Source organism: Pangasianodon hypophthalmus, chromosome 9, assembly GCF_027358585.1.
Source record: "Pangasianodon hypophthalmus isolate fPanHyp1 chromosome 9, fPanHyp1.pri, whole genome shotgun sequence".
Classification (NCBI taxonomy): domain Eukaryota; kingdom Metazoa; phylum Chordata; class Actinopteri; order Siluriformes; family Pangasiidae; genus Pangasianodon; species Pangasianodon hypophthalmus.
In genome coordinates, this window is record NC_069718.1 from 17,726,960 (window position 1) to 17,847,612 (window position 120,653).

At 39.6% G+C, this 120,653-nt stretch overlaps 1 protein-coding gene across 4 annotated transcripts; it reads left to right on the forward strand.

The window, feature by feature from the left end:
* The first annotated feature begins 312 nt into the window (after window positions 1-312).
* On the forward strand, window positions 313-120,435 carry tln2b (talin 2b). 4 transcript variants are annotated; one of them, XM_053236646.1, is made up of 58 exons: window positions 313-336; window positions 37,988-38,036; window positions 53,450-53,593; window positions 54,829-54,926; window positions 55,085-55,214; window positions 55,749-55,901; window positions 56,866-57,008; window positions 61,415-61,542; window positions 61,740-61,803; window positions 62,095-62,199; window positions 65,005-65,160; window positions 65,913-66,014; window positions 66,107-66,183; window positions 66,962-67,145; window positions 67,264-67,377; window positions 69,853-69,961; window positions 71,635-71,843; window positions 71,932-72,030; window positions 72,172-72,339; window positions 73,714-74,008; window positions 76,303-76,469; window positions 77,860-77,988; window positions 79,740-79,853; window positions 79,970-80,083; window positions 80,277-80,411; window positions 81,213-81,341; window positions 81,543-81,645; window positions 82,717-82,925; window positions 83,503-83,622; window positions 85,231-85,428; window positions 86,466-86,605; window positions 87,132-87,225; window positions 88,024-88,113; window positions 88,213-88,335; window positions 89,003-89,146; window positions 89,946-90,107; window positions 90,262-90,402; window positions 91,184-91,365; window positions 94,173-94,305; window positions 94,478-94,579; window positions 94,805-94,975; window positions 95,747-95,893; window positions 96,807-96,908; window positions 97,114-97,233; window positions 97,928-98,074; window positions 100,572-100,738; window positions 100,868-101,051; window positions 101,883-102,008; window positions 104,539-104,655; window positions 107,176-107,361; window positions 107,860-107,967; window positions 108,835-108,940; window positions 110,983-111,107; window positions 114,676-114,801; window positions 114,941-115,003; window positions 115,710-115,892; window positions 116,010-116,135; window positions 118,110-120,435. In XM_053236646.1, the coding sequence occupies exons 3-58, from the start codon at window positions 53,458-53,460 to the stop codon at window positions 118,236-118,238; spliced, it is 7,632 nt and encodes a 2,543-aa protein (XP_053092621.1). In that variant the 5' UTR covers window positions 313-336; window positions 37,988-38,036; window positions 53,450-53,457; the 3' UTR covers window positions 118,239-120,435. The 4 variants fall into 4 exon arrangements, with proteins under 4 accessions (XP_053092621.1, XP_053092619.1, XP_053092620.1 ...); XM_053236644.1 differs by lacking the exon at window positions 313-336 and adding an exon at window positions 4,596-4,704; XM_053236645.1 differs by lacking the exon at window positions 313-336 and adding an exon at window positions 23,821-26,254.
* The last annotated feature ends 218 nt before the right edge of the window (window positions 120,436-120,653 follow it).

Here is a 120,653-nt window from a genome sequence, read left to right on the forward strand (position 1 = left end):
TTGGATCAGAGTTCAAGTGCAGTATCTCGGCAACTCTGGGAAACTACATCATTAGACAGCTGGTCTATAGAGATAAAAACATTAAAGGAGAGAAAAACATCTTTTCCAACTCATTCTTAGAAATGTTTTTGCCACTGAAGACACTTATGGATTTTTATTATCAGCAGAATGAGTGTTATCTGGTTTTTTTTATTGTTTTGGGTTTTATAGCCTGTGAGAGTTTTCACCGAGGATAAAGGAGCTTTTACATGCAGAATAATGGCTACCCTCCTGAAAAATCCAGTTTAATCTGACCAGCTACCAGCTGCCAAACAGGTAGACCATCTTTACCACCTGGTAAGTTATTTAAATCGATCAATAAATGTTTAGGATTTTCTGATTGCGTTAGTGTTATGCTATTTTCTACAATATAGCATTAGTAGAGGTAATTCAGGAACTTTTCCTTTCTACCAGCACTTACCAGCTGGCAAAAATGAGCTACCAGTTTCAGCAGCTCAGAGAGTTTTGCCAGCTGGTAGGTAGTCAGACTAAACAGGATTTTTCAGCAGGGCGATGCTGTCCTAATGCATGTTTTATCCTGGTCAGGGTTGCTGTGGATTAAATCACTTATTCATTCATTCATTCATTCATTCATGCATTCATCAGTAAGTGCTTTATCCTGGTCAGTTGCAGTGGATGAATTGGGGACCCTGGAGCAAGTGGCTACATTACATGCTGCACCACTGTGCTGCCCCAAATTGGTTAATGTTTTTAGGACTTAGAACAGATGAAGTTAGAAAATATCATCTCTGCTCTTACCTCTAAATAAGACTTTGTTCCACTACAAAATCACTCTTTACTTCTTTGCCATTCAAAAAGGGAAAAGGCAACATTTTCTCTGATCTCAAACTATGGCTGGTGCTGCCATCTATCTAATTAAATGTGAATAAAGGGCCGTTGGCTTATATGGTAATTTTCAGTGTGAACACTAGATGCCAGTAGCATGATATATATGTACAGTATATGGCAAATAATGGTTCGTTGAGTCAGGTTGAAAGGTAAAGAGTGTGTAAATACATAATATGTTACTAACATAGCCAGTGCAAGAGCTGGACACCCAGACCGTTTCAGAGCCACATATATATATATATATATATATATATATATATATATATATATATATATATATATATATATACTGTGTGTGTATACATATATAAAATAAAATATAAAATATATATATATATAGCAGAAAGAAGAACCCTATTAAGAATCTAAGAAGTGAAGTGAAGTGTAGCCAAGTATGGTGGCCCATATTCGGAACTTGTGCTCTGCACTTAACCCATCCAAGTGCACACACACAGTAGTGAACACACACCCAGAGTAGTATGCAGCCTTTCTTTTTTTGCTGCAGCACCCTGGGAGCAGTTGGGGGTTTGGTGCCTTGCTCAAGGGTCTCACCTCAGCCATGGTATTGAGGGTGGGAGAGAGCACTGATCATTCACTCCCCCCACCTACAATCCCTACCAGACCTGAGACTCAAACCCACAACCTTCAGGTTCACGTTCACGTTACAAGTCCAACTCTCTAACCATTAGGCCACGACTTGAACCCTTGGATATAGAAAGGAAGCCTTAAAGAAGCCTTTTTCCAAGAGTGTAGTGATCAGAACATAAAGTTCAATATAAACTGGCGGTTGAAGCAATATGGTTTTGCATTTTTTTTTATATGATGCAGTAACACAGACTACATAAACCTGTATATTGCATATTATTTCACTTAACCAAGTTAACTTTTATTTGGTCTCTGGACCTGTATTTAGCAGCACATATCCCCAGTATGTCATACACCTGACTATTACTCCAAACTGGAAAAATGTGGTTGGAACTTATTGACCAACAAGAACACAGTGTCATTAAGACGGTTACGTCTCCACAACAATCTACACATTGAAGCATACTTGAGGGTTAAGACATTATTTTCACTCGCTAAACTTGTGAGTGAGTGCAAAGCCAGGTCCATGAGGTGCTTTGCATCCGAAATGTACTACTCAGTGATTCATGCAAATAATACTGAATTACACTTTTCCTTTAGCAACTAATAGACTCCAATCTGCCTACACACTTATTTGTTTTTTTTATGGCTCATTATCAAGCTGTGCATATTCATGATGCACACAGGCAGAGGCTCAAAAATGAATATCTGAGATAATGCTCTCAGTTACAGATTCACAAGAAGTGAGTATGTGTTTGTGAGTAAACCTGCCAAGGTTGACAGAAAAACAAAGCTTATTCTTCTCAGGAATTTGTTGTTGTAGAAAGGCTTTTAAACAGCTCATTGTAGGACATTTTAAAGAAGAACACTGATGAGTGCTTTTATGCTGTGTAGCGAAAGCACACTGTAACCCTTATAAAATATTTGATGTATGCCATATATCTGTAATGATAAGAAAAGAAAAGCGACAAGAGTCACAACTAGTCAAAGTAGATCATCAAGAAAGACGTTATTGTACATTTAAGGTTTTCTAAGTGATTATTTTCCAAGGAATTAATAAGTAATTAGTTCAGATCAAGCATCAGGAGAACATTTTGCTGGTTTTGTCTGATAGCAATCTCACCTCAATAAAGAAGGGACTAAACTGTACCATTGCTTGTCACTGGGTGGTATGCCTTTCAAGAGTATGCCTTCCTTACCTTTAATATGTGTTGATTCACCTGAAAAGATTTATGTACCATTAAATCTCATGTAAGGTATATAACTACTGTATGTACATAACTACTGTCAACCTAGGCCCATGTGTTGTCCTAGGTTTTCTTCCCCCGCTGCCCTGAGCACTGCTGAAACACATGATCCGACTGATCAGCTAGTTTTAAGCTATTATGAGATGGATCAGTGGTGTGCAAGGAAAGCTGGGGTTCCACTACCCTGCTTTAACTCCAAATGCAGCCCTGATTCTGAGTCGGGCTGAGTCTATGCTGGTTGGCCCTAGTCTTTAGATTTTTTTTGGCTGTTGTCAACAAAAACTCAAGTAGTGCATGAGGTAGGGCTGGGTGACATAATATCGATAGTAATATATATATATATACATATATGTGTGTGTGTATGTGTGCGTATATATATATATATATATATATATATATATATATATATATATATATGTATATATATATATATATATATACACACACATACATTACATGGCCAAAAGTTTGTGGACACCTGACCATTATATCAGTATGTGATTTTTGATCATCGCATTCCAGATGTAGTCCCCATTTGTTGTCATAATAACTCCACTTTTCTGGGAAGGAGTGTGGCTGTGGGGATTTGTGGTCATTCAGTCACAAGAACATTAGTAAAGTCAGGCGCTGATGTTGAATGAGGAGGTCTGGGGCTCAGTCAGTGTTCCAGTTCATCCCAAAGGTGTTCAGTGGGGTTGAGGTCAGGGCTCTGTGCAGGACACTTGAGTTCTTCCACTCCAAACCATGTCTCCATAGAGCTTGCTTTGTGTACAGGGGCATTGTCATGCTGGAATTTTGAAGTTTTGGCCACTTAGTTCCACTTAGTTAATTGTAATGCTACACCATACAAAGACATACTATACAATTGTGTGCTTGAAACTTTGTGGCAACAGTTTGGGGAAGAACCACATATGGGTGTGATGGTCAGGTGTCCACACACTTTTGGCTATATATATATATGCTTAGTGTGTGAAATATAGACTATGTAGTTATGATTTACAAAGTAGGGTCTTGGGATCCCCAGTGGTTCATGAAGGATATCCAGGGGTCCGCAATTACTTAATGTTACAGCTGTTTAAAGTAGTTTTAATCTTAAATGTTTGGTCATTTCATCTGAATGAGTTTAATCTAAAGATCAATAACTTAAAAAAAAAATAATAATATATATATATATATGTATAAATATATATATAAAATATATGTATAAATATATATATAAAACAAGAATACATACTTAAATGTCAACTTGAATTGTACTGCAATTTTAATGAAACTAAAAAAAGTGGTGCTAATATAATTTTTTTTTAAATGTTGTGAAACTATATTTTAAATAAGTACAGGTGCAGGAAAATAATAATAATAATAATAATAATAATAATAAAATCTCTCATGGCCCCAATAAATAAATATAATTGTCCAGGTTTGCAGAAACAGTTAGACTGTGTTCTTAATATTAGTACGATGTTAAATAACAATAATATTATATGTAATATATTATCTTATAATACTATAAGAGGGTTCAAAGATTTTTTTTTCCCTTGAGGGGTCACTGGCATCAAATCTTCTGGTAATATGTCATCTCCAAAAGGACATTTTATAACAGTGTAAGGCAAAGTAAATAAAGTCAGCATCACATTTTCCAGGGGAAAGATACACCCCTGGTACCATCTGACAAGCAAACCCACAGCTCATATAGCTTTAAGAGTGAAATGAGGCTGTGCACTCCTTGCTTAAACCCACTTTAATGAAATGCACACAAAGCACAGATAAATAAAGTGCACAAAGTGAGGTTGGCGGTGAAGGAGATGTGATTGGGGTGGTGATGGATTGCCTGTTCCTCTCGCCTTCCATTAGTAGTGTTTGATTTGGATGAGGGAGCTTAATAAGCAGGGCGGAGCTCTAGTGTACAGAGGCTGGAGCACCCCACAGCCTGCTGCCTCTCTCCACCAGCTCCTCTCTCATGCACCACGCTGCTGGATTTCAGGTAGGAATTCTCCATTTGCGGCTTTCTTCTCCTTCTGTTTTCTAATGGTTTGTTTGTTTTTACACACACTAGGAGATGAAAATGCAGGCTGCAATGCTGGCGTGTGGAAGGTAGCGCAGTGTGAATGATCCAGCGTGTGATGGTGGTGGAGTGTGTATGAGTGTGTATGAATGGGCGTCTGATCTCAGCAAGCGTGTTTCTAAATGGGAAATGTGGCTCATTACTTCTGGCTCGGTGGAGTGTGTGTAGCGGATCTCTAAAACTAGCCATGCACACAAGATGGAACTAGACCTTATTTGGCATTTTGTGCACGCCGCACCGCGCGCGCCTCTGTTTACTGATTGTTTGCATGCACTTGTGATTTCTGCTTGAACCCAGTTCATGTTTGAGGTTTCGCCAACAATCTCTCAGCATGATGTGCTCCGAGATAAGTCCACATCCACATCCACAGCCATATCGAGCAACACCAGCACACCACTCTAGCTTCAAGCCTGGACACGGGTCGTCCGGTATTACAGCGCGTGCTTGTTTATGTCGGGAGGATCCGGTCTCCGCGCGCGCGCGAGCTCGAGCTCAAGCTGAACGACTGGAACGGTCGTGGCGTTTCTCGCAGTCGATGGGGGTCATCTCTAAAGGGCGAAATTTGACGCCGCCATATTAACGCTATCTCCGGGATCCTGTCGATGCACACCCCTGCGTTCCCCAGCCTTATCTATCGAGGCCAGTGTGGAGAACTGAGCCACATCGGCGGATGTGTGATACGGCGTTAAGGGTGCAGTGTGCTCGTGCAGAAATGCAGTAGAAAGCAGCTGGAAATGGAGCTCGCTAGCATTAGTGAGGCTGATTTAGGCTCAGATCGATTTGGGATTATCGAGAGTTTCGTGGTCGATCGACTGTGCACTCAAGATAGAGGCTGTTTAAATGGGCTGCCTTTCATCATGGATAGATATTTTGTAAACTGAAAGGGATAAAAAAAAAAAACACACGAGGGTGCGTATAACCTTGCATTATTTCCCCACAGCTGCATTTCAGTAATACCCCAATCTGATGTGATCCTAACCCGTATTCAGCCTGTTTCTCTCCATGACTCTCCAGCTGCTTTACTGCAATATCGGATGACACACACACACACACACACACACACACAACCGCGGTGCTCATCTCATGCAGGATATGCACATATGACTGTGTCTGACTGCTGAGGAAAAGAAAGAAAGCCTACCTATTTGTCTAGGTAATTAATTTCCCATCCAGGCAAAACCTGGCCACCTAAAGTCATCTAAATAAGAAACTAGTTTGTATCAAGTTGTCCTTGAAGAAGAGGTGCAGTTCCTGCACGATCCCTCAGGATGATCTAGCTGAAAAAGCGCCACACCCCTCTGAACGGGGATTCACAGTCACCTTCGTGGTAACATGTCTGAATTCAGGACCAGGCTTAACAGTCAGAGTCATCGTTTTATATCAGGGGTGTCCTGTCTTCTTTGCAAACGGTCAGTGTGGCTGTAGGTTTTCGTTCCAACCAAGCAGGAGCCCCTGATTAGACTAGACACCCTGTTTTGTATGTTGAACCATTTCAAGAGTTGACCTTGTGTGGGCGTTCTTTCCTTTTTGGTCCTGGAGCTGGTTAGGATGACTCTTCATTTGTTGTAAGTTTTCTATAGATGCTGCATTCTGATGCAGAGTATGAATATCAGGACTGATACTGACCTAAAACGGGTTTGACATTTTCCAATACAGTCCTCATCCTGAACACACGTGATGTTGACTGACATGATGCACATCATGCACAACTGGAGGACATACACAGACTTGACACCATCACACATTGGATAATTTGCATATTAGAAGATTGCAGATTGTTGGCTTGGTTACTATGAGGACGATTATATTTTACAGGTTCTCAATCCTGGTCCTGGAGTACCCCCTGTCCTGTGTGTTTTCCCTGCTGTAACACCCCTGATTTGACTAATCCTCTATTTAACAGCCCTTCCTGTGCTGAAGTGGGTGTGTAAACAGGGAGAACACTAAAAAGTGCAGTGCTCGGGGTACTCCAGGACCGGGGTCCCGAACCTGTTCTATATTAGATCAGATTAATGCTGGATATTGGCAGAAATTGTATTACATAGAAAGGGGGGAAAAATGGATCAGTGATTTTCTAGAAAATGGTATTCACACAATGGCCTCATTACAAATTCCTGTTGTCTTACATATCCATTCAAATAGTGCATGCAGTGTTTTTATTATTATTATTATTATTATTATTATTTTATTTATTTATTTATTTATTTATTTTACAACTAAGCAGATTTAATGCATTTATTGCAGCAGTGTCACAGCAGAAACTCTAGTGGGAATTACTATCCACAATATACATTTCAAAAAGGGTAGTTTTAGTGTAAAATAGTGTGATTTAATATAATTTAATCTTGGAGTTCTAGCTGCTACTTTTAATCCTACAACACCCTGAATATCAGTGCTGTGTGGTGTGTAGTGGGTAATGTAGGCAGTGGGAGGGAAGCCAGTCATGCTGTATGACAGGAAGAGACGGCTGTTTAATACTGCTGTGCAATGGGCTTTCTGGCAGTTATATGAGGTCAAGCCTGTGATCTGAATGCTGTACACTTTTTTTTACCCCCCTCCTGAAAAAGACTAAGGACAATCGTGGGCTCAGAGTACTTTGTGCATGGCTCATTGTGTTACAGGCTGATTGATGTGAGAGATATGAATTTGTGGAAGTGAAGACAGTTGTGATTGAGGAGCATAATTGGGATAGTGTGAGTGGTTCTGCAGTTGTTGTTTTTTTGCTAAGAGATCATGCTGTAATAAAAGAAAACCCTCTTTCTTAGGCATGCTGTGTTACGAGGTTTTGGTCAGTGAGTGGTAGAAATAAAACTCTGTTAATGTTTGCATTATAGAGGGAGATTAGCAAAGACTCAGACTCGGACCAAAAGAGGGAAACCTTTATGAGGATTTGTACAAAACTTTGAAGGTTATCGCAGGCTACTTGAAGGTTATCACTAGCCACTTTGTGTGACCACTTTCCCTTGCTCATAGCCTTGCAACTTTTGCTAACACCTGCTCTCTCTCACTTCCTTGTGCTTGGCTATAATTAGTTCTCTGCACAGCAAGTGTCTCAGGCTGGGATATGGCTCTTGCCTCAACAGAGGTGCTGATAAAATCTGATGATTCCAATGACATTATGCACCAAATAAAAGCAGAGACAAAAACATGGCAGCATTTGCTCCCCATACGTCATTGCCAAGACAGAAATTAGTGAGGTTTTCAGGTTTGAATTCATGCTCTATTTTAAAAGAGCAGTCAACAAGATAGATGTAGTATTTTAGAGACTTTCCATTGCTGTGCAGATATCATTGTTGGCTCAGGGCCAACACGGCATGTTGTTACTCTTTCAGTCTCTCTGATGCATGAGATCATGAGGTTCTCCTCCAGCACATGGCTCTGGATAAACCAGAGCTCTGATGGCTGTCCAAAGCCTGATGAAGTCGTGCCTGATTGCATAGTCTTTTGGTTTAGTCTTGTGAACTTGAGTGCTTACAGTTCGATGATGTAAGACCTCTCATAGATTCAAGCAGTGATTTTTTTTTTTCTTTGTCCTTCTGTCTTAATAAATACATTTAAATGCTGTTTAATAGTCTATTAATGGCCCTACTGATGGCTCAGTCCAAGAAAAAACCTTTACTTATCAAAACAAACTAAATGTATTGAGATCATTCTGAATATTTTTTTTAATCAATCAAAATTCGTTTAACAATCTGGTAAATAGAAGACTAATCACCATCACTATGTAAATGTCTGAATCTGATTACACTTTATGCATTGTGCTTGTATAACAAAGCTCCATGACCAATATGGCAGCTGTAAAAAAGTGGTCATGTAAAGAATCAAACTTCACATTGGAAAATTAAAGAAAAATTCATAATAAATTAGAGTTCAGCTAATATATGGAGGCTCAGTGATGTGGGACACAAGTTCTTCTTCTTGATTTCAATTTGGAGTTTGTTTTTCTGAGACTGAAAATGAAAATCAAAAACAAACACATGGCTAATATACTCTGACTGGACACTTAAGCTCAGCAAAACGTCTTCATAACATCCCAGTCTGTTTGGAGCCTTTGTACATCTGGGATGAAGTAATATGATAAGGTAATTATTGAAAGTGATTTCAGCGTACCCCTTATTGTAAGCCCCAGTGCTGTCTTTTTATTGTGGGGAGTTATTAAAATCAGGCTTGGCAAATGACTGGCCCATTGACTTTGCTTGATCGCAAACATACCATTAAAGACTTTGAATTATGGAGAGTCATTATGTCTTTGCATACAGGAAGTGATGTTCATGCAAGGTGGTCCACTAAACCTTGAATGATTGGAATGTGAAAGGCATCCTTTTTTTTACAGACTCGGAGAGCATTTCCTTTATGCCTCCATTTACAAGACTATAACTGCATGTTCTGACATACGAGATGTACTTACAGTTTCAGAAGAAACTGTCTCATTTGCAGAGTATGGTAAACACGCTGGCAATGACAGTAACTTGGCTGTCAGGGTTGTTTTCTTAGCTGTGTCTGGTAGGACCTTCTCTTTTTAAAGGGGCAGTTTGGAAGGCTAAGCCCTCTACTGCTTGTGAATTGAATCACAGTTGCACTGAAAACATTGATGGGCCTTGTTCCTTTCCACCCAACCAGCCCGAACTTACCGTGTTCAAACACAGACCACTTTTTTGTTTTAATCAATTTTATTTGTTTTACTAAAATATGCTAGTTGACTACCCAGCTGTTTAAGGTAGCTAGCTATTTTATGACAACAAACTAGTGGTACTTTCAGCCTCAGCTTGGGCATGAACATATGCTATATTCAGTTCAGTCCAATTTTATTTGAATAGCACTTTTTATGAAAGACATTGTCACCGAGCAGCTTTACAGAAATGCAGATGTAGATTTAGATCCCTAATATTCAAGCCAGAGGTGATGGTGACAAGGAAGAAAGTCCCTGAAATCACATAAGGAATAAACTTTGAGGAATAAACCAGCCTCAAAAGGGAACCCATCCCCTTCTGGGTGACACCGGATAGTGTGATTATAAATCATTACAGTATAGAATTGTAGAAGAATAGAGGCGAACGGTACTAGAAACACTAATCTTTTCCTGCCTGAGTGGAAGATTTCTTTTGTTTTTTGGATGATGTATGACATGATAATATTGGATTTTTTTTGTGTGAGAACATTATATAGTACATGTCCCGTAAAAGATATTTGTCAGATATGTCATCTTTCATTTTCATATAACGTCGGCGGTCTATCACTATCTACTGAGATTTTATGGTGAATTTCACTGTGGAGAAACTTATACAGTAGATGGTTTGGATTAAATAAATGGAATGGAATGGAATGAATAGCAGTAATACCAATGTACATAGCTACACTCAGTGTTATTTACTCAGTGTATTCAGTCTAACAGTGTTAGATATTGACTCAGCTGAATGTAATTCAGTAAGTCTTCATTTTTTATATGTTTGTGTTATAATATTAATTAATGACTCATTTTTGTTGGAAGTGATATCTATGCACATCTATTTCTCTCCTATTGCACAATAGCCACCAGTCTGAGAAGGCAAACGCTAATACCTGCTTCTTCTGAGACATGTGAAGTCACTACATCTTTGCAAACTGCTGCACATACAGTGCTACAGGATGGCTGTGCACACTTGGAGGAGAGAGCTAACTGCTTCATTCTTGGCATAATTAGTTAGCATTGTTCTGGTTGACTGGTGCAAGAGTAATATCATCCTTCCTACCCAGAGAGCAGAGGTAATTGTGCTCTCTTGGTATTCAGCCTGCTGGAGGTGGCTGTGGATTTGTCAGAATTCGAACCCATAACCTCCAGATAACAGAGCCAACACTTAAGAAGATGTGCCACTAGGGAGCCCGCATGGCTGAACATTGTAGAGGGAAAATTCAAAGGTTGTTTACTGCATTATTCATAGCATGATTCATATGATTAACTGAATTCAATTAATTTACTCTATTATGCAGTTTAATCTAGACTATTAGTTATGAGTGATACTTTAATGGAGCTTTGAAATGCTATAGCAGTGGTTGAGGTCTTATTTCACTTGGCTTGCATTGCATTCTTGTCTTCAGTGAACTACTACATGAACCACATTAGACATCTTTTATACTTTTTACTTGCATAAGAGTAGCAATGCATTATTTGACAAATGTTCTCTCACAATGGAACATTACATGATTTTTCTGTAGTCTTTTAAACAAAGATGTACAGTTATGATAAATGAGAAACTAAGAGACATTATGTCCGGTCATTCTGGAGGAGGAAGGTGACACTCCTGCAGTTCATCCATTATAAAGACTGGCCGTTTCCTTTCCAAACACAATTGTATCCTTTAAATGGCTGTGAATGATAAGTTATCATGGATTAGCCAGAGAGATGTTCAGTTTCCTACTACAATCCACTGAGAAAGTGATTTTCCAATTGCTGTACTTGTTCCATACCCCAAAAATAACAGGCCTGGGCTCTCATTTATAAATGGTGCATATCCAAATAGTTTTATTTTGTGAATGTGTACCTGACTTACAACATGTTTATGTTCAACTCAAAATTTCTTACATTAAAAAGGACATAAACAAATGAAAATATTAAATAGCCCAGCTTAGACTCTCCCCTCTTTGACTACTGATCAATACAAAAAATTAATAAAGAAAGAAAAAAGTGTCTTGCACATTTTCTGGTGGCACTAAATAAATGTCACAGATGTTTAGGAACCCTTTGAAGCGATTCCTGCATGCCATATATTGTTAGTTATGGTTGTGTCTTTTAAAATGAGAAGTAACGTGCATAGTGGCTGTGAACAGTTGGTATTTATTAAGCTTCATTACTTACCCAGTGTATGTTCCACACACATACATTTGATTACTAATTTTATTGAGTGTATGAGAATTCACAATTTTCTGCATAAGAAACAATTTGAAACCTTTTCTTTGCAACGTTGATAAATGAGTGCCATCATGCAAAACATTCAGGAAATGTTTAGTTGGTGCTGTGGGATGGTAAAGAGCTCCAGAGTCATCAGAGAGAAAGAGAGAGAGAGAGCCAAGCATGATTTTGCTGAAGTGTTTGTTAATGTGCAGTTGTGTGGGTGTTTTTGCCAAATTGCTGAACTGCCACACGCCCAGTATACCAGAAGTCTGGTTGGGTCTTTGTGCTCTCTGTCTGGTGGCAGGCCAGGCCTGATGAGTACAGTATGCCCATGCCAGGGCTGGAATTTCCTCATTTTTTTTCCTAGATCAGGATCAGCATTTCTTCTTTTATATCCTAAACTTTGTCACTATTAGAATGACTACGTAACTGCAGTGGGAGAGTGAATTCTCTAGTGGCATTCACTTCTCGAAGGTTTGGTCATGACCCCCTGATAACACTAAGTAGTACAGACTTTGGTGACACTTTCCATGAACTATGAATGTGCTTATTAATTTGTAAATAAAGTAGCAATGCTTTCTAAATCTGTTCATAAACTCTAGTGCTGACATAGAATTAAAAATATCAAGGAAATAATAAAGGAAGTGAATTATGTTATTTTATTATAGCTTTATGAGACATCATTACAATTTATACAGAAGCTTTCTAAGCATTGTTCCTCAAAGGTAAAGACCTCTAAGAACAGTTATAATGATTTATACATAAAGGTTTCATTTAAAGTGCAGTCCAGAAGGTTTTTTACAGGCCAGAGGGCAAAATGAAGGAAGGCACCATGCTGTCTTTAGCCTCTGGTGCTGCAGTTTAGGTGAATACTTTGGAGTTCATAAGCCCTTTCACTTGAGTGCCCTTAATGAGAGGTTGCTTCTCTGGACATTCTCTTAAAGGTCTTGGGTATGGGACACATTAGTGACACATTTGTTTCACTGAAGACATGCAATGTATAAATAAGGTCTGTGTGTATGTGTGTGTGTGTGTGTGTGTGTGTGTGTGTGTGTGGTTATTTCTTCTAGAAACATTAGAAAAGAGCACACCTCCACTCATCCCCACCCAGCACACTTCCAGATGAGCTAAGCATGTTTCAGGAAAAGAGGTGGATTTCACTGAACAGTAATATTGCTTGTTCTCTGGATCTCTAGGGTGGGGGTGGGGATTCACAGTGAGGGTCTCATTGTTGAAATTATTCACGCCTTGTCCACATTTTCCAGCACTCTTCTCATTTCCTGTCCTCCCACAAAGACCAAGCTTTTCCGAGAGACTTTCGGCTCAGGAGCGAGCATAATAAAAGGAAGAGCAGCAGCATTCTGAAGAGGCCAGGCAGCACATTACTGAGTGATTAGGGCCCATGTATATCTTTGGTTTTGTTATAAACTCTGTTGCTGGGCTACAGTTTTGGGGCTTCTGGGTGTTGGTGAAAGTTTCCATCATGGGAGTCATTGTTTGCCTCACTATGGAGGACTTTTTATAGCATACAGCTGTAAGAATGAAGACGGCCACTGTTCATGCAGTGTAACTGGGGAGAGGTTATTACGAATGTGGTAGTGATGGTGAGGAGAAAGAGCTTGATGATAATCATACAGTGGTCTCTGTGGCTGATGGTGATTATAATCATGTTTATGATGTTAATGACAAACAAGATAAAGATGGTGAGGATGGAGAAGGATTCTGCAAGGACATGTATTTATATATTTATAAATATAAATGTATATATTTCTGTAAAGCTGCTTTGTGACAATGTCCATTGTTCAGTGCTATACAAATAAAATTGAATTGAATTGATGGATCACAGCTATATCTATGCAGTGCTTCTGTATAATACTGTGCATGCTGGAACAGGAGATGGGTGACAAATTAAGATGTTGGGCCACAGATAGCTGCACGAACAGCCTCAGTGTGCCATGGCATAGAGTCTACTGTAGTTTCAAGTTTCTGGAACTACTTTCAAAAGATATTCCCTATATTAGTGTTTTGATGATAGAGGCGGAGATGCTGTCTAACATGTCGCTACAAAATCTCCCATAGGTATTTATTCAGGTTGAGAACTGCTGACTTTGAAGGCCATAGCATGTGATTTTTATATAATTTTCATACTCCTCAAACCGGTCCATTGGCAATGGTGCATGGTGGATAGGGGCGGAGTTATCCTGGAAGAGACAACTCCCATCAGGATAGTAACACTTCATCATAGGATAAAGGTGATTAGTCAAAATAACTTCACTGATTTACAGTGACTCTTCCCTCTAAGGGGACAAGTGAACTTAAACCATGCCAGTAAAATGTCTCCCACAGCATAACATAGTTTACAGGGTTTTTCCGTTAATTTCTCACCCGTCAGAAGGTGAGGAAAGTGCAGGCTGGTAGAGCTCAGGTCACACATTTCTTCTGCCTGTCTGCAGGACAAATAAATGTGTGGTTTGTAAAGCTAGTCACACTTGCATTTAAGGACTAAGTAGCATTATTTGCATTTTTATGTTAAAAAAAACAATTTAGGGACTGTCCTTCATTGCTATCAAATGATTATAAAATAGAAAGGCTAGTTTTTAGCTCATAAAACAGGGATGATTTTGACTTTCAGCATTGGACTGATATTGTTCTGAAATGCCTGTTTGGTATCAGAATTTGTTTTATCTGATTCGCTAATGTATTTTAGGCACTACAGGCTAAAGCACAGGTTCCCAACCTTGGTCCTGGTACCCCCCTGTCCTATACATTTGAGTGTTTTTCCTGCTCAAACACACCTGATTCAAATAATCAGTGAATTAACAGCCTTTCCTGAACTGAAGTGGGTGTGTTAGCACAGGAAACACTGAAATGCGCAGGACATGGTGTACTCCAGGACCAGGGCTGAGAACCTATGGGCTAAAATTAAGTGGTATTTTTGAAAATTAAAAAGTATGGTGGTATAACACTGAAAATGAGAAGAGAATTGGTTCTATGGATTTTTTCAATTACTACTTAACTTGTTTGGTTGTTGCTGTTACATACTACCCCAGCTTTTCAGTTGCTAAGTAATTTTAATTCGGACACTTGCCTCTGGTGTTTCTACTGCCACATAACCTCACCATTTAGACCTTGCATAGAGCACAAGGTCAAGCCAGGGTTCATCCTCAGACCTTAGTGTAGGGGCCAGCGTATCAGAATGTAGGGTGGCACTGTTAATTACCTCCTTGGAAAGGATTCATTTAGAACGGGGACAGTCACATTATAAGAAAAAGCACAATTTCCTTGGTAAATCTAGATCTCCAATATTTTCACTGCTGAGGATAATTGATTTTATGCTAAAGATTATGAGATGCTGTCTTGTGTGCACTCAAGCAGATTTGAAAAGGGCAGCGTTTTGTAATCGAACTCCCGAAAGCTAGTGCTAATGCTGTGTGAATAAATGCTAAGAGGCAATGAAGTGAGTGAAAGAAACCACAGAATTGAATCACTGAATCGGAGGTCCATCTGGCCATTCTTCTTTCCTCTTCATGTGCTGATTAGTGGAAGACTGATGTCTGTGTGCTCTGCCTTGCAATCCTGTATTGAGCACAAAGCCTAATCCTGATATATCATGATTCCCATTGGGACATTTATAATTGTTATAATAAATGATAGTACTTCTTTTTATGTATTGTGAATTAAACAATAATTAAAAAAAAAACTATAATCAAATATACTGTAATCAAATACTAATAGATTAGAATATTGTCATGAGATTTGGACAATGGTATGGATTATCACAATATAGAATTAAAAATATATATGCAGGAGATACTTAATTAACAGCAGTACAAATGGAAAACAAAACAGTACAAGAGAAAAAAAGGATGATTTTGGCCTGCAAACTGTGGATGTGCTTTCTCTTCTGATGGACGTTACTGAACTAGCAGGATAAACCGAACAGTCAGCATATTGAATGGGGACCAAACTAATGAATTTTCAGTATTTTGGATTGGAATTGAGTTGATGTCGCTAGTTAGTGGCAGAGGTGGCATCATCTTCAGTTTAGCATAGCAATTATGCCTTTTGACCCCTTGCTATGGTGATATGGGAGACACCTGAAAATTATGCTTATGTGTTTTCTCTAATAAAGCAGCAATCAGACCAAAATGTGGATAAAATTCATTCGGCAGAAAAGCCAATCCCTTTTAAGTAGTGGTCACAGCAGACTTATTCCTTGCTGTTTTCTTACTATTGCTAGCTAGCCACCTAGCTAGTGTCATCACTGTATACCTCTACATACACCAAAAAAACATGCCATCAGGACAGCATGTACTGTATCGTCCTGTCCACGATAGGGTTTTAGAGGTAATTTCCATTTTCTCTCTGCCACATTACTAATATTAGTACCTCTGGCTGAATATAGAAAGAGAAAGTAGAAAGTAAGGTCAAACACAGAACAGAATACTCCAGAAGCTCTCCATTCAATGTAAAAATGCCACAAAGGTCAGACACTGTCTGTGACTTGAGATATTTCCAAATTTAAAAAATGGAAGTTATTGTTTCCCAACTAGAGAAGATGTGGCAAAACAGCTAGCTAGTTAAGTTGAGTAATTTAGCTAGTTAATGTTATGGCTAGTTAGCAACAAGATGCTAGAATTTATCCACTGCCTCCTTCATTCCGAGCTAAGTAGCCATCATGAATTCTGTCCAAACAATTAGGAATGGCCATATGATTGATTAAACCTATATATTGAGAAATATCCATGTCTGGTCAGCAGTTTTGACAGAAACTTGACAGTTTTGGTCAGACACGTTTTAGGGCCACACCATGAGTTGCCTTTGTGCTTTTATTCAGCTACAGTAGAAATAGCAAAATTTCTGGTTGGTGTCTCAAATCCACAGGTGCCCAGTACCAGCAGCACTATTTCTGATGTGAATCAGGATATACCATTGGTTTTCCATGAAGTCAAGATCATGAAGTGAAAAAGTGCTTTTACTTCACACTGTCATGTGACGTGCCTGCCTGGAGCAAGCACCTAGCCCTGCACCTCACTGCTGGCTACAGGAAACTTGTTAAATGTGGCTTTTTCGTGCAATGGCTTACTTAAGCTTTGATTTAAAGGCTTATTAAAAGTGACCTGATTAGGAGTTGGTTCATATGGATCTTATTAAGTCGCTTTAACGTGCACTCAATGGATTTTTTATGCAATTGGCAAGCCTCACTGGCTTTATTTAAACTTTATTTTTACTTTGAGTTTATTTAAACCTTTATTTAAAACTACACAACCAGAAAATGTTGCAGTTCTTTTTTTTTCCCCCTATCAGTGTACATACTATTCTTTTTTTTTTTTTTTTTCTTCTTCTCCAATTTACTCCAGACACTGTAATTGTTTGCTGTTCTTACAGATGTTCATGGAATGGTCAATTGTTCTAGCTTTCTAAAGGGGTTCTACTTGGAAGAATGTCAGCTTTAAATAGGTTGAATACATCATGTATCAGTACCTTCTATAGGTTTAGTACAGTGAAATCAAAATTGACATTTATTTTGTATTTTCGAAATACGTGGATCAAAGGTGATAGCATTAATATGATGGTTAATGGTAGCTTTTTTCGGTCAGGTTCTCTCAGTTCAACTGGATTTATTTCTGTCATGTGGAGAGCCCATGTGTTTATTGGGTTTTAGACTTAGTCTCTTTGATACAGCTCTCCAGCTCTCAGAATGAGTGTTAACTGTACTCTTGGCAACGTCCCAGTGAGTCTGAAAGTCCATTAAGAGAATTAGCATGGGGACTCTCGTAGTGCCAGTCTGCTAGGGTTCTCCCTTTGAATCATCAGGCCAGCACTGAGAAAGAAACTGAGGCAGAGGCTTGGTGTAGCCCTTGTTGGCAGCCTAGTCCTTTGGAGTATGGGGTTAATGGCAGTGCTGCTTAAGAGATTGCTCAGTGTGCAGCTTATTCAGAAAGTGGCCAAGAGAAAGGGGATAAACAGCACCAGAAAGGGATTTCGATGCCAAGAAGCTTTCTATCTCTTTTGCTTGCAAAACATTACTTTTCTAATGATGGTTTTTAGCCAGCATTGTAGTAGGATGGCAATAGTGGCAGTTTCATTCATCTCTCGGAATAATGGAGATACTCTGTGGGAAATGGGTAATAGGCAGCAGCTAAAACAAAAATTATATATCAGCCTGAATTGTGAGTGCCATTACAAAGCTAAGAGTAGATACAACTCTAGTCTCCAGTGTGCACTCTGAAAATGATACCAGTGCTCTACTTGTTTTGTTAAGCCATCACATGGCTGGGTAATGTCCTTGTTAGTGTGTCGTGTTGGATACATCCCTCCTGTCCTAAGTAAGCTGTGGCGCTGAGGCATTCGGTTGTATGCTGCTGACCCAGCAATACCTACGGCAACCTCTGTCTTTCCCTCCCCGCACTTCTGTTCTTAGATACACTGTCAGCATCCCCAGAGGGCTATGGTAGTACACACCATGAGAATTTATGACAGGGACCCAGCCAGCAGAGAGAGAAGAAGTGAGAATGAATAGGTGACTAAAAGAAAAAAAAAAAACAAAGTGAGATAAATATCTAGCATAGGTTTAGGACAAATATATAAATTAAAAGCTTACACCTACTATAAATAGTGCATGTTGTGGTTTAAAAGCATCATATTACGTACTATAAAGCAATTAATGATCATTGTTTTAATGGATGAAATAATGGAAGTACAATAAGATATTAATGAAAATACAAGACTAAGTGATTAAGAAAAAAAATAAAGGAAAAATACAATAAAACAAATAATTCAATCAAGTGGAAGGTGGGAGGAAACCGAGAGGATCCCGGAGGAAACCGAGAGGATCCCGGAGGAAACCGAGAGGATCCCGGAGGAAGCCCATGTGCTACCGGAGCTACCCGCTGCACCACTGTGTCAGCCTCAATCAACCCAAACAAAGTAAAATCAAATCAATCAAGAATTTAAAAAGCTAGAAAGGATATGTTTTTAGGATTTGAATTTTTTTTTTTTATTTGAGTTTTTGATGTTTTTTTGGTGTTCCTTTACTTTCCTGCACATACTATAACTTTAAAGAACAAGGAGAATTATAGAAGGTCATTAGTTCACTTAATAAATTAAGCAGTACATGATTATGCGCATTACTGTTTAACAATGGCATTTAATCAGTAACCTGTACAAGGTGGATAAAACAATATGGTCAGATCTGTGCAGCATATTGTACATAAGGCTTTAAAGTAACTATCAAGGTACAGTTTGAGAGCTTAATGTCAGTCTTGCTAGCATTAAATAACAGACAAATATAACTGTCTTCAAAATTCCACTTTATCTGCATAGTTCCACTTTGTTTGCAGATAATATAGCCCGAAGTTAACATGTAGACTGAAAAAAAAGAAAAAAAAGAAAAAAAAAAAAAAACCCTGAAGAGACCCTATTACAGAGTCTTGAGAGATACCATACATGACCTTTACACATTTTAAAAGAAGCAATATTTACACTGGCAAAATGGAAACAAGCATTCTAACTGACCACTGATTAGTCCCAAGCTAAAACAAAGGCCATTTATCACTTCAACTATTTGACCTTTGCAGTATATTAAAGATTTGATATAGGTCTGTATTTGATGTAGGTCTATAATATAAGTCTATACAGGTCTGTTAAAAATGGTAAATTAGGCACATAATAAGTAAGGAAGGTCTATAATTTGATTTCAGTAATGCTTTCAATAAAGTAAGTCACCCTATTTTCACACTAGCAAGTGACAAAAGAGACAAATGACCATTCACTTTCTATGTATGTGCGTGACATGGGGCCACAATTTCAGTGATAGTAGACAGCTTCAGAGTGACAAAGCAACAGTGCAACATGTGATGTTTGAATTGAGATTTTCTTAAGCCTAATTAAGTATTGACAAATTAAGTATGACGCAGTGAAGTGAACAATCCAAACAACTGACTCCACTGATTCCTTGGACCAATTCTAGTCCAACATTTTTCAGTTCCCCACTTACAACTTTAGGTCCTACCTGCAATTACTTCTCATTTACTGTTTGAAGTGCAAAAAATGATAAACAACAGGATAAACAACAAGTGGCACAAGCGATGTGTCGCTCGCCAGTGTGAACGTAGGGTAGAACTTAAGTTTTAGATATTATTCTGAAGGGTTTAAAATTTCTGCTATATACAACTGGGATAAATGGCTCTTTGGATAAATTGTTAATGTAGCTACTACACCAAGCATAAATGTGGGATTATTTTAATGTGTTTGTCGTTGTAATCTATAGAATGCTGTGTGCTATTTGTACATACTGCCAGCTGTAACACAAGAACATTCACTGACTTATCTTTTGCTTTCATCAGCCTGTGTGTATGCGTTGTGTCAGCAGTGCAGGTCTGCTCTTTGCATGAGCTCTCACATTACCCCCCTGACCCCCTCCCCCCCAATCCAAATGTTCATTCTTATGGCCTGAGTAATTAGCAACATTATATGCAGCCATGTGTCTGTTTGCATTCTTCTAAAAGGCTGTGAGGAAAGGGCTTTCACATGATACTGCTCTTATTTATCCTGCGCTCCAAAGATTCTGAAATATGCAGCATGTGGAATGTACTTGCATATGTGTGTGTCTGAGCGTGGGTGTGTTTGCACGGCTCTGCTGTAAAGCATAGTGGAGTATCTATTAGGATAGAGAGAGGGCCTAGCACAGAACTATGATGACTGAATCGCCTTTGAGCTGCAGTTGTATCATCCACAATGGAGTATATCATATTACAGGACATTCTATACACGAGTCCTCTCTTTTTGTTCTGTATGGCGTGTCTTGCTTCCCATAGGCTTTAGCTCAACATGCTGTGACGACAGACAGCCGATTCTGCACATCCATTCTAGCTGAATAAATTCAGGCCCCATTTTGCATTTTACCTTGAAGAAGCAGCTATTCATCGGCACGGGTGTGTTTGTCTGCAAATAGCAGCTTTGTTCAGTTGGGATTAGCTGAAGACTCATGCATTCATTTGTTAGACAGGTATCCTACCCACAGACGACCCTCGACCTTGTTATCATTTTGATGGCCAAGGCCGGATTCTCCCTCTTAACCTGTCCTATTTACATTTTAATCCATGAAAATCTTAGGGTGAAGGACAAATAGGGACGGACCTGGAAGCGAGCAGATTTCGAATCTACTAGACGGCACAGATTTGGACAGAACACGACCACAGAAGAAATGATACGACAAAATTAAAGAGGAGACTCTGTCTAAATACAAGTATTAGGAGCATCATACAGAAATCACTTTCCTTTCCTATGAACGAATATCCTCTTCGAAGTCCTCTCCTACTCTTTCTTTTTCTTACACTGAATAGATGAACCTCCCTTTTTAGTGTTTTTTAGTGTGCAATATATTTGTGGTCTGGGCCTTTGAGCTTTTACTACACATGGAATAAGAACACTGGGCAGCCCACATGAGAGCAAGTGGCCCTGCCCATGCATCAGATTAAAAAAGATGAATCCATATAACTATTATAAAGGGAAATGCCTCTATTAATAGTATCCTTAAATAATTAGTCAGCGGGGAATTCCACTGACTTTTTTTTTTTTTTTTTTTTCTTCCCCAGAATGTCTGCATAATTTACTCACTGTGATCTAAACAAAGTCCTTTAGATTTTTTTTTTCTGTAAAGCTCCTTGTAAACTGCACCATTTTAGGTGTTTAATACTTCTAATAGCTACCTCACGGAAAGCATTTGCATAAAGATTTATAAATAAATTGCTTTATGCCATTTTTTTTTTTACGCAATAGACCAGACAAGGTTTTGCTTGTGGTTTCAGTTTAGACTTATGCTGCGTTTGAGGCGAAGCTGCAGCTTGTAATTCCCTAAACTACCAGCTCCTTCCCTGTTCGCAGAGTACTGTCAAATCAACATGGCTGCACACTGCATCAGAAGTAAAAGTAGCACCCAATAGCTTTAAATGAGTTATGCTGAATATATAAGTATTTGCTTTACATACAGACATATTCGCTTATTAAATCTGTAACACTATACGGTTCACTGTTTAGGAAGGAAAAATATACATTACTCATCACAGTTGGTTGGCTAACAAAAGATGGACATGGAGGTATCCATGTTTTTTTTTCCTACTTTGTCTGTCGAATTCGGCGAGGTCAAAAATGACATCATTCCAACCTGCAAATTACCATGTAGGAGGTGAGTTGAATGCTGCAATAGCATTTACGATTTTTGACCTCTTGCTATGGAGAGACAGCACACTCCTGCAGATACAGCAGACTTTTCTGATTTTTTCAGCTGTCAGACCAAATGCAAATAAAGTAAAATCTGTGAAGTTGTGAGTCGACAGAAAACAAGAATGTGGGTGTGTGCTGACTTTTTTTTAATTTTTTTATTTTTTGGCAGTAAAAAAAAATGCAGGAGCTGTGCTAATTATTAGGTACTGGTCACACTGGACTTTTGCATCATTGTTTTCTTACTGTTTGCTATTCTGCTTGGGTGTAATTTCTATAGCTCAATAAACATTTCTGATGTATTGTGGGTATCAAGATATGTGTATATAACTAGTGCTTTTTAAGAACTGGGGGGCGGATTTTAAATTTTGCACTGAATCTTTAAACAAAATTATGCAATACTACTAATTTGCATGACCTAGGTTAGCAAACCTATACATCATGATATTATGTATTATAGAAATATCACATATTGCGATATGAGTATTGCGATACTTTTTTTTGTGTGTGTGTGTGTCCTCTAGCTGGAGTCAGTCCAACTAGCTAAAGTGAGATGTGGCCTACTCTTTAATTTACAGGTTATGTTTTTATTTAGTATAGTTACTGTTAAAATGGAAGTCTGAGGATGTTGAAAAGGTCAGTTATTTCTAAAATATCCCACATTTTTTAAAAATGGTATATTGGTTAAAACCGGAACATACAGATACAGAATTGCAGTGTATTGACAAAGGGAGAGTCAGAAGAGACAGTGTATTGAGTCGGCTGGTTAAGAAGTTGGTGGTGTCAGTGCAGGAAACGTCTTCCCATGCAAGCCAAAACTGAATGCCTGTTTTGCCACAACTGGCAGATCACAATACCACTTATTCAAGGACTGAATGTGTCTGGAGATGAAACAGTGACAGCGCTGTGCATCACTGACTCTCAGGCCCACATCAACAGAACAGTCTTGGAAACTTCTCTCTGTCTGCCTGACATTAATTGCAAGAGACTATGAAAACCAGAGGCCGGCATAGCCGCATGTTTATTGAGCAAATGACATGCATTAATAGTAGGTCATTTTGGTTTCGAACAAACAATAAGCTATGTGTATGATTTTGTCCTTTTTATCCACCAGTATAGTCTATTTTTGACCTATCTGGACTGCAGATCCTTCCTTTATGTTTGCAATAGGCAGAAATCACTTTCAATTGTTAATCTGATTTTCTCCTACTCCCCCGAGGACAGTTATTTCATCTTTTTAGGAGTGTCCACTCGAGTATAAACAGGTCTGAGCTGGTTCACCAGGGTCAAAATCTGTAGAACGCTTGTTCCTAACATCTCACATGCATCGAAGAAGATAACTATTTGATGCAGGTCAGTTACTTGCTGAACCACGAGCAGTTGCTAGCCACTTAGCATGTTTACTATCTATAGGTCTCAGAGTGCGCACAAAGTCTGTGCTACCCAAAAGCTCTGGTTACATTTACACCGTATTTCAGAATCCTGATGCATGCCAGAAAGAGAGATTAGATTACATCTCGTAAATCCCTTCACTAGTTACCTATATCTTTTTAGAATTGGTTTCGGGATTGTTTAACTTTGGTTAACTGTCTTCATGGCCTTCATGGCAAAATGACCATTCCACTAATGAAAAAGAAGAATGCAGTGTTCTGTAAAACCAGACTGAAGAGTTCATATGAAATGAGTGTAATAATAATAATAATAATAGTTGTTATTATTTGACATTGTTTAGGGCTACTTCTTTCATTAAAGAAGTGCGGTGCCATCATTTCATCATAGCACACGGTTCATTTTTTTTTTTTTTTTTAGTTATTTCACCAATGTAAAACAAGAACAAAATAGTTGAAGAAACATCTTCAAACATCTGAAGTTTGGGAGTTCTTAATGCATACTGAATGCATACCGAGCAGTGATGTTCAGTCCTTTTTGTCTGTTTCATAGCTCTAATATGAGAACTCAATATTAATTTCAGGTATAAAAATATTTTTGAGCAGCTTTAAAACCTTGAAAATAGAATTTGCAATTGTAAAAATTTTGAAAGTTTGATATTGAAAAGGGGTTGATTTTTTTTTTTTATCACGCTTTTGCTGAAAACATGTAGGATTTCAAAACATTTCAAATTCTTTATATCCCTTAAATGTTGTTAAGTCCCACAGGGTACCCTTTCATATGATTTATTTTTTGTTTGTATTTCTATTCTTTCTCTTATAAAGTCATCAAAATGAAATATGACTTAAGCTTTTCATATCATATTTAAATGTCAAACAGCAATGTCCGTTGCGGTGACCCGAATTATTAGCTCCCTTTGAGCTACAGTAAAGACTATAGTATAACAGAGCCCACACTTCCTATTTAAAATGTAATTGATGTGATAAAGGGGAAAATATGGATGTATTAAAGCCAATATTGTCATATTATTCTATTACTGATAGTGTTGAAAGGATGATAATTGCATTTACAGATAAATGTGTTGGATCACATGGTGCTCTTCTGTCAGAGTAAGTCTTGAATGTATGTTCAGTTCAGTTCAGTTTTACTTTTATAGATCTTCACAAAGTGGCTTTACAGAAAGCAGGATGTAGATTTAGATCCCTAAAGAGCGAGCCAGGGAGGGGGAGATTGGCAAGGAAAAACTCCCTGAGACAATATGAGGAAGAAACCTCACTTCACTAAACAGTGAAGGGCAATTTTGTACACTGTTGTAACTTTCATCTATGCACAAGACAAAACAATGACCAGTCTGATGTTCTGTTTATATTCTGATGAATCACAAATTGTTTCTGACAGATCTTTTTAAAGCTTCAGTTCAAGCAATCAATTTTTTAAAATAACCCTGTAGGGAACTATATAGGTTAAAAAATGCCACAGCTCAGAACAGATGTGCTTTTACTTGCACACGCTCAAAAAATGGATGCAACACTATCTTTTCAGCTTCCCTTGGTCGTTTGCCTTGTAGCACCCGAATGAAAATTCTGTGCGTAAGTATAAAATGATACCGAGCTAACTCCTAACCACCTCCACCATCTGTTGTTGGCGTTTGGGGCCAGCTGTGATGGACCCCAACATGGCAGGGTTGAGTTTCCCCAGAGGAAGGCTCAGTGTGCAGAGCTGTAATCCCCCTCAGAGGCTCTGCCCTGACCTTTCACTCCATAGCAGAGGCCGCTGTTGCCCTCGCTGACCTGCCATAGGGGCACCAGGCACTGAGAAGCCTGGAAGAGTGGGCATTTATTTTAGTCCGAGCAGTCTTTTGCAAGAATGCATCTTCTGCAAACTTCACATGAATCCACCTGGCTGGAATCTCTGAGATGCACAAGTGTTTCATCTGTATACTTGGCTGTCTGAGGCAACCTGTCTGTTTGTTATTGGAATTGAGTTATTGGCCTGTAGGAAATGGTTCAGAGACTCCAGAACGCTGCTGATATAACCTGTGCCTGGAGCATCATTAATATTGCAATATTGCTGTAGTTGAAGCTTTGGCATGTGCTGGATCAAATTGCAAGTGACCGATCATAGGTTCAGGTCTGTCAATGTTGTTCAGATGCATCTCTGACTTCACACAACATTGCTATCAATCCAGTCGAGCTCCTTTTCCTCTTACAGATCCCTGTTCTGGACAGGATTATTGATGAGAATATTGGCCATCTGCTGGTAGAACAAGCTACACCCAGGGAAAGATGAAAAGTGTTCAGGCTACTGTTTGATTTCTGTGTTAGCTGGGAGAAAATGCAGCTGCGATAAGTTATTACGAGGTCACTCCGAGGGAGCTCTGTGGTGGATTAACACAGCACAGCCGAGGGAGGGGTGTCTTGGAGCAACAAGATGCACTTTACAAGGGCCAGTGAAGCTGAGAGTTATGAGGGACGGTAGCTCTTTGTGTTCTTTTGTCAGCGCTGGTCTTCAAGCTCTGTTCTCTGACAAACTCCTGGCAGCATTTTGTTATCATATCTGAGCCAGAACTGTGGGACACTCGTACGGAATGTCACAGCCATGAAGAAAGTTTAGTGGAAGAGTATGTGGTAAGCAGAAAGCTGTTAGGAAACATTGGTGCATAGAGTACTTGGCCATGTGTGGATGGACATATGAGTCCTTCCATGCCTCTTTGCTTGCGAGCTGAGCACTGGGACTAATTGAATTACAAAGGCCCCTCCTACACACGCACACATCTCCCTGACCCCCTACAGGAGGGCATCACTAATCATTCTGAATGTCTGTTTTCAGAATGACTAAAAGTGTGTCACCAGTGTGGTCGAGGGTTTAATTTTCCAGGGAATCTTCACAGCCTGGATTAAATGGCGTTTTTCCAGAAGGCTCCATCTTCACCCAGTGACCCCAGAAACGACTGGGAGCAGCTGTTCCACAGATGTGCTGCGGAAAAAGGTTGTACCATCCACTAATGAAAGATTTGTCAGCCAAAAACTGAAGGGAAAATTAGATTTGCTGAATATACCATAGCATTCAACTGACGTTTCAACCACAATGATACAATACCACCATTTTGCTGGTGAATTGCTCATGTTTCAAGATATTTGAAGGATTCCTTCATGAATTAGTGGATGAAGAATTTGTAACCCCTAAAGCCTACCCGAATGCCTACCATTGCCACTACTACATCTGCAGGGCCTACAATTAATGATCCTGTTGCTTATCAATAGCTGTATCAGTTACTAGTAAATGTGCTTATTGGACCTCATTTAATAATCTTAATCATTTGTGTTGAAATTCGAATTTGTGTATAAATGTTTTTGTAGGCCAAGCAATATTAAAAATTCCCACTAGATGTAAGCTTACAGAGAGCTGAAAATCACAAAATAACTAAATGGGGGGAACGAGCACCTCCTAAGGATGAAGTGTGCTAAATCTTTTAGTAATATTGCACAGCTATCACTGCATGTCAACACCCGCAGACTAAAAAAGACTAAATCTCTTTTAGTTTATTTTGTCCTGATTGAATATCTTATTTGGATTTGTTTTGGATTAGAAGTCATTAATATGAAACTAATATTAATACAGTTCCCAAAATGCTTATTAATTTGTGTGTACAGTTGAAATAAATAAGCTACTTATTCATCAACGTAATTGGTTTGTAAAATCGCAGTAACTCAGGCCACTCAGTTTATACGAACATTATACGAATGTTTTTCCAAACGAACTGGATTTTCATGAATACCACTATTCTTGTGCTCCTAGAGTTTCGACAAAATTCTTTCACATCCAGTTTGACAAATGAGGCCCATTGTTTATTAAATAGCTGTCTTGAAATCTGTTTTGTGTTACATTGTGTATGTGATATACTACAGTATTTAAAGCCATTGGCAGATATCCCCAGTTGGATTGAACCCTAGCCCCCTATAGACTACAGCAAAGTAAATAACAGCCTCATGATGATGTCTGTTTCATGTTGAAGCAAAAGCAAATGTGGCATTTTACAGGTATGGTAGCAACCCACTTGGTTTGGAAAAACAGTGCTAGAAAATTGTCTTGCAAGTCTGAGGTTTTCTTAAAGCACTTCTGCCATTGCTAATAAAACTAAGCAGATTTGTTTCAGCCCGTGCATAAATAAGATTCACAGCTAAATCTGCACTCATTCTAATGAAGAATATACAGACATGGAGGAGGGAGAGAGGAGGGGAATTGATTTTATTTCCTGTCTCTGGGAATTGCTGTCTACATTCTTGGAAGCAGGCTACATTGCTCTGTCATATGTAGGAGGAGAGATTACAGAAACCGATGTCCACTGGGAGTGAGGGGGTGTGTCCTGCCTTACAAGTGTATGTGCTAATCTTATCGTTTTATATGGTTTCTTTTTCTAATGCTCCATTTTCTCATTCTTGTTTAAGCTGTTAATGTATCGGTCCTCCTTCTAGCTGATATCTCTCTAATATAAGGTATGACAGTGTGAATTTTGATAGTGCTGCTGAGACACCAAGCGAGATGTGTATACTCACACGCGCACACACACACACACACACACACATGCACGCACTCTCACCTGTCTGAACGTTTGAATATCTTTTGAATGTTCTTTGCATTTCCATTTTTACCTTGTGTAGCTTTTATACCTGACCCAGTGATCCAGCGAAGGCATAAATAAATCATCCTCTGTGGCGACATTCATTAAGCCTGCTGCTGGGTTACTTGTGCATTTCATCTTGTGTGAGTAATAGTTATGTGAAATGTGAAATGCCAAGGGCTGATTTAAGGGTGGTAGAAATTCTCGTAGAATTTTAAAATGACTCTTTTTAGGTCATCCTATCATTATCCTCACAGTATTATATATCATAGCAGGAGGCTCATCTGACAGGTGAGCTAAAGGTCACTGTATTTGTGAATTAAAAGGCAAACCAGATATTTTCCAGACATGGGCTAGACCTTGATTTTTGGCACAGAATCGCTATTTACAATTTACATTTTGTGTATGGTTAAATTTGAAGGAAAACTCCACCCTGAATGACTTGCATACTATTTTGTATAATTAGCATGTGAGCTTCAATCGTGTCCAAGATCTTTTATTATTAATATGGTATTGAAAGTTGCTGAAAATGGCTAAAAAAATCTCTTGTGCTTTTGTTTTTAGGAGGTTGTTAAATGTTTTTCTCCTGTTAAACACCATTGTAACTGCACTAGCCATGTCTCCATGTGATGTTAGCGGCACACACCACTAACTTCTCCTGGGAATAATGAAAATACAGAACTTGCCTACAAATTAGCAGAATCACTAAATACATCACAAGTATTTCAAAATAAACATATTTAATGCGGTTTAGGGTGGAGATTTCTTTTATATGTGTAGTAGATAAAGAAATGTGTAGAAGTAAAAAATCTTTCATTTTTTTGGGATCTGCGTGTTTTCACTGGCTGATATTTGATTCTGGCTCCAGTTGAAGCGGTTGAAGCTCTGACAAATCACAGTAGCTAGCAACAGTGGCTAATGTGGCATGCGGTGTTTTCCTATCTGTGGGTTCTCTTAAATAACTTGTACATTCGCACACAGTAATTTTCACTTGCAAATGTGAGTGAAATGCTCACAGTGAGGGAGCCCTGTGGAAATGTGAGAGTTTGCCATAGCCTTTTTTTTCTCTCTGGCAGAATCCCAGTCTGTATTTGTCCAAGAGGAGGATTGAGTTCTGTTTTCTTCTTATCGCCCATCCCTCTGGAGTTCAGAGTCCTGGTTCCTGTTGTGTTTTTCCCTGAGGTGCAGTGTCTTGATTCCTATAGTCACACTGTCAGGGACAGGCCTAACTTCTGTTGGTGTAATATGAATACATGTACGGCATGCTCTTAAATTTCCTTTCTGAAGCAACACGTTTGCTCTTGTGTAGCTTCGCCATGTGTGTTTTCCAGCACAGTTTTGCTATGGGTCAGACAGATAGTATTAGTAGTTCAGTGAGGACCAGGTTTATTTTTTTTCCTGTGTTACCACTAATCAGTTGTATTTTAATCTCAGCACTATGTGGCATTGCTGGTATTCTGGGCTGTTTTATTATGCGGTAGTTAGTGAATGGTGTGTGTGCGTGTATGTGTGTTTTGTGGAGGTTAATGACCAGACCTTGGTGCATGCATGCTTACCGTAATGAGACAAGACCTAATTGGTTCTTTAATAAGGTGAATTGGAGAAGCATGGCATGTACTTGTCCTGTTGCTGAAGACAAGCAGCCACTTAGCTAATTACTGCCTCTCCACAGCAGAGTCAGCATTCGTGAGTTGTTTGTCTGTGAGTTGCTTGAGTTGTCAGTTGTTTTTTCACCTTTCCAGTGTTGAAATGTGAGACACCAGCTTATAGATAAGTTCAGTACTCGTGCTGCCTTAGTTTTAGCCCAAAGAGCTCATTTGTAAGGCAGTGTGTTCCGAGTAACATGCACAGTTGACTAGACAATTAGGTTACATTTGCCGTGAGAGAGGGACATTAAATGAGGCTAAGGAGCTAAGGGATTTCTTGTAGTAGCATTGATGCCTTTATTATCAGATTTGGTTCATGAAGAACGTTTGAACTACTTCCATTTTCCCCGTCTAAGCTGGCCTCACTACATACACAAGGCCTTGGAAACACAAGCTTTGAGCTTTGAGAGAGCCATGTGTTTTCAGTGGACTACTGATGGTGAAACTCTAAACCCTTGGTCCAGCTGGCAGAAACTGCAAAGTGCCATCACTCCTCCCTCCAGTGTGGAGGAAAATTTATGCCACCTGAGTAATATCAGATTAACAGAAGCAGCAGGCAGACCACAGCTAATGCCCTGCTGTACAAGCAGCAAAACTCATTATTATAGCATCTGCATTTGCATCAGGTCCACTTGGTGCCAGAGTCAGTGAAATATCTGTGATGATCTAGGAAAGCCATGACTGTGATGGTCTGGCAAACAGCCAAAGAAAATGAACTATGGCACAAATGTAGTTTTTCTGCCTACTGACACCTCAGCTTAAAGAAACCATTAATATCTTTCACCAAAGCTATGACGCAGTGTTTTTTATTTACTTTATAACCTTGCCTTGACCATCTTCCCTCAAAGATCATGTTGTATATAAGGAGCCAGTTTAACAAACACAGCTGTAAAAATTCTGCCATATGTCTAAAACCTTCCTAACTAGGTGTGATTTTCACACGCAGTGAATGCCATGATTTAATCAAGTTGTTGCATAGGTACATGCCTTAGTGAATGGAAGCTACATGCATTAGTGAAGTTGGAATGGATTCTGTAAATGAGATTTTCACCCTTTTCACTTTTGGGAGTAACCAGACTTTAGTGCTAGAACTTTACAGTTTGAGATTTATGCAAAGTAAAAGGAAAAGCCTGTAGTTTTCAGAATTATATATAGTAGAAAATGTAAAAATTTCACTATGTGAAGGGTTTTCCCAGGCCGCCACATGGCCACTTTAATAGGAACACCTTTAACCCTGCCTTTATCCAATCAGCCAATCGTGTGGCAGAAGTACGATGCTTAAAAACCTCTCAGAACACACAACATTGAGGTGGATTGGCTACAAAGTAAGCCAAGAACAGGAGTCTGGGTAGTGGTAGGGGCAGTGGTTAAGATGTTGCACTACTGATTGAAAAGTCATGAGTTCAAATCCAAGCACTGCCGGGCCCTTGAGCAAGGTCCTTAACCGTCAACCTCTTCGTTGTGTAAATGAGATAAATGTAAGTCGTCTTACAAATGGGCATCTGACATAAATGACTGCCATAAATGGGGGCAGTCGTGGCCTAATGGTTAGAGTCTCGGACTTGTAACCCGAAGGTGAACCTGATGGTCATGGTTCGAGTCTCAGGTCTGGCAGGGACTGTAGGTGGGGGGAGTGAATGACCAGCGCTCTCTTCCACCCTCAATAGCATGACTGAGGTGAGACCCTTGAGCAAGGCACCGAACCCCCAACTGCTCCCCGGGTGCCGCAGCAAAAAAGGCTGCCCACTGGTCCAGGTATGTGTTCACGGTGTGTGTGCACTTGGATGTGTTAACTGCAGAGCACAAATTCCGAGTATGGGTCACCATACTTGGCTACACGTCACTTCACTTCACTTTAAATGTAAATGTAGTCTGACACTACAGAGGGCACAGGCTCACCTGGGTATGTTGTGCATCTGAGGTGCTTTTCTGCTCATCGTGGTTATTTGAGTTATTGTAGCCTTTCTGTTAGCTCAAACCAGTCTGGCCCTCTCTTATCAACAAGGCTTTTCCACTCGAGAGAGAGAGTACGCAAGTATGGGTTTTTAAGACACTTAAAACATTTCTGCCAGGCACTCAGCTGTCGATCCTGTGATCCATGATTTTTAATGACTGTTTCTTAATGCACATGCTGTATGTGTGGTCCCTAACCAGTTTAATACAGCTTTTAACAGACATGTTTGTTAAATCTGTGTCCAATGACAGTTGTATATGTTTAGAACAGTATGTGAGCTGTAACTGCATGAGTAAGTATATGGAATCTGTTTCCTGCTTTCTCAGTGGCTAAGAATATATGGTGCTATAAATATGTTGTGTTAGTTATAAACTGTGATATTGCTTAGGTAAAAATGATCCAATAATTTGTGCAGCCTGAACTAGCATACATTAGCAGCCATGGGTTCTTAAGAAGACTTGAGTAAACTTGATTCTAATATGAAAGCTTAAATGATTGTATCCTATAACAATATGGTCCTGTGGTCCCTCTGTTGTTCAACACAGATTACAGCACTAATGTTCACCCTATTTGTGATATACTGATCACATAAACTGGATTGGATTCTTCATAAACATTTGTACACACAAGTGAGTTATTCTACATGTACTTTAAGACTGTATACAATATTCTCCTTTACGTTCTTAATTTTATAATAATGTAAAATATTTATATTTAATATTTTTATTAGTGACAGTTTGTGACCTTAGTATTATAAAGTTCCACATTCATTCTTAACCCAGATGGAACCTTATAATTCCAAGGTCACACATTGTACACATGTAGAACTGTATGTGCAACTGCATGAGTTGTAGGAATCAGAATGGTATAACCCAGTCATCCTTCTCCCGCGTTGCCATTCACGCTCGTCCTCAGTGACACTGCTCATTCCTCTCATTTATCACGTCCATGAATAGTGCCTTCGTTCCTCCAGGACTTAGACCCTGCATCCTTCAAGATCAATTCCAAACAAGGGACATATTCCGCAGCACAGAAAGATTCCTTCAATACTCTCTGGACCTGACGTCACCAAAAAGCCGCTAGCTGAACCGTGGCGTCACCACTGACCCTGGAAAAGTGCGGCTTTTATTTGCATGGCCTTAAGTTTTCAGTGTTTGGATTGATTCTGTGGGATCTGCATGTCTGTGTTGCTTTTGATTGGTGCTTGAGTTTGACTGATGGCTCTTTCTGGGATGTTTGGAGGAATGTTTTGGAGTACAATGCCTCCTTCATGATCTGCATCATGCAGAAAAGGAATCTGGGGGGAAAAAAAAGGGGCTTCCTACATGCTGATGTACAGTGACGATGTACACTGATGATGTACATTGTTGCTCAGTAATAATTTCCCATGACATGCTGTACATACATATCCTAAGTCAGTGGAACATTTTATCATTTAAGATTTGGATTATCCATAAGGAATGTTGTCATAATTTGTAATTGAGTGAGCTCAGCTGTCTGTTTTCTATGAGGCATGAAGAAATGTCCTCCTGTGGGTTCTCGCTCTCTCTTTCTTGCTCTCTTGCTCACTCACACTCTCATTTCATGTCAAACCCACTGGAATGGATAGGCTGCAAAATGGCTATCTAGTAGTCCCCAGGCTGCAGCAAAAAAATTTGAACTCATTACCCACTTTTATTGATTCATCTTGCAAAGTGCACAGAACTTTTAAAAGTGCAAGCTGGGCAGGAAGAGTTAGGATCAGCACATAGACATTTCTGGAAGTGTGCTTTAAAAAGCGTGCTCCCCAAATGTTTCAGGCAACACCGCCCTGTCAGCAGCACCCTCTCTCTCATCTCTGAGTTCTCTTGTTCACATCTTTCAGATAGTACAGGGAACTAGTTGAGCTGTAGCTGGCATGGAATAGAAGCAGAACTTCTCCAAAACTCATTTCCAGAAGGCTGAGACACAGATTTACTATAGGTTCTGAATGACAACCAGCGCAGTCTATAAGGTAGAGCGTTAATCATAGGCAAGCTTGTTTTTCTGGTATGACGGATATAATTTTATCCATCTATGCAAAACAATGGTCAGCACTATTCCATACTCTGCAGCATATGCAGTTTAACTTGACAGATTTGCATCCTGAAGACGAAGACTGAATATTAAAGGGTTTCAGTTTTGCAGCAGTTGTCTCACCCTTAGCAACTGGACTGGTGAAAGGTAAAAATGCACCATCTGAATGATTTTTCCTGAAAATGTCATTTTGGTCAGTTTAGTTTCAATATCATGGCTTTTTTTCAATCAATATCATGGCTTTTTTTTTTTTTAACCTCTGAGTATATATGCTAATGTTCTGACTTTATGGGTGCTGCTGCATTGTTTTTGCACCAGACTTATGTAAAACTTTATGGATTCAATTTTATTTTTCAGCAATATTTCTTGAATTATTCAAACGTGAAATGATTTAAAAGAGATGATATAATCAGAATAGCTGATACACTTATATATATATATATATATATATATATATATATATATATTTAAGTTCTACAATAGTGGTGTTGAATCAGTTTTAGGATGCTTATCAATAGTATTGCAAGATAAAAATGAATCCAAGACTGTATTAAGTGTAGAGACTGTTAACTGGTAGAAAACTGAATGGCATAATGTGTCACCTTGTTGGAAAAGGTGTAAGCAAGAAAAAGCATCTTATGGTAACACAAGTACATGTTTAGGGTAGTGCTTTCTCTGCAACATTTTTTTAAGCAGAAGTCCTAATACTAAGAAATATTATTCTTTAGTTATTCATGACAAAAGCCGGAGCCAGAATTTCATAACATAGTCTATTTAATGGTAGCACACTGACTAATATATTATCTAAAGTATCTTTAGCTTCAGCTTAAAAACTATTTGTGAGCAGTGAAGGAAATAAATTATAAAAGCTAGCTATTGAGCCAAACAATGAATCCTAAATTCCTATCAGCCATGCTTGTAGTTATTTTATGTTTTGCCCTATGTAATGCATGTATGTAAGGAGTGGGTAACTTGTGACTCGGCCTGCTTTCTGGTATGACGATCACGGTTGCCATAGAAACTGCCATAAAAAGGTGTTGTCAGGTCTTTACCCCTTTTAAAAGAGATGTATTTTTGAAACCAAATATTATAAATTATTTATGCCATATATTTTGTTCAGATTTTAGCAGTGATTTTATATCGTCTTGGTGATCTGTTTTGGGTTTATAGGTCACTCTCTATTCAAGTTGATAGAAACCTGATCTTGTATGACTGGAAATAACCACCTGGGAGCGTTGCCAAGATGGCGGCCGACTTAACCATAAGGACTTTGACAATATGTGCGCACTTCAGTCTCGCGTGCTTTAGGAGACCAATTCTAGCAATGCAAGGCAAAAAAAAATTTGAGTGCTGCTTGTTATAAGAACCAGTGTAGATATATGATATGATGCTGATCCTATGCAAGTATATGTTATTGTGAATCTATTCTTTAATTAAGAATATATCATAATTGTGTGTGATTCTGTATTCATAGGGAAATTTGATTAAATGAAATCCTCTCTGATTCTGTGAAAAGAAATCAATACAGTCCTATTCAGCTGGTCCATCACTTTGATGCTTGTGCTTAAATTAGTTGATGGATTAAATTGACTGGTGTACCATTTAACTTGTGTGTGTATCATTTCATTTTGGATGGTTCAATAGTATTGTTCGCTATTCCATCAGAAACTGTTGTGTTACCAGGTTACTGCTCTTGCTGAACATTTGGCAGTGTCTACTATGTTTTTGTTTTATCTTTATTTACACAAGATTTCTTTTGTATAATATTTCATACCCCAGCAGAAAGCCATGCTATAATTTACAGCATCTTGTGGAGCTATGTGTTCCTCATCTGCTGTGTATCTACTCTTTCAAGCTTGGTTTCAACTGTGCCTCGAAAACTTGTAAATGCTCCCAGGCTGTTTATGTAAATGATCCTCACCCTTCACCATGGCATTCCTTCATGTCCTTCATAGTGACACTGCTGTCCTCTCACCAGTTACCAATTAGGTCTCGCATATACAGTTTCCCTGTCTAGTCTAGCCGTGATAGTTTGGAGTTTTGTGGTTGGTTGAACTGTGTACTATCATAGCTGCCTTAGTGTAGCTGTAGTTATGTGTGTTCTCATCATCTGATAACTAACTCTCTTTGCTTGGCTGGTTAAAGAAGAACATTTTGTCATCAGAGCTCTAAGAACACTTTGACATGTCTTACATAATGATTACATTTGGACAAAGCTGGTTCTAGTGCTGTGTTAAACTGTGAGTGTAGGATGGAAGCAGCTGCATGAGTGGTCTGTGTTTTGAGCTCAGTATTGGGCCTCTAAGCTCATTACACTAATCTGGTTAGGGGAACAACTGGGCTTCAGGCTCTTCTCCTCCAGCTTTGCAAATGATTGGGCATCACCTCATGTGAAGTCTCCTGCTGAGGTACATACAGCCACGGAGCCTCTTCATCCCTCCACCCACACGTATGAAGTAAAGACTGGGCCTGATTTCTCTCTAGCCAAGACTGTAGGTTCAAACTGCCTATCACTGACTGTAGTATCAAGTGACTACACATGGACTACACTACACACCACCTAGATTTAGTGTTCATTGGTGCAAATCTATTTAAGCCTGCCTTGTTTTTCATCAGCAGTGTTTGAGAAGTTCAACATGAAATACAATAAAAGGGTGGAATAATTGGTCAGAGACCTATTGTTTTTGTTTTTTTCCAAAATGCCTTTGGTGGCAGTAGAAGCAAATACATATGAAACACACAAAGTACAGTTTATACAAAGGACAAATGACAGAAGTTTTGTTTTCCTTCGTCTTGAACAAAAGAGCTGGCTAATGGCCAGTGCAGCTTTTCTGTTTACTGCATTTGCTATTTGGAAGAGAGACACCTCGATTATAGACCTGAACACTTGACTTAAAAAATTAGGAAGTGTGTGTGTGTACACACATAATTGACTTATGCTCATGCCTGTACAATGAGACTCTATAAGGCTCAGCCCTAGTGGTTTAATAATATAAGTTAAGGTATAGATTAAATTGAAAATATAAAGTTTTCCCAATCAATATCCCAACCAGCCATCAGTAGTCCTACCTAATTTCTGGGTCTTTTTCTACACTCACCAACTCCTAGTCTCTCCCCAAATTCTCCCCCAAATCTTTTAGTACTATTTGAATGAGATACATTTTCCAGATATAGTATGACTGAAGATGTCTGTAACATGGGCTTGGTATAAATGGCAGGAATGGGAGCATGTGTGTTGTCATGATATCAGAAAAAGTAAAAACCTCAACCTGAAGGCACCCCACCTAAAAAGAAATGTAATGCTTGAATGAATAATCACAAATCAAATGACCTTTTTGAGCTGGTTTGGTTGTTGACATACTAGAACTGGTATATTTCTTTATAAGGCTAAGGCCTTATGCAGTCACTTGACTGTAACATCTCTCTACCATTGGTTTAGACTGATATATAAGGATACATCATGTTTTAAAAGCCAATCTGCCACAAACAATGTTGTTATAGCGGAAACACAGCAAAAATATGAATGGTTTTATTTACTTTCTTTGTATATTGGTGAGTGGAGCAATGTACTGAGGTTAACAAGTACTATGTAATGTATAGCTTCTGTATTCTTATCTCGTATGTTCAATTGCAAACTAATTACTTTGATCTTCATTCTAACTGCTTGTTGTAAGGCTGGTGTCCAAGCTCAGGCTTGATGGTTAGTAGGTTACAGGCCTGTAATATGAATGTTGGCTGTACTTGTGCTAGGAAGACAATAGCTCACTTAAAGCCTCCAGAAGTCCTGTTCCTCTGAAATGCCCTTCTGAACAGCCTTAGTGTTCAGCCTTTTAAACTCTGCCAATACTTGGTTTGGATGGGAGTCCATACAAAAGAACATTTGCTGGATTGTCTACTTAAGAAAAAGCATGAAAGCACTTTTCCCACAGAATGAAAGGGAATGTTTACTAATCTATATCTTATTACCTGGGGTTCTTTCTACACCTCCCATTGTTAAAAAAAAAAAAATCCCATCTCCCCGACCTGTTTCTGTCCTCTTCCTAACCTTTGCTTCCCCTCTCCCACTCTCCATCTTCTTCCGGACCTCTTGCCATATCTCTCTTCCCCTCCCTAACCTTATGCCAATTTCTCCCTTAACCTTTCACCAGGCCTTCCTCCACTAATGACTGCTTCAGATGACCCGTGATACCCTCAGAGCTGCACACCGGCACTCGCACTGAAATAACGAGCAGTTCTTAATAGCAGTTTTCTCTGAAATTAAATGAGGAAATGTGTAGCTGTAGTGCCAACAAAATAAATTAGTTTAATTATTGGTGTTGTATAGTTTGAGGCTAAACCTGTCAAGTTCTATTAGCAGAAAATGTTCTGCTCAGAAACAGTGATTCAGCAGGAATCATGCTGATTAGTCTTCCTGTTTCTAACTGGCTTTCTCTTTTATTTTTCAGCTGTGGAGAGCCGCTGAGGTGCTTTGCCTTTGTATGTGCAAACAATAAGGTAAGACCCATTTACTTCCAATCTTTAGAGGAAAGTGCACAGTGTGCAATATTTAATGAGAGAGCAAAAAAGCCCAGTTGGATTTGGATTTTTTTTTGTTGATGGTTGCGTTTATTAAACAGTTGGCTGGTCAGTTTTCCTGTCTGCAGGACCAGGTGTTCTCAGTCAACGGGTGCGCAGTCTTTCTGGCGATCAGTGTTAAATGTCTCAGTGAATGAGCACTGACTCTTTTTCTGAGAACTGGTAATGAAATTCGGGGCCCTTTTGTCGCTCCTAGCAGGGGCTCGGCATTCTGAATAGTCCTGTGCAGCTCAGAAAGGGGCCTTATGCTCCGTGACTAGAGCTGACCAAAAGCCACCCGGCCCCCAGGAAAAAGGCCTAGGCTGCAGTTGCCATGGCGACCAGAGTATGTGGCGCATGACATAGTAGTGGCTGCCAGTTGCTAACAAAGCATGGCAGCATCCTTCCCTTCTTCAAGTGCTAGGACTCTAATCCTCCGTCTCTCTCTCTCACTACCTCAATCGCTGTAGCAGAGAAGCTCAAAGAGCCCTTTGCTCTGCTCTCTGGGGTACACAGCACAGGAAATGCATGGTTGGCTGTGCGGAGAGCCGGACTCTGCTGGCCTCAGCTGTGATGGAGTGAGTGTAAATGCACTCTAGTGGTTTATTAGCATCGAAGCTTACGAAGCATGCTGCTGTTGGATAGTTCTCTTCCGGTTAGCGTGTGCTATTCACACATTCAAAGTGATTGTTCGTTATTAGACCATGACATGCAAGAGTAAATGAATGCTGCGCTCAGTTCCAGTATTTGGTGGGCACGTTTCTGTGTTTGTGGAGCAGCTTTTAAGGACACACTGAATCAGGAAGCATCTGTTAGACTGATAACCAGGAACTTCTCTGCTCTTCTTCAGAACAACCTTAATTGCGTGCAATCCGACAGCATCCTTCAGGAAAGCTCTGTGAAGTGAATAATGCGTTGGAAGAGCTGTTTTCGCTTTTTCCAGCCAATTTAATCGGCTGTTTTTTTTTCCTCCATACATTTCAAAGTGCCTTCTCCCCCCTACACACACACTTTACTATCCTTGTGAAGAATTCACTGACATAACCAAAAGAAATATTTTTTTTGTATTAAAGCTGCCATTTTGTAAAAAAAAAAAAAAAAAAAAAAGAAAGGCAGTTTTCCTTGTGGGGAGCAATCGAATGTCCCCACAAATTCATAAATGTCAGATATTCCTATCCTTGTGGGGTCCCCATCAAGACATATAGTAAATAATAGATCTGTTTGGATTTTGCCTGGGACTCCCACCGTTTGCCTTTCATATTTATCCCAAGGTCGAGATGTTGACCAGTCATTAATCATCTGTAGAGGAAACATCCAGTACGATAGGTGCAGGACTAATTGAGTACAGGGGGAAGACGTCGTGCATGAGTGCTTTATCTACAGGCTGGCTGACTGTCTCATTTGAGTTTTGTTTGGTTACCTCGGCTGTCTCTCCACAGGGGGGAAGTTTCACTTTGTTTGCAGGCCAAGTGTGTGCTGTGTGTGAGTAATTGGTAGGTAAGAATAATGGGTTGTGTACTGTAGCAGGATGAAAGGCGACCAGCTGAACCAGACGTTAGCTAACTTTAACCTTCATCAATCCCCAGCCCTGACCCTTTTTACATGAATGTAATGACAGAACTTAGCATATGCCAATATTTGTTTAGTCAGTATACCCAATAATCAAAGCAAACATTATTACTATTGTGGACACCTGAAAAAATACATCACTCCCCGCATTCCATTCAGACCGTCTGTCCCAGCTGCCCAGGTAGACAGCATTAGATATCTGTCTATCTTAGCCAAGGCAATCCCATATTTCTGCTCACCTGAGGACTACATGAGAACTACATGAAACACTGAATGTACTGCATCCTGACAGGCAGCATATGTAACTTGCTGTCTAGTGTTATTTGACTAGCTTAGCCATTAGTTATCTAGCTAAACCTATTTAAAAGTCTATTCTTCATCTAGTAACTTCTCAGTGATTGAGTAGACAAGTGCACAATCTACTAAACACAATAAAACAATCCTAAATTGCTACCAAAGCAGTTGCAACTAAACATGTAATACAATATTATGAGATAAACTATAATAGAAGGTAATCAGGGGGCTCAGAACAGCTAAAATAATATTTATAGCAGTTATTCATACAAATTACGAGCAATATAATTTTATGGCACCATTTTATTTTATTATTAAATAATAAATCAAAGAAGACTGAAGAACTGTCACAATGGCTGAAAATCACCACAGTGTGCACCCAAATAGCCATTTAAACTATATGAATGGGGGTGCTTTTATATTTATATTTACAGAATTCGGTAGACATTTACATTTATGGCATTTGACAAATGTCCTTATCCGGAGCAACTTACAGAAGTGCATGTGAAAAAACACATGCTTATGCTAGTTCTCTAGGTCAGGGACTAAGACCTACAGGACCTACAGGGACTAGTACCTTCAGTTCTGTGTATGTAGCTAATGTTATTAAAGATTTAATACACCAGAGTTAATAAAAAAAAAATATATAAGTGCCACCTAATACTAGCCAATTTTTGATTGTAGTTTCACAATCAGTTAAGTTTATTTAATCAAGGATGCCAGAAACTATGATAGTTAGGCAACTACTATAATACAATGCTATCTAGAAGAAACAAAGCACATTATAAGTGATTTTTGATTATACAGTAAAACTCTCACAATAATTGACATTCATTTCTCGAGTGGTCAGATTAGACATGTATGTAATTTCCCAATCTATGCACTAAAGCTGCCAGAACCTGAGAGACGCATGAACAGTCCTATAGTAGCGGTTGTACTCTCTATTTCTCAGTCCCTTTTCTCCTGAATTTCTATACGAGCTTGTCTGCCGAGGCAGCTAAGGGAAGGCGTCAGACAGCTTCCCTTGTGGCCCTTTCAATATTTTACACTGGGTCAGGACAGATCAGACTCATTCCACTCAGTCTCTATGGGTTTCTCCACAGGAGAACAGGAGAACTGCTCTCTGCTCACTGCCTCTTATTTCTGTGCTTACACCCTAGTAGTAATGGAGTGCATTAAGTTTGGCGGAGAAAGGCTCTGGTGTTGAACATGCATGTGGATTTGGATACACAGGTGGGGTTTAAAAATAAGGATAGACATAGTTAAAGCACAAAGTCAAATACAGTAAAGATTATTGTATAAAATAAACATTACACACAATAATTCCAATTTGTCCTAACCAAAAAGACATCCTCATGAGACTCTCACTACAGTATGTCCTGTTTCCCTGGGGTATAAATATGATGTTGTATACATGTCATCAAAGAATTTTCAGCACAAAAAAGCCAGATGGTTAACAGATGGTTAAAGAAACCCTGTTGAAAACCTGTGGTTTGAATTGAAGTAGGAAGTCCACATGGACAAACCTAAGAATATAAAGGAGTTTTAAATGTTCTGCATGGAGCAGTAGACCAAGATCCCTCCACAATGTTAGACATTAGAGGAAGAGGCTCAGTGCTGCCATTTGCTCTAAGGCAGGAGCCACAAAATATATAAAAAAAATTATTTTAAACAGGAATTCGAACAGGAATCCTGTTCTTGGCTAACAGGAGTGGAACCTGATATGGTAGTCCATTCAGTTGAGATGCTTTTCTACTCATGGTGGTTGTAAAGAGTGGTTATCTAAGCTAACGTAGCCTTCCTGTCAGCTCGAACCAGACCATTCGCCTTTGCCCTCTCTCATCAACAAGGCATTTCCACCACCAGAACTGTTGGTCAATGGATGTTTTTTGTTTTTCATACCTTTCTGTGTAAACTCGAGAGTTTGTTGTGTGTGAAAATCCCAGATCAGTATTTTTTTTTTTTAAATACTTTATATATATATATATATATATATATATATATATATATATATATATATATATATATATATATATATATATATATATATATTGTATATGTGTGTATACATATGTATGTGGTCACATCCACATAAAAATGCTTAATTTTTGTTCTCCTCTCTCCCTTTGCATGTATAAAGACCACATTTTGGATGCCTTTGCCTTCTCGCAACCATCTTATTTGTATGATTGCAAAGATTACTGATGTTCTTCACTGTAGATGGTGGTCAAATTACCTTACAGGAAATGAGCAATGCCCTATTAAGTTCCCATATGTTTTCCTTGCACCCTGATAACACTCACGATGCATTTGTCTTAGGCCTCTGTTTGCACATAGAAAATATGACAGAATTCTGACCTTTAATTGACATAAATTTATTCCAAGAAAACAGAACTAAAAATAGTATTATTTTTTTTTTATTTAGAGATAAAATTTTTTTTTTTAAATGGTCAACAAAGGTGGGTCAAGGATGTGCACCTTTTGAAAATGCATTGCATCATGGACTACATGAAGTGCCAAGAGATTTTAAATGAAAATCTAGCTGCCTTTGCCAAGAAGCTGCAACCTGGTGGTGGTTAGATCTTCCAGCAGGACAGTGATCCAACACATACGTCCAAATCCACAAAAATGATTCAGTGACATCAAGAATCAGGATGACCTAAACTCCACTGAAACCCTGTAGGTGAGCTGAACAGGAGAGTCTATGTGTTACTGATAATACCCATAAACCCATGCTTTATCTTTTCATATCACCCTGTTTAGTATTTGTAGTGGATGAAATATGTAGTGTTGTATATACATAAATGGCATATAGGTACATGTGGATGTGTTTTGTTTTGGTTTTTTTTGGTTGATTTTGATGGTTTTGGTGTCCTGTATACTGAATGTTATAGTGTGGTTCTTTAACTCCACCATGATATGACATCTGCCTTTCTTCCTGTTGAAACATTTTGAACATTTTCTTTGGTCTATGCCACTGATAGCAGCACATTACTGTAATTACACTCTGCCATCCAGTGTGGCCGCGCACACATATACACACACATACCACTCCACTAAGGAGAACAGACGAGAAGAGAGAGAGGGATTAAAAAGAGAGGTAGAGAGCGCAACACCAGGGCAACTGCCTACAACAACAGGGCACTGTTTCTGCCTGATTTGATTACATTCCACCGAGTGTGTTTTGAGATTATGTTCTTGTGGCAGGAAGGCAAATGCTAGTGGGAGATACCTCCCACTGACAGTGGAGGGAGTAGGTTGTGGACAGCCCGGCTTTGAAAAAAGCATCATCCAAGATTTATAGTCTGCTGCGCATCAAAAAGTAATTATTCTCTCTTTTGTCTACTCTAGAGTTTAGAGATTTTGCTGCCTTCTATGCCAGGGTGCCTTTCAGTGCACGTGGACTAATCTAAAGTGTGTGTGTGTGTGTGTTTGTGTGTGTGGAGTACTTGAACTCACTTTGATCCCAAAGCATGTGCCACTGAGTCAAAGCTTCGCTATTCTGCCATGGCCCACACCAGTAAATAGCTATTGTGTATAAATCTGAACATGCTGCAGAGAAGTTTTGTTGGAACTCATCCCATCATGAGCCCAGAACAGCGGTGAAGCTGGGGACAAACACACTGTTCTGTGGCCATGACGACCCTTCCTGGGTGTGTTTGCGTGTGATTGAGAATGTTCAGCTGTCAGGGTGGAGCGATGCCAAGCTTTCTTCCATTCTCCCCTTCCTCTCTATTTCTCTATCCTCAGGGTTTATTGCTTTGTAATAAGAAAGCATTTTGAATGTATTATGTGCTCTAACCCTCAGTAGCAAGCCTTTAATGAATCCTCCTCTGGATGTCTCTCTTACTAATTAACTGGGCGTTCCACTTTGAAACAAGGACAATAAACCAGGTTCCGGTGTATTTAGGTGAAATTTAGGTGAAAATGTGCGCATTAAAATGTCCAACTTGTGCAATGCGAATGTAACTGAGAGGGAGTTCTGAAAGAATGGGAGACAGTGAGAGAAAGGGGGTTGTAAAGAAGATCCATGTGTGATAACGCTGGAGGACGTTCTACTTTGTAGAGTATTTTTAGCGTGAAAGGAGCCGGGCGGCTTTTTATTTCTTTCCTCAAGACAAGGGCAAGATTTATCATTTCTGTCAGCCAGCAAGGCCTGACACTATAGCGGCCCTATACGATACACGTACTTCACAAAAGCTAAACATTACCACAGATATCTCTCCTTCCCTTTCTCATAGGCTCTTTTTTTTTTTTTTTGCTCTCTTTAATGTAGAAATAATGACGTAACCTCTGTTTCCAGGTAGATTACGGATCTTTCAGAAAACATAATTTGTTCCAGTTCCTGGGTGTCCCCAGTGTGCTTTGTATCCTTCGTGCTGGGTAGGGCAGCACCATGTCTGGACTTTTTAATGATGTGGCTTACTTGGTTGTTTTTTTTAGCTGCAGTGTCACAATGTCCCAGTGCCCTCCAGAACTGGAGTAAGGCAAGAAGATTCCTATTTTATCATTTAGCTTCTTAGCTCTCAACCAGGGAGAATGAAGGTTAACACATGCTTCCTCTGAGACACATGAAGCTAGCCAACCACGTCTGCTCAAGCTGCATCACAGGGCAGAATAACACACTTAAAAAAAGAAAAGTGCTATCTACCCTCTTCTGCATACATGAACTCAAAAAATGTTATCGGTTAATGTCGCCACACAGTATGCCACCTCTCCCACAGAGAGTTTTCCTGCCTACCTTAGCTTCCTGCCACAGATAGCTGTCGCATTGTCAGGATCATTTTGATTCTCTTAAAGCCAAAAGAACCTTTATACAGAAATTGTCCTCTTACCTCTTAGGTGAAGTAGGTCAGACTAATCTTGGGTAAAGCATGCACAAACAAAGTCTACATACATACTTACTGTATACAACACTATATTGTAAAGGGAAGGTCAGTTCTGCTTATATATTGTATGTAGCTTGTTCAGAATAGTGTCTGCCCTTGGAGAAAAAATATTCAGATGTCATGGGGTACTGGTTCTGATGGAGCATTACATAGTTTACCTGAGGGGAAGTTCTGAAGCAGATGGTTCACCGGGTGTGTGAGGTCCATGATGATTTTTTTTTTTTCAGCTCGCTTCTTTGCCCTGATGTCACGCAGCTCCTGAATTGAGAGCTGCTGCTGACCAGTCAGCCTTTCCGCTGTGTGCGGTTCACTCCAGCCTGGCCTTTAAGCAGGAGGAGGCTGAGCTGAAGCACACACACTTATGGATGAGGTTAAGATGCTCTCAGTGGTGGCTGTAGAACTGAGATAGAACTGGCTGAGAGACATTGAGTGTCTGCAACTTTTGTAGGAATAGCATTCGTTGATGAGTTTTTTTTGTTTTGTTTTGTTTTGTTTTTTGTTTTTTTTTATAAATGGTTGTTGTCTTTATTTCCCATTGGAGATCTTGATGGGAATATGAGAATACAGAGGTGGTGAAACACGGGTGATAAAATTAACTAAGCTACTTTTCAGTTTCCCCACAGTGACCTAAAGCCTTTCCTGATTCTGTAAACCAGCCATTATTTCAGGATGAATACAAATAAAATTATTTAATAACTAGTTTAATAACACCCATGAATAATACACAATTACACAGTGTGTACCGTACATGAGATGAAAAGGTGAAAGATGGAAAAACAATTAAGAGATGACTCATTTCCTCTTCCTCGCTGCTGTGCTGGATTGCCTGTCAGTCAAACATGTTCATTAGAATATTAGGCCATCAATAGCGTTCTGATTGGCCTAATAAGCAAATTCAGCTGTTCTTTTTTTTTCAGATGGATTTCTTTCTTTTTTTTTATGGTAATGAGAGCTATTTAAATATACTTTGTTTTGGCAGCAACAATACTAAGCAGCACTGCTGTCTCCTCCTTCACAGGGTGTGTTCATTTTAGGCATCAAATATTGCAGGGGAAATATTATTTTTGTTTTTGTGGGGAAAATGTATTTCTATGGCTTGTAATATTTTCCATCCCTGGTTTTTCCTCACCCACAGTATATACTGAGTAGTAACAGTTTGTAAATCATGTTTGCCTGTAGAGGCAGTGGCATGCTCTTCTTGCTGTAGCATGCACTAATCTGATCTGGCTTTCGACGTCCTTGACGATTGCATCTCTCCACCTTTCTTTTTTTTACAGATGGGTCTAGCTCTTATATAGTATTAGTTCTGCAAATTGTGGCCCTCTGTCCAACTTAAGCAGAAACCAGACACAAAGTGGAGTGCTGGCTGAACAGCAGGTTTATACAGAATGAAAACTGAGAGGAGTGACAGCTCATTGCTCAGCACAGTCTCATATGATCCAGTGCAAGGACACTGATTAATCAGAGACTATTTTTAAATTGAGTGATATGTGGGAAGGCTATATTTATCCTCTCTGAAATGCTGAACTGCCTCTGTGTGCACCAAGGTTTTTTTTTTTTTTACTGAACATCTGGAACATCAAGAGTCTGCACAGCTCCAGGTTCTGTGTCTGTTTGTTCTGCATAGCCTATTAAAACGTCAGCCTGTGTTTCAACATCCTGAAGGCGAAATAGTCGCACATTTTTATTCTAAACATGATGTCTAGTTTCATTGTATGGCGATGTGTTGAGTACGCACTGAAGTTGCAGTTACAATGATGCATCTCATTTCGGCCCCATACTGCTGTACAGGAGCTGTAATAAAAGCAGGAGCTGATCATTTTGCTGTGAGGCTGCAATGTAAATTAGAATCACTTTATGGTGGGTGTAGTTATAAAGGGTGATTAATGATAGCCACCTGATTTAAGGTTTTTCAATGAAGTTCTGCATTTAGTCAGATGCTGCTAATGCCAGTAAATGTGGAAATGGGGAGATGAATAGCCTTTGCTATGTTTTCTGTAATATCTTTGCTCCTAAAGCCCTGTGATAACCTGAGCATGACAATGATGACAGGCTGCATGACATGACTGCAGCCCTTCACTGAGTTAAGTACTATTCGGATGTGATAAAATCTCTGGTCACATGTCTGTTATGTTGCCAGAGGATATATGTAGTAATCACGGTGGATTTGCGCCGTATCAGCGATCTGTATAAATCTCAGAGGTGGGAGTGTCTTCACGCTGTACACATAATTATACTACTATAGTGCATACTACTTACACCTCATTTTAAGGCAAACGGATTGTTTGGTTTATTTTGGCCATGAAAGTTGTACCTGATTATTAGTAGGTCACATGACAATAACATGTATGATGTCTGTACCTGTGCTAGGAATTTGAAGATGAAGTCCTAAGAAGTGTTGCTTCTTTGCCAAGTCTTTTTAAAGCTCGTCTAGGATATATTGTATTGTTCTGCGTTTTAAACAGTTTTGGTTTCAGAGGGAGATGATAGAAAAGAGCGAGCACTACCTGGAGTGTTGTAATCCTATAGAAAATGCATAAAACCTCTTTTTCCTCAGAAAAATAATGAAATTTTTACCATCATGTCAGCTCGGATTTGGATATTTAATTACCCGAGTTTCTACTTGTCATTTTGTAGAAGGTAATATACAGTGTAATCCTTCCTGGTGTGTGCACTCGCAGTTAGTAAAAATGACTGGCATGACTGATTCTAAAAGACAAAAATTCCAGAGATACTCCAGTAAAAATTACATTACTCTATGTCCTCATGTACACCTAATCCAATCCAAATAGGGCTTTAGGCTACACATAATACCTTATTAATGTCTTCTCTTCCATTGACACTTTATAGCTATGAACAGATTGTTTGTAGCCATGGAAATAAAAAAAATGTTATATTCCCTTTCTTAAATCACATGGCAAATCATGAGCATGCAGTTTAAAAGGGAAAACTGCTATGAGAGAACTAGGCTGAGTGAGTAGATGACCAGATAAGTGGACTAAAAGCAGGAAATTGCATGGATGAGTCCTGTAATGAGCCTCTTTGCTCCTATTTATGTGGATGCAGCTCAGCAGTGACCACAATGAGCCTTGACTAGTTTTATTAATATCTCTGACATGGAGCAAGAGCTCTTTTATGATCGCAGTTAATACCTGATGAAGACCGAGTTGGGTTTTGTGAAGAGCAGGAGAGAAAAATATAAGCTTAACTATTGGAACTGACCTGGAAAATAAAAGAAGACTGTAGTAACAGATGGAGCTTGTACAACCGTAATCTCTCTTTTCCCCCCCTCCCCTCCACCCCCTCTGTCTCACTTGTTGTCTTCTCTCATAATATCTCTCTCTCTCTTGTTCTGTTTCTCTCCCTGGCTTTATCTTTTTGCAAGGAGCGAGAAAAGATTAATTCTCTAACTCTTCCTGCGACTCTTTCATTTGCATATGTTTGCATGCTAATTATTATGGAAAATTATGTGTGAACTCTGGCTTATTAAAATATATTTGAGATTCATGCACAACCCAGGAGGCATTTACATACTTTAAGATTAGCACATCAGTGTGTACCGTGACCCTTTGCTTGTTTTAAATCTTATTAAGGCTTATTAAAATCTTATGGATATGTGAATGGAATGTTAATCCTAGTGTTAGTCTGATCTCTGCCTCCTTATTTTTTATTTATTTTTTTTTTTTTTTGCTAGCCGGAGACGCTGTGCAGGCTACTCAAGAGGGAATCACTAAGACCTGAGGCTTTTATACATGCATGTTTTTGCTCAATCCAAAGCAGGCAACTGGAAGAAGTTGCAGCAGCAGTAGTGTGTCCATGGCTTTGTATATTTTACTGTGTGAGTGTGCAGTATGTATATATATCTCACACACACACACACACACAATAGTTATAGGCTCTGAAATAGCATCTGACTTCTATTGCATTACAGTATTAGTGTCTTCAATATTTTAATGAACAGATATTATAATTCACTATATAACCTGACATAATGGTAGACATACTGTCTTCAGGCATTGTAATCTATTATTATTGTGGTTGAGGAAAAAGTATAGAGGTAACTGATGATGCGTTTGTCTCAGTTTTTCAGTGGTCTTGTCCTTTTTTTTTCCTCTTTTCCTTTTTTTTTTTTAAACCACCTCCGAGTAAGAAAGGGGAATAACAATTCCCACTTCCACGTCATACTGCACAAATGCAGCTTGTATAAAGGATCGTATTTACTATGGGACACTGAGTTTGAAGCACACAGATGTGGTGCAGAAGCATCACTTTTTTTTGTGGGGTTGCATAACAAGGGTTATGCATTTATGTAGGGGTTCACGGGTTTACAATGATGCATTAAAATTCAGTGCAAGTTACTGAAAATCTTTGTGTCATAACATTTCAACATTTCGAAATAGCCCTTTGACAGTCGTGTTCACAGTTGTGATAAAATGGACATACCATGATTATATACTATTAGCATCTAAAATATATCAATGATTGCGCTACTGGATGCACCAGCAAAGAGGGAATACTGTAGCCTTGGAATTCATTGTTTTGCGCTAATCTTGGAGCTGCCGTGAGGCTGTTTTACATGTTAAATGCAGTTATCATTCAACCATCAGTGCCGGGGCTTTCTTAGCAATCGCAGCTGTACAATGGTGTTTACACATCACAGCTGGACGTCGTGGGGCTTGTCCTCCCGTATCGCTTCCAGAGCCGAGCTCCACTTGACTGACCGACATACCAACCAGGATATGAGAAAACTGCAGACATACTTCATGAGCGCAAAAGCTACAGAGTACTTACCATTGGAGGAAAGCACTGTACAGCTCATCTGTACTGGTATTTATTAGGGTTATGATCATTCAAATGGTCATTATCAGCAGTCAGCAGCAATATATGGCTATCTCAGTATCTGGCACTGTATCATGTGCTGGGTTTGGATCTGCTTATACCTGAATGTCAGAAAGGACAGGGTGTGCTCTCCTCTTCCAAAACACTCTTACTCGCATGCATACACTCCACAAGGAGTGGCGTCTAGGCAGACTCTGCCCTCTGCCTTTGTTATTGCTGTGAACCACCACACAGCAATCCATTCCAGATGGCCCCTGCTTTCGTGGCCCAATTGAATTGTCCATATTTATGACAGCAGCCTCCCAAAAGCAAGGTTTGTTGTAGTGTTTCCTTCATCCTAAAACCATTTTTTAGGATAATAACAGCATAACTTAATATTTGTTCCACTGTTCCAGCTTTACGATGATCAAGCAAGATGCCCTGGAGGACACACTGCTGAGCCACTTAAAAGGCTAACTTTGAAAGCATGTGACGTCAATGATTGGATGTCTTTATCATGGGCAGGGGGCTATAATTAGCTTACACTGTTCATCCATCCTCAGCGAACAGTACAAAAGGGGCATTGCAGTTTTATAACAGGAGCAATTGTGAGGAGAAACCTTTAACAAGACTAACACTGGCACTTGCAGGCTAAGCTACATTAACCTTATTCAGAGGGAGGGATGTTCACTGCTGTCTCTTAACTGGGAAACAAATCTTCTTGCCTAAGTTGCTGGTATAGCCATTAGTGCATTTGTTGGGGAGTTGATGAACTTGATGAACATTTAATGGGTTTTAATATAATACGTGCTCATTCCGCCTATGCTTAATCATGTCTGAGGTATAGAAACCTGTGTAGAAGCACAGAGTACTTTTACTGGAGCACTCAATATTACTCCTTAGTAATATTTATAGGGATTTTTATAGTATATAATTTTAATCAGCTCTCCTGGAAAGGGTTACATCAATCTCAAACTCTTTACGCCTACTCAGGCTTCCCCACCTCCAATCTACTACAGAAAATTAAGATGATGGAGAGAGATTGAGCAGGATAAGGCAAGGTGAGTTGACTGCCGCGTCAGCTAAAGTCATGATAAATTTGGCACATAATGCCAAGCTGTGCGTGTGTCATAATTTGAAATGATTGTAATATCGCACTATGAGAATATTGAATAGCATCTTCAAATGTCTAGTTTCATTGAGCCTGTGCCCGCTGTAGCCTCACGTTCACGCTCCTCTGACCGGAGTGGAACCTGGTCTTCTGCTGTTGAAGCACATCCGCCTCAAGGTTTTACATCTTATACGTATTGAGATGCTTTTCTGCTCGCCACAGTTGTAAAGAGTGGTTATTTGAGTTAATGTAGCCTTCCCGTCGAAACCAGCTCAAACCAGTTTTACCATTTGACCACTCTCATCACCAAGGTGTTTCCATTCGCAGGACTGCTGCTCATTGGATGTTTTTTGGTTTTCGCACCATTCTGTGTAAACTCTAGACACTGTTTTGTGGAAAAATCCCAGCAGATAAGCAATTCTTTATACATTCACACCATCCCATCTGGCACCATCAACCATGCCATGGTCAGAGTGACAGAGATCACAATTTTCCCCACTGTACTCTTTGATCTGAACATTGAGTGATTATGAAGAAAACATAAATTTGGTTCGGTTTCTGCAGACGTATTTGTGTAGACAGATGCTGGAAAAATATATTTAGTGGTTTAAGAGAAGACTAAAGGAGTCGTCGGTTCTTTTCTTCAGCTTTGTGTATCATACAAGTTTAGTATAAAGGTGCGACGGCACAGTGTTTTGGGCTGGTGGGGGAGTAATTATTGTGCAAGACTATAAATGTCTTGCCCTCCTAGCTTTCACACTCTCCCACTCTACACCAGACGGCCCATCTATCCTCCATGTCCAATCTGAGTCGTGTGTCACTGTCCGTCTGCCGCTGCATTTCAACTGAGTGTGAAATGTCAGCGGGGGTGGTGTGTAAATGAACTTCACATCTGGTAAATAATGGCTCAGCAGGTCCCCTGTGTGTTCGAGTGAGAGTGAAAGAATCATGCAGCGACATTATCGCCACTTCAGACTGTGTGGGGGCGCGTGTGTGTGTGTGTATGTGATAATCTTTATAAGACTGTAGGAGATGGCACTGAGGGAATGCAATCATTCATTGGCATGGCCCATGAACAAATCGGTTATCAGAGAATATCCGGCTCACTCTGTTTCCACCTCTATTCCTAGTCTAGCTCACATTCGTACCTCACATTTTCAGTAAGCTTGGTTATCAGAGTGGTGAGCCCTTCTAGATTTCATATGAACTGGAGACCTTTAAGGCCAATTTTAACAGTAGAGGTTTGGTTCTCCCCTCTAGCACAGCCTCCTTAAGCCTTACTGATCAACAATCCTATCTCATCCCAGCTCCAGAAATATCCACATATTGCACTGTAAGACTAGGATTAAAAATCATGCCTCTGGAATCCCTATAACTCCGTCAGATTGTTAGGACCTGCACTGTAAAGCGTCACTTCTTGCTTAAAGGGTATATTATATACTTTTGCTGCTCTACCATGAATTAGGAAGCTTGTAGTAAACACTTTTTTAAACCCGCTTTTCCTTTTAACCTTTAAACGGAACCATTGCACATTTAATAATCTTGTTAAAAAAATTATAGAAAGCACAATGTGGAAATAAGGCACAGGCTGGAGTCTGTTTACATGCAGAGATTTTCGACTGCAGACTTAGAATGAACTGTTTATACGTGTCCTAATCACAACAATCTGTTTAAAATCTCCGTATACTCGCGTTATCATGTAATTCAAACAAAATTATAGTGCAAGTGAGGAGTAACATTGTAATGTCTGTTACCATAACCACAAAAAGCATGTGACTCCTGTCAGAGCATAGATAGGAACATTGAACACCTGGCTAGCAAGCTAAACTTATCATAGATTAGATATCATAGATTGTGTGTCTAATGGTCAGCATTGACATCGCATAAATCATGTCCCTCACTGAAAAACATGCTCCAAATGTCCTTACTAAACAGAAGGTGAAAAGAAGCAAACACGCCGATATACCGTGACATATTAGTTGTAGAACATGAAAACATGGGACTCATTGTTTCACACATTCCCCGATGTTTATTGTAACGCAAATGTATGCAGACTTTCACTCTATGAATGTAAGCGGATTTACATTGTTGTTATTTAGTCTATTACAATTTAGGTGAATTTATTTTTCTTCGATGGAACAATACAAGGAGCTTTATGCAGTCTAGCAGTTATGTAGGGAATAAAACATGGGGTGGTGTAATACAGCCCAGCATGAAGCACAAGGCCCGAGCTCTTACCATGTGAATGTTGATTATTATTTTTCTCTCTCTTTGAAAGACTTATCATGTTACTGAGAAACCAGAAAATACAAAGTGTTACAAGGCCTTGACATTGGAGAGTCCTTTCATAAATGTTAAGTCAACATCTCCTTACAGGAAGTTAGGAGATGTTCTTAAAAAATGTATTTATTACCACATTTAAAAGGTTTTTCTTAATTAGCCTTAGATTATGGCATGTCACCATGATCAAATATGTTATAGAAAGTATAACGTATTAGAATGAGCACTTTTAATATAAACCTGTAATTGGTGCTGCTGTCAGAGTAAATGTTATAGAAGAATTAATCAGCATCTTCTGACATATCAGAATTGAGAATTCTAACTCATCAATGTGGCGACTGATGCTCCTCAATGGGTTTCCTTAATAAAATATTTCTGTCTGTATTATACAGAGGTCAAGATGGTGGCCCTGTCGCTGAAGATCTGTGTGCGGCAGTGCAATGTGGTGAAGACTATGCAGTTTGAGCCCTCCACCCCAGTGTATGACGCCTGCCGCATCATCAGAGAGAGGGTTCCCGAGGCCCAAACTGGACAAGGTGAGATTACTGTGAGGGCTAGCACTTGTAGGAACTAAATCTCTATTCATGCCACAGCTGTGTAAAGTCACTGATCTGTAACGCTACATCCGAACTGAGTATTTGACAGTCTTTGTTTCAGCCATTTTCATATTCATTATGATATCAATGTTGACTTACTGTGCTTTGGGTCTCTGGTGTTATTACAAGCATGGATTAAATTATAGGTGTCTTTTACCTAATTACTCTGAATTCATCGAAGGAATAGTGTCATTAGCTAGTGTAAATATATTCTAATTCAACATGCGTTAAAAGCTTGCCTTAACCTCACGTTTTGTTGAGTACGTCTGTATTAGAAGTGCAGGAAGCAGCGAGTCAAATTCGCCCATGTGCAGTACAACTAAGATACTCTTCCAGCCACCATAGCTATTCCTGCTGCTGTCACTGCTTAAAGTCCCTAATTTTTATTGCTACTGTACGTTCTACTGTTAGTTGATTCAGCAAATATCTACAAGCCAATAAAAAAAACAGGAAGTCAGATATGCCCTACCATCCACATTCTGCTTTAAATGGAATTTTTCACTAAATTCGATACCATTCCGAATAATGTGATGTGCTCGGCGTCAGTGTGTGTAAAAGTATATTTAGTGTTAATGTCAAAATGTGTGAAACTTCTTAGATAAAGAGTCTCAAGGCAGCAAAGGGTCACTCTCTAATTCTGTCTCGGAGTGAGTTTGATGGATTCAGGCATCAGAAAGCTAGCTGAGGAGATGAAAATCTATCACGGCCACATTACTCTCTCTGTCTGTCAGTCCCTCTCTCTTCTTCTTCTTCTTCTTCTCTTGTCTTTCTCCACTCCTGTAATCAAACTGCCTGGAAGTCAAACATGAGCCGTGCAGTATTTGAGGTTTGCAGAGTCTCTCGTTGTCGTTGACAGAGCAGGGTGGTTTCAGTCTCTTCACTCTCAATACTATTATTAGACTCCAGATCTGATTTATATCAGGCATGTGCTGTGTAGCTAATGTGATTTCTCTCTTCGAGCCACAATGGATTCTGCTCATCAATGCACAGGCGGGCATCGTGTGCATCAGTGGCAGATATTGTTTTCTTTTGATGAGATGTACCTTTTTGTTTTATTTGTTTCATCAATGAAATGCAGCCGTGTTCATAAATCTTTACAGCCATCCAGCATCCAGACATAATGAAAGCATGATAATTGACTGATGTTGACTGTGTGTCATCCTTCTGTGTTACAGCCTCAGATTATGGCCTGTTCTTGTCAGATGATGACCCTAGGAAAGGCATCTGGTTGGAATCCGGTCGTACGCTAGACTACTACATGCTCCGAAATGGGGTAACAAAATTAACACTGTTCATTACAATAACATTTCATACTGTCATCTTTTCTTATTTTTATAGAAATATTTAATTTCTGTGCACAGATAAAGCCTGTATTTTTGTGTGTGCTCTGTCTGGGATTTCACACTCATGTTATCTGTCTCGCATTCACAGGATGTCTTGGAGTACAAGAAAAAGCAGAGGCCGCAGAAGATTAAAATGCTGGATGGAGCGATCAAGACGATCATGGTGGATGATTCCAAAACCGTCGGCGAGCTGCTTGTCACTATATGCAGCAGGATAGGTGTGTGCTTGTCTTTGTCTGTCTGTGTACTTCTCTTTCCAGGCTGCCTCAGTGAAATGCTCTCCATCTAGTACTCCTCTGTATTTTCTGGGTGCTGTGAATGGATGTTGTTAGAAGAGCAGAGAATCCATTTTTCCTGTGATAGAGCATGCTTGTGATTTTTCTAGTGCTGTGTTTCAGAGAAAGTAATGCTCTATCACAGGGAAGCTGTAGAATTGTGCTCTCCTCTCTTCTCCTCTCCTCTCATGGCATTGAGCTATTCCTGCAGTAGTAGATTTCAATTACGGCAGAGGTGGGCTGGAGTGAAGATGAGTGTGTAGGGAGGAGGAGAGGATCTCTGGCAGATATCTTTATTGTCTTGTGTTTGTTTAGAGGGTTTCTGCTTCATTTCTCTTCTTCTGAGCTATCTGGATTATGCTTATATTTCAGGGAAATGGCTGTACCATGTCTAATTAAAGTTATGCTCTTATGAAAGAGCGAACAAGAAAAAAGGTAGTCTCAATTACAGTCTTGTCTTTTTGGTTACCCTGTTAGGAATCACAAACTACGAGGAGTACTCTCTGATCCAGGAGCAGGGGGAAGACAAGAAGGAGGATGGCATGGGTACACTGAAGAAGGAGCGAACTCTGCTCCGAGACGAGCGGAAGATGGAAAAACTCAAAGCCAAGCTTCACACAGATGACGAGTGTGAGTTTGTGTTTAATCTATTACATGTTCTTCTCTCACAATCATGTAAACACACATATAAAAGATTGATACTAATGCTACGCTATAAAGTTGCATCGTGTGTCAGGGTTTATGGTTTTATTTAGCCAAAAAAAATAAAACAAGAGAAAATTGAAAATTCTTGCTTTGTGCACAAAGAACACTGAGGCATTGAAGAGTCTTGAGAGCGTTGTATTGGAGGAGACAGACTTCTACAAAAGCATCATGATATCGCAATCTCATATCCACTCGTAACATCATGGAGTAAGACTTAAATTCAGGAGTGGGGCTAAAACGTTGTAGCTAACATAATGCAATAATTCATGGCGAGGTAGTTAGTTAGTTAAGTGCATTGATACAGGGAAAGAATGAGTGTGTGATCACCGTGATTACGCCCTTGACAAACAGCAAGTCGTTGGCGAAGGTTTTGTTTCGGAGACTTGGAGTTCTCTCCTCTTGTCGCATGTAAAGATTTTATTTGAGGCTGACTATCTTTTTTTATTATTATTATTTCAACATGTTCAACTGTAAGATGACGGTGTCTTGTGCTAACAGTGTTTTCACAAGCCTGTGTGTTCTTGATTCTGGAAAGATCATCTGTCATCTATGTATACTAATTAAGCCACCTAGTAAAAACCATTCTACCGTCAAAACCGCTCACACCTCATCAGATGTGTGTAACGCAGCAGGCGGTAGTTACAGCATTGCGGTGAAACGCATGGCTTCATACCAAGTAGTTTTCTGGAAGTTCTGAAACTTCTTTTTCTGTTTACCTACTTGTTCACCAGCCGACTACGAATAAAAACTAAAAGCCCAGACACAGAATCTGATTGTCCTGGATGCCTGGGCTCTCTGATTTATCTACCCTTGTTAAATTGTTTTATAGTATTATGTAATTTAGTTATTATCGCCAGCCTTTTCTAAACATTTACCTTCTTTAACACAGTGAACTGGCTGGACCACAGTCGGACGTTCCGTGAGCAGGGGGTGGAGGAGAGCGAGACGCTGCTGCTCAGGAGGAAGTTTTTCTACTCTGACCAGAACGTGGACTCTCGTGACCCTGTACAGCTCAACCTGCTTTATGTTCAGGTCAGATCAGCATGTCTGAGTGGGCTTGTTGGAGGAGAATGCACAAGGCTAGCTCTGGAGATTAAAATGCTACATGTCCACCTACCTCTCTCTCTCGCTCTCTCTCGCTCTCTCTGCCAAAAATGCATCTATCTTTTTTTTCCATTTTTTTACTAATAAGTGATTTTGTGTTTAGCCTCCACTTTGCTAATCCTGGCAGTCTGCAAAAAGTTTTCTCTAGAGGTCCTCTTGTTATCATGGTTGGTTTTTGAAGTAACAGAATATTTGCTTGCCCTAAAACCTGAACTGTTTGAAGGCCAACACAGCAATTAGGTTCTTGTCATGGAGGCTGGTTTATCAATTGCCATTTCTTTTCCAAGTGCATGCATTACAATTGTAAGAGCCTGTGGCTGATGTGCTTGATATTTTTTAATTATAGTGTAGATGACTCACACAAACGCTCCCATGCATGCGTATACACACATGCTCTGTCGCTCTCTCTCTCTTCATTTATGTTTTTGGCTCTAGCAGCAGATGATAACTGGCAGCTTGTCACATAATATTGTGAAAGCACTCAATCACTGGGTCTTAATAATCATATAGCTACTACTGTTTATAATAATGAAATAATTGAAGAAAGGCAGTTTTATTGTTTATCTTTTTGCCATAAAGCCATAAAAGAATCCAGTGCTGAAATGACTAAGGAAACATTGACTGTTTTAGGGCATTAGTCCATTTGTAACTTTAGTAAACAATGAAAAATGATCAACATTTAATAAAATATAAGTAATCTTTTAGTAATTAGCACCTGTATTAATTGTTGTTTGTTTAAATGTTATGGGAATACACCAGCCTGATTTTATATTCATCATACATCCCATCTGTGTAATGTATACATAATTACCACAGACAATAACAGAACAGAAAACCTGTTCAAAAAACATGAAATTTCATTTTTAAATTATTTTTTAATCAACATTTTAAATATTTGAATATATAACACAAAAACTACAACATTCTAACAGTAAAGGTTTTATGATGAGCTAAACAGACCTACTAAAGCTCTTGTTACGGAGTTGTATCCAACTCTCCAACACTGGAGCAATATAGTAAAAGCAATTCCTGTTATTTATGCTTTCCTGAAGGTTTTGTGATATCTATGCTTGATCAGACCCATAAAACTATAGTGATAACGCACAACCACAAATCTTCCTTATGAAAAAAAATAGTCCCATCTCTGAAAGACGTTATTTTAATACTACTGTGTATATGTTTTTCATAAATGTTCTATTGACTTCCCTATCAACTGCCCTTGTACTTTCATAATAAGTGTGCTTTGAGTAAATGGGTTTCTGTTCTTTTCTCAGTACAAGCAAACGTGTTGAAATTGTCTGTGGTAATTGCACATATGCTAGAGATGGAGTAGATGGTGATTAGATTAAAAAAAATCACTGGAATGTTCGTTTAACCACATAATGAACATATGCATTAACAAGTGTTAAAATAATCAACATAGACCAGTATGTACTTTAATTAATATTTGTTTATTCAATCTGAAAGTTAATGGTGTTTTTTTTAACATTTGTATCCAGTGACTTGAGTTTAATTGATGATCAAAATTTTGAATCATGCTGTAGGTAAATTTCTCCTCATTTATGAAGGCTGGTAATTTAATGTATGCTAATTAAATCATGTTCGGAATAAACATTAGTTAATATAGGACTGATTTTATTTAGTTAATATTGAAACAAATGGTAATTAATAGAAATGTGTTACTTATGGTTTATTTATGAAAATGTTCATGGTTTATTAACATAATGCTAATTAAGGGACCAATAATGTAAAGCATTACCGCTCACTGTTCGTTTGGCTATTCGTTTTAAATTCCCATGGCAACCTCCTAGACTTTTATCTTTGTTACTCAGATGTGCTGCTTTTTCGTTACACATAAGCACACATTAGACTAAGTATTTGTTTGGATGTGTTTGTTCCTAGGCATTTATGAGTAAGCACTCAGACACACTTATACAGTACACACACACATGCACACATGCACACAGCCTCACAGTGTTTGTACACATTTGGAAAGAAAGATGGTTCACTCCCTCTCTTCTCCTCCCTCTATGTCTTGTTTCCACTCTTGTAAATCCACACACCCCCAACAGATTCTCTGACTCAGTGCCACACACACTCGCACACATTTACTCAGACATAAACTGCAGTAGATATATACACATGTACTGGCATAAACTGCAAAGCACTCAAATCACATAATTCTGTCCCTTTGTATGGCTCTCTCTCTCTCTCTCTCTCTCTCTCTCTCTCTCACACACACACACACACAAGCACACATGACAAGGTCTGCTGCAGGGGATTCGCATGAACGTTCCACAGACTCCAGTGATTCTTGCATAAAGAGGGTTGAGTGTTCACGTGCGTGTGTGTGCCTGTGCGTGTGTACTCAATCATGCACAGATGTGCAGTTCTTCATCACTGCTCAGAATCTTCTCATTTCCGTTAATGTAATGGTGTGTGTGGTTCCTGTGTCCTGATTGGTGAACCGTCTCCTACTGTTTTTTCATGACATTCAGTGACCTCATCACCCGCCCAAATCCTGAATGTACATGTGTGTGGGTGTGGCTTGAGCTTGTTTTTGTAATGATGCAGTGCTGATTTGCTTTGTTGTAAGCCCATTTCCATTTACCGGGAGTCAATACACTCTGGTTTTATCAGTACTCTTTTGGTGTCTGGCAGCACTTTCACTAGCTCAGTCCCAGTCCTGTAAGTTTCTCCTAATGTCTATCTCTGAGCCATCCTCCCACCGTTTGGCTGCACACCAAACTCCCTACACTCAGAGAAGATCAATAAGACTGTATGTTTAATATGCCCTATTCTATATGCAGCCCACTGTTTGGCTAAAGCAGTGATATGATTCATGATACTAGACAATATGGATCCCAGCTGGAGAAGTGATAATGACCCAGTGAGCACAGAATGCAACAGGTCACACTCTCTAGATTGTGACTCTGAAGTGTATAATGGTGCTTTCTGTGCATCCATGCTGAAGCACTTCTAAGGAGGATAGAGCTGTTTGCCCCTGAGAGAGGCAGATAGCATGTTGTCACATTTCAAAGGTGCAAAAAGGGCAGCCATTCCACCCTCTTGGAATCGATATGTTGCATCCATCTATCCAGTATTCCTCATAGAGTGGAGATGCTATGACCAAGAGAACACTATAGGCTGTCATACACATGTTTATCCTAGAGCTGTAAAATTCCTTCATATATTGCTTTAGAATTTGTATTACATCCAAGATATAGCACTGTATGCATTCGAATGGGGTCACAATCACAGCTCCAGTGTCCCTGCTTTGATCCTGAGCTCGGATTACAGTCTGTGCAGTGTTTTGCATGTTCTCTTAATGGGTTTTCTCAGAGTTCTCTGGTTTCCTCCCAGCTCCCAAAAGCATGCACGTAGGTGGACTGGCATCCCATCCAGGATGTATTCCTAACTTGTGCTCAGTATGTCTGAGATAGAATCCAGATCCACCGTGATACTGACCAGCATAAAGCACTTCCTGAAGATGAGTGAATGAATGAATGAATGAAAGAATCCATTAAATGTTGAGTCTGTGAACTTTATAAGTAATGCTTACACTCTTGGAAAAATGATTCATTAATGTGATTCATTAATATGAGCAAGAATAGTTAAGGATAAGTGGGAGTGACACCACAAGTGCCTGAATTGTGCCTATTTGGAATTGTTAATTAGTTAATATGAAATGAGTTAATAGAAAGTGGATGCATGATTGATGCATAAAATATGTGAAATAATCTATGATGTAAATGATATGTATCTATTGAAACCCTTTTTTCAATATATTTGACATTCATTGGTTCATTTTAGGAAATCCATATTTATAGAATGCGGATTGCATTGCTGTCAAATAAAGAAACATTTTAAAAAAAATCTGAATAATATTTAAATAGTGGAATAGAGAAATAATGCTGGGGCAGACCTAATATACACACACAAGTAACAAATGTGACAGAATTAGCTCTGTACTGAAGCCAGCGGATGCCGCTCTTCTCTGATTCAGCTGCCCACAGTCATTCATTAGCTCGCAAAGCCTTTTAAATGCCATGCACTGCCACAGAGCTATGAAGTCATGTTTGGACATTCTGAAATTGTGAACGGCCGTGGCATTGTGGTATCCGATCCATTGAAATCATTTCTGGCACTTTAAATGCACACAGATGTCTCAATAGGCATTCCTTTTCATTGCTTAGAACAAAATATGTGCTAGTCAGTGAATGGGGTAAGAATTAAAAGCATAAAGATCTTTGGCTCCGTGACACTTTTGAACATATTCTGCTTGTTTGTTCAGGTGCACACGCTGTAGCCTTACTCGTATTGTTGTGTTCCAGGCCAGAGATGACATCTTAAATGGCTCCCACCCAGTGTCCTTCGATAAGGCGTGCGAGTTTGGTGGAATCCAGGCACAGATCCAGTTCGGTCCCCATGTGGAGCACAAACACAAGCCCGGATTCCTAGAGTAAGCCTCTGTGTGAATCGGCTGCTACTGCGGCCGTTAAACACACACAAATACACTTTGTCAGTCCCAAGTAAGGCTGTAAAGCTTAAGGGTTAGTATAAAAGCATGCTGGACACCCTTGTCAGATGTTACCACATGTGTTCTGAACAAAAAGTGCTGTCAGAGTGTAAATATGTGCCATGTTGACTTATTTGCAGCCTGAAGGAGTTCCTGCCTAAAGAGTATATTAAGCAGAGAGGGGCTGAGAAGAGGATCTTTCAGGTTTGTGCTGCTGCTTTACACAACACCAAAGTTATAGCTCTCATAAAATACAGTGGTGTTTGGAACCTTTTCATTTGTTCAGTACTAAACATTAATGAAGTATTCGCTTATGAGCAGAGTGAGCTGTGAGAACCACAGAATAATTAAGATTAAGCAAATTAATGTCTGATTAAAAGATTTTCAGTCTAATGAGCGCTCAGTTCATGATGCGTGAGAAAAGCATGCTGAGCTGAATGTGCGGATCTGTAGTACACACTTTTTTTTTTTTACTGTTCACTTCTTAACTTGTAGGAACACAAAGGCTGTGGTGAGATGACGGAAATCGAGGCGAAGGTGAAATACGTAAAGCTGGCCAGGTCCCTGAGAACATATGGAGTGTCGTTCTTCCTAGTGAAAGTAAGACATGATGAAATTGCAGTATGTGTACTAGATAAGATGTATACATTGTGTGTGTGTGTGTGTGTGTGTGTGTGTGTGTGTGTGTGTGTGTGTGTGTGTGTGTGTGTGGGCAGTGAGAGATGATGGGACACTGAGGGTTTGAGAGTGTGTTTAATCCTCTCAGTGCTCTCAGGACCAAACAAGTGGCAAGAGCCAGCAGAAGCGCACACACATTTGAGAATAGTTTCACAAGGTTAAGAACCTCTCCATTTGGTACAAAATCACTCTTAAACACAATAACCAACATGTGCTGCATAATGAGTTTTCAAAGTATGAGAGGAATGCAATTTCATAACAATGCAAAATATAGAAAAACTTTGTAGGAAAGGCTTAGAGTTAGCAAGTCTGTTATGTAGAGTGGGAACAAAGCCAAAATTAGGGTTGCAATTCTTCACACATCTTCACAGTATTCAATATGTGCACTATTATCTCTTAAAGGTTGCCATTAAATCTGTTGCTGTTGTCAGAATAAGGTTTATCAAAGTCACAGTGTGGGAACAATTTCAGGTCATTAGTGGTCTGCTGCAAAGCCCAGGGCCATACATAAATTGCTATGAAAGGGCTTTCTGCAGACTCATTATACTTACGCTGAAAATGCATCTAGTTATTTATTTATGCAGAAAGAAATCCAACTGCAACTGAACTCTTGCTTTCAGTGGTCCTGAGTAGATCACACTAACGGACATTAGAAAAATACTTAAAGTAGACAGCAATAAAATATCACAGTACTGCTGAACATAAAGAGGCTTTAATTGGCCAAATGAAATAAAACATAAAATGCCAGTCATGCCAACACACCCTGTGCCCTTGTCTGCTGAAGACAATGAGTGTGTGGATATTTTTAAAAATCTGTATTCATTTTCACTCACACACACAAAAAAAAAAATACATGCCCTTGAATGTGAGGTGCATTGTTTAAGCCTGTCTCGAACAATATATTTAGTCCATTCAATATTGAACACTGTTATCAGTGTTCGTTATTTTTGACCCTGAAGTTAATAATCGACTGAGGACACATGCTGAGAAAGGTATTTTGAACAATCCTCTGCATATTACTGGCCCTTTGTGTGGCAGCTGAATGACATTCAATTCTGCACTCTGAGGTGTCCAGGCTTTAGTGTGTGTGTATGTGTGGACATGAGTGTGAAGTTCCCCTGGGTTGCATTGCAGATGGGATGCCCAGGGCATGGTAAAGGGCAAGAGGCCTAGTGGAATAGTTAACTGCCTGCTGGCCACTGGAGAAGAAAGCTCTACCTAAACAACTTAAGGGTGGAAAAATGCCAAATTCATTAGCTAGCTCACCAGGCATGTGGAAGCTCCAGTGTGCTGCCCACTCCCATGGTTTGGTTGCTGGAAACTTAATTGACTGTGCTAGAAAGTAATAACATTAGATAAGTGCATTAATATGGACGAAAGGCTAAAGGAAACGAAGAAGTCTATGAATTTGCGGGGAGCACAATGAGCTGTTGTGTTCTCTCCTTGCATCACAATTAGAAATATTTAAGTCTGACCTCTTCTCAAACTGCTGCGTGCGCTGCGTCGCAGGGCAGCATAAAACACAATTGGAGGAAAGCGCTATCTACAATCTGCTCTATACATAAGCCCACAGATGCCCATGATTGTCTTGTCACTGTGATTGCTCCCTTGGCTCCCAGTGAGTTTGCAATCTCTCGACAATAGAGTGAACACTTTTCTGTTATGCCACTCGGGAGCCATCAGTTTTTTATTTGTAGTTGTTCAGCAGACAAATAGGAGCAACAACCATGGAAAGAAAATTAAAACCCCATTTCTTACTGACAGCTGAAAAACAAATGTTTTCATTTGGTGTTTAAACTTAACATGATTCACTGTAACTATAGCACGTGCTTCTGAATCCCACCGCCTGCTGCACCACACACATCAGGCATGGAGCACTCTGGCTGGAGGTAGAGCAATTTTTACTAGGCAGCTCAATTAGCATGCATGGATGATATACAATCTTTATAGAATCAGGGACATGCAGGTATGTGGACACATTGATATTGAGAATATATTGTGAATCATGTTAAGTTTAAACACCAAATGAAAACTTGTTTTTCAGGTGTCAGTAGTTATTTTCTTTTTCTGCTTGTTGCACCTATTTGTCTGCTGAGCAACTACAAATAAAAAAATCTGATGGCTCCCGAGTGGCACAACAGAAAAGTGTTCGCCCTATTGTCAGGAGATTGCAAGTTGAAAGCCCAGCGATGCCACAGCCATCCTGGACCGAGAGCCAAGGGAGCAAAAATGACTGCACTCTCTGGGTAGAAGGAATGGTATTCTCTCTCTCCCCTCTCATTCAAAGTGACACAAGACAATCATGGGCACCTGTGAGCTTATGTATGCAGAAGAATGTAGCCAGAGCTTTCCTCCAGTTGTGTTTTATGCTGCCGTTTGATGCAGAAGTTTGAAAAGATGCAATAGTTTTGGCTTGATGTGTCTTGGAGGAAGCACATGTTGGAATTCTCTCTCACTGGTTGGTGGCTGTTGTAGGATAGGGGAAAGCTGGCTGATGGGTGGGAATTGACAGGTGATCAAATCAGGGGGAAAAAATCCAACAAATATTTGTTAAAAAAAAAAAAACACAGGATTTGTCCACCTCTAAATCTTAAAACCAGGGGAACAACAGTGAGACAGCTACAGTACTACAAAAACTCTGTTGGTTAGTGAATAAGGGGGGTGTCGGTGTCTGTTCAGTTATCAAATACTGTATATGCTAAAATGATGTGATTTGTTCTTTAACAGGAGAAGATGAAGAGCAAGAATAAGCTTGTTCCACGGTTACTGGGAATAACCAAAGAGTCTGTGATGCGGGTGGACGAGAGGACCAAAGACGTAGTGCAGGAGTGGCCCTTAACCACAGTGAAGAGATGGGCAGCATCCCCCAAGAGTTTCACATTGGTATGCAAGTCTGCACTGGGCCTGCTTGTCCTACAAGCACTGCTGTTAGGCTTCTTCTTCCTTTAAATTCTCATTTAGACTTCCTCTGTTCCTGTGTGTGTATCGTTTGGATATTGCCTAACTGCAACATACTGCTTAGGCAGTCTTTCCTTATCTGTAGTACTTCTACTGATAAGACTTCCCTCAAAGGATATTTACATTTGTAATATTAGGAGTCAGTGTAAATTGCCAGATTTTCTCACAGGCGCATTTGGCAGCACATTTAAACTGAATGCATTGTTGCACATTGGCCAAGGTTTCCAGTTCACTGAAAATGAGCCTCAAACAATGATCACTTTGAGCTGAAGGTCAATTTACTGGGAGCAAGGGAAGGTCCTGATGCTCTGGCCTTCAAGTGTCTTTTTTTTTTTTTTTTTTTTTTTTTTTTTTTTTTTTTTTAAGGTTTAAAAAAAGAACACAAGTGCACATATTGTTAGCAAGCTAACACTCATACAGTCTCACTATTCAAAGTGCACCAAGTATGCAGGATTATATTAGGATATACTATATATTAGGATTTTACTACTTAATAAAACATAAGTGCTAGAGAAATAAGCACTAGAATTATTATCATTGATTTATATGCTAAATCCTCCCATACTCATATAGGTATCTTTTATAAGGTGTGCTGTAAATGTTTAGTATGCACTACAAGGTCTTTATCTTGACTTTATAAGTTGGAATTAATGTGTGTGGGTGTGTGTGTCCTACAGGACTTTGGTGAATACCAAGAGAGCTACTATTCTGTTCAGACCACAGAAGGAGAGCAAATCTCCCAACTTATTGCAGGATACATAGACATTATCCTTAAAAAGGTAAGTGCACTAAGCTTTCCCTCCTGTTTCTCAGACTATATAAGCTACAGCCACTTACATGTGTGACTCATGCTGATGTTGGGGCTTTACAGAAACAGAGCAAGGACCGCTTTGGTTTGGACGGGGATGAAGAGTCCACCATGCTGGAAGAATCAGTTTCACCAAAGAAGTATGCATACTTTTGACACTATGATCAGCATTCTGACTTGTTTGTAATGGCTTAAATGTAATAATGTAACTCAACCATGTGTCGACTGTGTTAAGGTGTATCATCGTTTGAAATTAGACAGAAGAGCCCCAGTGGTGGTGTAGAATCCGACAAACTGGCACACAGCCATGTCTAATCACACACGAGAGGGATGGTTTTTCATTTATTCTGCCCTTGAGAAGGATGTAGCTCACAGCGACACGACTGTATTATTATTTCCCTCAAACTGCAAAATCATCAGGATGACTTCAATTAAAAGATCCAGTTCCTTGAAGCAGAGAGAGATGAAAAGAGAGAGAGAGAGGAGACTGTGTGTGTATGAGAGTCTGGCTCTCCCTGCAGCATGCTTTTTATCCATTCTGGGCTCAGGCTCTGACAGAATCAGATCTACAGATGGGCTTGCTCTTTTTTGGTTGTTACGGGAGACGGCATGTTGCATCACTGCCTCGTAGCCACCCGCGTTAGACGCCAGTGCAGCCATGTCTGTCCATGTACGAATCCAAAAATTGAGGCCTCTCACAATGAGCTGTAATTAAGCAATAGAGCCTGGAGTGCCTGTTTACAACAGGAGAGACTGCTCTACTGCACATTAATTCTCTATTGCCTTTAATGTCTGTTTATAATTGTTGCCACAGTGGCGCTCCTGATTTTGTGTTGTTAAAAATGAGTTATGTTCTATATGTTCTGTGCATTAAAATGCACGTGTTTGGTAACATGTTGCGTGCTTGCATGTGTGAAGGTCTACTATCCTGCAGCAGCAGTTTAACCGCGTGGGCAGAGTGGAACATGGATCAGTGGCACTACCTGGCATCATGCGCTCAGGCTCCGTCGGCGGGCCTGACACTTTCAACATGGGCACCATGCCTGCTCCACAGCAGCAGATCACTATGGGGCAGATGCACAGAGGACACATGCCCCCACTGGTGAGATGCTCACACTGTATAACCACGTCTGAAGCTCCACACTCCCACGTTTGATTTGACTGTCAAATAGCTGGGCATGTTCATAACCCTGTCTCTTGTACCGTGTGTGCGTCATCAGAGCCTGGCCCAGCAAGCGCTTATGGGCACCATAAACAGCAGCATGCAGGCAGTACAGCAGGCTCAGGCGGACCTCGGAGAGGTGGACAACCTGCCACCACTGGGACAGGACAGGGTGAGCATACACCGACCCTCACCTTACCACGCTCAATAGATTTAAATGAAAATGTATTTGATATATGCGAAATACTTTCAACTCAGCTTTGTTCCTGTAGAGAATTATATAGTGAAATGCAGATTTTTAATTCTATAATGTACACAGTGACAGTATGTTAAAGCCTTCATATGTGTTAGGGCTGGTGGAATGAATTTCACTGCTCAAAAAAGGATTTGAATTTCATATTGTTTACATTTTATTTACATATATTACTTCAAATATTTTCATATTGGTCTTCACAGGTCAACTTGCAGACAATTTCAAAACCTTTTGGCTAAATGACTCTTGTGTTGCTTGATATAAAAAAGTACTCTGTAGTAATAATAATAATAATAATAATAATAATAATAAATTCACATCAATTACACTGGTCTACAAGGAGAAAGCCTCAGAAATGAAAGTAGCTAAATTTTACCAGAAGTGGGTCACTAATAAAGGAAAGTGAGTGTTAATTGGCTGTAGTTTCCAAGATACAGCTTCCGGTCAAAATTGCATCAAAATAATTCAATTTTGGGGTTGGGGTGCGATTATTCTCCATAACTTTTCTGCGAAATGTGATATAGCAGTGAGAATGGTGCCACATCAATCATTATAAATGTATCTTTTTATTGATACCAATAACATAACTTTCCATTCATTTATTTTATTTTGTTTTCATGTAACATTCTCATGCTTTTTTTCATGAAAAACTGACTGAATTGTGTGTGGGTTGGTCCCATTGCTGTGTAGCTTCCCAGACTATTAAGATACAACCTCAAAATTATACAGTTTTAAAGCTTACGAAATATAATGTGAATATCAGCTAATTACAGAATACTAGCTCTAACATCAGATTAATGTAGCAGAAGTTATCTGCGTTGTTTACACAGTTTCGCGGCATCTTGGTTTCTTGGCGACTGTTCGTTGGAAATGTTAGGCAATGATACTTTCGCAAGCCAAATGTAACTGTATGATGCATAGATCTGGCTAAGACAAATGTACTCTGCAATAAAAGACCAATAAATTACAGTTAGGTATTAATCTTTAGTCTCAATGTGAAGATAAATTTATAAACTTTCATATGGTACCATTTTCATTGTTCTACCGTATTTTGTCAAGAATTTACGAGGCATCATGATCACTCGCCCGTGTATAGATAATTATAAATCTTTATCGTGAAATATCTTGAAAACTTTAGCCAACCAGCACCTTTATCACATGTTTTTTAATTCATCTAATCAAAATATGCAAGAATTAGCACATTTTATCTCGGAGGTCAATAATTTCCCAAAATTTGTAGACCAGTGTTACAGGATACTTTTTTAAAATTTTTATTAGTTTATTATTGTTGCAATTTCTTTGTAATTAAATTTTCAAAAAGCATGCATTCTAGATATTAAATGGAAATAAAGGGATTTCCGACAGGTGCATTTCATAGGTTTCACAATGTCGGACCCAATGGCAGGGTCTCAAATCTTATCTGCAAAGGGCCGGTGTGGCTACAGTTTTCCATTCCAACTGTTCAAGTATTGTTTGAAAAGCAAGCTCAGTTGATTAACCATGTTTAGTCAGGTGTGCCTCCTGCTTAGTTGGAAAAACCTGGAGCCACACTGACTCTTTGTGGAGAAGATGAAAACCCCTGCCCTATATACTGAGCATATACTAGAGAGAATAGGAAGCTACTGGGGGTCTGTCTACCCATGTGGAATCATACCAGCTTGAAGACGATTTAAACATGCTGAGACATTAATCTTGGGTCACCTAAAAAGTCTAGTCAACTTCCACACATTTTCAAAACTAAATGTCTCTTGTGTTGATTGATGTAGGATAAGTGCTCTGTAATAATAATAAATACACATCAATTATGGTGTACCTCATTATTTTCATGATTTCATTATTGCTATACTTGCCTTCTTATTAAATATCAAATGTCTAATTAATCATCAGCAATAAGTAAACATTACTTTAGGTAAATAAATAAAGAATATTCTTAAAAATAAAATTTAAAAAATCCATAATGCATTTGTTTAAAGTTCACTCCACCTGTGTAGGTCTAAAATTATAGGCGCATTAATGTTTAAATGCATTCGAATTTGAAGTAGTTAACATGCAAATGCAGTTTTCAAAAGAATTTGGCAGCCCTCATGTTTTTCAGTCTCTTTTTGTGACTCCTATACTAAATTTATTGCATAGCAGTTTGTTTCTGACTGTGAGTTTCCTGACTCAGTAATCCTGATGCAGAGCAGACTCGCCTCCCTCTGACATGTTATAAATGTGAATGTGGAAGCCATGAACTGTTTATTTTATCTAAATTGATAAGTCATTCTGATAACACTGTGGTGATAATATGTAATCTGTAGTGTGGAGGATGGCCAATGAAAACAGTATAGTGTAAACAATAATCCATCTGATCTTGTGGATTGCTGGTCATCATGTCTCACTCCTTTCTAAAAGGCATCCAGGGTGTGGGTTCAGAATAAAGTGGATGAATCCAAGCACGAAATCCATTCGCAAGTAGACGCCATCACTGCTGGAACCGCATCCGTTGTCAATCTTACTGCAGGTAAATTGCACAAGGGACCATAGCAGCTGGTCTGTCTGTCCTGTTTCTCATTTCCCCTGTTTGTTTCTCTAGGAAGATGCTTCTAAAATCTGGTACCAACAGACAGATCGTGTTTCTTAATGGCCCCAGATGAATCAAAAATCATTTTGTTGAGATGCAAAAAAATGCTGGTAGTGTAAAACATGAAACTTGCAGCTTGAATATCAACACATGCCTTCTTCCAGTCCACATCAAGGACACGGTCAGGAAGCAGACACTCTTCATTTGCACTAATAAATATTTCTGTTGATGAAGGAATATTGAGTGCAGTGTCCTGAAGCTGATCTGTTTGGCATGATCCTGGCTTTTGGAGGCAGGCCATGTGGGCACAAGCCAGATTTCTGCTGGAGTTAATCTCTGTATGCCATCTGCTTGATAGGCCAAAGATCTGCCTGTTAGCTATCAGAAACTTCAACATTTTTTTTTTTTTTTTTTTACAAAATCCTCATATCCTAATACATATAATTACTGTGTAAGAATATTGTGAACACAACCAATACACACAAAAATACATATAGAATGACTGCACTACTTTCTCAAACACACATTTCTAACAAGCATTTCAGAACAGAAAGAAACTGATATGAGGATTTGGAAAAAACTTTGAATTTAGATATGAGGATTTTGGATACATTTTAGGATACACCTATTTGAGAAAATTCTAAACTATTACACTAAAGAAATACTCCACCGTTTTTCACACTCATCTCTATCCACCCTATCCATAGTCTATGTGCAATTACTACAGACACAAAATTCAACACATTGTTCTGTGTTTAGAAAATCAGTTTACTCAAAAGATGCATATAATGGAGGTCTAACAGAAGTCTGGAAAGATAATACACGTTTATGCAAAACAGGTAGTTTGGTAGAATGATTTTATAAATTTGCAGTTAAAAAAAAAAAGGCACTAATTTTTCAGAGGGAGGAAATTGGGGTTATGTGTAGCACCATTGTTGTTATGTGGATCTGGTCACATATGGATATCAGAAAATCTTGGGGAAAGGACAAGTAACCAGAATTTTATTTACTGCATTACTCCAGGTATTTTGTCAGTTACTGTTTTAATGAGTGCCCTTTAACATGTCACTCCAGAGCAGAATCTCTTATAGGTGTCACAGTCTCTGGTGACTGTGAAAGCCATAGCATATGATTCATATTATTTTCATAACAAACCATTCAGTGAGTCCTTGAGTCCTGTGGATGGAGGTGGAGTCATCATGGAAGAGACACACTCCCATCAGGATAAGGATCATAGGATAAAGATGATCAGTCAGAAAACTATGCATTGATTTGCAGTGACGCTTCCCACTAATGGACAAGTGGACTGAAACCATGCCAGCAAAATGCCCCCAGAGCATAACAAAGCCACAGTTTTTTCCTTTATCTTGACACCGCTGTCTGTATGTGGTAATGGCACATGCACTACAGATGCAGTGGATGGAGATTAAAGTTGGAGTAAATCTTTTAAGCATCATGATCTGTTAACAGTTAAGCAATGGATGTTCCATACTAAAATGACCTTTTATAATGTTTTCTCTCTCCAGTTTAACAGCTTAACTTTCAGGTTATTGTAATTTCTGTAATATGAATATAAAAATTATACTGCTTTCTTTCCTTGTCTCTCTTTAAAGGTGACCCTACAGACACTGACTACACAGCTGTAGGCTGCGCCATCACCACCATCTCCTCCAACCTGACTGAGATGTCGAAGGGCGTGAAGCTGCTGGCGGCTCTCATGGAGGACGAGGTGGGCAGTGGGCAGAGGCTAATGGGGGCGGCCAGGACTCTAACCGGGGCAGTATGTGACCTGCTCAGGGCTGTGGAGCCGACATCTGGAGAGGTACACACACGCGCACACACAGCTACCTGTAGACAGTGCTCTGTTAGAGTCCAGGCTCAGGTTTGTAACACTGCTGTGAATATTTTAGCCTAGGCAGACGGTGCTGACAGCAGCAGGTAGCATCGGACAGGCTAGCGGAGACCTGCTGCGCCACATCGGAGAGGGAGAGACCGATGAGAGATTCCAGGTGTGTGTGATATTCATGGTTGTGTTTGGTGTTCATGCATATAAATTAGGATGTACAGTATCAGAATCAGATGGAGGAACTCATGTACATTATTGGTACATTGTTCTGATCTCTCTCCATCTCGTTCTTCTGACGTTACAGGACATTATGATGAACCTGGCCAAAGCAGTGGCCAACGCTGCTGCACTGCTGGTACTGAAGGCGAAGAATGTGGCCCAGGTAGCTGAGGACACGGCACTGCAGAACCGTGTGATAACTGCAGCCACGCAGTGTGCCCTCTCCACCTCACAGCTTGTGGCCTGCACCAAGGTAAGGTACCACACTGCAGCTCTTTGTTTGCATGGTCACTGAGACACAGGCCTCTGGGATCAGTCAGGATAGTTGGGTGGATATGTGGGTGGATGGATACATAGATGAGTGACTGATGTGCATATATCAGTGGATTGATGGATAGACGGATGCTATGTAGCTGGTTGAATAGGTCGAAGGATAGGTATAGAGATGGACATTTAAAAAAGTGGATGGATGGATTGGTACATGCATGGATGGATAAACCATCATGAAAATAAGCAAAGAATAACACATGCAATAATTATATTTTGAACTCAAAAAACATTGACATTGTATTGTTTTATTTAATTGTTTTTAAGCACTTAATCCACTTTAATCTCTTTTACATTCTTAGGTATATGTATTTGGACTTTTCTCTTCAATTCAGACCACAGGTTTTGAGTAGGGTTCAAATTCAAAGACTGAGATATCTACGTTGTTTTGGAAGTATGGTTGTAGTACGGCCAAGTCTGAACCTCGTGGTAGAGGCACACAGATTCTGAGATGAAATAACCTGGTACTTAGCAGAATTCATGATGCCATCAATTTTCACAAGAGCCCCAGAACCACCAAACACAAAACAGCCCCAAAGCATCAATGATCCACCTCCATATTTTGCAGTGGGCTATTAAGTGCCTTTCATTGTATGCAGTCCACTTTTACCACCGAACATACTGACAGTGTGCCTGACCAAAGGTTTGATTTTGGTCTCATCTGAACACACAATTCTAATTGTAGTTCTAATGCATTTTGTGATGTTCTCAAAGAGGTTCCTTTTTCTTGCAGCTTGTTGTTATGAAATAAAATTTTAAAACTGTGAGCTTTAGGCTCTTTTTTTTCCCCTCCTTTACCATCCTCCTCACTGTGTGGGGGAGACAGTGTATTCATGTGTCCAATTCGTGGAAAAATTTCCAACTGTCTTGTGAAACTTTTAGTTATGGACCCAGTTGTGATTTGAACTACTCGTATATTTTATATCCATTAACCAGTTTGTGCAGGTCAATAACCATCTGTCTCTTTTGTGTAAAGTGATTTAACCCTAGCTAAACATGAGATAAAATGCTTCTCATTTTGTTTTAGTGGAAAATTGAATTATTGAGTGTAATGTTTGTTTTATGCAGTTCTTTTTCCTCATTATATAAGGGATGCCAATCTTTTTGGATTGTACTCTACAGTATATGGAGGGAATAGATGGATAGATTATTGCCAGGATCATAAACCAAGCTCAGTGTGCATTGAATAATTATAGTAACAGCTTGGTAAATTAAACTGATCTGTATTAATTGATCCAACAGCTCTCTGTCTAACAGCAGCAGAATGACATTAATGCTGTATCTTCCATGTGTACTCGAGGTGGTGAGCCCCACCATCAGCTCACCCGTGTGCCAGGAGCAGCTGGTGGAAGCAGGCAGGCTGGTGGAGCGCTCAGTGGAGTTGTGTGTTAAAGCGTGCCATGCTGCCTCGGACGAGGCTGAGCTGCTTCGGCAGGTGAATGGAGCGGCGGGCACAGTCAGCCTGGCACTTAGCGACTTGCTGCAGCATGTACGCCACTACGCCAGCTGTGGTGAACCCATCGGCCGCTATGACCAGGCCACTGATACTATCATGACCGTCACTGAGAGTATCTTCACCTCTATGGGAGATGCAGGTGAGGCACTGAGCCCCTGATATTTACAGTTTCACAACAGTAGTATTTATAATAGGGGAATCAGAAAGTAGTGAATGATGTTTATAGCCATATAACAGTCCAACATGTTATTATTAAATAATTTGATTTGGGAAACTGTTCGGATCATTTTTAATACATTTTTTAAAATTTTAACACATTTTTAATTTAAAAATTTTTTCTAGTAGTTCAAAATATTCCAGAAATACAGTTTACTCTGATTTTCTCATGGTTGGTTGTAAAAATAAGTTATACTGTTTAAAAATCTTGTGGCAATTTTCAAGAGTCATGCCACGCTTGCTTTTTTTTTTTTCCAAATAATGTAAACATTACTATCAATATAGCATAATGAACTTGATTCAATTTCCTTTTCACAGCATGCCATCAATTGTCATGTCAGGGTAAAAGGCCAATGGCTTTCTGAAACACATTCAGACAGATGGTCTGAATTAGAGTCAGAAAATAGATTTCATGACTAGAAGGGTTTATTTAAAAAAGGAAATTTCATTGTGGACTGTGATACAATAATACACTGTGGGTCAGTGAAATCATTTATTCAGGCCTTCAAAGCAAAGCATATCTTTGTAGTGGTTTAAAAGGATAAATATTGTTTTAACGTTTCCATCCTCAGCTTTGCATCACAAAGGAATACATCACTAACACATTTCCCATAGAGACCCTAGTTATTTTCCTGTATTTTCCTTTGAAGACCTTTTCTTATAATGTGCAAAAAGACACATTTGATGATACATGTGCAAGTTTAATTTATTGCACAACCATTTCGGATTTAAAGATGAGCACCAGAGCTTTCTGTGGCGTTCAGAAATAATGCAGAGTTTCTGCATTAAAGGCGTCCTCACATCTCTCTCATGAGCCAGCTGTCTTACACGGTGATATAAATACCTACCGATGAATAATGAATACGAGTGAGGCCAAAGGAGATACATCTAATCGATCATCAAGCCTTATCTAGCCTTGTTCAAGTCTTCAGTGCTATTGACTTTCTTGGTGTGCTTCGAATTTATTTCATCTCTGTAAGATGCTGGAGGTTTTTAGGCTGTGGTTTCTATTACCTGGCCTTAGGACATACTCCGCTGTGAAGCTGTGTTCTAACTCTGAGCTATTTATTATGGTACGGCCATAAGGCATAAAGCTGAGCAACATCCAGCCCACTTCATACTTGTGGGGTTGTTGGACATGTAATGTAAAACCACTACACAGCTCCAGATCTGGTCTCAATCAAGTGAGCTTGCTTTGAAACATTAAGAGAAAACACATGGCATGAATCCTGAAGTTAAACTTGAGGTCCGCTCCCTGGTATTCCAGTAAAACAATTACTGTAAAACTGTATCCTACCAGCTGAGCAGTTCTGTATGGTTTTGAGGTTTAGCATTTAAAGCAGTGTTTCTTAAACCGTTTGGGTTCACAAACTCCCTCTGTACATATTTAAACATTTATTTCACATGTATTTCACAATTTATTTTTATTTTACATTTATTTCACAAACATAATCCAACTATTTAAATATTACTCAATATCTAAATGTGTACAATAATATTTTGGCTATTTATTGGAGACATTTTCATTTTTCATTATTTTTATTTTTTAAAATTATTTTTTATACTCTCATTAGATTCTAGGTGACGTTGTTTATAGCATAATAACTTTCAAGAGCTTTACTGTCATTCACCAGCTTCAGTATACAATGAAATTCTTAGTTTGCACCTTTTTGCAGTAGAAAATAAAGATAAATAATAACAAATGTAAAAAAAGACTGAAACAAAATTATAGATCTCTAGCAAATTTGAGAACCATGGCTTTAACATAGTGTATTTTCACACTTATAAAAGAATCCATCCAGGTTTGCTGAGGTTCCCTACACTAGAACAGGAACACACACATACATATATACATCCTTCCTTTGATTGCAGTATCTGTGATTTTATTTCTGGATCTATGTAGGTGTCTGCAGCATATAGGCGACGAGTGGTTGCAGTGTAAAATGTTCCTGAATCGATAGTGTACTTCAGGTCACCTGCCAGCTTTTGTTAAGCGTTGTTCCTGCAGCTTTGATTCATGGTAGAGTGCTGCTTCAACAAAATCGCATTCCTGCAGATCAAAGGAATGAGAACTAAGGCTTGCGTTTGCCTGTTCAGTTTCAAAAATGTTGGCAGTGGAATGAAGCTGAAATGTGTGGGCAATTATGGCACGAGAAATAAAGAAGTATACCATCAACTTACATGTTACTGAATGTGTGTGTGTGTGTTCACTTAAAGGAGAGATGGTGAGGCAGGCTCGTGTGTTGGCCCAGGCCACGTCAGACCTGGTGAATGCCATGCGTTCGGATGCTGAAGCCGAGGTGGATGTGGATAACTCCAAGAAGCTGCTGGCGGCAGCCAAACTGCTGGCTGATGCTACGGCTAGAATGGTGGAAGCTGCAAAGGTGAAACTTTATCTACTCTCAACACAAAAAATGCATAATTACCAATACTTTAAGCAATTACCATGTTCAGCATTTGATTCCAGATTAGTGGTGGATGTGAAGGTGAACGGGGATTACACACTTCCTGTATTCCCATAAATAATGAAAAATCCCATTCGAATTCTGTCCTTGTTAACTAATTTATCAGTTTATCAATTTATCAGATGAGGGCTATGTGAAATTCTATGCTGCTCTCACCTCATAAATAAAAAAGCAAGCAAAAAGGTATTAAAATATAAACATGCAGAATCTTATCAGTACCTTTGATCTCTGACATTTATCTACAAGATATCAACTTCTGGCATGCAGTTTCCTAGGTAACCATGAAATCTGCTGGTGACTTTGCGTTGAATTGAAGTCACATCAGGAGAGAGAGAGAGAGAGAGAGAGAGAGAGTAGTTTCCATTGCTGAGAGAGTGATATGCTGTTTTGCTATTTTTCTTTCATATAAGCCAGTGCTTGTGGCATAATTATAAATGGCCTGGTTTTAAAACATTACCTGTGTTTTCCCTTTTTGCTTCATCCACCACTATCTATATATATATAACTGTTGTCACAATATTTCATGTTCTCCCATTTGAATAACAATAATGAAATTGTGCGTTCACCAAAAGATAGTTAGTGGTGTTAAGTCAGAACGTTTGTTGTAATATTTGTTTAACAATCCATTTAACAAATATGGAGGCAAAAACAGTCCGTCTACCTAATTATGCCAAAAACCTTGCTAGCTTCTGTAGATGTGCTTTCCCTACAGTTATGCCGACTTTCACATGATGACTTTCAAAATATCTGCAGTGCCTTTGTGCCTCAGTCGGAATGAAATCTTTAAATGCAGCCCTTTTCATTTTCGGGCAAAACCAGACTTTATACCTTTATTGCTGATTGAGATACATGCAAAAGAGGAACATATTTTAGTTCAGGAAAACCTGCAGATTTCTGAGCAATATATAGTAGAAAATGTCAAACTTCAAAAGTCATTCCCAGGCCAAAATACAGATACACTCAGTGGCACATAAACAAATGATACAGACAACCAGCATCGATTCTGTCGGTACAAAAAGGTGCCTCTAATTGCATGTCAGTTATGTTTCCTGTCAGTTCAGAAAGCTTTCCTTCTTGAACTAGCTTTTAGGAATTCCAGCCTAGGTGTGTGTTTTGTGCATGTGGGTTTTGGAAGGGACACTGCAGGGAGATAGGGAGAGGCTGTATTTATATTTGTTAGAATTGTGTTTCTAACTAAACAGCTAACACACTCATTTAATGACAGTACTGTTTCAGTGGAAGTTAAAGCACTCCCAGAACACTGTGTACTCCAGCAGAATGTGTGACAGATATGTTTGAACTGCCTCAGGGGGCTGCGGCTCACCCAGAGAACGAGGAGCAGCAGCAGAGGCTGAGAGAAGCTGCGGAGGGCCTGCGAGTGGCCACCAACGCTGCAGCTCAGAACGCCATTAAAAAGAAGCTGCTCAACAGACTGGAGGTGAGAGAGACACTGCACGGCTGTCACCTTCACTCAGTGCTCGCTCTTTCTCTCACTACCTTTTACAGTGCACCTATTTCTACTAGCCTGCAGCTGTTTTGACCTTCTGACAGCATTGTGCACTGAGAAAGTCTCTTAATGTTATGGCAGTGGTTAATTAAGTCAAGGAATGAGGCCTAAGATAGAAACTCTAGAGAATAAGAGAGCTATAATTAGAACTATAGGGAATCCTTTTGAACTTATTTCAATACTATTTCTCTGAAGAGCTTATAAATAAACCAGAAGTAGCAACATGTACAGTTTATGCTTAGCATTTATGATTTTGACATTGCACAAGAGCTTTTTCACCTAAAACAATGGTCAGACTAAACACAAATAGAATTCACTTGGTGGAAAACCCAGGTCACTGAAGGGGAAAGGACATGGAAGACATTTTTAGAAGGTGTTCATGTATTTACTTTCGCTTTGCGATGACTTCATATCAGTGAACTTTGACCTGTAAATTCACAAACCTCAGTCTTTTGAGCCAATAAAAAACAAAAGGGCAGGGCTGTGGTCCCTTTGGCTGGTAAAGTTTCAGGTTAGAATGTGTTGTTTATAATTTACGCTATTGACATGGAGCTGTTCTGTCCACCGATATACACTATGGTTTTGTGATTAAATTCTGCCTGCTAGGATTTTCTTGTTAGCAACACTGGCATTAGAGGTGCATGCGACTGTTTTTGTAATCTCATTCCTGCCTCCCCCCTGAAGGAATTCTGAACAATCCTGCCCGATCCCACTGTTATTATTGTCTGTAGCTGGCTGTGATATTTTCTGACAAACACAGTTTGTTCTCTTTGTCAAAATAGACCCTGACCAGGATATGCAGTTACAGATGATGTTAAAGCAGTAAATGTGTCTCTCACAACCATCATATATGCACTCTTGTTAATGAACGCGCCTTCTCTTTGTCCCAGCTTCATATCTGACCACCCACTCCCACCTGCATGAAAGCAAAAAACACTAACTTCTGTGACTTTTTCGTTGTATCAAATGAACAACACATGAAATGAGTGCTATTATGAAGATTTAAAACATTACCCAGTATTTTCTGCTTGTTTTCCTCAACCCCATTTTAACTCTGCTGACGCTGCTCTAATTCTTGGTCTCAAGTGTTGCTATCCGAGTGGGTTATTTAACTGCATATTTCTAATAAAATGTGTTTTGTATCCCTTCTGGGACTTCTCTCCTCCAGAGGGATCTGCCAGTTTGCCTTCTCATTGACAACAAATATGGCATTGTTCTGATGGCCTCTTTTCGCCCTCCATCTGTCTTCCTACAGAATGTGGAATATCCCTGCTTCCTGCATTTGGCTGTGGCTTCAAAAAGCTCATCATGAATATCCGTATTCATTTACCTCCGCACGCATTCAAGGCTGCGTGTTTTAGGACTGTTTGAATATACGAGTCAAAAGAGTGATCCACGTATTAAAAGAAAGTGGTTGAATGCAGCAGTTGTCACAGAATAAAGGATGGGCAGCTCAAAGAGTTTGTGTGTGTGTTTGTGTGTATTTGTGTGTGTGTGTGTGTGACATTTAGTGTATTGAGAACAGTTTGGGGCTTTGAACCTGTAAAATATAAGTTGTTCAGTAGGAAGATGTTATGTAACACCAAGTAGATTCACTTTGTGTCCACAAGCTTATGAGTGTATTTATTTTGTTTCTGCTGAGCTGTAGTATTAATAGGTAATGTTTTATTTATTTGGATTAGATTGCTGCCAAGCAGGCTGCAGCAGCAGCTACCCAGACCATCGCAGCAGCTCAGAATGCAGCTGCCTCCAACAAGAACACCGCATCCCAGCAGCAGCTAGTGCACAGCTGTAAGGTATTGTGACTGTGAATTTCCCTCAATTCATTACCCTCAGTGTGTGCATTATTTTCTTTACTTTAACTAATGGATTACTTCTGTAATGTTTTACCTGTTGGTGTGTCTTTCTGAAGGCTGTAGCAGATCACATCCCTCAGCTGGTGCAGGGCATGAGAAGTAGCCAGGCCCAGCCAGAGGACCTGAGCGCCCAGCTGGCCCTCATCATCGCCAGTCAGAGCTTTCTACAGGTGCAGCTCAAACCCCAGTGCTAGTTATTGACCTGTCCTATTTATGCCTTTCTTTTCTGTCAGGTTTTTTTTCTTTTTTTCAATCTTAAAATAGCATAAAGATGCTAAAGATTAACTTGATTTTGCTGCTTTAGCATTTACACAAATTAAGCATTGATTCACAATTTTTGTTTTGTATTGTTTTATCCCAAAGCCGGGCGGTAAAATGGTTACTTCAGCAAAATCAGCCGTCCCGACAGTAACAGACCAGGCAGCAGCTATGCAACTGGGACAATGCGCCAAGAACCTGGCCACCTGCCTGGCAGAGCTCCGGACAGCTGCACAGAAGGTTAGCTCCATTTTCTCACATCCCTCACATCCCTCACATCCATTCACCTGGGGTTGCACAAACAAAGATATTTCAAGGTGCTGTCCTATCTGACTAGGAACAAATCAACACTAATTAACCAAACTGAAAAGGGCTGCCTGAGTTAACATGCTTGCAAAATTTTGACACAAATGTTTCAGGCCAGTGGATTTTCTAGGCTAATTACTGTCATGCTGCAGCTTCCTATAATAACATAGGACATTAATTAAGTCACCATTATCATTTCTGGGTTGCAGCATGTTATAATCATGAAAATTAGCACCTGCATTCACATACTTTGACTGAGGCACTGTGGCAGAATGTGTGCTAAGAATGTAACGAATGTATCAGAGAAGTGGAATATGGACCAAAAAGTTAACATACTTGGGTTACATAGTACAGGAACATGGTGTCTTGTGAGTACCTGCCCTGTTCCAAGCACATCATGCTATAACACTGACTCTACAGAGCAGCCCAAACTAAATCTTGAAAAAATATTGGCCATTGTAGACCCTCCAAATGCTACAGAACTTCCCTAATAGCCAGCTGTGAATGTCCAAATCTTTCTAAAGCAGCTAATTTGGACAAATAAGAAATCTATATTGCCTTTTGCGTAGTTACTCATGAATTGAATTAATTGTTATTTTGATGTTTGAAACCATTGCTATAAAAGGATAATAATGTCATTTTTTTTGTGGTATTCTTGTGTTAATATGACCTTTTTACCAGGCTGTGTTAAACCCTGTGGTAAGAGTTGCATTGTGAATGTTTCTCCTTATTTAGGCTCATGAAGCATGTGGGCCTCTGGAGATAGATTCAGCTCTCAGCACTGTCCAGACCTTGAAGAATGAACTCCAGGATGCCAAGATGGCTGCACTTGATGGACAACTCAAACCGCTACCTGGAGAATCGGTGTGTTTTTGTGTGTCTGTGTCTGTCTGTGTGTATACGAGTCTGTCTTTGTGTTTGCTTCTTTTTTTCTGTGTGTGTCAGTCTCTGTCTGTTTGTGTCTGTATGTGTGTGTGTGTGAGAATCATTTTGGGCATTTTGAGCATAGCCTGCAGCTGTGTAGGCTGCATGCAGTGACTACATATGACTTTTTGTCTTGTGTAGCTGGAGAAATGTGCTCAGGACCTGGGGAGCACCTCCAAGGCTGTGGGCTCCTCCATGGCACAGCTGCTCACCTGTGCTGCACAGGGCAATCAACACTACACTGGTATGTCAGCCCATATGTTTGAAAACCTTTTGTTTCCTAAAAATCAATACTAAAATTATCTTTAAAACAAACACATTCAAGTTGCAGAGTTTAGATGCTCAGGTGACAGTGATCATTGTGAATGTAAAATAAATAAGAGTTTAGAGTTATATTCCTATACAGGCACACATGCTAATCCACAAGCGTCTGAAAAGGTATGTGTGTTCTCTAAATGGTGTTCATATTGCTGATAATTAAGAAAACAAATGTTACAAATAAACTAGAATAAACTCAAATCTGTCTTGGTGCAATGGGACAAGAACACAAAACTAAGCACTGAATGCTATGAAACCTGGCGTAATATAATTTGCTGGAACAGAGCACAAATTTGTTAAACCGTTGTCCTTCGTAGTTTAAATACACACTCACGGCCTTTTTTTGCATTAACATTCCTATCAGTGTCTAAAAGACATGTTAATGTTCAAGTGCCGTTTCTTGGAGTATCTCGCTGGCTGTGAAGCATCTGCTGGTGCTCTCTTGTATAGCATGGTGATTCTTCACCCTCTTTACGGGCATGATGGTTCGTCTCAGTCTCTCTTAGTCTGCCCTGTTTGTAGAGCCGCCGTAGCCCTGGGGTACAGCTCCCCTTTCTCATTAATCTTATTTTCACTACATTTAACATCGCATCAGCAATCTGGGGCTACTTGCCTGAATAATGCAATTTGATGCAGTTTGCCAGTGTTCATGATCAGCCTTTTCTGTCTTGTGGGATAGGGAAAGGACAGCAGTTCTGCTTTGACCTGCCCTTTATTGAGGCTAGTGTGGTGAGCACTAAAAGCGTTTGGTAGGGGGCTGATTGGGAAATGATTTTTGCAAATTAGGAAGCTTAGGATTAGTAAAGAACCCCTTGAGTGGGCTGTTTTTCTGCTGTCATTTGGATATATATTGGAAGGCATTATGTGAATTAAGGCCGTACAGTAAGGAATTGAAAAGCACTATTACTATGAATGATGTCTCTTAAGTGTTCTGGGGTGGTGGTAGAACATTGGGGAGCACTGAGTATAATGATGGAATGTATGCATGTGTGTTCAGGTGTAGCCGCGAGGGAGACGGCCCAGGCTCTGCGGACTCTGGCTCAGGCTGCACGCGGAGTGGCTGCCTGCACGGCGGAGAGGCAGTCTGCAGCAGCCATGTTGGATTCAGCCAGTCATGTAATGGAGGGTTCGACAATGCTGATCCATGAGGCCCAGCAGGCCCTGGTGTGCCCTGGAGACGCCGAGAGCCAGCAGAGACTAGCGCAGGTCAAATACCTTACTCAGTCTTCACTACTTCAGCCCTGGTGCTTTCTCGTACCCATTTCTGCACTAATGTCTTGCTTATTATGAGATTCTGAAAACTTTCTCCTTATACAGGTCAAGTGAGGGGAAAAAGCTTTTTTTTTCTTTTTTTGAGGAAATGTTCTGCATTCCACTGCCTCCCTTTCACTCTCACTCCCTGTCTTGTTCTCTCTCTCTCTCACATGGACTCACTCTCACTTCTCAAAAGAATTTGGAAAGTAGCACATTGCCCTATTTCAGCTCAATTATGCCATGTTAACCAAGTTGTTGTCTATTATCTACTCTGCTCTCTGAGGCCTGATATCTGGAATGTGGCAACATTTTCTCCTGATTTGCTGTGGCACCTTGGGGAGATAAACATATTGCTTGGCATATGTATATGACAGTGGCATAAATTAAGAAACATGAATTGCTCTGCTCTGGGTCTGATTAGCATTTTAGATTCGTTCCCTTAGGGCATAGAGCTGTTAGGACGCAATGGTGTTATGTCAGAACAATAAGAGTGTGTGTGTGTGTGTGTGTGTGTGTGTGTGTATTGCAGGTAGCAAAGGCTGTCTCTCACTCTCTGAATAACTGTGTGAACTGTTTGCCGGGACAGAAAGACGTAGACATGGCTCTGAGGAGCATCGGAGAAGCCAGCAAGAAACTTCTGGTGGAAAATGTGAGTCTTCATTGTTTAGCTAAAGCACATTTGTTATCAGTGATAGCTCATTAGCTCACTTTAATGGCCTAATCCAACACATGCGAAAGTTAAACACTCTGAAGAACTGATGTGAACACACTGTGAACTCTGAGTGATGAATGAAGTGTCTTGAAGGTTATAACAAAAGCCTTTATGTAAAACTGATGTATGACAATATAGTGTTGAATCTATTGACAAGTTGTTTAATTTTTTTGGATTTCCTTTTCATTTTGTGATATCATTTGATCTATTATGGTTGTACTGGAAACAGAAAAGCACTGAACACTGAATAAGGCAAAGTATTCATCTATTCTTTAATAAATATGTTTAATATGTTTATCTATATTAAAATATATTTTACATATATATAGGCCTACAGATTATTGTCAGATTTTTATAGGGGAGAATGTACAGATCATCATGATAAGTTTGGGCAGCACGGTGGGGACAGCAGATAGCGGTGCTGCCCCACACCTCCAGGGTCCATGGCTCGATCCTGAGCTCAGGTTACAGTCCGTGTACATTTCACACGTCCTCCCCAAGTTCGTGTGGGTTTCCTCTGTGTTCTCCAGTTACCTCTCCCTTTCCAAAAACATGCCAGTATGTAGACTGGCTATGGTAAATTGCCCCAGAGTGTGAATGAGTGTGAATATGTGTGTGTGTGTGTGTGTGTGTGTGTGTGTGTGTGTGTGTGTGTGTGTGTGTGTGTGTGTGTGTGTGTGTGTGTGTGTGTGTAGTGCTCAGACCTAGGGGCAATTTAGTTTTGACAGTCTACCTACTGACATTGTTGGGCAATTTGAGGAAACGAGAGAACCTATAGGAAAGAAACAGGGAGTATAGCATATGATTACTTGATTTTAATTTAATCATACACGTAAGCAAGCCCGCAGCAGTTCGTGAGGTACGTGCTACAGGATTTATTTGACACTGAGCGTGTATATGTTTAAAATACACAGAGAAAGCACATATAATGATGTACAGGGTGTCCCAAAAGTCTCCATACATAGGGGAAATTAACACTTTTTAGCAAAATATAACTTTATTTACAAAACATCCTCTACATGATTGATTGCCATGTTTTTGTAAACACACACAGAGTTGTCTCTCCCACTCATGATGAACTTGTGTTAATACATCTGGTGTTATGCATGTAATTGCATGTCCATCATAAGCTCGTGACAGCTTCCCGATCCAGCCGTGAGAATGATTTCAATACGTTCTTCTTTTGTCAAAGGCATAATTAAAGGCTCTCTGAAAAAAATATGTAATATAAACTGAATATGAAAAATTTTAGAAGACATTTTGCTTAAAAGTGTTAATTTCCACTATGTATGGAGACTTTTGGGATACCCTGTATATTGGTAGACATTAAATGGTATAGTACTTACATTGTATAATATTATACTTACATGGTATAATATTTACATTCGATATGGGAGTCCAGTTGCATTTGCATTACATATGGTACTACTCGATACCCAGGTTCACCAGGAAGACTAACAGTTTTGATATACATGCTGGAAAAAAGTCTCCTGTTACATATCTTTACCACAGCACTGTTTCTTCCTCCGTGTCTTGTCTGCGCAGTTGCCTCCATGCTCCAAGTCATTCCAGGAGGCTCAGACTGACCTGAACCACACAGCCGCTGAGCTGAACCATTCCGCTGGAGAAGTGGTGCACTCGTCACGTGGCACCAGCAGCCAGCTTGCTGTGGCCTCTGGCAAATTCAGTCAGGACTTTGACGAATTCCTGGACGCTGGCATTGAGATGGCTGGACACACTCAGGTACAAGTCTAATAGTGCACGACCCATTTCCGCCTGGAACGAGCCAGTGACCTCAAACAGAACAGCTGGCGTTCATGCTACATTAACTTATAAAGACTTATAATTTCATAGTTTAAAAGGCATCAAGTGTAACTGTCAGGTTTATTCTACATGGTAAATAGTATGTGATCTTTAGAATACAATTCATAACTTGTAACAAATTACATATTTTAATACTGTCTGACAGTTTTATAATGTCTAGTTGCATTCAAGTACTGAAATTCTGACGCATATGTACCAAAATCCGGACCATTATTAACGATGAAATTTAGACACCAAGGAGTCCACTTAGCCTAATCTTCTGCAGTTGCTTCTGTTTATTTTGTTCCAGTTCCTAGACAGTCCAGCTTTCAAGTATGCAATAATGGTACAAACAAATTTTTAAAAAATATTTTTGTGCCAGAAACAGGTCAGGATAACATCAAGGATTCATATCAATAAAAAGTTAAGGTATTATGATAAACAAATTATAGATCATGAAGATCTTCAAATGAATTGATTCTGAGGCTCAAAGTGGTATTAAGCAGTGAAATGTTTTCGAGTCATTTCTTAATTAGACCTCCTCATTTAATTCATTTAGGCCCACGATCATCCCCGAGAGCACAGGAGACACTCCATCAATGAACCCGTTGATGATGTTCTCGTTCTGCTTATTTTGCTCATTAATTTGGAGAGATGGGTTGGGGAAGAAGGGTGATGGAGCATGACATGCCCAATAAGAGTGAGTGAGGGATGGGGAGGGAGGAGAGGACTGGCAGCGTGGCCTAGGAGCAAACATTACACGTTTTCTTGTGAATACTTCAGTATAGCATCATTGCAGATGCTCCTAATCCATAAATAGTCAATGGCCTACAGCTTTAAAACCTTTTTAATAGTATTTCTTTCCAAGGAAAGCATTCTGCACTGGGCTGTCTTTGCTATTTTATCACATTGCCAAAAAAAAAGCATACTGTCATGTGAGCTGAATATTTGTGATTACTTTTTCTTTTACTTTGCAGTCCAAAGATGACCAAATGCACGTGATTGGCAATCTGAAGAACATCTCAATGGCCTCCAGCAAGCTGCTGCTGGCTGCCAAGTCACTGTCTGTGGATCCTGGAGCTGCTAATGCCAAGAATCTTCTCGCAGCTGCAGCGAGGTAAGTGGATTGCAATTGGCAGGCATGTGATTCATCATCATAAACCGCCCAGCCTGAGGGCGAGAGCCAGTGAAATCTAGTGGAAGGTGGCAAAAACCACAAGGCCTTCATACTTTAAGTACAAAATGAAAATTTGGAATTGAGGAGTGTGTTGTAGCTGGGGCCATGTGTGCAGCATCTGAGCCTTTTTCACTGCATGAGTGTGTGAAATTGCCTCAGGTGGACGAGAGAGACAGATGCATCATTGGGCTTTGTGCTTGATTGATTTCTCTCTCCTTAATGAGGAAGATGGTGGATAAGAGTCACACATGTACTTCTGTATATGTGTGTGTGCTGGACTTGAGTTAAAGCAATGCATAAGGAAGTACAAGTTTAAAGATCAGTAAGACTTACGAGGATCAGTTGGCATCTGCATAGCACAACTGAGGGCTTTGTAGTGCTTGCCACTTTTTTTTCATCTTCTAATGTGTTTATTTCAGGATATGTGATGTGTGTTTCATACTGTATTGTGTGCAATGTGTTTCAGAGCTGTTACCGAGAGCATTAACCAGCTCATCACACTGTGTACCCAGCAGGCACCTGGCCAGAAGGAGTGTGATAATGCTTTGCGTGAGTTAGAGGTTAGCAAATACACTTCAACCTTATGTCTTATACAAACACAGTAGAGATAACACAATGCCACATAATGCCACTATCTATATCTGTTTCCTGTATCTGGGGCTCCAAATATCTGTGTTTCTTTTTTTTGGATTTAAATTCAAAATGGATGTGGCCTAAGCCTGATTTATTTTTTTTTTATTTGTTTTTTATGTTTTTATTTAATATAGACCCAACAACGTTAGTGTGGTCTATGAAATCTGGCTCTGACAATTCTCAAGTATCACTCAAGTTCATAATTCATTGATGCATGATATTTTTTAAAATTTAGTTGGTTCTATTTCCCAGAATATAAACAAACTAGTAGCTAAATTTAAACCACCGGTGCATGTTAGCATTAATGATTGTGGCCTTTATATGTCCCACAAGCTTCATATCTGACTGCATGCTCATGTCCACATTTGCATTTTGTTGCAAATAGTGTGCCTCATACTGTATGTGCTATTCATATCACATTATCCGTTCATTCTGAACAATGTATTCATCTTCAGTTACATCATCCCTCACACATACACCCACAAACATATAGAGTGTTATGTTTTCTTTATAGTGACCCCTCCTGGGTTATTCATCTGGTAGTATCTTTCGTATTGACTCACGGAGCCTTGAGCTCAAATTCCTTGCGATATTGGGGATATTGAAATATTAGCCATTTGCGCACTAGACTCAGTAGAGAAAGAAATGAGCATTTCAAAGAGGCTCATTCAGCGTCATCATCTCTACATCCCTGTGATCTCTTTTGCTCTTTTCTCTTTCTTCAGGCGGTTAGAGGAATGCTAGACAACCCCAATGAACCTGTCAATGATCTCTCCTACTTTGATTGCATTGAGAGCGTAATGGAGAACTCCAAGGTAAAAACTTTTATATTACACTGATACTGTAAAGCAGAGTATCTTATACTCTATATACTGTAAGCAGGGGAGAATTATATACCTTGTTGTTTATGTCAGGTGCTGGGGGAGTCCATGGCAGGTATTTCGCAGCACTGTAAGACAGGAGATGTGCCGGCTTTTGGGGAGTGTGTGGGTGTGGCGTCCAAAGCACTATGCGGACTGACAGAGGCAGCCGGCCAGGTGAGTGTATCAGAAAAGCTCGTCATTCTTTTGTCTGGTGTTAAAAAGGCTATATGATCCACGTTTCCTGATTAATTTCACACAGCTCACTGGTTGCTTTCTAGCATAAGCATTCATATAAAGAGAGACCAAAGACAACTGAATATTTTTAATAGACTCTATTAGAGTTACACAGATGTAGATAATCTATGTTCCAGTTCAGTTTTTCCCAATGTAAGTTCTTTACACTGGGCAGAAGGCGTTATTTTGGTATTCTAACACTGCACTGAAACAAACTAGTGTATCCACGATGTGTCACGGTTAAAGACTGACCTGGATTCCATTGATCAAAATGAATTGGTCTGTGCTGTTTGGGTTATGACAATGCCATGATTTTTTAAAAAACAATGAAAACTCAGTGAGAAGGTCCTCACAGAACAAAAGAAACAATGTTTGTTGAGTGCTCATTAACATATTGTGGGCTTTTGTAGAAAGCAATGATTAACAAACAATATATATTGTGAATCCCTAATATATTCTCATTTCCTGATTATGTCTTGCTTTATAAAAATTGTAGAAAAATTCTGTACTTCTTAAGACCTGTCTCAATCCCATAGTGCACTAACCATTACTGAGGTTCAGAGAAGATCAGTGCTCAACCTAATTTTTCTCTTCCTCTGGTCTGTAGGCATCGTATCTGGTAGGTGTGTCGGATCCTAACAGTCAGTCAGGTCATCAGGGATTGGTGGACCCCATCCAGTTTGCCAAAGCTAACCAGGCCATTCAGATGGCATGTCAGAGCCTGGTGGACCCAGCCAGTAGTCCCTCCCAGGTGACAAATTTGCCTTTGGTTTTAACGCCTGCTTTTACCAGATGATGGGGTGGACAAATCAGTAGCATGGGTGCCTGCGACAAGCAGATAGTGGGTCAGGACTATTACTTTCATATATTTATTTTTCCCCCTCCATGGTGAACAAGCAGGTTTAATAACCAAAAAAAAAATACTCCTTTCACAAAACAAATATTTTTCATTTAATATGTAGATATGTTTAAACATAATGTGTTTCACTGTGGTGTGACGAGCCTCAGTGCTGTAACTGTAGCCCGTGTTATGTGACTCAAATAATAGCCATCCTCAAATAATATCTTGTGCATGTCCTATAAAAGGAGGAACACCACATCTCATAGCTTACACTTTGGCCAAAACCTTGCTGATTTTTTTTTTTATTTAGGATGCATGCATGTTGACACAATAGAGTAGAAAGTGTTAGAAGAGAATAATGATCTTCTACTTGTTTGTTTCCTTTACTCATAATTATTACTGCGCTTAACAAGCAAACCACCTCACCATACATTATTACTTTGTTTGCTACCATTTTTTTTAGCCTAGTCAAATTTCCCAGTAACCAAAACTAGGCAAAATACTGGTGCTTTCACTTGTGGGCTAATAAATTAATAATAAATTTAGTATTTGTCCACCTCTGGATCACCTGCATACATAGCAAAGATGCTTTGAACTGTTTGTTTTGTGTGTTCTATATTGAGAGCTTAAATGAACAATTCTGGGACTCTTACTAAGACAAAGCAAATAAAAACTAAAAATGTTTTTATGGATATATTTCTTTGCAAAGGTGCTGTCAGCAGCCACGATTGTAGCCAAGCACACCTCAGCTCTCTGCAATGCCTGTCGTCTAGCGTCATCCAAAACCGCTAACCCTGTCGCCAGGAGACATTTTGTGCAGTCAGCCAAAGAAGTGGCCAACACCACGGCTAACCTCGTCAAAACTATTAAGGTAAGATTAGAGTTAGTGCTATTTTTTTAATTAACTATAACAACAACAACAATAATAATAATAATAATAATAGAAAATGATGCATTTGCTTTTCCAGTATTAAAAGTAAAATATTGTTTTTGGTATTAGAATGCTTGTGTTTTTTTTTTCGCAGGCCCTGGATGGAGATTTTTCCGATGAGAACCGCGAAAGATGCCGTGTTGCCACAACCCCTCTCATACAGGCTGTGGAGAATCTCGCCACATTTGCTTCTAATCCAGAGTTCGCCAGCATTCCTGCTCAGATAAGCAACGAGGTGAGATAATGTCATCCAGTAGCACTTCAGATGCCTTATTTATGGCGTGTTACTGAAAGCCGGATTTTTAAAGAGCATTTTGTCATGAAACTAAAGCAGGTTTGTGATAGCTCTTAGCCTCAGACTGCTCCTATGCCCAATGCTTTTTGTTCAGAAGGTACTATAAAATGGCCTTTTCGACTGCTCCCATAGCCTTCATGAATAAGTAGGTGACTTGAGTACCTTTGATCTATTACCTTTAATCCTGTGCCAAAGCAAAGTAGCTGCTCTCAGTTTCAGAAAAACAAGGCTGTGGTGGTTTGATGAGCCACTTCCTTTTTTTTAGTCAGGGAACTATTCAAGGTGAAATGAGGGTCGGCTTCATTTTTACAGTGTTTGTAAAACTCTCTTCCTCTGCTTTTACAAGGTTTATCACCACAGTTTAACTGCAAGCTTGTTCAGACAGCAACTGCCATGGAAGTAGAGATTGTCAGGGGAGGATAAAGAAAACATTGAGAGTTTTCTTGTGTGCACATCTAAGAGCAGCTGACTTTAGACCTCTCTAGGCTTTCATTGTGATGTGGAGACTCAGTTGGTATTTGTGTACACTTACACTTTTTTTTCCTTAAATAAGAGTTTTTAGATTTGCACAAGTTAACCTGAATGTGATCTGAGTTTGGCTAAAAGCTGTCCAGGAAATGTGTGTGGACTTGAGTGGTGGAGCAATTATCATTTGATTATTTACTGATTGATTGATTGATTGATTGATTGACTGATTGTTGTTTTTATCCTTCCTTTCCAGGGCTCAGCAGCTCAGGAGCCAATCCTGTGCTCGGCTCGTTCTATGTTGGACAGCTCCACCCAGCTGTTGAAAAGTGCTCGCTCTCTCATCCTCAACCCTAAAGACCCACCTACATGGTCCGTCCTGGCAGGTCACTCTCGCACGGTGTCCGACTCCATAAAGAGCCTCATCACTGCCATCAGGTTTGTGCACTTTTCTCCATTTTATCACTATAGAAATCACAAAGAGGTCAATGTTATTTCTTCATGCTGACACTTGCAGTCTCAGAGGTTCAGATCCTCACGGTCATGGATCAAGTACATACACACACACGGCTCCTGAGTTCAAATCCCGTCAGTGCTGCAAACATATCTGGCCAGGAGTACAAAAGAGCAAAACTGGCTCTCCCTTATCAATCACAGTGACACTAGCCAATCACGGGTGTCTGTGAACTCATGTATGCAGAAGAAGGGAAGAGGGTAGATAGCACTTTCCTAGTTTTCACTAGTTTCAGCACTTTCCTAGGTGTGTTCAGCTGCACTGTGATATAGCATTAGCAGCAGTTTGAAAAGATGTGGTAGCTGACTTCATGTGTCTCAGATGAAGCACATGCTAGCCCTCATCCTCACTGTTTGGTAGCTGTTGTGTAGGGGGAACTAGCTAATGGGTGGGAAGTGTCTATTTTTTTTAAAGCTCTTCATGGTCTGTGGCCTCTCTTTGTTGAATTACTATCGCTTTTGATTGAGCAAAGTGCTTTCTGCACCCCAGGACTCTGATACAGTTTACCACTAGCAGTTAGACAAGCCCTCTACTATTCAAGAATTTTAATATAGTCTTAAAACCTGTATGCTTTGGCATTTGAGCAGGCTTGGTAGGTGATAGTCTGACACGTTTTGTATATCTAGCTGATTTATGTGGTGTTTTATTGTTTCAATTTTATATTTCTTATGCAGTTTTATTTCTTGTACCAGGTTGTTTCATGTGCAGCACTTTGTGCAGCACTTTGTGCAGTACTTTGCAGTACAACGTGGGTTAGTTTTAATGTGCTTTATAAATAAATCTTACTTATTTAAATAACCAATTTGGAAGAAAATGAGGGGAAAAAGTACACAGACACTAACTTTCAGCAGCTGGTATGTCAGGTTTGTGTAGGCTGAGTGAAAGAGTGGTGGAAGAAATCATTCATGCATTGTCGTACTTACAGCAATCACGTATCTTGTATGGAGGAAGCTGTACAAGCTTGCTTAATTAGGAATCAGCAAAAATAGAAATGTTCCATAAGAGACAGATATAAAGTGTCTGTGGGTGAATCATACATACACACTGTGTTATGACTTTTCTCTTTCAGTTTTAGTCTGATGTGATCTCTGTTTCACAGTAATTTGTTTCTCATTTGTGAGTTTCCATGGAGTGTGGAAAGCATATAATAGCAATTCACCACTTATCTGTTTTCTGCAGTATATGTCCTTTTTGTTTAGTTAAGATTTGCTTTTTTCAGAGGCAGTGGCTTCCACACATTATTATGATACTCTCAATAGTACTGTGGGGACCCAAGGCAACTGTAAACCTAACAGTAAAACTGAGTCAGATAACCTCTTATTTTGTGGCATTTTAAGTATAAAGCACCTAATATTCGGTACTATCCTGTGATGCTTCTTTTATGTTTCTCCTAAAAGAAGACAATTGTCTAATGTTTGATGTTTATCTCTGTAGTGACATCTAAATAGCTGCCTTAGTCAAACTGCACAGAACTGTGAACTGGTGCTCAGTGTTTTTATGCTCAGGGAATGCCTTTGGAGATATAATGGATTGGATGAACTGATTTGAGATCAGATAGTAGTCCACGTTAATGTTTCTTGTTCATGTAGACAGGCTGATTTGAGATCAGACAGCAGTCCATGTTAATGTTTCTTGTGCTTGCAGACAGGCTGATTTGAGATCAGACAGTAGTCCATGTTAATGTTTCTTGTGCATGCAGACAGGCTGATTTGAGATCAGACAGTAGTCCATGTTAATGTTTCTTGTTCATGTAGACAGGCTGATTTGAGATCAGACAGCAGTCCATGTTAATGTTTCTTGTTCATGTGGACAGGCTGATTTGAGATCAGACAGCAGTCCATGTTAATGTTTCTTGTTCATGTGGACAGGCTGATTTGAGATCAGACAGTAGTCCATGTTAATGTTTCTTGTGCATGTAGACAGGCTGATTTGAGATCAGACAGCAGTCCATGTTAATGTTTCTTGTGCATGTAGACAGGCTGATTTGAGATCAGACAGCAGTCCATGTTAATGTTTCTTGTTCATGTAGACAGGCTGATTTGAGATCAGACAGCAGTCCATGTTAATGTTTCTTGTTCATGTAGACAGGCTGATTTGAGATCAGACAGTAGTCCACGTTAATGTTTCTTGTTCATGTGGACAGGCTGATTTGAGATCAGACAGCAGTCCATGTTAATGTTTCTTGTGCATGTAGACAGGCTGATTTGAGATCAGACAGCAGTCCATGTTAATGTTTCTTGTTCATGTAGAAAGGCTGATTTGAGATCAGACAGTAGTCCACGTTACTGTTTCTTGTGCATGTAGACAGGCTGATTTGAGATCAGACAGCAGTCCATGTTAATGTTTCTTGTTCATGTAGACAGGCTGATTTGAGATCAGACAGCAGTCCATGTTAATGTTTCTTGTTCATGTAGACAGGCTGATTTGAGATCAGTTTCCAGTCTATAAGGGTGTGCTCTCAGCCAACAGCCTGCTCAACAGGAACAGTATCAGAAGAAGGGATCTGTGACCGCTTGGCTGCCCTCCAGCTCCATTGTCCTCCCAATCCATCCAATTACATTTGGAATGCAGCCAGTGGGTGCATATTAGTGTGTGTATTTGAATGGGTGCTTAGAAATGGCCGAGTCTGCACTAATTCTCATACTTTTTGCAACTGTAATGTATCTTGTGTCTTGATAGAATAGTACGAAAGGCAAGAGTCAGCACCACCTCTCTCTCTATGTTGCTACAGGGACAAGGCTCCAGGTCAGCGGGAGTGTGATCACAGCATCGACAGCATCAACAAGTGCATCCGAGACATAGAGCAAGCCTCCTTAGCTGCCGTGGGCCAGAGTCTACCATGCAGAGACGACATCTCTTTAGAGGTGCTAAAATGCATCAATCTGTATGTCAGCTGCCTATTAGTGCTGAAAATATTCTTCCTATTTACTATCTATGGATTTGTCTTTCTGCTGATGAGCAGGTGTTGTAGCAGCTTTGTTGATTTGGGACAGTGCTAGCGTTGTAGCTAATGTGGCTGTATTGGTGGTTATGCAGGCCGTGCAGGAGCAGGTGACCTCGGCCGTGCAGGAAATTGGCCATCTGATAGAACCCATCTCCACTGCAGCCCGTGGGGAGGCCGCACAGCTTGGGCACAAGGTGACACACACACACACACACACACACACACACACACACACACGCACGCTGGCCTTTTCACATAGCAAATGACTCCTGTGGTATACCTCATTATGTTATACACTGCAATTTAGTGTAGATTAGATTGTCCACAATGTTCAACCAAATGAACAGCGGGCTTAAATAAAGAGTACACCTCTCTGCCTGTGACTAGCTTTGAGTTGCATAGCTTCCATCTTCTCGCAGGTGAGTCAGGTGGCTAGCTACTTTGAGCCACTCATTGTAGCTTCAGTGGGACTGGCCTCTAAGCACATGGACCACCAGCAGCAGATGAACATCCTGGACCAGACCAAGACCCTTGCCGAGTCCGCACTGCAGATGCTCTACGCAGCCAAAGAGGGTGGAGGAAACCCTAAGGTAGAACAGAGCTCAGTTTAATAGATCGATATCAAAGCATCACCTCCTCTTAAATGTGTTCATTTATCTGCATTTATCTGAAAGGCCAAATGAATAAAATTTTTTAAAAAAAATTTAAAAAGTTGTGATTGAATAACTACTGAGCCCTTTTGTTGTAAAACCCCTAAATTGGTTCTTTTGGAAAGAGAAATGTTACAGTTTCAAATTTGTAGCTTGCTAATATATCATTAGCATATCTTGTCAGTAGCTGAGTTTATGGCCCTGAGTTTATTGCTCTGTTTTTCTCCTTAGTGGAATAACAGAGACTAGCATTTTTCAAATCTTTTATTTCACTTATGGTCCGCAAGACAGTTCTTATTTAGAACACAGGTTCTAAATTTATTTGATTTGACACCCCTGACCTATCACGAACCTCTGTGATTGGTCAGAATACTCACAGAAGGTTTCTTACGTTGCTTAGTTACATATTGTGATGATGATTAACAAACAATATATTGTGCAGCCTAAATGCTTAGGGTTTTAGTTTACAGCAATTTAATTTTATATTGTATATTGTAACTATATCTCATATAATTATATAGTGTTGGATCAGTCTTATGTGGCATTATTTATAAGTGAGTGTCATTATGTGTATCTGTCTATGATGTGTTTCAGCATAGATTTTACTCGCACTCAGGTGTGACGTTAAATAGGGGTTAGGTTTTGTGCTTATTAGCCTGTAACTGATCGACCATATACATTGACTGGTACACACACACCATCTTCATACAGGCAGCCCATACCCATGATGCAATAGCCGAGGCAGCGCAGCTGATGAAGGAAGCAGTAGATGACATCATGGTGACGCTGAATGAGGCGGCGAGTGAGGGAGGGATGGTAGGAGGCATGGTGGAGTCCATCGCTGAGGCCATGGGACGGGTGAGTGGACAACCAAAAGATAACAGGATCTTTCAGACGCAGCTACGCACTTCAGTATTACAAACATGAAGTTCACTCTTGCTAAAATGCAGCATACACTCAACCTACTGGATGATACTGTAAGGTCCAAACAACTGAAATCATTACCTAGAACTGTCTTTTTTATCTGTTATGAAGTTTGAAAAGCATGACTTTATATGTTTACTTGGTAAAATCAAGAATGTTTTTTCTAATATAAGCTATAATTAAAGCAATTAGCATAGATAAAATAGTATCTGAGACTGCGATGATGAAGCTGTACCCAGTTTTTAAAAATAAGCATGGAATGTTTGAATGTCATTAGGATTTTTTCAAGCAGCTAAATTATGGTGTATTGGTGATTATTAACTGATAAAATGAAAATAGCACTTGATAATAGATATATGGACTCTACTGTAGAATGGAAATATGAGAGCAGTATTTGCACATGGCACGCTAGCAGCCTGGCTCTTTCTCTGTGCCAGCTCTGTGCCAAGAGCTGGATTCTGGATGCGGATGCTTGGAAGGAGGTCCTTTCAGCAGCTGTTATTAGAAATCTGCAGGAGGCTTTTCACATTCAGAGCCCGAGTGTCTCCAGCTGTCACTCATTCACACCGGGACTGTCGCTGCGGCTGGAGTCCTCCATGGAGCTCATTATTAGCCTACGTTTGATCCTTCACTGCCGTTCATCTCATTTATGTGTGTCTGCACTCTTTCATTATATTGTCAAGAAGACACGCGATGGATGATGGCAACAATTGAAACATAGTTGCAGATTAATTTTCACCCATTTTTCACAAAGACAGTAATTAAGAGGAACAGCATATTCAGTGTTTTCAGTAAGGCCTGTTTTGCAAGAGAAATCAACCTTGTTTCATGGTTTTTATTCTCTCAGATGGATGAGGGAACTCCGCCAGAACCGGACGGCACATTTGTAGATTACCAGACCACCATGGTGAAATTCTCCAAGGCTATCGCTATCACCGCACAAGAGATGGTGAGAAGCCTGTCATCACGTTCGGCTCCCAATGCTCTCGGCTGTCTTTTCTAAACACTTACATACATATACGTGCATTCTGATATTTCCTCTGTGAGTATTCAAGCCTTTCCATAACAACTGATGTAAGTGGGAAAAATGGACATATATAGATAGCAGCTAAAGTGAGGTACGTACAGGACACTGATACAGTGATCTGTTCCAGATGACAAAGTCAGTGACGTGCCAGGAGGAGCTGGGTGGCCTGGCGTCTCAGGTGACTGTGGACTACATCCAGCTGGCACAACAAGGACGTCTGGCAGCCGCCACAGCCGAGCCGGAGGAGGTGAGGATCAGTTTGGTGAGACAGTCTGTCATCAACAGACCAGTGGGGTGGAAAGAGTGGAGTGGGGTGGACAGGAGGTGCATATATAAACACACACAGATTATATAATCATGTGCTTTGGATAATGCATACAATGCAGACATCATGTAAGCAAGAGGCACAGCTGGCTATACTCCTAAAACAGACTCGAACTTTTCATATGGAATGGGTTGAGCGAATAATATGCTGTCTGGACATAATGCCATAAACCACAATTAGCCATTTTTCTTTCAAATCTTCCTGCATTTTTTTTTTCATTTCTTTATCATCAAGAGTAAAGTTGTAAGTGCCAGTGGTACATCACAATTTGATTATGTATATTTTAAACCAGAGTGTGCATCCAGTGTCTGCGAGCCACCCGCTCTCTTCAATAGCCTTTACATAAGCAGCTGCTGCTGTTACCATAGTGACTGCGCACCCCCACTAGCTTTAAAAGCCTCTGGTGAGGTGGTAATGAAGCACCACCTACCCATGGATCTATGTGTCAGGAAACTAAAGGTGTAGTGCCATCCAGCCCACTCACCAGCTCTCGCCGTCTTTTCATTATTCACCCATCGGCCTTTATGTGAAGAACCAAAGCAGTCTAGGATCGAGGGACTGAGCATGTACACTTGGCCAAGGTCTCACTGTGCCACGCGACTCTGCTCCTCTCCAGGTTGGCGTGCAGATAAAAAGCCGCGTGCAGGAGCTCGGTCATGGCTGTATCTACCTGGTGCAGAAGGCTGGCGCACTCCAGATGAGTCCCACAGACAGCTTCACCAAGAGAGAGCTGATCGAGTGTGCACGAGCTGTCACCGAGAAGGTAGGCCTGACAGCCCTTGCTTCCTTCCTCCACCACTCTGATTGCACCACTTTCACTGAGACTTTTGTACTCTACACTGAATGTAGTAAGTCACTTTGAGAAGGGGAATTTATGTCTGCTTTATGAGCCTGTATTTCACTGTGGTCTGCTGTGCTGTTTCAGGAAAAAGGGGAGTCTGTTCAGTGTTGTGTCACTAGTCTTTTATAGGGCTGAACAGTGTTTGTGTTGAACATTGACCACACATCTGTGTTTTGTTAAAGAACACTGAAAATCAGTGAGATGAAGGATTTCAAGTCAAAGAACCATCAAATTTAACTGCAGTGTGGTGTTTGAGGTTGGAATTTTGGTGTAGAGCTGAACTGATATCACTGCATTTGGGTCTATTGGCATCTAATTTCTCAACCTTGAGATGTTTGACATTAAAGGTAGGGTCAGCAAAACATTTTAGTAACATTGGGCGCAGTTCTGCTCACTTTGTGACAGCTGTGAATTAAATATCTGCCAAGAATAAAAGCTCTTGGTTCAACCCAGGCTCTGTAAAACAAACAAACAAACAAAGTCCAGTTAGGTGGGCTCCAACATCCAACCAATCAGGACAAGGAAGCAGCACACTTTGAGGTTTGAAATCTGGAAGTAAACAAAAGCAGACTAAATGGTACAGCGAGCTTACTGCAGTAAAATGCCATAGCATACAAAGTGCTGTTGTAGTACATCTTTCTGCTCAAAGTTTGCAAAACTTTCTGAGAGATGATCATATGGGTTGGGAAGAGATGGGTTTCAGCGATTAGGAGAGACTGAGGTGCCAAATTTACCATCCTTTGTTACAGTATTTTTGTGTAGCCAGCATTAGGACCAGACAGAAGTTAGAGTCTTTGGATCATGACTGTTGGTGTCCTCAGTATCTGCCTCCTGCCTGCATTTTACATATACCTGTCAAAGCCATACTTAGAGTGCAAATTACACTTTTTTTCCCTAGTGTGCTAATTCCAAATCTATATTTGTAGTCAGTACTTGCCTCCCAGGATTGGTGTGTGTGTGTATGTTTATGTTTTAATATCTTCAAATACCAGCAAAATGATTTTCCAATTATATGGTCTTTCATTTTAGAGCACCAGGTGTTAGTCATGTGTGTGTGTGTGTGTGTGTGTGTGTGTGTGTGTGTGTGTGTGTGTGTGTACACGTGTTTTAGGAGGCATTGGTTGTTTTGGGGGGTACACTAACTTCTGCCAAAAACACTATACCTTGACTATGACTATACCTTCAAGTCATTCACTAATTTATTCACTACACTTACCTATTCATCAATATCTCATTAGATTTTACCAAATTGTTTATGGCTTGGGAGGAAACACTGAAGGAATGGGTTGTATTGTGAGTTACAAAACAAATTTCCCCCAGAATCGCTTACTAAGCCTTTATGAAATATCAGAGGTCTTTTCAATGATCTGTGAACATGCTGTTTGCCACTGTGGCTGAAGCAGTTTAGTAAATCCTTGTTTGTGCCTGCTAATATTGGTAGTAAATTTGATCACATCTTCTGCGTTAAAGCATAGCAACAGCTGGTAATTGCTTTTAACTGATAATAATGCAGGGTGATGTGTTATCTAGAGCATTGAGGGGTGCGTATCAAACGCCTTCCCTTTAATGGGTTAACATCTGTAATAAAATTGTCTAGGCAACAGTAATTATGGTGAAGGAAATGGATCCACTATTGTGCTGGGAAGGATTTGCTTGTCACTGATAGCGTTACTGCATTTTAGAGCGGAAGCAATCCGAGTCAATGCCCATGGCTTTATATGCAATATTAATACAAGCTGTGCTATAGACAATACATTCTCAGTTCATTCCTGTGTTTTGTGCTGAATGTTTTGTAGTTGAGTAAGATTAATTATTGAATTATTGTCAGTGGTGTTGTGAATGGGTACAGTTGAATGTATAATACTGTATTCATTCTTGACTTCATTTCTATGGTGAGGAGTGTATGCAGATGTGGCCAGATGTGCCTGTAGAGCAGTTCTGAGTGAATGGGACTGCAGGAGAGAATTTGGTTCTCACGACAAGCTGGAATGATTGCGACACTAATATGGGCAGTCAGCTAGAGCCTTCAACTACGCTCAAATGCTTTCCCTGTGTTATTTCTTTCATTTGATTTTAACTTTCTTGTCTCTCTACCTTTGTGTGTCAGCTTTGTGATCAGCCTGTATGTGGATATATGGACCCTTTATGCTCAAAGTTCCAAAGCCATCAATATTCATCCTAGGAGAATGAGGCTGCTGCTTGACTGATAGCACCTTTACTTCTTTCACTCCCAGCTGCTTCTCATCATTCTTTATGTTTGCTTCATTCCCCCTGCAGATAGATGCAGGTTATAGGATGTGCTAAATCATTATGATGGCTTTAAACAGTGCCATCAACAAATTATAAAATTCTTTTTACTCATTTTCCACACCTCTGTGCCAGTCTCATACTCTAAATAATCTGGCGTTCTCTCCTTCAGGTGTCCATGGTATTGTCCGCCCTCCAAGCAGGTAACAAAGGCACCCAGGCCTGCATCACGGCTGCCAGCTCTGTCTCTGGCATCATCGCTGACCTGGACACCACAATCATGTTCGCCACTGCAGGCACGCTTAACGCCGAAAACGAAGAGTCCTTCGCAGACCACAGGTAAGACTCGGCAGAGCTGAAAAAAAGACCATTAGTAACAAATAAAGAACCTTCCATTTTATAATTATATGTTTGAACATTACAAGCATGGTTATAATGTGTGCTTTTTTTGTGGTTTGCACAAATTAGGGAGAACATTCTGAAGACAGCAAAGGCTCTAGTGGAGGACACCAAGCTGCTAGTGGCTGGCGCAGCCTCCAGCCAGGAGAAACTGGCCCAGGCTGCGCAGTCCTCCGCCAAGACCATAACCCAGCTGACAGACGTGGTCAAACTAGGGGCTGCCAGCATGGGCTCAGACGATCCGGAGACGCAGGTGTGTGGGTGGACCAGCGTGCTTTAATTTAGTCTGCATATCTTTACTGTTTTGTAACCCTAGTAGTTAGGGTCCTTCTACTGTCTAAATCAGGGGTCATCAAACTTTTTTTTTTTGCATACCAGGGCTAAATTTAACTGTAAAATAAATTCCATCAATCTAGTCAGTACAAATTTATTTTATGAACATTATATTAGTGTGTATAATAATGTTTTGTGTATTCATTAGAGCCATAGAGGTTTTTTCCTAACATTTGCAATGATAGAGCATACTTATTGAGATTTGTATTAAACCCATTTAATTCAACAGAGCACATCAAATAAGCTAATAACTATAATAAATATAATAACTTTAAGAATGGTGGGTTATGTAAAGAAATTTAAAAAATTAAAGACCCCCTGGCTATGCTGAGAACTACAGGGGTAAATGGTACTATTCTCTCACAGTGCATTTACTCACACTGTGTTTTTTAAATCACACTTTATTAACTAAATGATTTATAATTTTCAGGGGTTTTACCATTTTATATATCATAGTGTCAAATTATGCAATGCTCTGTGACAGGTAAGGACCCAAACTAATGTAGCACACTTGGGTATACAGAGCACCAGTGATGCAGAAGGGTACCATTTGGGACACAGTATCATTTGGAAGCTATGTGAAGGGTGATGAGCTTCTCTCTCTCTCTCTCTCTCTCTCTCTCTCTCTGTACAGTTGATAAAGCAGTCGTAGCTTGTTTCATAACCCCAGCTGTTTCTAATTACAGGCTGTGTGCCCTTACTTCTCTCTTGACTTCCTTTCTTTGTACTTCTCCTCTCTGTCTTTGTTCAGGTGGTTCTCATCAATGCTGTGAGGGATGTGGCCAAAGCTCTTGCCGAACTGATAGGTGCGACTAAGTGTGCAGCAGGAAAACCAGCAGATGATCCTTCAATGTACCAGCTAAAGAGTGCTGCCAAGGTAATGTGTGGTTACATGCGTGTGTGTGCTCTGACAGTCTCTGGTTGTCTTGGATGTATGCAGTGCGTTCTCTTCAGACTGTGTGTCTCAGTGTGTGGCCATCATTTCAGCCCTGTGTTACTCTGACGGGCATCACAGTATATCTGTGTATGTATGAGTGAGTGTGTGTGTGTGTGTGTGTGTGTGTGTGTGTGTGTGTGTGTGACTCATCATCTACACAGCAGGGGACCCAACTAAGCCGTATGTGCATCACAGCACATCACTTAGGTCTGTATTCACCGCTGTCGGCCTGTCTGTCAGAACATGAAACTTTATTCACCGAGTAGAATATAGTGGAGGAACTTCTCCATGTGTAGGTTACCAAATGCAGAGAATGTACAGCTTGGAAGATACAGAAAATGTTTTTTGGCCCTGCTGCGGATTTGATCAGAGTGACTGTAATCAATTGCTTCCATCTGCTAGTTCATCTATTTATTCACTGTCCACTTTAGTAGGAACACCTTTACACATGCTCATTCATGCAGTTATCCAATGGGCCAATCACGTGGCAGCATGGAAATGCATAAAATCATGCAGATACAGGTCAAGAGCTTCAGTTAATGTTTATATCAAACATCAGAATGTGGGAAATAGATTTCAGCAACAGTGTGATTGCCAGACTAGCACATATTTCAGAAACTGATGATCTGTTTAGATTTTCACTTACGCATAATATTAAGGGGGGAAAAAATCCAGTGATTGTCAGAATGAGTGTACAGGTGATCCTGTGGATGGTGAGTGTATAAACTTGGGCAATAGTTTGTGCAATTTAAAAACAAACAAAAAAAAAAGTGTCAGGTTTCACCCTCCCAAACTGATAGCTGTCTTGCAATAGAAGACATTCAGCCAGGAGGGGAATTGGATATGACTTGTGTAAAAAATAAATAAATAAATAAAATGCACATCATAGAAACACCTTTCACCAGTTTGAGAAATATTTCCTTTAACTGATACGTGTGATACTTGGTTGGATGATACTTTTTTAGGCTCCACTTGTCTGTTTGGTCAGTTACCTCTGCTGTTGGTGTTTTATTTCTCATTTATTTCTAATGAGCTGAATCAGATTCATGCTTCTTTTCTGACTTGCACACAGACTGGTTGCATTCCTACAACATATGGAGAGATCCAAACCTCCTCGTACTTTTTACAGCTATGCAGTACGTGTCTAATAAAAGGAGTGTCTCAAGGCACTGCTCCTACTGTGGTCTACCTTTCTCTCTTAATCCATTCATTCATCTTCAATAACTGATTTATTCTAGTTGGGCTTTTTTTTCAAAAGCCATTCTGGGAACACTGTGTGCGAGGCAGGAATACATGCTGAATGGGGCACCAGTCCATTGCAGGACACCATGCACACACACACACACACACACACACACAAACCGGAGAACCTGGAGGAAACCCATGCAGACACATTAACCTTAGTTGGGGATTGAACCGGGGACCCTGGAGCTATAAAACAGCAACACTACCTGCTGCGCTACTTTCTCTCGTAATGAAATTTAAAATGACAGTTAATTACATGTTTTCAGGCGGTCCATTAAAATCAGAGTGCCTCTCATTTCAGCATGCTTCCTCACATCAGTTATTCTGACACTTCCACAACATTCTCCGTGGCTCCTATACACTCTATTGACAAAAGTTAGTGCTCAGTTAAACAAATGTGTCCTGTGAGTGTCAGTTTGAATGTTTGCAGGGATCATGCTTTCTGACAGCACTCCAACTAAACACTATTCTTACGCAATATGAACTGAGAGCACTGAATCTTGGACAATACAGACTTCAGCTTAATTTTTCCTAACACCCTCCTGAGCCATTTGACTGTAACGTTGATTCCTGCGCCCCCTGCTGGTGGATGGGTCATTTGAAGCTGCTATACATTCTAGCCAAAATTAGCCTCTCAATTAGCCTCACACACTATATGGCCAAAATTGTGTGGACACCTGACCATTACACCCATATGTGGTTCTTCCCCAAACTATTTCTACAATGTTGGAAGCACACAATTGTATAGGATATCTTTGTATAGTGTAACAGTTTCCTTTCACTAGAACTATGGGGTCAAGTCCAAACATGTTCCAGCATGACAATGCCCCTGTGTACAAAGTGAGGGCCATGGAGACACAGTTTGCCATGGCTGAAGTGGAAAAACTCAAGTGGCCTGCACAGAGCCATGATCTCAACTCCACTGAACACCTTTGGGATGAACATTGACTGAGCCCCAGGCATCTTTGTCCAACATCAGTGCCTGACTTCACGAATGCTCTTGTGGCTGAAATCTTAAAACTCCAAAATCTAGTGGAAAGCCTTCCAAAAAGAGTGGAGGTTATTATAACAGCAAAGGGGGGCTAAATCTGGAATGGAATGTTCAACAAGCACATATAAGTGTGATGGTCAGGTGTCCACAAACTTTTGCTTATATAGTGTATACAATTCAAAACACTGCTGATAAGCTGTTTGCTCTTTTTTTTTATTTTTTTATGTGTTTTAGGTGATGGTGACCAATGTGACATCTCTGCTGAAAACGGTCAAAGCCGTGGAGGATGAAGCCACTCGTGGCACGAGGGCTCTTGAGGCCACCATTGAGTTCATTAGACAGGAGCTGACGGTACGTCATAGTGGAGGTGTAATAGACTGAAACTGTAGAGATATAGCCAGGGTTCAGAATCATAATGTTTGTTATTAAAAAGATCCATTCATTCATTCATTCATTCCTTTGCATTTGTTTAGGGTATTTAAAGTATCTTAACCCACACAGTTTTAATGAAATCAGAACTCAATTTTCAAGCAAAAGCGGCTTTTTACATGCTGGAAATGTCAGTTTAGTTGGTTTGGTATAAATCTAATTATACTACTACTATGCCTTTTTTCTTTTTCCAACATGGCCATGAATTAGGATCAGTTAGGTATAGCCTAATGAGATCTAGACTTGGATAAATCTCTTGCTCCATCTGTTATATTTACTGCAGGTACATTGAGGAATACGGTGATGTTCTAGAGCCTTTTCTCCACCTGCTCTGCTCAGTCTCTATCTCTCCCTTCTGTTTCACATATCAGTGGCAGAGTGGCAGATTGAGCAAGTGTAGGAGGAAGCCAGTAATGCTCATTGCCCAGCTTTGCCTCTAATTTCCTTTTAATCCTTATCAGAGTTTCCCCAGGAGACCAAGAGCATTTAACAAGCCTTTAGGTGCATACCAAAACCAAACAATAGCAGTCACTGCTAAAGAGCTGTTAATGATGCACTTACATTGTACAATTACACACCTACAGTGATTCCAGGTTTCAATTTTTGGATTCTTGACTATTTTATTGAATATTGCTGTATCAGGAATTTTGAGCCATATCCATCAGGTGATTACAAGTAACACGGAAATATGCAGTAGATATTCAGTATTATATCACAGTGGTATGGAATAATTTTCTGTAACTGACAGCTCTGAGAGTAGTTCCAGGTGCAAGTCAAATCACAGGTTTATATTAAGATTCTATTATGTTATTGTTTTTATAGTAACAGTTAATTTACAGGGACTTACATGGTGAGTGCTCTACGTAAATGGATTTTAAGTGTGTAGTAGTTGACATGATGTTTTCTGTAAAGAGATTTATGAATTTAACATTTATGAGTTGTCAGCTCTGTTAAGTTTTCTGAAATAGGGGACAGGAGTTTGGACTTTTTCTCTGTACCATGACAAACTGCAGTATTTTGTCTCATTAATTTTGTCTTATTAACTCTTAATTATGAAAAAAGAGAGTCTGATGAGGGAATAACTGTTTATAGCTGTTCTAACTTAAGTGATAACAGGAGATAAAAGGATGTCTGTTAATGTCTTTACAGTACATTAAATATAACTGTATCTGGATGAAAATTAGGACGTGTTCTTTAATAAGTTAAGCATTGCTACAGTTGGTACAAACTGCTGTGCTATAAGAGCATGCTTTAACAGGGGAAAAAAAACAACTTCAGAATGGTGTGATTGCACTGATTATTTTCTGAAAAAAGCATTCCATGTCATGCTTTATTCCTTACATATTGTGTATGATGGCAGTGATATGATCAGCCATTGATCTAGGCCATCCCTTTTTTTTTTTTTTTTTTTTTTTTTTTTTTACTATTTCATAGTAATTGCAAGTGCAAATAAATAAATAAATGAATTTGGGTAATTAGGTCATTTTTTAGGAGTTTTATATGGAAATACGGTCAGGTCCATCAATATTTGAACACTGACAAAGTTACTGTTATTTCAGCTCTCTACCACAGAATTTTGGAGTTTAAATTAAATAATGAATATAAGCTCAAATCTCAGACTTTCTTTTTATTTACATCCAAATCGGGTGAATGATGTAGTATTTTTTTTTATATGTAGTCCCCCCTTTTTAAGGGACCAAAAGTAATTAGAGATACTAATATAACCATAAATTAAATTCTCATTTTTAATACTTGGTTGCAAATCCTTTGTAGTCAGTGACTGCCTCAAGTCAGGATCCCATAGACAGAGCATAATACTTCCTCGCCTTAAAAAAAGTCTTTTGTCGCTGTCGAAGTACGCTTGGAGTCATTGTATATCTGCACAGTGAAGCGCCGTCCAGTGAGTTTTGAAGCATTCAGCTGTAGTCTCATACACTTCAGAATTCATCCTGCTGCTTTTTTCAGCAGTCACATCATCAATAAATACAAATGATCAGTTTCACTGGCAGTCATTCATGCTAATGCCATAAGATGAGGAGGTATGCTTCGGATCATGAGCAGTTCCTTCCTTCCTCCATACTCTTCTGTTCCCATCGTTCTGGTACAAGTTGATCTTTATCTCATTGTCTGGCCAGCTGTTGTGAAGGAATTTTTCTTCACCAGGGAAAGAATTCTTCTCTCAAAGTGCTATAATTCCTACACCATTCACCCAAGCATGTATAAAAGCAAATATGAAATACACAAAGTATCGTCCCATTTGGTTAAGAATGACTAATATTCCTTAATGCTTTTAGAACTGACTTTGTTTAGCACTTTTAGGAGTGTTAGAAAAGTTTACCTTTAGTAAAATATTAATTTTTTTATACTAAACAAAATATAAGTGCTAATGTGTGTATAATGATGTTTTTTACACCAGAATTCACTGAATTGACCTCTGTGCAGGTTTTCCAGTCCAAGGATACTCCGGAGAAGATTGCCACGCCAGAGGAGCTCATCCGCATGACCAAGGGCATCACTGTAGCCACGGCCAAATCTGTGGCAGCGGGCAACTCTGGCCAGCAGGAGGACGTCATCGCCACTGCCAACCTGAGCCGCAAAGCCATCTCCGACATGCTGCTCACCTGCAAGGTGCTAATCGCCCTCGCTCAACAATCACCATCACATTCTTCATCTCACACATACACACAGGTGCACAGATGCACATTTGAATACACACAGAGTACACACAAGCTTTCATTCAGCAGGCCTGGCACTGATCTGCCCAGCTACAAAGGAAGGAGGCATATGAGAGGCTTGAGGGCAGTGTAAGCACAGTTTACTCCCCTTCTCAAGGTCACTCTGACCTAAACGTCAGTTTATACTGCCAAATTCATTTATTCTTTTTTAATCTTTTATTCATTTAGCCTTAGGTTTAAAGAGCAATACTAGCTTTACTTTTTACTGTTTCACCATGTCCATTCACTCTGACTGAATATAGCACAGATAGTTAAAATTCAACAACTAACTGAGTTCTCATGATTGACTTTGACTTTGAGTAATTTTATTGTGTCAGGTTTCTTGTAGTGGTTCTGTTGAATTTTCAGAGATCACGTGCATTTTATTAAGTGTTGTGTCTTTCTCCTGCAGCAAGCTGCGTATCATCAGGAGGTGGCTGAGGATGTGAGGAACAAAGCCCTGCTTTACGGCCTAGAGTGCACGACCGGATACATTGACCTGCTCGAACACGTCCTACTGGTGTGTGTGTGTATGTGTGTGTTTTAGTAATGCATATTGCTGTCAGTTTATATAATTTAATTATATTTTCCAGCATCTACGTGGTACAAATCCCTACTTTTTATAATAGAGTAACTTGTAATTATTTAAGCTGTTTTATTGATCACATAGTGGAATATTACTCTACTCTACTCTCACAAAATAATCCATAATGCTCTGTATTTCTTATTGGTTAGTTGGTGCACAATTGACTCAAGCTTGCTGGCTTTCAAGAGGGGTCAGTGGTCAAGTTGCTAGATCAGTATTTATTTGAGAGTTTTTATGATTGCAAGTTACAAAAGTTTCAGAGTTATTTGTGCACATACAGACTTATAGGATTATCTTCCTATAACACGTCCCAAATTGTTTTATTCCTCTTACCCCAGACCATTTTTGCCAACTATTAAATGTACATGTTTGTTTATCTTTTTTTTGCCCCAAGGTGGCAAGTCCGCAATACACTAGTCCCTGTGAATGAACTGTTATTACAGAAACGATAACATTTTAGAACAAGGATATTAATAGAAAACTATTGTTTTAATTATAGCTGCCACTACTGTCTGTCGTTCTGTTCTAGAAAATTAATAAACACAATCAGATTTGAGAATTCAACCGTGCTGTGGTATAAAAGCTTTTATTCAAGGTAAATATTGCAGCATACTGTTTACATGACCACTTGAATAATCTAGTAACTGCTGAAATCAGAGAACGATCAGATTAAAAGTATGCCTATAAAATCATAGAGAGCTCAGCTAGAGTTTAAGTTGAGTTAGTTTTTTGTGACTGCCTTTTACAGATTGGTTTTCTAAAGCTGATGAATAGTAATTCAGTATGTTCATGTGGTTCTAGGTTTTGCAGAAGCCTACAGCAGAGCACAGACAGCAGCTAGCTGTGCTGTCAAAGAAAGTAGCCAGCTCAGTCACCGAGCTTATCCAGACTGCTGAAGCTATGAAAGGTGAGGAAACACAAACACACACGTACATATATGCATCCACATACATGATCTGTTCTTATGCTTCGTTTGAGGTGAAGTTGCAACTTGTAATTCCCCACCTCCAACTGGTGAAAGCCACTAAAATAGCCCCCTCTACTTGAAATTTCAAATCGTCAGCTTGGAGTAGTCTTCTCAACTGCCAAGTCCTTCCCTGTTTTATGGAGTGATGTCAATTCAACATGGCCGCACACAATGTGAACGGTGTAAAGCCCTTCTCCAGTTTTAAATTAGTTTATAGCAGTACTGGCTTTAAATCAGTTAACACAGAGACACAGTACTTGAGTAAATCTATGACACTGACAATACTAATCACTGTTTTAAGAAGGTAATCATCAACATTAGAGTTATCACTAACGTTAGCCAGCTAGCTTGTTGCTAATGCTACTTGCTATTGTCCGCTGGCTAGCTTGTTGCTGCACTGCAATTTCAGTCCAGAATGTTGCATGAGTGTTTGACGTTCACTATAGTAGAACAGAGCCAATAGCCACTCAGGCCTGTAACTGTAAAAGTGAGGTTAAAGTAGCTTTTTATGAGCTCTGACAGACCAAACAAAAGACATGCTTTCACGAAGACGTCCATGTTTTTTTCCCACTTCTCCCATCAAACATGCTGAGGTGGGAAACAACATTATTACAACTCGCAACTTACAAGGCATCATGAACACAGCATGGTAGTTTTTGTTTACTGAGGTTAATGATATACTACATGCACCATAAATCACAAATGGGTAATGTTTGAACTTGTTCCTTATCGAATAAAGTGAATCCCTTTTACTGTTATAGAACCAAGAAGAAAAACTTGTTTTAGCAATAGACAGGTGTTTGTTGACAGATCCTCAATCAGACAGGCTATAAGAGCAGAACCCACTGAGCTGCTAACAAACTCAGGCTGAGACATTCTCCATATTGTGGCTTATTTATCTTCTTTGAACTAAAAGCTAACATATCCAGCTCAGACAGTCAATTTTCATACAATGCACGTCACTTCTTTTGTGCAGTACCATTTATCTATATATATTGAAGGATTAATTATAGACCAAAGGGTTCAGTTATTGATCATGAAACGTAAATATGTCTGGCTATCTTTACTATCTTTACTGAGGTTAATGATATACTACATGCACCATAAATCACAGATGGGTAATGCTTGAACTTGTTCCTTATCTAATGAAGTGAATCCCCTTTACTGTTCTAGAAACAAGAAGAAAAACTGTTTTAGCAATAGACAGGTGTTTGTTGACAGATCCTCAATCAGACAGGCTATAAGAGCAGAACCTACAGGCTACTGGTTAAATGTGTGTATTGTGGCTCTCAGGCTCAGGTCCAGTCACTAAAGCTGTATCAGTGTTAGTAGTAATAGGCAGTATATTGGGATGAATTATATCTGTGTGGGTTAATAAAGCCAATGGTCCACTGGGCCTCCCAGCTTCACACCTTTAATTCTACTGTTTTCATTTCCTCTGCTGCAGACGGAGGTGAGTATGAGACAGCATGAGTGTTGGAGTGCATGCACACACACACACACACACACTCCGGGAAGCACAATATGGGAGGGGGTAGAGTTCTCCAGGGTTCAGTATAATCCCCAAAACCATCTGTCTGCCTACACAAGCTGTTAAAAAATTGAGTATTTTATAGGCACTTAAAAAGTCAGTAAAGAATGAGGATAATCCATCAAAAATGCATTTCCACAAGCTGCACTTACACAGTGCAGTGGTGATTAAAGCAAGGCTCCATAGCTTTCTACACATTCTTCTTTCTGTAAAGCATCCTGTCTTTTATATGTTTCATATTATGAATGTGGTTTATCTGGTTTTACAGTGTAATGTCTTTTTTACTGTATATAGTGCTTTGATATATTTTATTTTATTTCTTCTCCTTTTTATGTTTTCCACTTTAATGGATTTGACCTCATTGTTCAGCATGTGGTACAGCTTCTGTTGTTCTTAAATATGCTTTGTAAATAAAACTTGACTCCTCTTACCCATGACACTGCGTCCCCAGGCTCAGAGTGGGTGGATCCTGAGGACCCTACAGTAATCGCTGAGACGGAGCTGCTGGGGGCCGCTGCTTCCATTGAGGCTGCAGCTAAAAAACTGGAGCAGCTTAAGCCCAGAGCCAAGCCAAAGGTAGCCACCCATCCATGCCTGTGTGTACTGTATTCAGAAACACTCTTCCTCAATAACTCTGTCCACCAGCATACCTGTGTCAAATCACTTCCACCTGGCCTTGGGGTGCTGGAATGTGCTGTTGGCTGGTATGGGGCTTTGCTGCTTCCAAAAGAATGTTGGATATATTACACAAAGTATTGCAGGCTTAGAGGCAGATGCTTTAGTTCTTTCTTTAGGATTTCTTATCTATAGGAACTTCTGTATTGTTTGATATTGTGAAGATTATTATTGTGCAAGATAAACTTAGTCAGACCTGTCTGAAGCTCAGGAAACGAAAGGAAAGGTCAGCGCTTTCTAAAACAATTTTTCCAGAAGTATTTTTTTTATTGGATCAGTCTGCAGTAAAGTAAATCTGTCAGTGCTTTTCACTTCATGGTTATGACTCACTAAACAGATTTTTACCATTTTCAGCCCATTTATCAGAACTTTATCTCCTCAGTAAAAAAAAAAAGTGCAAATTCAATTCAGCCTACTGCCAAGGGTAATTTATATTTGTATAATTTCAACAAATTCCTTAATTATTTGTCAGATCGGTGTTATTAACATAATGTTATCAGAGTGAATGTAGAAAATGTCATATATGGAAACTGTAAAGCTACGATGTGACTGACTGAGCTGTTGACATTAACTCAGGTTGAGACATTCTCCATATTGTGGCTTATTTATCTTCTTTGAACTAAAAGCTAACATATCCAGCTCAGACAGTCAATATTAATATAATGCACTTCACGTCTATTGTGCAGTACTATTTTTCTATATATATTTGACAGATTAATTATAGACCAAAAGGTTCTGTTATTAATCATGAAACGTAAGTATGTCTTGCTATCTTTTTTCATTTTAATTCTAACAAATAAGGAATTTATTGAAATGATACAATTGGCCTGTGACCAGTGGGACTATTTGAAGACATAGTAGCTGTTTCTCACTCTTCCACTTTACCCGGACCAGTGGTTGTGTTAGCTTGGCTGGTGTAATTGTCATCATACAGTTTTGCATCTTCAACTCCTGAATCCAGACTTGTATAAGTAGCTCACTGGGATCTGTGTATTTATAACTGAAGTTTAGCATGGGTTACTAGTTTCTAGGTTTAGCTGTAGAGTCGTGTGTTGTGCCTTCTTTGGCTATCAGAGCAGCATGAATGCAACAGAGTAACAATGCAAAAATGATCATGTTCAGTTGCAGAAAAGATGTTGGATAGGGTTGGGGGACTGTGCAAGCCACTGAAATAATGAAAACCTACTGTTTCTGGAAGCTTTCAGTGATGATCCATTTCTTGTGACATGGTGCATTATCATGTTGGAAGTTTGGATAAACTGTAACCGTGAAGAAATGACCTTGGTCAGAAGTGGTTTTCAGATGTGCTGTGCTGTTCACACTTTGTTTGCTGAGTATCAAGAGCTCTAACGTGTGTCAGGAAAATATTCTCAACAAACAACTCTCTTAAACTCTATTAAGAGATTAGCGCTAAATAATTTATGAGCCCTGCTAACTGATCCTGAAATAAGCTAGAGTTTGATTTCTGCTATGCAATACTGTGGCATAGGATATTACTTACTGAAATTTCCAATCTGTGAGAGAGGTAAAATTAATAAACTAGAAACTGATAGAAAATCTGTAGTAGAAGACATTCCCTATTTTGTAGAGAAATATGAATGCATTATTTGGATCGAGCAGATAATGTGTTCCAAACGGCTGCAAGTACAGTTACAAATAGGAGGTGCACTATTGGTTTTTATTTTTGGGTTTTTGTTTTTTTAGGACGCTTGTCAGAAAGGTTCACAGGGCACCTGGTTGAGATTAAAGGTGTGCATCAAGACTGGGATCCCGGACAACAACAAAAAACAAAGGCTCATGGGTGTGAGCAAATGGTCATATATTAAGCTCAAATAAAGGCCACTTTCATCATCATTAACCTGCGCCAGTCCTTACTAACTGCCTGGTCCATGTCGTGGTGGTTTAAAATAGGCTACAGGTTTGTCTGTATTTTGGGAAATAGAATCAACTAAATTTGTTAGGAATTGTTGCAGGTAGGTACAAACAAAAATAATACCCCCATCAGCAGGATTAAAAACAGTCGAGTGAACTGTCAGTGCTGGCATTTTTACCTCTGGGTATTTTTTTTTTCCAAGTGTATCCAGGGGCGTAGTGGTAGGCTTTATGTTTAAATAAAATAAATTAATTAATTCATTAAATAAATCTGGTTTATGGCACACCCATTTTGGGTTTAAATCCAAGTAGAAATACAGATTATATTTGAAGCACTAAACAGATACAGATAGTGGCATTGTGTTACACCCCTACCATATGTCAAATTTATTTGATACTCAGAGCACACCGGAACATGTCCTCCACTAAATGTAGTTAAGCCAGAAGCTGTCGTCAGTTGAGTTGGTGTTTGAATTCAGCAGTGTGCTAGATGAGGTGCAAAGGCCTTGGTGTGCAGTTGGGAGTTTATTGCATTGGTGAGATTCCATGAAAAGAGAAACATCTGGTAGTTATCCAGCTGTGGATCTCCCTGACCTGCACATAATCTTTTCATGGAAAGTTAGTCATGTTCATTGTTCATTGGTATCATGCATGCCTCTACACATGTCCCCAACATTTTTGTTTCCTTTATTTTTGGTTTGAAGTGTATGTGATTATCAGACACTGTGCAGGGAAGACAAGGCTAACACTGTTAGTGTGTGACCTACTCACAACTGTTTCTCTGTGTCTGTTCACCATCTTCTCTTCTTTCATGTCAAGAAACTTCATGTATCTTCCAGCATCTCACAGTACCCCCTTTCCTTCTCCTTCTTCCTCCCTCATCTTCTCCTCTTGTCTTACATGTCATCTTCTCTTCTCATCCTCTCCTGTCCATCTCTCCCCTCTCTCTTCTCCCTTGTTTCTTTGTTCATCCCTTATTCCTTATACTCAAGTCTCCCCTTCTCTCCTGTCCTGCTCTCTTCTCCTCCATGCTCTAGAGGTCAGCTAGACCTGGAAGCCTTCGCTGCAGGGCTCTGTCTGATATGTTTGATATATTAGGTTGTTATTCAGTCCAACTATATATCAAACATATTCCTACAGTGTCCCGCCCTGTCTCCAGACTCGTGTGCTCTATGTGCTGTGAGTGAAAAAGCCTGTATGCCTACTAGTGTGGCATGCTTGCTGGTTCACAGTCTATCATTCAAAAAAACATTTACAGAAGGTGTTATATGAAGGGTTTGGCTGCATGGAGCAATTTGGGACTGAAACATGATGTAATTGCTCCTCAGCGCCACTAGGTGTCACCCTTAAAGAGATGCAGGAGAAATTTAGGCTTGGAATAAAGTAACGCTCAGGAATAATCTACAGTGTCAAGCTTCCTTGAGAGTTTTTCAGTGATAACTGTGTCTCATTGTCCCTTCAGCTGTATGCATAGATTGTATGCATCCTACAACACCTGGGCTGTACATGAAGTAAATAGAGCTGCCTATTTACACTGAAACCTGAGCTTTAGTTTTTTTGATATGCTGATGGAATCACTGCATCATTCTGTTTGCAGCAAGCAGATGAGTCGCTGGACTTTGAAGAGCAGATCCTGGAAGCAGCCAAGTCCATCGCAGCAGCGACCAGCGCTCTGGTGAAGTCAGCATCAGCTGCTCAAAGAGAGCTCGTAGCCCAGGGCAAGGTAAGATCATGTTTAATACATGCTGAATAGCCAGTGTTCTTGTGTTTATTTGTCCAGTCAACTTCCTGTGTACCTAATACATTGCCTGTAGTATGATAAGTATCTACCTATTGAATTAAGTAACTCTTTGGTTCTTTAGGTGGGCTCTGTCCCGGCCAATGCTGTGGATGATGGCCAGTGGTCTCAGGGCCTCATATCCGCAGTGAGTGAAGATTTTTTTATTTATTTATTTTTTTCATAAAAAGGTTTTTTTTTTAATGCATTAGTTTTGCTTGTTAAATAAAGCTCTTTCTGTGCTTCATTCCTAATGCAGCTAGCTGATTGATGTTACTTTTATGTTTTTATACGCCAGTGATGCTTTGTGTTGGTCATTGGTGGTCAGTATATCTAGCAATAAATAAAGTTTATTGGATTCTCTTTCATTTATTCATTAATTCATTCACTAAATGCATCATTAATCTATGTTACAAGGTCCCAATCCTAATTAAAGTGACCAATACTTGTTTTAAAGACCATATTTATAATAGTAGTTACACAAAAAAGTAATAAATCCAGATTCTAAGAATATGCAAATTGGAAATGCCCTCAACCTTACACGTCCCCACCCTATTCCCCTGATAAATTGGTGTAACACCAGAAGATGAGCAACACTGTGCACAGCCACACAGTCACAGCCTGACGTGAGAGCAACAGTAACTCAGATTCTGCAGTGAGATTTTTAGCTCCTGATGAATAGTGAAAAAACTTCTGCAGTGATTATTTTCCCCACTTTGAACAGTTTAGGCAAAATACTGTGGCTTTAAAATGAAGATCCAAAACCACTGTGATGCAGTACTTCAAATCTTTCATCATGCAAAGCTCATGGAGGAACTGACGTTTCGGTTTTTCTGACTTTCTGTGCCACACAGGCGCGTATGGTAGCAGCTGCCACCAGTAACTTGTGTGAAGCAGCCAATGCCTCAGTGCAGGGTCATGCCAGTGAGGAGAAGCTTATCTCGTCTGCTAAACAAGTAGCAGCGTCCACTGCCCAGCTGCTGGTGGCCTGCAAAGTGAAAGCTGACCATGACTCGGAGGCCATGAGGAGACTACAGGTCTAACATGCTTTTCAAACGATGGGTGCATTTTAACAGTGTCTCTGTGACATTTCAGACTGCAAGTTCTGTGTGTGCCTTTGCCCTTTTGCAATAGCTTATTCTTAATGTCCACAGGCTGCCGGGAATGCAGTGAAGAGGGCGTCAGATAATCTAGTGAAGGCGGCTCAGAAAGCAGCCTTTGACAAGGCCGAGGACGATAGCGTGGTGGTCAAGACTAAATTTGTTGGTGGAATTGCCCAGGTGAGACCTAATCACACTTTATATGATGTTAGAAAAGTTCGAAGTAGTGCTTCAAGCCAAACCTAATGGTTATTTTCTCCATCATCAGCATTCTAGTAGCAGTAGTGGTGATGAGTTTGTCATCAGTTTGTCAAACAAACAAAGAGTGCTGCGCTATCCCTAAAAAAAAAAAATATAACAAGCAAACTACAGGAGCTAATTATTTTTGGGCTGTACTTGTCTGTATGTTTGCTTGTAGACTTCAATTTTGGTATAAATTGAATTAGTAATGGAAATTAGTATTAATAAATTGATAACTCCATATATAATTATATAATAAATATAATTATATAATATAATAATCATTATTATATAAATATAATAATCCTTATATAATAAATTGAATTAGTCAGGTTATGGAAATGCAAAACCTTGCATTTTTCCCCATCAAAGCACTGTTTGTCATTATTGGTATTGAAAATGCCAACAGTTAAAAGTTCAGAAAACCTTTTTTTTTTCTCTGCCTTGGCAGATCTGTCAGTGAGTGCACAGAGCAAGCTTTTTCCTATTATTAATGATGATGAAATACCATATAGTCAACGTATGTCAAAGATGCAGCTCAGCCTATCTGGGCTTCATGTGTTCTGTCTGTACTATGCCATTCTTTTAAAATTGTTGTTATCATGGACGCACTTATTTTGGTCAGTGAGACTGCTCACACTGAAGGACAGCTGAGCAAAATGTCTGTCAGTAGGTCATTTGATTATGTAACAGTGGAATTTGAGAACGCATGGGCATTCAACAGGGAGTCATTCCCTCTCTCACGTAGCACGTCACATGCCAATGCAGCTGATTCTGAAGATTGCTGTTCGCCATGCAATTCTGATTAAAGGCAAATGTTCACACACTGTAGGCCCTGTGTAAAGGGTTATGCAAAAAAAATGTTCTAGAATATCATACACATGATGTATTGTCTCGTCATATTCAGTGTCAGTAGATATTCGTTTGATCAAGTCTGCTCAGAATTTCAATAATTCGCTACAACTCATTTCATTTCATCATTGGTTGGATCATTCTGTCTGTTGTTGTTGGCAATGTTTGTACATTTCTCATTGCTTTGGTCCCACACTGCATTGGAAATATTCTGCAATTTAAAGCAGTGTTGCTATAGCAAACATCCAGTACTCCATCTCATACCATTCACATTCCTGAGACTCGCTAGAGAGTCCATAAATTTTTTTTTTTTTTTTTTAATCCAGAAGCTGAGTCACAGAGAAGTGGATCTTTCCCCCAAGACCTTGGTCCCTCTTTTTGTTCCTCCAGAATAATTTGTCACAGTTTTTTTAAGAGAAGGATTGCAGAGAACTAACCCACAAATGTCTTTGTATATACCAGAAAGAAATATGTCTCATAGTACAATCAGTACAAATAAGTGCTCATGCAAATTAAAAAGAATCAAAGCAGGAATTTAACACAACATAAAGTTTTACTGACATGTATACAATATATATTTCCAACTGCATATCTAATGGTTGCACAGCACATACAGTGAGGTTCGACGCTAAAGTCCCCCACAGGCAGCAAGGCAGGAAACAGACCACCGTAATAGGAGGAGGAAATGAGTGCCAGATGGCGCGGCCCATGCAACAAAAAATATTTGCAAAATTAAATAATTGAAAATATACAGTTTTACACAAAGCATGCAAAAATGTAGATAGTCCAGATTCAAGCATGTGCTGCAGCCTGTGTAGTTTATGTTAATTCTGGGCTTGGCTTGAATAAAATGCACTGAAAGCACTTAACTCACTGGGACTCCAATGGTTTGTAAGATGAAGTGTTATAGCCTACAAAAAGAATCTTACCAAAAAAAATACACTGCAGGCTTATAGACAGTTCTTCAAGCTTCTTGAAGATGAGTGATGATTGGTTGATTGACGCTTGACTCGACTTGCTTGACCAGAAAGTAGCAGACTGAGTATCGCTTCTTGCTTGCAGATCATTGCAGCTCAGGAGGAGATGCTGAGGAAGGAGAGAGAGCTGGAGGAGGCACGCAAGAAGTTGGCCCACATCCGACAGCAGCAGTATAAATTTCTGCCCACTGAGCTGCGAGAAGATCAGAGCTGAGCTATCTCACACAAACACAAACACACACACACACCAAATACTATTAAGTCTGATATCAGTGAACTTGTCTGCCGTTGGTGTTGGATTGTTAGCCGTGTTGGAGGCTCCTCTTGTAGACGGTGAGGCATCATGATGTTTTAGGATGCGAGTGGTCTAATTCCAACGACTGGCTGTTTTCCACACATGAGGGTGGTGTTTTTGTATGTGATTGGTTGCTCTTCTTACATAGGGCTATGTGTCTTGTTTTCCTGTCAACTCTTGCTGCAGATCTTTTTTCTTTTAGTGTGATATGCTCTTACCTGCTCTGTTTGTGCGTGTGTGTCTGTGTGTGTGTGCACAAACAATCCAAGCAGTATGTCAGATCTTAGACTTTATTATAATAATACCGTTGACCATATAGTACTACCTTCCAGTAATTAATTTGTACACTTTAAAAATACACCAGGACGCAGTCACATGTACGCTTGATCTCTGTGGTGATATCAGATGAAATGAACATGAGTTGTATGATCCTGTGATGTCCTTACAGTAGGATGTACGTTCACAAGCTTTCAGAACATATGTAGGATACGTTTGCTTAAATGTTTTCACTGGTGTGATATTATTAAGCAGGAATATTCATCTGAAGCCTTTGCTAAAGCACTACACGACTTAAAACATATCACGAAGGCTAAAAATCATTGTAGGATTGTGTTATTCAGCTAGAATTAGCTTTATTATAAGACTATGGAAAATGTACATCTGTGCTTTGTTGTATTATTTATTGATAAGAGAGTCACAAAAGCTCCTCACCAAAAGCATTACAGTCACAGATCTGTTATATTACAGTAAGTGGGACTGAAGCAGATACCGTTACACCGTTTTAAGTCTTTAAGCACTCATGAATACCTCAGACATGTTTAACACACTTTAGACATCTTTACGACTGTGTTCCACACCTGTCTCTTACACACAAGTGAACTCTGCATCTGTCAGTTCCTCTTCAGACACACAACACACAATGCGTATATACATTCAGCACACACAGACTATTGAGACCTATAATTTGTGTGTTTAAAAATTGATTTGAGGATGCACATGCATGACTCAGAAAATACAAAAAAAAAAAATAAAAATAAAAAAAAAAAGACATCCCAGCACTTCAAGATTTATAGGATGCACTGATATTGTTTGTATTCCAGTGTACTCTTTTCTGCAAATAACACGTATGCTTCTCGTGGTAGACATTAGTGAGAAAATTAGTGGCTTCCTTTCAGATGGATATATAGTTATTCTTGTTCGATTGTTGTTTGCATATTAAGGATTACACAACGTGGCACTTCAGAACACTACATGTATTATATCAAACTGCAATACCCCACCTCTTAAATTTGGACTGCGATGTATATTAGTGCCTTATATTGTCTGTTCTGATGCAAGTTGCCCTTTTAGGCTTATCAAAGACTCAAATCATAACCTCAGCCACTATAAGAGAAACCATAAAGATTGGTTTTTGGACAGCGAAAAGGAGCAACTTGTAGCAGTAAGTATAAATGTGTAGTTTTGTCCGTTTCCGAGCAGTATAAACAATGTACCTATAACAGCCACTGACTGTTGTTTGATTCTGCTCTGCCATATTCTACTGTTCCGATGTGGCCTGATGCTCTTGCCTTGGTAGATTGCTCAACTGCCAGCTGTAGTTCACTCTAAGAACCGTTAATCTAACAGCGTCACTGACTCCACGTGCTTTACATTTATAGTGAGTCAAGAATCAACACTGCATTCCATGCACATGTATCTATACTTTTCAATTTACTTTGCAAAGCCCCAATCAGGAACTGCTGATGCCACAGCGTGCTCTGAGTTTCCTAACAGAAAGCATATGTGAAGCATACATACTGCTGTGGTTTAGTTGGTGTGGTCTTGTAACAGTTTTATTGCTGCAATCCCTCTTGTCTTCATACCCAAAATTTGCCTCCCGTTTCCTGATTGAGGCTTTAATGGAAGTTGTTGCAATTATGTCTCAAAATAAGAGTTTTCTCTCCAATAAACCACTATGTATGAAGGGTTTGTTTATATTTACTAATAAATGTAATGAAGATATTGCAATATGTGGTTTAAAATGTGGTGTCTTTTAATGGAGCGGAAGAAAAAAAAAGGAAGAAATAGCTCCTTCAGTTAAACTAGAATTTTAGGGCCTTCTTTAACCGACTGAAATGGTAACAATAAAATGAAAAAATTATGATGCTGTATGTAAAATATTTATCTGGTCACGAAAGTATTTTTTGTATTCACTGAAAATAAAGAGTTTCAACAAACATTGTTTTTGTGAATCGTGTGTTTGAGATTCCGTTCCTGCTGCAGTTCCAGACTATTTTACTGTCATTATTTTCCACTGGAGTTAAACAGTATTTGCTATTTGGCACGGTTTTCCTA

Bases quoted from the DNA above. Each gene is read 5' to 3' on its own strand.
- tln2b (XM_053236646.1), top strand. From the start codon at position 53,458: ATGGTGGCCCTGTCGCTGAAGATCTGTGTGCGGCAGTGCAATGTGGTG. The intron at 71,844-71,931 runs GTACACACACGC...TGAATATTTTAG, and splicing joins TGGAGCCGACATCTGGAGAG to CCTAGGCAGACGGTGCTGAC. The intron at 94,580-94,804 runs GTGACACACACA...ATCTTCTCGCAG, and splicing joins CCGCACAGCTTGGGCACAAG to GTGAGTCAGGTGGCTAGCTA.